We start from the raw sequence: 125932 nt of genomic DNA on the forward strand, positions 1-125932 counted from the left end.
TGTGTTAGGTGCATAGTGAATAAGACTGAAAAAAATTCCACCTCTTACGGAACTTTAAATTCATAGGCAGGGGGTCATTATCTCAATTGTGATAACTGATACTAAGGATGGACACAAGGTGATATGCTGGAGAATCTATTCTGTTATGGTGTGGACATACTTAGCCCCTACAAGGCTATGAGCTCCTTGAGGACAAAGCCCAAGACACCCCGTCTTACAGCCCTACTGAACCTACCACACCCTCTTGATTATAGCTGGCACTCAACAAACATTTGCTGAGTAAAGAATTTAAAAAGCTTGCTTAGTTGGTTCAAAGATGGTTCCTTAACAACCAGTTCTGAGTCCTCCATGAATCTGTAACGGGATCAAAGGGGAACCCAACTTGCCAAAGACCTTAGAGAAACACCCCAGGTCCTAGGGCTGTGACTCTCAACACTAATGCTGGAAGTGAGCTGAAGTCATCTGACTTGGTTCAATCCTATGCTGCTTCTCTAGAGGTTAAGTGACTCATTGAGATCACACAGCTGGTTAGCGACTAAAAGGTGACACAGGGAGCCTAGAATTTACTGACTGGATAAAGACTAAAGGACTCACTGGAGCAGAGGGCATCTGGACGACAGAGGTGACCCTGCTGGCTGGAGTGGCCAGAGAGCTTTGGAGTGGGGCCCCAGGGATGGAAAGTAGTCGGGGAATCATTCCTGTCAGCAAGGCCGGCAGGGGGAAAAGCACTGTAGTAGAAAGCTGGCCAGGGCGGGCTCACTTGAAAACAGGGTCAGGCAAAAATTTTACCTGGTGATGTGACCATCTGAGACCAGGCCACAGACTCACCTTTTCCATGGCTGACCTGGAAGAGGGGCCTGAAGTCAGAGCAGCTGGGGGTGAAGCAGGGAGGCTGTCCTCGGGACTGCCCAAGCGGTGCCCTCTCAGGATAGGCGGCTGTTCTCTTAGACCTATCGGGCACCAGCAATGCTCAGCGGAAGCTGCTCAGAGAAGCTCACATAAAGGCCAAGGGTCCTGGGGCTTCCCCAAATTTGTTTGTTGTTCTGCCCTATGTGACAGGGGCTGACCAGAGTTAAAGAGTAACCAGTAACAAAGAAGTCTGGCAGGCAGCAGAGCACTATCCAAGTTATAAGCACAACACATATGCCCCTTTCTCAGACCCTTCTCTTGGTGGGTAGTCACAGTAATTTAATAAAGGCATCAGAATTACATGACTCCCTGGACCTGAGTGATTCCAGTCCAACAGAGAAACAGCTGAACCCATTCTTAGCAGCTGGACTGGGCCCCACCTGCCTCTCACCTGAGGCCCTGGGCCACCCTGACCTGTCAGGCCTTGCTGGAGTTTTCCTTCCTGGCCTCTACCCACCACGACCACCATGCCAGCCTCTCAGGGTTCAGTCGGGGTTCGGGGGGGGCACAATCTGCAAACATCCACTGAGGTAAAACAACAACATAAGTCCCTGCAGGTAAGGGAACACCCTGAGTTCTTCAGGCGGGCTCTCCAAACAGCCTTCCACTAGTCTTGTGCTCTGAGGTGAGAACAGAGCCAGGCCCCCAAAGGGCAAGGTTCCTCGATCTCAGCAAACCAACACGGGGCACACAATACCCCTCTGTGGTGGGCCGCCCTGTGCACCACAGACTTTTAGGCGCACACTTTTAGGCCTCCACCCACCAGAGGCCACAGCACCCCCACAGGTCACCACAATTGAAAATGTCTCCTCCATGGGGCGCCTGGGTGGCTCAGTGGGTTAAAGCCTCTGCCTTCGGCTCAGGTCATGATCCCAGGGTCCTGGGATCAAGCCCCGCGTCGGACTCTCTGCTCAGCGTGAGAGTCTGCTTCTCCCTCTCTTTCTCTCTGCCTGCCTTTCTGCCTACTTGTGATCTCTGTCTGTCAAATAAATAAAATAAAATCTTTAAAAAAAAAAAAAAAGAAAAAAAGAAAATGTCTCCTCCAGACATTGTCAAATGTCCTGTAGGGATAAAACTGCCCTCAGCTAAGCACCACTGCCAAGGGGTGAGCTCCCTAAATAAGCGACTCCATATAGCTCCAAAGACTCAGGCACCCAGAACTCCTAGTCCTACAAAATAGCTTGGGCCTTGAAGATAGTGCTTTGGATTGGGTGGACCTGGGTTAGAATCCTGCCTCTCTCTGTCTTATCAACTCCGAGACTCTGGGTAGGTCACTTAGCCTTGCTGAGCCTCAGTTCCTTCATCTTTAAAATGGGAGCAATGAAATAGCACCCACCTGATAGGGAAACCCTGGCAGTTACATAAAATGACACGTAATGATTGCCTGGCACTGTGAGTGAATTTAACATTCAATAAACATTCGGGATTATTTATGGGCCTGGAAAATTCCTTTTAGTCAAGGCTAGCATTTAGTCTTCTATTTCTGTGGCTTCTGATCTTCCCCCTTCTTCCTATGCTCCTTCCACCTGTTAAATGCCTTTGGTCTTAACCTTTGGTCTTAAGGAATCCTTCCTGCTGGTTCAAAGGCATCTGAGGTTAAAGTGAAGGAAAGAAAACACACACACACACACACACACAGAACCTTTCAGATCCAACCCTGCCCAGACCAACTCTCCAGACAAAGGTTTCCATTGTTGTCTAAAAACAAACTTTTCCACAGGGAGGCCTTAAAAGAGCCACAAGTCTCCAAGCCTCCAGACTCTTCTAGTTCTCATCCCCACTCTGCCCAGACCCTGGCAATATCCCTTCTCCTTGCTGGGCCTCGGTTTCCTAATCTGTGAATGAGTGCCCCCGCGTTACTACTCTCCAAGACACCACACTGCGTCAGAATGCCGCGTGTGGACAGCAGCTGGATCCCCATTTTAAGTAAGTGCTTACCTGGGAACAAGGGTCACAGAGACAAATGCGCCTCTTTTTCCCTACGTTCCCCAAAAGCCAGCACAATATAGTATTTACAGAATATAGAAGAGGGTATTTGTTGCCATGGGAGTCAGATCTGAATAAAATGAAATCCTGCCAGACCATTGAGACCTCGTGCAAATTAATAATGTCGCCATATCTGTAAAATGGGATAATAATAAAGGCAGAAATGATGTACAGATTATTAGACAAACATCAAGAAAGCACACCCTAGGTATTCAGAACACACATCCCTTCTTTCTGGACTCTAGTTTATATTGGATAATATAACTCTGTGTCATCCTCCTCCTCTGGAAAATCCTTTCTTCTCTCCTTTCCCAGGGCTTGTCCAAGCCCTCCTCTGCCAGGAAGCCTTCTCTGCATGGACTCTGTTTCTAAAGGTCCAAGGCCAGAAGTTTCCCAAAGATTGGCTTGGGGAGGGAAAGGGAGGAGGGGAAGAAGTTCCCTGCCCTGAGAATTTCCTTCCTGTGAATTCCGGAAGATTAACCCCTCCCCTGCTCCACCCCGGAATGGAGCCCTGACCACAACATCTGTGCAGACTTTGAGTTTGCACACGCATTAGGTCAGAATCCTATAACCACCCTGAGATGGGCAGGATGAGCTGGGATAGCATCCCCTCCCCTGCAACTCGGTCCCCCAGAGTCCCTCCCACAGCTCATTGCCCACTCACTCCAGGAAGACAAAGAAGAAGACCACGTGGTTTCTTTCCCCTCCATGGGAGGGCTCACAAGTCTCCAGCCCAGACCCTTCCTTCTACCCAAACCCTAGGGCTGTAAGGACTCCATGGTCTCCGGTTGGCTTGAATCCTACAATAAAACCACCTCCTAACCAAAAACTGGACCGCAGGAGAGGAAGGAATAGGTCCAAGGTCTCAGCCAGTTCCAAGGCTGAGTTAGAACGTGGGTCTCTGGGCTCTAGACTCACCATGCCTCTCCCCACTCCCTCTTTCTCACCAGCTGCACCCCCTTCCTGTCTCTGGTACCATTGGCTTCTCCCAGGCTCCGCAGCTTGCAATCACCGCGGCTTCTTCCCCTGCCCTGTTTCTCTCATCCTCTTGTCACCAAGACCAGTAGCCCTCTGTGACACCGGCCTGCAGACCACCAGTCCCACCCTCCCAAACCCACTGCCTCGTTCCAATCACCTCATGACAAGGAGCCCATGGAGTCCAAGGAGTTCTGGAGGCTGAACTCTCCAGAAGCCCATTCTACACAACAGGGCCAGATTCTTCTTCCCTCAACATACCTTTGCCATGCCACTCTCCTGTCCAACAACCTGCCATGGCTCATCTGTCCCACGGGATCAAAGCTCTCCTGCCCAACACACCCAGGAAGCTCACTCACCTACTCCAGCCCACCTGGGTTTGCCCTGCTCCCCTATGTGCCCCCTCCTCTCTCTCCTGGATGACCTCCTGGCTCCCTCTCAGACCTCTGGCCACATCACTCCCCTCCTTGGCAGGTCTTCCATCCTCCCCTTCCTCCTATCCTGTTGGTCCCCCCATGAGGACCTCCCCTGACCTCCACAGCCCACAGTAGTCTTCAACTCCTCTGCACGTAGTCACCACTAGTAGTTAAGGGCCTAAGCCTGGTGTTCTCCTGGCCGCATGTTGTCCTTCTATTGCCTGAGCTATATGAACATTACCTCATCACCAAACTGCAAATGGCCAACCACCAACTTGACCATGTTCTTCCCACCTCCAACCTCAGCCTGGCATTCATTCCACAAATATTATCTGAGTGCATCCGATAGGCCAGAAAGTCCCTGCCCTTGCTCTTGAAACCCTTCTTACCCTTCAAGCAATCTTAAATGCCACATGCTCTGTGAACCTCCTCCCTGTTCCCCAACTCCCACACCCCCCCACAAAGGAGTCTTCATCTTCATCTCTTCATCTCTCCAGGACCTCCCGGTTGTTCTCCAGTCAATCTCCCCACCACCACCATGTCCTCCCTAGACGCGGACCTTCTCCTCCTCACCCACAGCTGAGCCTCCTACAATACCCTTTACCAAGAAGATGTTCAATGAATAGGCTTCACAGTGAACTGAAAGAAACAGAATCTGCCCAGTTCTCAGGCCAGCCTGGGCTCCTGGGTGGCCCCAAGCTCCCCGTACATCCAAGTGACCTCTTACTGTTCTTCCAAGATTGGATTTGGGCCCAGACTGAATCAAATGACCTCTTATCATTCTTCCAAAATTAGGCTTTCCTCTTTAATTACACCTTATCTAACCACATTCTATGTGGATTCTAATTACATAATTACTTCAAGCCTTGGGACTTAAGGGAAAAAAAGAAAGAAAGAAAGGAGTGTGTATGATTACACAGGTAAGTAAACACATCAAATATGCATATTTCTACAGGCCGGATGCCACTTTTCTCTTCATAAACCATTTTGTAACCCAGAAAATATAATCCATGGAGGTGTTTAAACCACATTATGGTTAAAAAGTCTTACTGGGTAGGATTGATGAAGGAGAACTTCTGGGAGAGCCTAACCCTGAGATGGGCTTCGAAAGAAGTTTGAAGTCAGTAACCAGCCCTCCCTCTTCCCCTCCTGCAATGAAGAGGGAGCTGTGAGATTGGGCATGGTATATTCTGAAAACATGACCAGCCTAATCCCCCTCTAACCCAAATACCCACTTTGTTCTGAATCCAGGCACTCACTGCACTCTTCTCCCCTTAGGGCACGCATGCACCATTCTCTCCCCAATCAGACTATGTTCACCCTGCAGGCAGGGGCCCTATTTCAGCCATCTTGGTATTCCCAATTCTCCATCCTCCCCCAGTCCAGTAGGGGCATCTAGCAGGCCCTTCCCCATCCTTATACTCCCGGCCTTATTAAAGTATTGACCTCCCGGGGCGCCTGGGTGGCTCAGTGGGTTAAAGCCTCTGCCTTTGGCTCAGGTCATGGTCTCAGGGTCCTGGGATCGAGCCCCGCATCGGGCTCTCTGCTCAGCAGGGAGCCTGCTTCCTCCTCTCTCTCGGCCTGCCTCTCTGCCTACTTGTGATCTCTGTCTGTCAAATAAATAAATAAAATCTTAAAAAAAAAAAGTATTGACCTCTCCCAATCCACTAAGCCTTCTCATGCCACGCTACCTTTGTTCATGCTGGTGCCCCCAACTTTTATCAGGAATACCCTCCTCTGGTCCTTTTCTAGCCCCATGGCAGCCCCCACTCCAGCTGGTACTTGCCCTACCTTAGTGTTTATAACACCTGGGCACAAAAACCTTTTCATATGCCTACTTCTCCCTTCAGACCAGGTCACCCAACTTTCTGATCACACCTTCCTGCTAGTAAAATAGCTTTGAGCATATTTACTTATAAGTTAATTATAAAATCTGTACTACTATAAATAGGAAAGTTACATTTTTCTTATGTTTGAGTTAAAGAATAAATAGAACATTCACTGATGTTTTCTTCCTGCCACTCAATCGATCTCTTGAGAGCTCACCCACTGCTCTAGATTAGGAACAGCGTGAGGACAGCTGGGGTGTTTTGTTCTCTTTATATTCCCAGAATTTGCGACAGAACCCAAAATTTAGTAAATGAATTAATTTGCTCATGGCTAGTGAGCCCCTTCTGTGAGCCAGGCACACGCTGGGCCCTGGGGACAGAATATGGCTAAGAACCAGCTCTGGCCACGGCCATCATGGATCGAGCTACAGATGGCTGGGGTGGGCAGACAAACAATGATTTCCCCAACAAATGTAACAAAGCAGCTGAGACAGATGCTGTGATGAATGTTCTGTCCAGAACCACTGAATCATGAGAGTCTCAAACAAGATGTTTTAAACCGCTCCAGGGGATCAGAGAAGGCTTCCCCAGGAACACGCTGCTGCAGGTGGCATGTGAAGGACGAGCAGAGTTGGCTAGGTAAAGGGAAGAAAGAACACTCCCACCTAAGGAAACTAAACAGGCAAAATCCAGAGGCTGGAACGGAGAAGCGTAAGTGCCAGGGACTAACAGGCCAATAAAACAAAATGAATGAACAAGCCCCAAAAGGATAGTGAGTTCCCCTCCCCTTTACTCTCCCCTATTTATCAAAACAGACCCAGCTTCCAACCTCTGAAGGGGTCACTCAGTCCCAATACCGTCCGGTCTCTGGGCCAAGCAGGCAGGTGGGTTTCCTCCAGGTCTCCCAGCCGGCCGGGAGTGGAGTCCTGCACCCCTCCTGAGAAGTTCAAAAGCTTAGGAAGACACTCCTAGGAAGACACTCCTGGAAACCATGCCTGTTGCTATGGGCACCACCAACCCAAGGCTCCTAGGCAGTTTAATTTTTTAAAGAGAGTATTAAATATTTTACGTCTTCTAACAGCATGGTTTCTTCCCTGCTACAATGGAAAGGAACCCCCGGTGCAAATACCCAGCAAGGCAGCCCAAGGAGGTGTGCGCCCTGCCATGGAGGGTGACCTCTGGATTCCCTGTTTGCCCAGGGGGACGATCGTCGCGAGAGCAACCTGGGAATCCAGAACTGCGGCCACAAAAACCCCTTCTCTACTGGAGCCCCTGTGACCCCAGGAAGGGAAAATTATTCACCACGATGCTTCAGGTGAGTGAAAGGTGAGTGAAAACAGCCCACTTCAGGTGAGTGAAACAGTCCATGACCTTCCTCATTCAAGATCAGACGGAGACCGTGGACGGTACCGTAGGCTGGCAGGCTGGGGGCCTCCTCCCGCAGCAGCTGTTCTGAAGAGCAGCCTTGCTTCTCTCCGCGCTCAGGCATGACTAACATTTCCCAGCTCCTGGGGGGCCTCGCCCCCTCACACCTGCCAGGCCTGGCTCGCTAACGCACCATGCCCAAAGAAAGGCCCTACAAAAAGCAAGCACAAAAACCGTCCTCCAAGGCCTGCGACTGTCTTGGGCCAGGCTCACGGGCCTGGCAACCCATCTGTCAGCAGCCGGCACCCGCCCCTGCTTAAGGCCCTCGGGCCTCTGGAGTCCAGCTTTCTCTAGCTACTCTATCTTCCATCCCTGTTGGGGTTTTTCTTTCTCTGGAGACTCTATTCATTTTGTCCTGCTTAAAGCAGCCCAGTTCCTCCTGTTGCCTTGGCTTTTCCATCCAGATCCCTGGCCTGCTCTCAAGCCCACGGCCCAGGCCACTGGGGCAGTGACAGGTCTCCCAACGGCAGCTCCGGCCCGTCTCACCTCGCCCCACGGGCCGAGGGATCCTCTCCTCTCGCCGGCCTGCTGCGCATGTGGTCTAGGAGGAGAGGCATACACAAGAGTCAGTGGTGTGTGTGTTGCAGCAGCGGGGGACAGACGCCCACACAGCAACACCACATGAAAATGTTTCCATTGTCCCCCCCTCAATGCAGCATCAACAGCTACGCCCCCTGACCATCATTCTGGGCTTACAGGAAAACAGTCACTCAACCCTGGTGCTGCCCCGACAGATGCCAGACAAACTCTACCTGGAGATGAGCGATCTGCACGTGAGCAAGCTCCTGACGGGTCACACTAGGAAACCGCTCACACTAGGAAAACGCACCGCTGCCAGGTCCCCCACAAATTCCGGCAACAAGAGAAACTGTTTGGATTTCAACAGTTATGTCCCGGTGACCTTTCGTACTGGGAAACCAAATTCAAAGGCCGGCCTATGGGTTGATGCTCATAATCGATGCACCAGGCATTCTATAAATGAATAATGAGTTTGTGCATTGACACGTGGGTAGTTCCGGGATCTTCTAAGCACCCATTCCTGTCACAGCTGCCCCGGGCTAGAACGTCATCCATGAAGAACAAGCTTGGCAAAGCCAGGTAGAGGTCACAAGTACTCAACAATCCTGACCACAGGTCCCCCAGGCAGCACGTGCGTGGCCCCGTGAGAAGCCAGGTAGCCAGGAGCAGTCTCCCCCCAGGTCAGTCCTGAGTCCACAATCACCAGACACCTGACTGTCTGTCTGTCTGTCTGACCGTCCATCCCTGGCCATGTTCTGCCTCCTGCTCTGCGTGCCTCACCTGGCCGAGGCTGTCTGTCTGTCTAACGGTCTGTCCCTGGCCGTGTTCTGCCCCCTGCCCTGCATGCCTCACCTGGCTGAGGCGAGATGCCGGATAGGTCAGAGGTGTCCCGGGTGCCATCACCACCCCCGGCCCCACACACCCTGCCCTACCCAAACCTTCCCGCCTCAAAACCTGAAATAAACTGCTGGACGCCTGCAGGGAAGCCAAGAGCCCCATGCTCTTGTTCACGGACACCTGTTCTACATGTTCATGGACACCTGTTCTACACGTTCACCGACGCCTGTTCGAGGGACGAGATGAGCCTGTGGCTATGAAAGCACTTCTCTGACTGAAGTTCCGCGTGCAAGCAGGGATTCGCCCAGCAAATGGGGCGCCCTCCCAGCCCTGGAACATCAGAGCTCCCCTTTTCCCCAAAACAGGGCACCCTGAGCACACCAGGCCACACCAGGTGGACCTGCTTGCAAGACTGAGTAAATCACCAAGCGACGAAAATCCCAAAGAGAAGCTTAGGCTCCAGCTGCCAGATCTCCCAGGATCTCTCCTCCACACACCTCTGGCACATCGCTCTGCTCCACGGGGCTGACGGCCAATGTCTGAGAACCACCCCTCACCAAGGCAGAAATACAGTATGGGGAGAGAAGTGTCTGGGGACAAGACAAAGGGCCATGGGTAGAAGCAGACCAGAAGGAAAGGGACACCAAAAGGGTTCCTTGTTCAAGTGTCAGTGACGAGCTTCACGGCTGGCATTTTTACATCAGGTCTCACGCCCAAAGCAGCCCCCAGCTTAGAAACATTCAGTTCTGGGTCTTTCTCCAGGCGGTCAGTCGGCTCTGCAAACACAGCCTCGCCTGCCAGCATTCTTTCTCTGCTCTGCGGTCTGTTTGAAAATGCCTCCTTGACTCCACCAATAACTTGTCTCCTTCTCCTCAACATGGCAGCCACCACTACCATGCGTCAGGCAGCGGCTAGACTTGCATCATTGAGTCAGCCATAACCCTGAGAGGGAGGCACCTTTATTTTCTCCATTGGACAGGGGAAAGCCTGAGGCAGAGAGGAGCCACTCGCTCCAGGAGGCAGCAGGCTTGGGCAGCACCAGCACAGAGACCACGCTCTTCGTTCGTCATCTGCTTGCCCCTCACTTCCAAGCAAGAAGAGCCAAGCTCCAGGAGAAGAGATCTGTTCCCAGCTCAGGCCCATCCAGTGACATGGCCTAGAACAAATGGCTTCTCTCTGCATCGGCTGCCTCTGCTGTGAAACAAGGCTGATCACAGATGCCTGCTCTAGAAACAGAAGCTGAGCTCTCTCTGTAGCCCTGTGCAGGCTGCCCGAGAGAACTTCCTGAGATGACAGGAACTTGTGTCTAGGAGCACTGGTGGGAACAAGGGACTGAATGGCAAACTGTATTTTATTTTAATTAACTTAAAATGAATATGGCTGGTGTCCACTGGAAAGCTCAGCTCTAGTCTCGAATTCTAACAGGGCAGAGGCCACTTCTCTTTGGTCACCGCTACATTCCCAGAGCCCAGCCCAGACCCTGATGTGCGGTAATTATTTGTTGAACAAATCAAAAGCAAAGGACTTTTCAGGTGCTCTAATAAGGCTTCCTCTCCCACCCCAGCATTGATTTCCAGGCTTTCTGGCTAATGGACATCTAACCTTGGCTTGGCAAGGAGCTCAGGGCCTCCCAAATGCAATACAGCAGGGACTAGCTCTCAGGATAAAAAGTGCCTCTGTGAAGCCAAATTTATCTCCCTGAAATTCCTACTTACTAGTCCTGGCACATTAACTCACAGGTTTAGGAAAACCAAACTAAATTATGAAAAAGCACTTAAACATCTGTAAACACTATAAACTCAGGATTATAGCTATAATTCACTTTCTTAGTTAAGATGAATCTGATCTTACCTTGTAACAGTGTGAGGCCCATTAAACAAATACATGACGGTGTTTGGGGGAAACGGTCCCCCAGTGTCAGGGCTACGGTACAGAACAGCTATCGCTGCTGACTTTCCCATCAGTGCATTTGAGATTTGGGCCCCAAGCTCCATAACTGTGCCAAGAAGTGTGCAGCTGGACTTACAAGGAATAAGGCCTTGTTCTCTGAGCAGGGTCTGGCAGATTAGCTCCTGTTTTCCTATTTCCTTGATGTACTCTAAGTGGAAAAGCCTACCATGCACCAAGGGCCACGCACCCAGGGCTACGTCAGACACAAAGATGACTGTGATGCAGCCCCCACGAGGAGCCCGCCGTCGAGAGGTAGGTCAAACCTGCAGTGCACCGACTGTTTCAAGCATGAAACTTCAATCAGGAGTAAGACATACAAGCCACAGTCACTCAGTGTGACCAAGGTCCTCACAGACATATCTACAAAATATTGACTGGGCTGCCTTGGAAGAGATAACCGGAAGGATGCTAGCACTGTGCCTTGACACAGCAGGAATTTATGGCCATGAACTCCATCAAATCTTGATGAACAGCTCATTTTAATTTGGGGGAAACCAAGACCCGGACAAGCTAAGTGACTTTTCAAGGTGCCCCAGGTCGTTAGTGATGGGACTGGACATAACACCTGAACCTTGTCACTCTCCAGCCCACCAGCCCACAATGCCCGCTCACTGTGCTTCTTCAGCTACCTGGCACTGGGAGAAAGCCAGATCTGCTGCCTGTTACTAGGTCTGTCTCAGAATAAACAAAGGATTTATTTTTGTAAGACAGCATGCTTTGGACACTCTTGAAATCTCATGACTAACTGTATGCACACCACCTTAGAAACGTGCATTCAGGGGCGCCTGGGTGGCTCAGTGAGTTAAAGCCTCTGCCTTCGGCTCAGGTCATGATCTCAGGGTCCTGGGATCAAGCCCCGCATTGGGCTCTCTGCTCAGCGGGGAGCCTGCTTCCCTTCCTCTCTCTCTCTGCCTGCCTCTCTGCCTACTTGTGATCTCTGTCAAATAAATAAAATCTTTAAAAAAAAAAAAAGTGCATTCAATCATTTCTTGAGAATATACGCTACCTTTAGCAGGTACCAGTTTAAGGGCTTGGACAAAGAGATGAAACTTCTGGTTAAACTGGAGGGTGAAACACCCATATTCTTCCCTACTCTCTCCTAGAACCCCACTAAAAGGACAGTAGAAAATTCTGATTTTTGATGGAAAGAAGACGATGACAGACAAGATATAGCAACAGAATTCTGGAAGACAGAGAGCTGACCGCCATGCAGTAGCGGGCTCAGGTTTCTGCCCTGCTAAGTGCAAGCAGGGAAGGGAAACACTAAGCAAGTGGGGACTTCCGCCACAGAAACAGAAGAATCCTCTGGAATTGGAGGCACCAAGGATTAAAAGGGGAGGGGAAAGGGGCTAAAAAAGAGAGTGTGCTAAAAGTTTGTTAAAGGAGCACTTCCAGCCCAGGATTTCTCTCCTCCCATCTACTCGGTCTGGTCTCTCAGGCAGAAGAAGACAGAGACTGACTGTTTAGGCAAACTACGCCAGAGACCAGAGACGGGATGCAGACACAGCTGAGGGAGGTACACAGCTGAGAGTAGAAAGGAAAGAAGGGGGCAACCTTCAAAAAAGAACAGAGTAAGGGAAAATCTGCACACCAAACAGGGTATGCAGCCTCCTTTCCCATCAGGATTCCCACAATGCAAGACATCCAGGTTATTTCACCCCAGGCAACATTTCTCTCCAGGAAAACCCAACATCCCCCTGAGAAAAGATCTATAGGCACAGACATCAAAAGCGGGCTCTCTTCTGGAGCCCACGATGACGTTGAGGCCCCTTCCTTGTCACACAAATGCCCAATCAGCAATCTTAAAATATAAATGGACAGTCAAGGATCAGTGGAAGAACAGTTCCAATGGGAAATCCAGTAACTGAAACAAGCAGGAAAGGGGGCTTGGAGGAAACAAAGACAAAGCAGAAAAGAGCAGAAAAACACCAAAAACAGAAACAAAAACATAACCTAAGTGAATTTATTGCACCCATGAAACAAGAACAAAATACTATTTTTTTAAAAAAATGTGAGCATCAGAGAATGAGGTATTCCAGAAAGTAAGTATGCAAGCATGTTTCATGCAAAACCATGAAAACGTAAATTTGAAAATTCAAAAGGGTTAAGAATAAACCTGAAGAGGTCTCTCACAAATAAAACAAAAATAAAATGAAAAACAAGAAAGAAAAAATTTTAAAATTATAAACTCTGGGTGTCTGGTTGGCTCAGTTGGTACAGGATGTGACTCTTGATCTCAAGGTTGTAAGTTCAAGCCCCACACTGGGCGCAGAGACTACTTTAAAAAAATAATAAAATGTTTGGGATGCCTGGGTGGCTCAGTTGGTTAAACAGCTGCCTTCGGCTCAGGTCATGATCCCAGCGTCCTGGTATGCCTGCTTCTCCCTCTGTCTCTGCCTGCCATTCTGTCTGCCTGTGCTCGCTCTCTCCCCGCCCTCTGATAAATAAATAAAATCTTTAAAAATAATAATAATAATAATAAAATAAAAATAAAAATTATAAACTCAACCCAGGAAGTCCAACATCCAACTAATAGAGGAGTTCCAAAGACAAAAGAAAAAAAGGAACTTACCAAGGAAAAATATAAGAAAATTTCCCAAAACTGAAGAACTTGAGTCTTCAGATCAAAACAGTACACTAAAAGACCCCGCACAATAATTTTAAAAGCAAGAAAATTTCCACTACAGAGAAAGAGAGATGATCCTAAAACTTGCAGTGAGAAAAAAGCAGCTTACCCATAGGTGATCAAGAATCCAAATGGCATCTGAATTTTTGCCATTATTATTGGAACCTAGAAGACAGTGGAGCAATGCTTTCGAAATTCCAAGGGACCATGGCTTTCAACCTAAAATTCTAGACAAATTAAACCACCAATCAGAGGCACCAGGGTGGCTCAGTTGGTTAAGTGGTTGCCTTCGCCTCAGGTCATGATCCCAGGGTCTTGAGATCGAATCCCACCATCAAGCTCCCTGCTCTGCGGAGAGCCTGCTTCTCCCTCTCCCTCTGCCTGCTGCTCTGCCTACTTGTGCTCTCTATCTCTCTCTGTCAAATAAATAAATAAAATCCTGAAGAAAAAAAAAACCCACCAATCAAGTGTAAATGTTGAATAAGGAGATTTCAGATGTGCAAGTTTGAAATGAACCTCCACAGACCCTCTCTTAGAACCTTCTAGGAAAATAAACCAAGAAAGAGGAAACAAAGGATCCAGCTCAGGACAAGGTAAAGGAATTCCCAGGATGAGTCAAGTCACAGGCCTATAGGTCAATCAACCCAGGAAAGAGGAAAGGGTTGGAGGCCTCTGGGAGGGAGGTCTCCAAGGGAAAAATGGTAATAAAATAAAGAGGAACATGTGTTATAAAACGTAGATGTTTTAAAATTCTTTCAGAGACTTGGAGAGTTAGTAATAAGTACATAGAAAACAAAATAGAAAAAAGAAGGCAATGATCAACTAAAAAAAAAATGATGTACAAGAGAGGAAATATAGCACAAGCATAAAGTTCAGCCATGAACACTATTTACACAGCCAAGATAATGTAAGCATTGAATATTAATATAACCCAAAACTGTGATATAACCATATGGGGAAGACAGTGTGAAGAGAGGTATGTGGGGAGGAGAGGGACTAAGGGCTTCTCTAATCCATGGTAGAACATCAAGGAATAATATCCAAACTGAATAATCAGGAAACAGAACTGTTAGCAGGCAACTCACAAATATAACAGTACTATCAGGAAAAATAGCTAATAGAGTTGGAAGTGACTGTAGTAGGCAGAATAATGGCCCCTCAAAGATGGTGTCCATATCCTAATCCCCGAGCCTATAAACATGTTATCTGGCATAGGGGAATTATGGTTGCAAACAGAATAAAGGTTGCTGATCAAGGGCACTTAAAATAAGATTGGTAGATGACGCAGGCGAGCCCAAAGTACTCCAAGTGTAGGGAGTCAGAGGAAGATGGGACTCTGTGAGAAGTCAGAGGGATGCAGTGGGAGGGGCCTCAGCCAGCGGCTCCAGCGGCTCCAGCGCAGGAAGGGGGCCAGGGGCCAGGGAAGGCAGGCAGCCTTCAGAAGCGAGAAGACTGCAACTAAGGACACCGATTCTTCCCAAAAGGGAATACAGCCCTGCTACCACCTTTATTTTAGCCCAGTGAGAACCTTTTCAGACTTCTAACCTACATAACCATAATATGAATTTATGTTGCTTCAAGCCACTATGTTGGTGGTAATTTGTTACTGCAGCAATAGAAAATCACATTCAGTGACGGACTCCGGGGAGTAATTGCTGGAATGAGAAGGGGTGACACAGCGTTTCTTTATAAGCCTTGCAGTGCTACTTGACTTTAAAAAGTATACACACCCACAAACACACACTTTTAAAAAGCATGTGTGTATATTACATACACACACATATACACATATATACATAAATAAAATAGGACTTTGATGTAAATTAAAATTGCATTTAAAAAGGGATGAAACATAGATTCTGTCTTGCCAGATCTCACAATCTGGTAGAAAAGACAGACGGGGAATCAGCTACTGCTGAACACAGGAAGAAAAGCACCTTTCAGATGTGAGGAGAGCCTGAAAGGAGGAGGAGGAGTTAGCCAGGCCGAAGAGAAAAGGCCCTCCTTGAGGGACAAGCTCTGGAGGGAGGGAAAACCTGGTTTCTGGGGACATGTAGAAGTGTTTGTGACTGGGACATCCAGTGGGTCTGGCAGAGCCAGCAGGAAGGGCCGGGGGCGTGGGGCAGCTCTCCACACAACCAGGCTTGGTGCTGCTGCACTGCTGGCTTCTCCAGCTGGGCACAGGACCTGCTGTGCATGATTCAAGTGGACATGGATAAGTGAAGGCCCGTATACACACAGTATTTTCCTGGACCATCAGTTGTACTCAATAGCAGAGCATATATTTTTTTAAAGACTTTATTTATTCATTTGAGAGAGAAATAAAAAGAAAGAGAGAGAGAACAAGGAGCAGAGGAAGAGGTAGAGGAGAGGAGAAGCAGTCTCCCCACCAAGTGGGTAGCTGGACGTGGGGCTTGATCCCAGAACCCCAAGATCACAACCTGAGCTGAAGTTGGATGCCTAACTGACTGAGCCACCCAGGCACCCCAACAGTAAAGCATTTTAAATACCTTTATACTAAAACCAGCACATAGAGTAGAGTACAAAAGTTATGTGAATTTTTAACATATTAACTAGAGATTTCAAGGCAACTGCTTGCTTGCAAGGCCAGCTTTAGACACTAAACTATCTGCTGACCACTGAGAACCAAGACTCAATCTTCTTTGTAATTGGTCTGAGTCAGAAGAAAATTTTAAAGCACTATACCAAGCATCCATCAAAGCACCAGGAACTTCATACCTGCAACCTGTCAGTGGGTGCCTACCCTATTTGTGCCTAGTTTCCTTTGGGTCCTAATCGACATGAATCAGAAAGCTGAGCAACATCTCATTCTTTTCCAAAGGGGCCTGGGTCTTGCCACTGACTATTGGGTTAACCCAGCTTAGGGAAACAAAGAAAAACCATCACACTGAATTCTTATACTCTTGGCCATAAGTCCCCCTACATCCCCGACTCTAAGCATTAAGAGAATCACAGACAAGAGCCCCAGCTTCAACATCAACACCCACAGCCTTTACAGTATAGGCCTCTGTCAGAGAACACACTGCACTCTTTCCATGGAAGGAAGTCAAGAAATAGGGCACATCTCTTGGGAGAGGGTGTCCCTTGTGTCCACAATACAGGGGTGGAAACTTTTTCTATTGTTGTAACTGTTTTTGTTATAAAAACAATACTATCCACATGACAGTGAGCCCGGAAATTTTTTTTCTATAAAGAGCCACTATTGACCACAGAAGAAAAGGGGGGAACGGGAGGGGAGGTGGAAATCAATGGAAGGCCACACAGAAAGAAGTAAAAAGCAATTTAATTGGGTTTGGTTTGTTTGTTTGTGTATAAAACACATACCCACACATGGAAAGAGAGTGAACTCAACTGACTGTAAATTAAGAACAGAGAAGATTAAATTTTAATAGCAGTAAATGTATTAAAATATACTACAAAGCTGTATTATTGACAGTCAAGAAAGAATGGGGAAGAGGGGAAGAAGAAAGAGAAAGATTCAGCAGGAGGAGAGAGAAAAAAATGTATAGAGGGAAACGTGGGAAAGCAAGAGAGGACAGTGAGACACACAGACACGTGGGCCTATCCCTGCACAAAAAGAGGGAACAACTCAAGGAATCTAGAGACACTTCCGAGGCCTGACCAGGGAGCCAAAGTACACTACACCACACAGGCCAGCTGTTGGCTTGGGCTATAGACTTCAAAGTATTATCACCTTTCATCCTTGCCTTTGAACGACTACTGATCCGGTTAACCACTATTCACAGCTCTTTAATTGCTCATTGAAACATTCGGAGGCTTAGCTCAGGTCCCAGGCCAGAAGCTCCCTGCACATGGGCTGCAGTTCAGTCAATCAGCCAGCTCCAGGAGTGCCCTCTGAAAAGGGAGTATGTGAAACACCATCTCATAAAACATACAAAACCCCGGTGAAAGTTTGAGGAGACAACGCTGCTTGAGTTGAAAAGAGATTCTTTGGAGAACTTTCTTTCGTTTTGAATTGTAAAAAAAAACCTGGGACTTCAGCAGAACTGGGTCCCACCTCAGCACTCTCTGGCCTCACAGCCAGCACACCTGACTTCCCACATGTTCAATCAAGTTCCATGTGGCCCAGTGGCTCCAAAGGCCTCAGCTGACCCTACAGCAAAGCAGCCTCTACCACACTCTGCAGGCTGAGGGTCAACAGGAGAGATCCCAAGGATACTCCACGGCCACCCCAAGCCCAGGCAGGTCCACCCACTCCCACCCCTGTCTAAACCAAGCCTCTTCTTGTTTCCCTCACTCCAGGGCTACAGAAATCTGCTCTCTCCCAGCTGGTAGCTCCCTCCCTCCTCCAAGCTTGGAGGCCAGTGTTTTCCCCTTCCCCACCTGACCTGCCTCCAACCTCTCTCTTCTTCAACGTGTTTCCTCCTCACTTTCTCCATCCCATTTTAGAATCTCAGAGAAGGAGGGAGTAAGAGCTACATATAGAACACCGGACCTCGAATCACCAAACCTGGGTTCCTGTCCCAGCTTTGCATCTTGCTACCTGTGTGACTTTGGACAAATCACCAAACCTTCCCAATCCCTCAAATTCTTCGGTGAGGAGGGCGAAACCTGGCAGTCAGTTTTCTTCCAACGCTCCTGCTCTAAACACCTGAATATTCACCTGTATAACTGCAAATAAAGCAGAGAGTCAAACATACACAGGAAGGAGGAATGAATTCTAAAAACTCCTTTTCCTGAGCTTTCTGCCAATTCAAGTAACCCACTCAACCTCCAGAGAGTCTGTGCCCCTCATTCCAGGCCATTCTAGCTCTGAACTATTACATACAGTAAATCCTCATCAATCACACTAATCGAGGAAAGGTTGAAACTGAAGCCATCAGAGGCCTGAGTCCTGGAATACTTCTTTCATGCCATTGAGCAACAGTATGACTTTAACATCGTTTAGCAAACAAAAAGAAATGCTAAAATGCCCTCACAAACTGGACTTGTGAATCTAAGAACAGTGATGCTGTTCAGGAACCCGGGAAAATAGTCTGCTCCAAAGCCTTCCGCTCTTTATTCCAACAAGGACACAGGCCCAGAGCATGGAAGCCACAAACCCAAAGCCCAAAGCAGGTCGGTGGCCAGGATCAAAACCAGCTGTCCCGCCTCTGGTCCCAAGCTCCTTCACCAAAGTTTTTTGGGACCATCCATCTCCTTTTACAGAGATGGATTAAATCCTAAATGACCACTGAGTGCCCTCTACAGTAAATCTATTTTCACGTCCAGGGAAGGGTCCAGACCTAAATTTGAATGACCATATGATTACCAATGCTGCCTGATAAAAAGCCTTCTTTCCTGAACCCTGCCCATTCATACTCGATGAAGAAAACCCCAGAGTCTGCTATCTATATGGAACTCTATTTTAGGGAAGGGAAAATAGGGAAAACGCTGAACAGTTCTTTGTTCTGCGAGTAAGAAGCATCTGCTCGTCCCCTCCCAGGACTCCAATCTCACCCCCATTATTCCCAATCCCTTCAGAAAAGTTCACAGAAACTGTCCAACTAGCAGGAAAGAGAGCAGGTAAGAGGAGGATCGGGCCAACAGGGGATGGGCTTGAAGGGAAGATGACAATACCCTTCCCACCTCTTGGCCCCGCAGGGTAGAAAGCATTTCTTTTCAGTTGCTAATTCCCTGCAGGGAAGTCACCAAAAACAGCTAAACTCCGGGCCCTCCAGCTGAGAAATGAGCTCTCCGCAACCCCAGGAGAGCTACCCCTTTGCTAACCGTCCACTGTAAAGTGCGCAGGGCAAAGGTGCCAACAGACCCACCCTTCTCTGCCATCCCCTCAGGCCAAGAGCCTGAGACAGCAGAGCTTGGCTGGCAAGGAGCTATTTAAGGCAGCATCAAGAGGGTGGGGCAGAAAAATTGCTGGCAGCATCCTCTTCCTCCACCCCTCCCTCAAGCCAACACACACACACACACACACACACACACCCTCCCAGTGGGTAGACAGCCATCTATCTCACCTGCGTGTCTAACGGCTGTAGATCTGAAGTCTCCAAATGTCCAGCATGTGCTTTCTGTCATTGAGGGTGCTGCCCCCATCTGCTCCCCACCCCACTTTCAATCCACCCCCTTCTCTTCAACCACCACCAAGCTTCCCTTCCATCAAAAACTAAAACTGAATCTAAATAGAGGAGCTCAAAAACCAAGAAGAGTGGAGACAGACAAGCCATCCCTGGCCTTCACTTATGAAAGGAAAAGGGGCGTGTGTGTGTGTGGGGGGGGTGATGTCAGAGGCCTGACTGCCAGATAGGTTCCATGATGTCTCTAAATGAACCTCCCTCCCATTGACAGTGAAATCAATTCTGGCAATTTCAGCAGGTCGGCCCTGTGACAACAGGAGCATCCCAGCGCTCAGTTTAAAATAAAAATCCAAAGGTTCAACCAGAACATGCTGGGAAAACACAGGGTCTGGATAAAAGGAGCCAGGCTCAGTGGGATCCCTTCTGCTTTTATGTAGCAATGTAGCAGCGTAATAAATTCTGCCTGCCCGAAGAAAGCATGCACTGGTGAATTTCAAAGCCATCTTACGACAGCGGATGCAGGGGGGATGCAGAATTCGACAGCACATCCCCCCATGAAAGGTACATAATGACTTCAGGCCTCTCTCCCCCTCTACCTTGAACGGCGCTACCGCTTATTAAGGAAGCCACATTGGAAAGCAACCAGGTGGGAGCTAGGGATGCCCGGGGAATTAGGAGAAAGGAGTTGCTTTCCGTCCAAGTCGGTGATGAGCTGCCCAGCAAGATGATGCCAGTCACTCCGGGGGGATGAAGCAGCATGGGCGGATGGGCACGCACGGTGTTCCCGGACCCACACACGTACCCGCTCATTCAGGCGGGTCCTAGGCCAGACCGATCCTCCTAGCGCCCCTCCCGCCGCCCTCTCCTCCCGGGGGATGCTGATGAATGAACACACCTGCGATGCCTCCATCCTGCCGCTCGCTCCCTCCTTCTTCTCTGGCTGCTGCAGAGGAGCCCCTCCGCGGTAGTTTCACTTTACAGCACCAACCCACCCGGGCTTTGATGTCTCCTCCACCCATCCATATTGCAGCCAGCCTGAAGCAGGCGGACATTCTCTCCTAGCAGTGGCCATGATCGCACGTACCCCCACCCACAAAAAATAAAATAAAACCTGAATCCCGGGGACCCCCCGCACCCTGGGGAACTTTCCTGGAGAGACCGGGGATCCACCCAGCATGAAGGAAGGTCCGGCCGAGGGGGACCACGGCTTTCTCCGTGACCACGGGGATGCTCTGGGGGAGGGCGTCCCCCAAGTCCCTCCAACAGCTGGCCCTTTAAACGCGCCTCCTCCGAGCGCGGAACAAAGGCGCCGCCCGCGGGGGCTGGGCCGCCACACGCCCCCGGCGCCGCGGCCGCGGGTCTGGAGAGCGCGGGCGACCGAGGGGGAGGCTGGCGCGGGCTTACCTTGCGGGTCTCCGGGCGGGCGGCGCGCGTCCTGCCCCACTCGCACTACACGCTGCAGTTGGCCCCGCTCTGTTTTTCTGGGACTCGGCGCTGACTTCACCGACACTCCGCTGCCGGCCAATGGGCTGCGGCGGCCGCCCCCTCATTAGCATGCGTCTGGAACCGTCCACTCCGGCAGCGCCCGGGCGGTGGGCGGTGCCAGGGGGCGGTGCTCGGTCCGGCCGTGACAGGAAGGGGCGTGTGCGCCAATGGGAGGCGAAGAACCGCCCTGCCGCCCCGCCCCGCGGCATTGTGAGCGGAGAGCGCGGGCCCGCGGACGATCCGCGACAAGGCGCGCGCGGTTTCAGTAACCCTTTCTGTCCTGGCAGGCCACTGGCTGGGCCCTAGGCTGGCCCCGTGCGCCCTCTGGTCCTTGAGAAGGCTCCCCCGTGGGGAGCTGGGAAAGAACCTAGGGCACAAAAATAACAGCTAACGTGTCTGGAGTGCATATATTACTTACCCCTGTGCCTAGTTTGCTCATCTGTAAAATGGTACAATAGTAGGTTGTAGTGGGCATCTGGGTGGTTTAGGCGGTTAAGCGGCTGCCTTCGGCTCAGGTAATAATCCCAGAGTTCTGCGATCCAGTTCCGCTCCACCTCCCTGGGGAGTCTGCTTCTCCCTCTCCCTCTCGCTGTGCTTGTGTTCTCTCACTCTCTCTCTCTCAAATAAATGAAATCTTTTTTAAAAAAATAGTAGGATGTAGTGAAGATTAACATAATTAACCTATATAAAGCATTTAGATCAGTGCCTGGCCTTTTTGCTACATAAATGTTTGCTACTATCATAATTATACTCTGTACCAACCAATGTGCTTAATGCTTCCTGGATATTTTCTCATTTTATCCTCAGAGCCTTATAAAGAAGGCACTGTCACTAATCCCTATTTTCAAGTGGGAAAACTGTCGAGGTTTAAGTGGCTTGCTCAAGGTCACACAGAAAACAATGCAACCAGGATTTGAACTCGGGCTCTGAGATCTCATTCATGCATGCAACACACATTCAGGGAGGCAAATGCTTGTCCCTGGGGTTACAACGAAAAACAGGGACGCTTCCCTTCATTAGGCTTCCATTTTAGTGAGGGAGACAGGCAAGTGAAAAAATCATCTGCAAAGTGAAACAGAGTAAAGAGAATAAAATAGGGCAATATACAAGTGAAGAGAAGGGTACTTTTTTGAGTTCAGAGCTAACTGCCACTGACCTCCTCCAGGACCCCCTCAATGTTACAGGAGAGGAATCAGAGAGGAGAAGCTGCTTACCCAAGGTCTCAGGGCCAGTAAGCAGGAACACCTAGCTCCCAACATCCCTGAAGGTAGAGCAGTCATCCCCTGGGCTGAACAAAACTGACTTTTGTGAGGTACCATTGACAAGAATCTTCAGCCAGAGCACGTTCCCAGTTAACAAGCTGTGTGTGGGGAGGTAAAGACAGGCCTTAAGGGGGCCGCCTGGGTGGCTCAGTGGGTTAAAGCCTCTGCTTTCGGCTCAGGTCATGATCCCAGGGTCCTGGGATCGAGCCCCATGTTGGGCTCTCTGCTCAGCAGGGAGTCTGCTTCCCCTCCTTCTCTCTCTGCCTGCCTCTCTGTCTGCTTGTGATGTCTGTCTGTCAAATAAATAAAATCTTTTTAAAAAAAAAAAAAAGACAGGCCTTAATGACTGCACAGGCTGATGGGAAACACAGCTGCTAAGGTTCTTAGATGTCAAGGAAGGAACAGTGACGAGTTTTTGCTGAGTATCGGCTGTCCTCTTCCATGTAAAGAAAAAAATTTAGAACACTCATCGCCGCCTGGGAACTCATTGCACAACTGAGGAGACAAGATGCCACCAGGAAACCACTCACCCTAGGGAGCTCCCAGCTCATGTCTCCTTCCACTTTCACCTTATCCTTCGGCTTTGCAAAGAAGACTAGATTAGGAATCAGGCTCCCCAGGCTCTGCTATTAGCTTACTCTCTGATCTAGGCAAGACAGTTCCTTCTGGGCCTGGAAAGTAATAAAATGACTTTCTCTCAAGCACAGTTAGTCTGCTAGGCACTGTTCTGTACCTGCACTGAGGGCTTAACAAGCGTTAACTCACACCACACAATCACCCCAGGAGGGAGTCCTATACTTATCCTGACGTTGTCCACAGAGGAGGAAAATAACAGGGAGAGAAACCAGAGAAGTTGCCTCCCTCGCAGACTTAGAGCAATACCATTCAGAATTAAAAAAAAAAAAAAAATAGAGCAATTCAATGTCCAATTTTAATTGGATAAGAAACTTTTCTACTAAAACCATATGACAGAATACCATACAGCCACAAAAAATGAAAAAGTACAGTGATACTGACACACGAAGATGTACATAATATATTATTGAATAGAAAAGTAGATTGAGGGGCACCTGGGTGGCTCATTTGTTAGGCCTTTGGCTCTGCCTTTGGCTCAGGTCATGTTCCCAGGGTCCTGGGATCAAGACCAGCCTCGGGCTCCCTGCTCCTCGAGAGGCTTGCTTCTCCCTCTCCCAGTCCCCCTGCTTGTGTTCCCTCTCTCACTGTGTCTCTGTCAAATAAATAAAATCTTTTTAACAAACAAATAAATAAATAAATAAATCATAGATTGAAAACTAGGTTAATACTGTAATCCCATTAGAACAATCTTTATGGGATTGCAAGTAATTATTTTTTTGCTCATGTATATTTTTATTTTTTTCTTCAAAAACATCTATCAAATTATTTAATTAAAATAAAACAAAATAATTTTAAAGTGAAAAACCAGACTCTATCTCTGGAAATTTTATATATAGACAAGTCCATCCTTGTAAGTGGGCAAGTGCTTTGAGGAATCTTAAGTGAGATCTACACCTTTGAGCCATCCATCAGATATCGAATTCTGCTGGTTCCAGGCTATTGTGTTTATGAGATAAATGGAAGGACAACAGGGAAGAGAGGACAGGAAAACAGAGAGAAAGAAAAAATCCTACTATCCTTCAAGACTCATCTCAAATGTCTCTTCGAAGAAGAGTTCAGAGTCATGGTCTAATAACATTAACGCTGAAAGCCACCCAAGAAATCAGCAGGTGTAATTGTGTTCAACTCATTTTTGTCTTCAGTCATTCACTGGTTCATTGATTCAAGGCCCTGTACTGGGCTGGTGAGGCCTGACTCCTGACCTCCCAAAGATAACCCCTAAGAAAGCAGAGACCCAGAGAAGGCCAGCTCCATGGGTGCACATTCTGCACTAGAAAGGGTCCCACTCACGGTTTAGTAGCATCTTTAAATTTTTCATTTCAATTGAGGGGCCTCACATTTTCATTTTGTAGTGGAGCCTACAAATTCTTGTAAATTCTGGGGCCTGTCCTCGGAAGGAGAAACGCCAAGCCCTTCTCGGTGTATCAGTAATCAAGCCTAGAGGAAAGCACAGTGCTTTTCATTCTCATCCCATCTCATAGCACAGGCTCATTCCTGGGTTCCCAAGGAAAGTGAGCACCCCCGCCTTCTAGTCCCATAGCACTTCACTTCTTCCTTTCTCGTGGTATTGGCCATATTTGGCATGAGCTCGCATACATACGTGTATAGTCCTATTCCTCATCCTCTCTACCCACCAGGCTGTAAACTCCGTGAGGTCCTTGCTTGTGTCTGCTCATCTCTGACAGCGCTTAGCACTGTGCCTTACATACTGTATAAAAGGCCCTTAAACTTAGCCTTATTAGTAACTCCTCGTTTTCTCTTCATGGGCATCAGATTATCTCCAGCAGTCCTTCCACTGCTGGAGAGAAGTAACAGTATTGGGCAGGAGAGTTGAGCACACAAACTAAGATCATAAACATGCTGTGGGAAGCAGCCCCCAAGCAGGTCGTAACTGTGGGGAAGTAGGGGAAGAGGGAGAAGGATTCTGCAGAGGACAGTCCAGAGTGATCAGCATCTTTCCAGTCGCACGGACTGTAGAAGAGGGAAACAAACAAGACGACTTAGAGACAGCAGTGAGCATGGTGGTGAAGCCTGTGGACAGAATCCTGTCTCCAACACTTAACATGGAACTCTTGTGTAAGCTCTCAGGTCCCTCTTCTGCGACGCAAGGAACACACAACCCTCTGAGGTTTACTTGCGAGCCATAGGTGAAAGCATGCATGGAAAGTGCTTACACACTGCCTGACCCATAAGCACTCAGTAAGTGGATATTATTACTAATATTACTGGAAGGCCAAGTCATGAAAGATGCTCTCCTAAAATGTGTGGGTTTTGTTAACATGTTTCCTCAGTTACCCAAAAGAAGGACCATAACTATTTTCAGCCATATTAGCTGGAGAACGCCAGAATGGGAGAGAAGAAAATAGGATAAGGGAAAGGGAATTATGTACCAAAGAGTTTAGCAGTTACATCTCTAAAGCTCTGGTGAGCATTTGTAGCTGATTTCCTTTGTAACATCTTGAAGAAAGTGAACCAAGTAATGGAAAGAGCTAAACTTCCTTAAAGAACAGATTTTCTTGTTTCTTACTGATTAATTACTGAGAAAAAGTGAATCGACACTCTCATGTCTGAGGGCACAGAACTGACATGAAGATCAGTGCCAGATCAATGCCAGATCAATGAAGATCAATGCCAGACCCAAGAATTCCACATTCTTTGGAGGTCAGTAAGGAGGTCAGGACTGACAGATAACTGTGTTACTGTGTTAGAGAAGTTTGGTGAGATGGAAGGACATTGGTCAGAAGTCTATGGGACTAGGGGCGCCTGAGTGGCTCAGTGGGTTAAAGCCTCTGCCTTCGGCTCAGGTCATGATCCCAGGGTCCTGGGATTGAGCCCCACATTGGGCTCTCTGCTCAGCAGGGAGCCTGCTTCCTCCTCTCTCTCTGCCTGCCTCTCTGCCTACTTGTGATCTCTCTCTGTCAAATAAATAAATAAAATCTAAAAAAAAAAAAAAAAAAAAAAAAGAAGAAGAAGTTTATGGGACCATGGAGAAATAAGAGGAGCCATGGGGATCACCATGCTTGGGAAGCTGTGCCAAGATGAGTATGAACCAGTAACTTCAAGAGTCTAGTGACAGGCTTCCATTTATCAATCAACAAACACTTGCTCTGGGGTGCCTGGGTGGATCAGTGGGTTGGGCATCCAACTCTTGGTTTCAGCTCAAGTCACTATCTCATGGTTTTTGAGATCTAGCCCCATAGCTGTCTCCATAATAAGCAGGGAGTTTGCTGGAAGATTCTCTCCCTTTGCCCCTTCCCCCCATAAATAAATAAATCTTTAAAAATATATACAAAATAAAAACACTTACTCCAGCATATCTTGTTTTGTTACTTATATAAAAACACATGTATGTAATAGAGTACCAACCTTACACAATTGTATTTGACCAAGGGCATAAGGTTTGGTTTTGAGATTGCTTTATGCTATTAGTCAAAATAAGACACTTAAAATGTTGACCTGGGTGGACTTTTGAGAGAAATCAGTAGTATAGAAACACACTTCCAACCACTGTCACTGAATTAATGGGAGAGTCTGTCTAGGTCAGGAGTTTTGGAGAAGGACAAGAGGAGGGGGCCATCTGACTGGGCAGGAGATTCATCCACTAGAATACACTGGCTTTACCTGAGAAGTCTTACTACTCTAAAGTAATTTATTTAATGAAGTATTTACTTGAGGGAAGCATTTCTAGGGCTGGTGGACCCAGCTGCCAGCTCTGAGACAGGCATTCTGACTAAGGCTGGAGAGAGAAAGGGAGAAAGACAGCAAGGAGGAACAAAGGAGGAGGAAAAAGAGGGTGGCTTTGGGAGAGCAAGAGAAAGTGAGAGAGACATCAGGGGAGAGGAAGAGAGATCACTGAATCTCCTGAGGCAAAAAACAAAACAAAACAAAACAAAACACAATGTCAGAAACAGGGCAACTAGCCTCACTAAACTACGGTAACCTTAACAAGGTTAAAAAATCAACAACAATGGTGTTAAGGGAATAACTGACATTCTGGAAGCTGTTGGAAGCTTGTCAGAGGTGATTGGAAGAGTTCACTGAAGGAACTCATTACACTGGGCCAAATTGAGTCACACAGGTGCCCTGGGAAAATTAATAACTCTTTGTCAGCATTTTGTCAAGGGCAGATGCCAAGTGCCGTGTGGGGAAAGGGCGGAAGGGAAGATGGTGGGCCTGCCTATCAAGTATCAGCCCCATCTCCGCGACCTCAGCAAGTCTGTTCTGTCCCCAAACTTGCTCACCCTGATTCCTAAACCTGAGTGACCTCGACTTTCATGAACAACACCTTAGGGACCATCTCTAGTCATTGTGCCATTCCCTTAGGGAACTTACCTCTGCTTCTCTGTCAGGTTGAACCAACCGATTCGTCCAGGCATACACAGTTCTCTGTGACAGGAGGTCTCAGAAAGTCATCTATTCCCAGGGATGTCTGGAGCCCTCTTCAAACTGGTAGTCTGAGCAGTGCTTCCATGGTTTATTATCTGGCCCTGTAAGAAGGAGATAATCTGAAAGAATCTAGTTCTACCACCAGGAATTGAAGGCAACTGGACTTACACAAGAAAGAAGTGGACAGAGATAACTATCTCCTCCCTTAGGCCAAAAAACCAAGGACTTCTTCATCTGGCCCTGATTAGAAGAAGAGCAGAACCATAAAGCATGCTAAAATGAGGTTCCCAGAATCTGTTGCAGCCCAAGCTGCCACCTTCAAAGCGGGAAGGATTATGCCTGGTGAATCCTCCAATAGAAGAATAGTAAGGACACCCGAGGGGTCAGTGGCAGCCCCTCTATTGAACTCAATGTGACCCCGGGACAAGGCTCAATGGGGTTAAGCAATGTGACCCCAACAGTTGGTGTTGACTGCTGGTGTAAGCTGCTTCACTCTTTGCTTCCAGAGTATTCTATACTTGGATGAGAGCTTCTAACCCCCAGATGATTCATTGAGGGTGGGGAGATGAGCCACCAGGTGGATTGTGGGAAGAGGACTCTTGAGTCATTCAATTAACCAACATCGGTCCTACTGTGTCCAGCCTCTCTACTCAGTGGTGGGAAGCCAGGGAACAAGGACAGGACCTTAACCTCAAGACACTCATAAACCATTGGGAGAGATCAATAAATACACAGGCAATTACAAGACAGTGTTCTAGACAAACATTTTTTTTAATTGAGATGTAATCCATATACCAGAACATTTATCCTTTTGAAGTATACAATCCAGTGGTTTTTAGCACATTCATAAGGCAGTACAACCACCACCACAATCAGATTCCAGGACATTTTCATCACCACAGTAAGAAACCCTATACCTATTAGCAGTCATCCCCCCAATCCCTGTCCCCCATTTCTCCTCTCCCCTCAGTCCCTGGCAACCACGAATCTACTTTCTGTCTCTCTAGATTTGCCTGTGGTGGACATCTCCTATAAAGGGGATCACAGAATACATGGCCTTTTGCATCTGGCTTCTTTTCACTTTACATCATGTGGTAAAGCTTCATCCTGGCTCTAGCGTGTACCAGTACTTTGCTGCTTTTTACGACTGAATAACATTCCACTGTCCGTGTACCACAATTTGTTTATCCCTTCATCCGTTGATAGACATTTGGGTTGTTTCCACTTTTTGTTGATTGTGAATAATGCCATTATGAGCATTTTTTGCATGGGCATATGTTTTCAGTTCTCTTGGGTAGATACCTAGAAGTGGAATTGCTGCGCCATATGGTAACTACATGTTTAACTTTCTGGTAACTGTTGGACTAATTTGAGTTAGGTTTCTGCTATTTTAACTGGCAGAGGTCAATACACCTTGCTGAATGAAAGGCATGGGTCACTTTATTTGTTCATGTGTGTATTACTACTTTATGTATTTCTATAAGATTTTTCCAAGGATGCGTATATAGTAGTCATTTCAGACAGTGTTGAAAATATAGAAAAACTTAAAGGAAAAAATGAAAATCACCCATATCCCTACCACCCGAAGCTACCACTATACCTGCATGGCTTTTTTCCTTTTAATCTCCTTTTTCTTTGTATGCCTTTTATGAAGCAATGTCAGTTTTAGTATATTTTATATTTTGTGTTTTATATTCTGCTTTTCTCTTTGATCATCATATCATAACTAGTTCAGCATTCATTGTTTTATAGACTTGTCTTCAAATTTATTTTATGTTTTTCTTTTTAGAGTGTTGTCTTTATTCTTCTTACCTTTGAGGGGTTTGCTGAGGAGACTGAGAGAAAGAGAGAGAGAGAGAGAGGCATTTGGGGAGAGAAATGCCATGAAGGATACACAAGCAAGAAAGGAGAAAGCAGACAGGACCCTTGTTTGCTTTCTCATAGCTCCATATTTTATCCTGCCTGGTTGGAGAGGAAAATTTAAGGCACCGCTGCCTTGGTGGCCTCAGACTGGCTCTCCAGTCTCTCTCTCTCGTGGCGGAGCCCACAGCGGCTGCTGCTGTTCTGGGCGACCCTGCCCCGAGGCTGAGCCAGGGCTGGCTCCTGCAGCCTGCGATTCAAGATGGCCAATTCGCAATCCTAGCAAAATCAATCTATTGGGAACCAATGAGGCGCAAATAGTTCATGCACTTTGGGATTGATGTGCCAACTGAGATAAACAAGGCTCAATCAGCAGGGAAAATCAATCATGCAAAAATGCATTTCAACTTAGTGTTATTTCCCCCTGGGATGCCCACGACATCACATTCTATTGTTTGGAGGCTTCTGTAGCAATTCTTGCCTAAGCTTCTGTAGGCCAGGCCGGGAGAACTCCCTCATCCAGGGTTTCATGTGTCCAGGGGGCTGATTGATGCCAAGACCTGGTGGCTGTGACAGAGAGGCCTGGGCGGCCAACGTGTGAGAAGCGAGGACTTACAGTTTTGTGAGCAAAAACTAACCTCTGTGTCTCTAAACCACCCCCTCTAACAGATGATATAATTAGCAAGGAACATAACTATGAACTTTCCAAGAGAGCAAATCACAGAAGTATTGTGTCAATAATTCACGATTATATAACACAAAATATAGAGTGATGTTTTTAAGATCCTATCTTTTTTTTTTTTTGGTGCCACCAAGTTTATTTTCCCTTAAATATTCTGCTGGTGAGATAGGATCATTGTGAAAAATTTAGAAACCATTGATGAGCAAAAATAAACAATTCAAATCATCTCTGTTAAATTGTATGTATATCTTGCCAAATTTCTCTCCACACAGAATTAACCATGTAACACATACCTGTTCTAGAACCTCCTTTAAAAAAAACTTTGTAATATATTGGAATTGCTTATTCTATAAAGGCCTTCTCCACAGTGTCTTGGTGTTGCTTGGGAGGGCCATACCCCCGCTGCTTTCCTGTTTGTTTGGAAGCCCCACTTGGGAGTCTGACTGGAATGGTTGGAGTCAGGGATGTGGGGAAGGAAATAGGTAACGTGAAGTCTTATCCCAGACCAGGGGTGTCCTGCAGGAACGGGGGTCCAGACAAGAAGCTGAGTCCAATGGGCCTCACCAGGGAGCTCGCTCCAAAGCAACCATTAGGGATGAATCATGGCCCATTCCCCCTGCAGGGTCAGCAGGTTAAACCCAAAGGGACCAGAAAACTGAGGGCACAGGCTAACACCCCAAAATCAGTCTGACCAAGGAGTCTCAGGGTGAGGCCGTTTCAGGGTCCCGAAGAGCCTGTGGGTGATCTGAGTAGCAGACTCTCTCCTTAACAGAAAGGGCTAGAGCGATATATGGCAGCCCCGGAGCCCAGCAGGGTGGAAATTCAGTATTTGTTAAATAAGGGAATGATGGCTCTACTTCTTCCTAATCATGCTTCTGGTCTTAGCTCAGATATTACTTCCGCTGGAGAACAGGTGAAAATGGGAATGTCTGTCCAGGCCGAGGGAGTGGCCTGAGGATCATCCCAGAGATTGCGAGCTGCAAGATGTGGGAGAGGAGAACAGAGGGTCTAGGAAAGTGGGCGGTTACAGGCATGAGGGCTGGAGCGGAGCGGCCTCGAAAGCCAAGCTCGGGATTTCCAATTGTATCTGGTAGCCGGTGAGGAGTTGCCAAAAGTTTTTCAACAAGGGAGGGGTAGGACAGAGGTGAGATGTAGGAACATCCCTTCTGGCGGGATGAATTAGCACCAAGAAAGACCAGGGGCAGAACAAGCAGTTGAGAAGTGACTGTAACAGTCAAGCTCAGAAGAAGAATGAGAACGAAGGAGGTGACCATGGGAGTGGAAAGGAAGAGATGCTTCCTTCATTGAGTCATTCATTCATTCGATGGATATTTCTTCATCACCGAGAGCCAGAAACCGTGCTAGATCTAGGCACCAGACTCCTAAAGGGAGATGGGGCAAGGCTCGCTGTGTGCTGGGAAACAAGTGACTGTCTGCTAGGCAGAAAGAAACCAAACATGATCCCCTATATGATGAGAATCATCGTGTGGCCATGAAGAGAAATGGGAAAAGCAGAAGAAAAACCTAGCTTGGGCATCGAGGAAGTAAATCTTGAATTTAGTTTGATGATACAGTAGGACAGGAAGATAGAACTATCCAGCAGACAGGTGGAAATGTGGGACTCGAGTAGGAGAGTGGAGGGAAGACAGAAGACGGACACACGGCTACCTCTGTGAGGAAAGAGCCTGCAAACCCATAGGGAGCACCGTGACCTTTGAAGGTCTGACCTCCATTCCAGGCTCTGAGCAGAGAGAGCACAAGGTAGCCTGGGTACCAACCTGCTGCCTCCCTCCTGCCTGTCATTCCTGACATTCCAGCCCCACCGCACACGTGGAGATGAGCTTTCAGAAGTTGCTTATGTCAAGCCTCCAATCAGACTCCTGTGTCACCTCTGGCTTGAATAGTGCTCCCCCCCGTCCTGGCTAGGAAAGGGTGTGCCGCAGCCAGATGGTAAACTGTGAACAGAAATAAACTCTCCTCACATGTAGCAAGTATATTTATATCCAATCCTATAATATCACTGCAGGCGTAATTATAGCCAATCCTCTAATTGCGTTGCGGATATCAGGCACCCAAACCCCACCAAATGTACTGCAGAGACCAGGAAGATGGTTTTTGGGGTGGGGGGGGGGCACTGGGCCAGCTGCTACCCTGTGAGATGAATGGATGAAAGCAGGGCAGGTATACAGCTGACCAGGTGCTCAGCCGGGAGAGGTGGTAGGGACATGATGATTCCGCGGGACACACAGCTCACATTCCTGTTTCAGTAGAACTGCAAGTTCTTAGCTTTATTTTATTAAAAAAAAATTATAAAATGAATGCTTATTCACTGTATAAGGTTTAGGAAAATGAAAAATCACCCAGAATTTCACAATATATTTATCATTGCCGCATTTTATTTTGTAGCATGTGTTTTGTGTTAGACTACAAATAATGCTTTATATATTGTGTTTCTCATTTAATACCATGAGTACTTTCATATATCATTAAGGTATATTCCCAAGCATTATTTTAAAACTTCTTCTTGTGGGGCGCCTGGGTGGCTCAGTGGGTTAAGCTGCTGCCTTCGGCTCAGGTCATGATCTCAGGGTCCTGGGATCGAGTCCCGCATCGGGCTCTCTGCTCAGCAGGGAGCCTGCTTCCTCCTCTCTCTGCCTGCCTCTCTGCCTACTTGTGATCTCTGTCTGTCAAATAAATAAATAAAATCTTTAAAAAAAAATAAAAAATAAAACTTCTTATTGTGATATGTTCATATGATAGAATGGTATTCAGCTGTAAAATGGATAACCTAGAGCTTCATATATAAACAAATAATAATTTTTTTTTTTTTAAAGATTTCATTTATTTATTTGACAGAGAGATCACAAGTAGGCAGAGAGGCAGGCAGAGAGAGAGAGGAGGAGGAAGCAGGCTCCCCGCTGAGCAGAGAGCCGACACGGGACTCGATCCCAGGACCCTGAGATCATGACCTGAGCCGAAGGCAGCGGCTTAACCCACTGAGCCACCCAGGCGCCCCTAAACAAATAATTCTTAATAGAAGGTGAACAAAAAGGTAATTTTTAAAAATAATATATATAGTTATGGGATGCCTGGGTGGCTCAGTTGGTTAGGCGGCTGCCTTCGGCTCAGGTCATGATCCCAGTGTCCTGAAATCGAGTCCCACATCGGGCTCCTTGCTCCACAGGGAGCTTGCTTCTCCCTCTGACTCTGCCTGCCACTCTGTCTGCCTGTGCTCGCTCTCGTTCGCTCGCTCTCTGACAAATAAATAAAAATAAAATCTTTTTTAAAAAAATAATATATATAGTTGTATAAAATGTAATTATACATATTAAATAATTTTCAAAAATAATATTGTATATTGTTGATGCTATATGTTGTTTTATATTGTTAATATTGACAAACATGTAAAAGGTATAGAAAAATAAATGGAAGGAATTTTCTCTGGGGAGGGAGGTTGGAGGTTGAAGTCAGGGACGGATTTGAAGAGGCTTTCATTGTTTCTATAATTTGTTATTTCTTTGAAAAATGATCTAAAACAAATACGTCAAAATCTTAAGACATTAAATCCAGGTGATGAATAAATGTGTGCTCATTATAGTCTGTATTCTTCTGACTGTATAGAATAGCTTATTACTTTCAAATTAACAGAATGTATTTGCTAGAGCAGTTTTAGTTTATAGAAAAGTCGAGCAGAAAAGTATGGACGGGTACTTCTACCCATTCTCACCCCTCTCCCAACATTCACACAGGCCCCTCTATTAGAAACATCTTGTCCGACTGTGGTGCCTTTGTTACAGCTGAACTGATATTGGTACGTTGCTATTAACTAAAGTCCATAGTTCTGTATTTTATAGGTTTTTTTTTTAAAGATATTATTTATTTACTTGACAGACAGAGATCACAAGTAGGCAGAGAGGCAGGCAGAGAGAGAGGAGGAAGCAGGCTCCCTGCTGAGCAGAGAGCCAGATGCAGGGCTCAATTCCAGGACCCTGAGACCATGACCCGAGCCGAAGGCAGAGGCTTAACACTCTGAGCCACCCAGGCGCCCCAGGTTTCAACAAATGTATAATGACATGTGTCTATCATTACTGTCTCTTGCAGTACAGTTTCACTGCCCTAAAAATCTTCTGCTCCACCCACCTAGTCGTTCCTCACTCCTCCCTCCCTCCACCCAAAGCCCTGGCAACTGCTGGTCTTTTCCCCTCGTTCTGCCTTCTCCAGAATGCCATAGGGTTGGAATCATACAGTGTGTATAGCCTTTGCAGAGAGGGTCCTGAACGAATTATTTTTAAATCAAACATTTAAAGCCAACTGTAACGAAGAAAACAAAAACCACCAGGAATTTACTATTTTGAGGTAATCACTCTTAGCCAGGAACACAGTGTATTTTTTTTTTCACGTAAATGGCATCATAGTATCTAAACAATATATTATGGAATCCATGCGATTCAGAATTCTTTTTAAAGCCTTCAGGAATGTTTCCGGGTATGGAATATTCTATTAGTGAGTTAACCAATTCTTTACTGTTTTCATCTGTGGCAGGAAGCATTTCTGGCCTTGGAGAGCCCCTCAAACTAGAAAAGGCCTTTGAAGTCTCTCCAGAGAATTAGGAATAGTCAGCCTTCTAGGTATGTGTCTGTCACCTGGCAATGTGCTTGACATCAACTGTGAGTTCCCTGCAGTCAAAGACAAGGTTTGCCAAACTGTCTCCTCTTGTTGCAAACACAGTCCAGCACATGGCAAGTACTTGGTGAACATGGGTGGAATGGATCTGAAGTGCCTCTAATCCAAGTGATTTGGGGGTCACCTCTAAGGAAATTCCTAAACCACAGAGGGGGCAACCTTCTTCAAGAGCTTGCATTATTCACTAGGAAACTAAGAATGGGATCAGGGAGTCCAGTTTTGTGGAGCAGAGCTAGACTGGTGCCCAGAGGAATTGGGTCGCTGGGCTTGGGTGAGAACAGAGGCCAGTGGGTGTGTCTGTCTGCTGGGAGGCTCTGGCAGGTGGGGGTGAGAACCACCCCCACTGCCCTGGGGCTCCACAGTGGGGAGTGTCTATATGTTGTGTAGGCCCAGGAAGTGCTCAGCTCCAACTTTTCTTCCCTAGGTTCAATCATACCAGTTGAGACCTTGGGATCTGCTTTGGGACTTCTGGTCACAATCCCAACTTGGCCACTTTCAGACTATTTGGTTCTGGATGGGTGGCTAAGTCATGATGGCTTCAGCCCCCAAAGGGGCTACAAGAGCCTGGCTGGGAGGAGCCGTGAGATGAGGTGATACATGCAAAGGACTAAGCAAAGTGCCTGCTGCTCAGCAAATCAGAGGAATGACAACAGCTTAGCATCTGTTCTTTAAAAAGCAAGGTTTTTTTGAAAGAGCCAAGCCAGAAGGCCAGCAAACACTTTCCTCCTATACAAAGGCCCAGCACACTTCATAAGGGCCAGGTATGGTCTGGATTTAAGTGTGTGGGGACCATAGGAGCAGGAAATGGAAACCCTCATTAGTTGACTCAAAAGGAATCTGGGGGGCTCTGATGATTTTTGCAAGCTACCTGCCGGTGTGTGTGCGTTCCCTGTGTTTTTTGTTTTTATTAATTTTCTTTTCTTTTTAAGATTTTATTTATTTATTTATTTGACAGATAGAGATCACAAGTAGGAGAGAGGCAAGCAGAAGGAGAGGAGGAAGCAGGGCTTGATCCCAGGACCCCAAGATCATGACCTGAGCGTAAGGCAGAGGCTTTAACCCACTGAGCCACCCAGGCGCCCCCATTCCCTGTGTTTTTATGTTTACTCTCAGATGTGGTTTAGCATCAAAAGATGCTAAATCCAGCCTTTGCAGATATATTTTCAAATGGATGCATGGCCTTTGGAGTCACCTGATTCTACTTCCCTCTCAGTGAGGGTACTTCTAGCCACAATATCCCTACATGTCCCTAGGAGACAATCTGGATTCCCACCCCCTTTTCTCAGTCATTTCCAAGCAAACCTTGTCAATTACATCTTCAAAACTGACCTTGGCTCTCTCCTCTTCTCGCTATTGCCATTGCCATGCTTCCTGCAGCCCTTACCTAGAGACGATCAGCCCCACCTGGCCTTTTTCTGTCCATACTTCCAAATCCCCAGTCTCTTCTCCCCCCAAAACCGGGGTACCTTTTAAACGTGTAAATCTGACTGTGACTCTCTCTCCATCTTAGATGGAGTTCCCCAGAAGCACTCCCTGAAATAAGGACTCAGCAGCAATTGTTTTCATTAAAAAATGCTCCAGGAGGAGCCAGTGAGGGAGTGGGGGAAGCTGGACAGGGCAGCACAAGAAACCAAGCAAAGGAGTTGCCTTGGAGCCTGCACTGCATCCAGAACTTTGTTCCTGCTGAAGATAAAGGCTAGGCTTTCATACTCCTGCTCTATTAGCAGAGTCCTGGGCCAAGAAGGTTAGAAGGAGCTCTCTGTGCACATAGGCCAAGAGCTCTCAGGACCCAAGTGCTGGTTTTGGAATTAATCTTCAAGAACTGATCATTTTAGCAAAAGTGTGCAGAAGCTGGGAGACAGGCACAAAGAAAGTGTGACAGGGACCCTCAACAGAGCACCGACTGGATCCACTCCAGTTCCCTCCCTATTTCCTGTCTCAGGCCCTTGTTCATGTCCTTCATAGCACATGTCACGCTTTATAAGTAGTTTATATAATTATTTGTCTCTCTCTACTTGCTTATCTGTTTTCCTCAGGACAGTGACATCTCTAGATATAGTGAGTACATTTGTCTTGTTCCCTTTTATACTCCAGTACCTAGGATAGAGATAGCACATTGTGGATCCTCCACAAAAATTTTTATAAATGGACGAATGAATGATGGGAACTTGGTTTGGACACCTTCAGGAATGGTGATCTCCTACAGCATGAAGCAGCTCATCCCACTGCCAGGAAACCTTAATGGAAAGCCTATCTCACGACTGAACTTCCTTCCTAGTCTGCTTTCTTGTCACACCAACTGGTCTCCTCTCTGGAACAGCTCAGGAAACCATTGTCTCCTCCATGCCGGTCCCTCAAATGACCAATGTCCCACCTTCCTCACCTCCAGACTAGTCAACCCAGATCCTCCAGAAGTTCCTCGGATGACATGGGTCTTAGAGCAGTGGCCTCCATCATTTCACTAGTCTGAGAAAATTCTTGTTATCTAGCTAGACAACGCAGAGCCATCTGTCCCATAGCATGCTGAATACACCCAACCTTGGAAGGCAAACTGGGTCAAGCCAGATGAGAATCTGAGTGAAACTGAAGATTACCTAGTCAGGGCTCCAGAGTCAGCAGACGCAGGTTTGAATCCCAGATCCACTTATTCTTAAATGATTGTTCTTGGGCAAAGTACTTTGTTTCTCTAAACCCCAGTTGCTTCATCTGTACAATGGGAAGAATAAGAGCACCTCCAGAACAGGGTGGGTGTGAGGGTTAAATTAAATAAGACAACAGATGTGAACCACTTAGCAGAACACCGTGCCCATCTTTCAGGGCCTGAGAGCTTCCCCAGATTTCACCTCTGATCCAATAGCTCTCCTTTTTCCCAGTCAAATCCTCGTCCGGACCCAGCTCCGTTCAGATACCTCTGCACCCATTCAGTCATGATGAGGTTTCCAGGAGCTGCATCCAGATGGTTTCCTGGTTATTGTTTGTCTCCTCTCTGTGCTCCTGCATATCCATCCCCCCTTTCCTCCTTACTAGTCCTTCCTGCTCACTTAATCCTCTCCTATTTCTGGTCCTCCCCCCATCTTTCTTTATGCCATGGAAACTCTAACCAGAATTTTTTTTTTTTCTCTCTCTCTCTCCTCCCCCTGGCCTCCATTTTCTATTCTGCCTCCTACCTGGGCTCCAGAGAACCAAGAGGAAATGATCGACCCGGTGACAGTAAGATCAGTACATGGTACCTCTCTCACCGCATAGTCATCTGAAGCGACAGGCTTCAGTGGCTTCCTTGCCACAGACTGAATGGTAAAACCCAAGGTCAAATGAGGAGCCAGCAGCAGTGAGGGCAGAGGAGAAACAGGACATTCTCTTCCCCCTCCCCTGTGCATATGGTTCTCATTCTTTTCCTTGCCCACTGCATTAGTACACTACGGTGATAGCTGTTTGTCTTGTTCTTGACTTTAATGGAAATGCCTCTAATAGTTTGTCATTAATTATGACTTTCCTTCCTTTGCTTTGTGCTAAATAGCTTTTATCCAATGGGGGAGCTCTCTTCTACATCTAGTTTGCTAAGCTTACGTGATATGTCATTGTGGTTACTAGACTTGAGTTTCTAGGTTGGAAGTAGAGCACTGAAAACCAGGGAAGCAGGGAGGTAAGTAGGTTGGCTTGGGAGGTAGCCCAGGAATATCAGAAGGAAGAATTGAGGCCAAGCCAGTAGGCTGGGGGACGATGCCTAATCCTGTCCTGAGGGACTGTCATGGCACCGATAGTGCTCTTCATATTCTGCTCTCAGACTAAGTGTGATACTGCGATTCAAAGACTCTACTGGACCCTTGAGGGTAGCAATGACAAAACTTGGCTCTTGTTATAGTTCTCATTTCTTCTTTTATTAATTTAAATAAGCAATTCTGGATTTTCAAGAAGCCTTTGGACTTTCTTGAATTGGAGCAGATAACTGAAACCTCATCCCTTTTCACGTGAAAGCTTTTTGGAGGTGGATCTGATCCTGGTTTTCCATTCCAACCAGTTGCTGTGAAAGCCACTTCTTGTTCTTGCTGTGGGCAAATCAAGCCTCTTTTTCTCCCTGATGGAAATTCAGGAAGGAAACCAAATAATTCCCAACAGAGACAAGAGTTGACCACAGTACCATCCACAAGGGCTTTTAAAGATTTCAATCTTGCATGTGAGAATGTTGGCAACCCAGGCTGGTGGCTCAATCTCCATTGTCAGCTTGACGGAGATGTGGTTCTGCCATTCTGACAGGAAGATCTTTTTTGATGGAGAAGAGGTTGCAATCGAAACATTGCTGAGGTCCACTTTAACACTGGGGAACTGTGGTAAAAGCGTTTGTGACAAACATCCAGAATAAACTACTAAACACTGATAGCTCGTATTTCTCAAGAAACCAACCCGCACATACTCTAGAATTGGTGAAAGGAAGGGACATTCTAAGCAAAATTATGCCATGTGGCATCGATTGATAGCTATTCTACTGATAATGTGGCGGCTTTGCGGTTTTTTGTGTTGTTTCTACCATGATTGGCGGAAAATTTGCCAGTCTGCTCCAGGATCACCAGGAGATGATTATGCTTGACTTCTTTAATTAGTTCCACTCTTAACTGATGAGGGGTGGGGAAAGTAAGTGCTAAACAGCCTGTCACAAAGGGAAAATTTAAACCAACTGGTAATGTGTCAGACAGTTTGGAATAGTCTCAGAAGGTGGCAAGTAAATAAAATCTATGAGGAAAAGTTGAAGGAAGTGACATACCTCAGCCTTACAAAGAAAAGGTGACAGGCTCATATAGTGCCTGTTTCTAGTACAGTGAACTAGATCATCAACACTCCAAAAACACCTTCTGTGCTCAGCAGACAGTGGTGCCCTGGAAAAAGCAATGGCTTTAGCTTAGAGGAAGGAGGCTCCAGTGGCAATTCGGCCAAAGGGGGACTTTGGCTTGTCTGACTGTTTCCACCTCTGTCAAATTGAAAAACTTGGGGTTCCCAGCCAAGCCTTCCTTTAAGGCAATCTAAAATAAAAATGTTTGAACATTTCATACCACTCCAAGGATATAGGACTTTTACTTTATTACATAATAAATGCATTTATTTAGTGATCAGAACTCTTCACACATGAAGCTCACCAGGAATAAGAGTAATAAGAGAGGTGCTTGTGCTAAGAGTTTGGGAACCAGTCTGTAAGACACTGTGGACAAGAGACTTTGCCAGCTTTGGCTTAGAGACCTTAGCTGCCAGCACAGTGCCTCCTTAAGTGCTCATTAAGCTTCCATCAAATGCAAATGCAGAGAGACCCCCAATAAACTCCCTTGTACCCATCACTTTGCTACAGGAATGATCCCTCACAGCCAGTCTTGTTTTTCTGTGCTCCTACTCAAGTGACTTCTAAACCTCCTCACAGATTATTTTGGTGCAATTTCCAGATATCATATAATTTCACCCACAAACATTTCAATGTATCACTCTGAAAAGTCAGTATTTGTAAATACAGTTTCATCATACTTAAAATAAATATCATCTAATGTCAATTCAGTGTTCAAATTTCTCTGATTGTGTCCTAAATATTTTTTAAGGTTTCTTTAAGCTCTAAAGATTGCAATTGGGTGAAATGTATATTAAGTTTTGTTTAAGCCACAGTCACCCCACATGCATCCTCCCACACACACATTTCTTGTGACTTACTTGTTGAAGGGACTAAGGTCTCTTGTCCCAGACTTTCCCTAAGTCTGGATCCTGTTGGTTGCCTCTCCAACTGTCATTTAAAGTACATTTACCTTGTACTTCCTATACACTGGTAGTTAGGCCCAAAGACTTAATCTGGGGGCTCCTGGCTGGCTCAGTAAGTTTAGCATCTGTATGTCGCTCAGGTCATGATCCCAGGGTCCTGTGGTGGAGCTCCACATCAGGCTCTCTGCTCAGCAGGGAGCCTGCTTCTCCCTCTCCCTTTGCCTCTCCCTCTGGCTTGTGCTCTCTCTCTCAAATAACATAAATAAAATGTTTTTTTTAAATAGACTTAATCTAGTTCAGGTTCTTCTTCTTCCTCTCCTCCTTCTCCTTCTTCTTTGTCAAGAATGCTTCATAGGCAGCTTTTTGTATTTCCACCATGCCCTGTTATCTTTCTTTTTCAGACATTAGCAGGCGTTGAAGATCATGGCATAGATCCATTATTTCATGAAGAGTTGTAAAATGTTGGTATGTTACCTTCATGTCTTAGCTTCACTTCTTCATTTACTTATATAAAGAAAAACTTTGTATCTGGCATATTTCTATACAGAAAACCTCCTAATCAACTATTCTGTTATCCTGGCACACAGCTGGAAAAAAAAATAGCAGAATAAATGCTATGTCTTTCCCTTTATTTACTAGTTTCAAAATAATAGGCTGATTCCCTAGCACTCTTCAAAAGATGACAAATGAGAGGGCTTTTTTTAAAGCACTACTATGAACTCATGGGTTTAAATATATTTGAGAAGTTTGAGTTCGATGCAGTTATAATCCTTATTGATTATCCCATCATTGGCCAGTGGCATTGTGGGAGCCTCTAATCTGCTCCAGAGTCCTGTGGACCAGCTCCGGTGGTGTTTGGCAGTTCTTAGTTTCTGTAGACTCAACTTTGGAGATAACCTCTAAGGTCCTCCTTAGTATTGCCCTGGCACCAGGGAAATAGGAGCCCCTGCCCTTGGCCACACATATCACATATACTGAGACACAAAGTAATTTTTTTCCTCTTTTCAGATTTCATAGGAAAGTTTTCTGAAAGTTGGGTGACTGATTGAGTCAGGGAAGGGAGGGGTCATGTGTGGACCCAACTGGTCCCCTGGGGCCAAGGATGAGAGCTGAGGCTAACATGACAACGGGTTGGGGAGTGGGCAAAGGGGAGGGATGGGAGACAAAAATCTCAGCTTCTGCCCTTGGACATCAAGGAGAAACTGCCTGGGCATCTGGGTGGCTCAGTTGGTTAGGCATCTGCCTTAGGCTCAGGTACGATCTCAGGGTCCTGGGATCGAGTCCCACATCAGGCTCCCTGATCAGTTGGGACCCTGCCTCTCCCTCTGCTTCCCACTTTTCTCTCTCTCTCTCAAATAAATAAAATCTTTTAAAAAAAGATTTATTTATTTATTTGACAAAGAGAGAGAGATCACAAGTAGGCAGAGAGGCAGGCAGAAAGAGAGGGGGAAGCAGGCTCCCTGCTGAGCAGAGAGCCCTAATGCAGGGCTTGATCCCAGGACCCTGAGATCATGACCTGAGCCGAAGGCAGAGGCTTAACCCATTGAGCCACCCAGATGCCCCTCAAATAAATAAAATCTTAAAAAAAAAAAAAAAAAGACTGCTTATGTCAGTTTAAAGTTGGCCCCTCAAGTCAACACAAATGGGTGTCTAGATAGAACTTATTCCTCTCTAACTACCCTCCTGCACATTCCCCCTGCCCCACTCCTTGCCCTTTGGCTGGGTTGCCACAGATTTGAGAGGCACTTAGAATTGCCTGGTACTCTTGAACTGGAAAAATAAGGGAGGTAATCTGGTTGTTCTAACTTTAGGGCCTTCAGTCAGTTTGTATCCTGGGATTGGATGCACCCAGCCAACCCCCCCGCCTCCCCGCCCCAGGGTCCTGGGGCCAGCTTCTGTCCTGCCCTGCCCTGCCCTAGCATGTCCATGTAACTATGACTCAGGTGTCCAGATGGCAGGAACAACCCAGGGAGAACCTTGTTACTTTAGTTTCTGCATCTCAAAGAAGTGGAGTGGGCTGTAGAGGGAGAGAAAAGCTAGTTGGAGCAGAGGATGAAAGTGGGCATAGCTTGATTTATAGCTTTTAAATATTTAGACATATCTGCCTTTTTGCAAATGATAGGGCAGCACTGGTCCTCGGCATGAGGTCCATGGCTGCTGGCTACTGTGCTGTCTGGAGTTGTCTTAACTCCTTCCTCACCTAGATTTTCTTTGTTAATCTCTTCCTTCGAATAGGTGACACACTTGACAGCCTTTGAAAAGATTATTTTTTTAATTAGTAGGAGCTAACTTAAGCCAGTTTCTAATACCTGCATGTGCACACACACACACACACACACACACACACAAATCCCTTAACTAAAACCATTGTTAGGAGGAGCACTGGGTGAGGAGCCAAAGCACCCAAGCTCTTTCCTTTACCTCTGACACCCCCATCCCTATCATCACATCGTTTTTCTTTGTTTCTTTTTTTTTTTAATATAATTTTTTATTTTTTATAAACATATATTTTTATCCCCAGGGGTACAAGTCTGTGAATCACCAGGTTTACATACTTCACAGCACTCACCAAAGCACATACCCTCCCCAATGTCCATAATCCCACCCCCTTCTCCCAAACCCCCTCCCCCCAGCAACCCTGTTTGTTTTGTGAGATTAAGAGTCACTTATGGTTTGTCTCCCTCCCAATCCCATCTTGTTTCATTTATTCTTCTCGTACCCACGTAAGCCCCCATGTTGCATCACCACTTCCTCATATCAGGGAGATCATATGATAGTTGTCTTTCTCTGCTTGACTTATTTTGCTAAGCATGATATGCTCTAGTTCCATCCATGTTGTCGCAAATGGCAAGATTTCATTTCTTTTGATGGCTGCATAGTATTCCATTGTGTATATATACCACATCTTCTTGATCCATTCATCTGTTGATGGACATCTAGGTTCTTTCCATAGTTTGGCTATTGTGGACATTGCTGCTATCCACGCAAGCTTTTGACTGACAGCCTGCCACGTCTCTATCTTTCTAACCCTCAAAGCCTGTGGAAGATTCACTTCTGTTCTTAGGAGCTCACGCTCTTTGGTCTCTTGCCCCACACAGTTTCAAAATTTAGCAAATATCTTGAGGGAGACACCCACTGTATGTTGGATGCAGCCCTCTTCCTTCTAAGAGGACTTTGTTTCCTACATACTGCAAGTTTGGGAAATTTCCCTCTGCTAGTCAGTCGATACTTCTAGCCCAGCATCTCCTGCTCCATCTTGGAATTCAGCCAGTGTCCCCCATGGGGAAACTGGCCACATACTTAGAGCTATTCTCAATTCCAGTGTTGGGCGGCTCCAGATTACAACGACCAAAAAAAGTTCTGCCGGTCTCATGTTGTCCCAGTGCACACCTTACCCCTGGGTCAGCCTCTATCCTTGGCCTGCACCCAGTTTTGGCAAATTTTTGGCAAATATTTGGCAAATATTTCCCCTAGGGAAGAAAATGGTTACAGATTATCAGCTCATTCAGAAAATGCTCTTTTGGGAGGCACCTGGGAGGCTCAGTTGCAGATTGTCTTCCTTTGGCTCAGGTCATGATCCCAGAGTCCTGGGATCGAGCCCCGCATTGGGCTCCCTGCTCTGTAGGAAGCTTGCTTCTCCCTCTTCCACTCCCCCTGCTTGTGTTCCCTCTCTTGCTGTATCTCTCTCTGTCAAATAAATAAATAAAATATTTTAAAATAAATAAATAAATAAATAAATAATTTCAGTCACTTGACCATTTTTTCTAGTTGTTTCAGCAGAAACATTGGATTGTTGCTACCTCTGCTACATCCTATCCAGAAAGGAAGTCCTATGAAATTATTTCAAGATTTAGACATGTTGGTCACAGGGGTATATGTGGCTGAATCAACCCAGATCATGCCTCAGAGGATGATACAGATCTCCTCTGTATCTCCACTACAGAGAGGACAGCTGGCCCAAGTAGACCAACCAAAGTTCTGCACTGGAATGGGGAGCCAGAGCCTTTTTATTTTTGCAGTGGTTGGGAAGTGGGACAAAGCCATGAGAATAAGTTTCACTTATTCACTGGAAGTTTCCATTGACTTGGTCCTAGGCTCAAGGAAATAGCCAGTCTCCAACAGGAGGAAATGAAGCCGTCACAAAAAGGAGAAGCATAGGAGCATCCAGACAATGTTGGGGGTCCCTGATTCTAGTCACTCACGCTCGCTGTGGTTCGCTTACTCAAGCCACAAATTTCTTTTATGCCAGAGCTAGTTCCAGTCTCTTGAGAGGCTGGGTCAGCTCTGTTTTTTGCACTTGACTTTATGAGACATCCTAGGTCCATATAATACGTTATCCTCTTCTTCTTAAGCAAGGTAAAGGTGGTTTATGTTACGTGTAATTCAAAGAGTCTTAACTAAGACTGCTTCTTTAATGATGGGCAGGCATAGAAGGGCCTAGTGAAAGCTATCTCCCTCACTGCACAGAGAAAGAGATGGGGGATGGATGGTAACTAGCGCTGAGACCTCAGCTTTGGGTCATGAATCCTTACCCCAAGGAGAGATGGATGGTTTTGGATTCTGGACACTGAGCCCACCGTGGGAGGAACTTCAGACTTGCCTAAGAAGTTATCCAAATCTGCCTACCAAAACCATGTTGTTTTATGTTAACCAAACTGGGAAACTGCTTCCTATCCTCAACAATATTAAGATGGGAGGGAATGGAAACAGGAAGATTCCTGTGTTTGCACATTCTACCTGCTCCTCGGGCTCCTGACTTGCAGATGAGCCTGAAGTTTACACCAGAGGGTAAACAAGATAGCTATTTGGACATCACACACCACTTTGCCAGTTTCCGTTCTCTTGAATTATTTACCATCTAATTGTCTGCATTGAAACAGAATCTGGAAACATGGAGTCAGAGATGTAGCCTTATTTGTGAGTTAGAGAAGGAAAGCTGGAGTTCAGAAGCCCCTGGAGCAGGAAAGCTTTGTGGCTTTCTGAAGTTCTCTTGCTTTGGGAGGGCTGTGACCACAGGGCCGGGGGAAGCAAACCATCAGCAGACAGAGCCATAGGCTGGAGGCACCCCCAACCTAACCAGTCCCATCTCTCCTCCAAGTCCACAATCCCTGGGTGCCAGTCTGGACTTAATCACTCTGAGCCTTGATTTCTTGTCTGCAAAAGACAGACTGCGAAAGGGAATGGGACAGAAAAATAAGCCTCTCTTCAGATTTAAAAGACTGTTAGGACAAACTTTATCTTCACCATCATAGCAATAATTTCCGATAGGAATAACTATTAGTAGCTGTGAAAAAAAAGAAAAATATTCTAAAAATACTTCAGGCAGTAACAGAGACACTTTGGAAAGTTTGGAAAAGTATAATGACAAAAGTCACTAGTAGTCTCACTGTTTGGTAAGAATCGCTCCTTGTATTTTGATTATTTCGATGTATTTTCTTCCAGTACTTTTTTTTTTTAACCAAACATCTATAATAAAATTGGGAAACATTAATTATATTATTAAAAATTACACTCTTTTATAGCCTAGTTTTTTTCTATTCAACATTTTGTCATGAGCTTTTCCTCCATGTCAATAAATATTCTTTAAAAACAATTTTTAACCAACTGGGTGGCTAAATTGGTTAAGCATCTACTTTCAGCTCAGGTCATGGTCCCAGGGTCTTGGGATAGAGCCCCACATCAGGCTCTCTGCTCGATGGGGAGGCTGCTCTCCTTCTTCCCTGCTTTATGCTCTCTAGCTCCGCCTCTCAAATAAATACAATCTTTTAAAAAAAACAAAAAACAGCAAGATTGTTAGGGACACCTGGGTGGCTCAGTCGGTTAAGCCTCTGATGCTTGATCCTAGTGCAGGACTTGATTTCAGGGTTATGAGTTTCAGCCCCATGTTGGGCTCCCCGCCTGGCATGGAGCCTACTTAAAAACAAGATTTTCAATGGCTGATTGTTTTCAAACAGTTTGCTGTAAAGAGATCCAGGATTAAAATATTATTAACTAGGATTCAATGGATTCAGTTTGATTTCACACTGAAATCTAACTGTGGGACCGCAGAGGAGGCCGATCACAATATGGAGTCACAGTCTGGACAGAGAGGATCAAGAGCAGATGTGCAAACGATTGTTCCCCACCAGGACAAATTCAGCTGCACAGTGGCCATGGGCAGGAAGTGAGAGAGAGAATATGGTGGGTGGATGGTCAGGATCAGGGTGGATGGGAGCACCCAGGTGAGGGTGAGTGAGTAGTAAGCAGATCCTAGAAAACCCATGACTCTAGTCACTGGAAATATTAATAATTGCTATTATGCTATTCCCAATGCTCTTATGGCCTAAAATCTGTAGTCCTGTATATTCGTATTTCCTTCCAGTCTTTTTTTCTAAACATAATGACTTTTTTTTTTACATTGGTGAAATCTATAGTAAGAATATTTTTGTTACCTGCTGAGTTTTTTTTTTTTCATTTATACAAACTCAGTCTTTAAGTTTAATTTGTATAAACTTAGGATAGAGGAAAAGGGACTGTGTATCAATAGAAGATAATTTATCCATTTACTAGTTAGGGTCTTAGTCACACCAATTTCCACTCAAATCAACACGATTTTGAAATTTGCAAGGAAAACGGTCCACTTACAAATAATCATGGGGAGGAGATATACATGTACACACTGTGGAGTAGGCTGATGCCTCCTTTTCCTCTCAGGCAACTAAGGGGAGGGAAAAGGGGTAAGTAAAGGCATGTCAGGGAAAGTCAGAGAAGCATCCACACCTGCTCGTTGTATCAAGTGTCTAGAGACTCTCTAAATAATTCAGGTGCAGCTGGCTCCCTCCAGGGGCAGGTGCTGAGGAGAGTTTCCAGACAAGCATCTCCTCTTGCAAAGCTGGAGCCGACCTAGGATCTGATTACTTGAAAAGGGGTCCAGTTAGTAGCTATGGCAACCTCCTTCTTCAGCTTTACAACTTATCTTGGGTTAAGGTATAAGAAGCTTCTAAGGAAATACTACTGCTACAGTCTGCCATGGTGGGGAAGAGCTCTGAAGCCCAGGTGTCAAGGTTCTACTACTTCCTAACTGTGTGACCTTGGGCAATTTACTCAACCTCTCTTATCCTCAGTTTCTGTACCTATAAACTAGGAATAACAAGTCACTCATTGAGACTGCTGTGATATCACATGCGAGGCTCCTACTATAGTGCCTGATACATAATAGATATCTCCTCATAGTGTCCCCAAACACATTTCCTAAGAAGAGATCTCTGTGCTTTAAATAAAAGAGCAATGCCCTGAAAGAAGAGAAAGATATTCCTTAGAACAAAATAAATGTAACAGCTAACAGTTTTTGAAGGTTTACTATAGGCTGGACATTGTGCTGAGTGCTTTACATATAATCTCACAAAACCCATTATCAAAGTTCTGAGAAGTTAAGACACTTACCCCTAGCAAACAGCTAGAAGATGGTGGAATCAAGGTCCAAACCTGTTCTGTCCCTCGTCTAAAAAAAACCACAACCTGTGTTCTTACCCTCTAGGCAAGTTGGTTTCTGAAAGTCATTTTACTGTGCCAGCACTCATCTGCAGGTGGACAACCTGAGGGTGGCTGGGGTGGGGGTGGGGGTGGGGTGGGTAGAGCAGATGGCAGACCAACTTAGGTCCATGCGGCCAGACTGCCCTCTAGTGTAGGAGGACTGTCGGGGCCACATGGAATAAAGAGCGAGTGGCTTTTTCTTTGAGGTGGCAGTGAATCCTCCTCCCTTCCATCCTGGAGTGCAGTTTGTCCAGTGCCTTCCTATTGGCCAAAGGGTTCTCCTAGGAATGGGGGTCAAAAAGGTGGTAAAGACTGGGAGTTAAGGAGAGGGACTATCTTGGGACAGAACAGCAATTCTCAGACAGGTTAAGCTTCAAACCATTGGATAGAAGGAGTGTCTCCTATTCTTAGCACACAGCACATACTAGGTGCTCAGTGAGTACTGAACTAAGTTTTAAATCTCTTTCTCTTTATGAGAGTTCTGCCAGTAGGAGAAGTTATGGAATTATTGGTTTTTGCCAGAAACACTAGCAGAAAAGACACTGCAACATGTAGCCCACCATCCATCCTAATAGATTCCAAGGAAATGTTCATGTTCATGACCAGGTAAGAATGACGACACTCCTTGGTTGTTCATAAATGAGCTGCAGTCAGTAAAGATGTGTGATCATTTTTGGCTACCACCCTCACACCAAGTCCCTAATGGTCCAAGGGTCTCAGAGAAGGCACCTCCCTTCCCACCTCCTGCTGCATCCACAACTCTGCCAAAGCGGTCTGTTTCACCAGGAGGTCAGTGAACACCTGCAGGCACTGCTGCTAGCTGAACCACTGGGGAACATTAAGACAGACATACCAGGAAGGGCCCTACTGCTAATTGTGGCTAATGCTGATGGAGCTTCTTCCCTGAGCTGGGTGTGCAATCTAGCTCTCCCAGGTCTCTCCTCACAGGTAGGTGGTAGTCTCCTACTTTTTCCAAATAAGGACACTGAGGCCCATTTTGGTGGAAGAAACTCTGTTATGTTCACACAATTTAGAGATGGCAACACAGGCCAGGATGACCCTCAAATGCAAGCTCTTTCCAATATGGCACTGACTAATTTTTTGGAATAACTGTTACTGTGACTGTTGCCTTTTTCTAAAATATAAGAACCTCCAAAAGGATTGGCCTCATGGAGCCATCAGTTTACAAACAGGTGGCTTTTTTTTTTTTTTTTCCACTTTGGTGGTCTAGCTTTCTCCAGCCTAATTTCCCGCAGATCTTCAGTCTGTGCCCGCTGCCTAGTACAACTCTAAATTCCCACTCTCCTCTCCAGAAGTGCCCAGGAATTTTTCCTTTTCTCCATCTCCTACAGAGCAATTCGGCTTTCCCACATCACCACAAAATCTGATTTAGAAAACCCATCAATGAGCTCAAGAGAACAAAAGGGGCTTCTAGAAAAGGCTAGTCTTAAGAGGGGGTTTAGGGTTAATTGTGGCACACAGTGCTAGTAGCTTATCTAATGTTTATCCTTTCTCCTTCCTTATGAAGAGGATCCTGGTTTTTGTTCAGGGAGGAATGTGCCCAACTGTAACGCTGTATTTCTCAACCTCCCTTATAGCTAGAGTTGTCCACATGGCTGCAAGAAACGGTTCCTCCCTAAAAGCCATGTTGTTTAGGTGAGTGGATGCTTCTCCCATCTCCCCGAATCAGAGTAATTTTCTTCCCCTCTTCAATTTCTCTTCTCCCTTACCAATAGACTCCTTCTTAGACCTACAGTATGCCCAGATAAAAAAGTCACACTCCCTAGATCTCTTGTAGAAGCAAGGGGTGTCATAAGCCAGTTCTGGACAAGCAGTTGGATGGGCCTTCCTGAAAAGCCACTTGGACGAGGCAGCTGGCAGGTACTCGTTTGACTGTGGTTCCTCCTCCTTCCTGCCGTCTGGAACATGCTCCTGATGGTAGGGAGATCACTGGCATGTGGATGAGGGCCTTACCCTAGGATGGGAGAGCAGAAACTGAAAGGAGCCAGAGTGCCTGATGACATCATGGAGCCGCGGCCTCAGCCCTGAGATGCCTACCTCCAGATCCCTTCTTACTGGAGATGAAAATGAACTCTTATCATGTTCAAACCTTAGCTGTTTGCATTTCCTGGGACAATGCAACTCAATTCCTACATTTACTACAGTGATTGATTCAGGCCAGTTTAATAAGAGTGGAGGTTAGGACCTCTGTCTGATGGTAGTTTTACCGGATGCCCTCCCATCATCCAACCCACATTATTAGAAAGGCAAATTCTCAGCCCCAACCCCAACCTACTGAGTCAGCAATCTATTCTAATAACCCTACAGGTGATTCTGAGACTCTCAAGTTTGAAAACCACTGATTTACAGAGATCTGCAGAGAAAGGGAGTCAAGCCCTGATCAAATCATGCCTGAACTACACGTCTGGGTTTCCTGAATTATGTAACCCAATAAATACACTTTCTTTTGTGAAACTAGTTAGAGCAGAGGGTTCTGTTACTTGTACCTGAAAACACTCCTACAGTTGCGGCCTCGAGGTCACTATCCTCACAGGGCACAAAATAGTACCCAGAAATATTCTGTTCCATGTCCGTTTGAGAGGCAGAAGTAAGGAGTAACCACATCGACAACAATGGCTCCAGTCAAAAAGGAGACTTGATTAGATTTAAAGCCTTAGCCAGACAGACTGTCAGAGGATGCATCTAAATAGGCAGAACCGTTGTGCTGGCTTGGAGGTTAGGAACGAATCTCTAGTTCAGAAGTGTGCACACCGCGTGTATTCTGCGCTGTCCTGTCTCCTGTGTTAACTGCAAAACACAGGAGAGATGGTTCTACAACATAAGGGATCCAGAGCAAATAACAGTGATTATAATCTAGTCCCTAGGGGTGCCTGGGTGGTTCAGTGGGTTAAGCCTCGGCCTTCGGCTCAGGTCATGATCTCAGGGTCCTAGGATCGAGTCCCGCATCGGGCTCTCTGCTTGGCAAGGAGCCTGCTTTTTCCTCTCTCTCTCTGCCTGCCTCTCTGCCTACCTGTGATCTCTCTCTCTGTCAAATAAATAAATAAAATCTTTAAAAAAAAAAAATCTAGTCCCAGACTGTCCACTTTTCCTTCCATAAGAATACTTTAAGAATTTATTTGAGAGTGCGCTGCAAGCGCACACATGCGCACAAGCAGAGGGAGAGGCAGAGGGAGACGGAGGAGGCTCCCCACTGAGCAGGAAGCCAGACGTGGGGCTCAATCACACGACCTCTGCTAAAGGCAGACATTGAACCCACTGAGCCACCCAGGATACACCATATGAATACTTTTCTCAATGGCCCCATAATCATAATGTATATACTGTATCACTCACATACTTTTGGCTGTAGCAGAAAACCTAAACTCAAGTAAATGGCTTGACAAATGCTTGTTATCTTACATATCCCAGAGGGCGTTTTCTCCCCGCTTGGTGGGGTAGGGGGGAGCGCCAGGGTTGGCAGGTTCAACAGCCTGCTGTCCGGGGTTGGTAGCTAAGAAAGAGCAGGACCACAGGAAGGATTTTAGAACAAAAAGCCCCCTTCCTACAGGACAAACCATAAGTACTGAAGACACTTACTTCAGTGTGGAGAATACTTACGAGGGAATGGCTGCCTTTTGAACCTCCTTTGGGGAAATCTCTTTACTTTTAGTGGAAAAATAAATGTCTATGGCCAGTGGCCTCTGTAGAAGAGGATTAAGCCTGAAGTGGCTATAGGGGAATGGCCCTGTTGGATGAGTGAGCTTTAGGTGTGTTTTCCAGCCCAAACCCCACTTCCGTCCCCTGCCCCAAGGGTGGCCATCCTGGGATTCTTCTGCGGTCAGCTCTCTGGGATGGAATGCCTTCACTTAGAACTTCTGCCCTGCACTGGTGTGTTCCCTGCTCCACAGACCTTTGTTTCAGCTCCACCTCTGGCCTTCTGCTTGGACCAGTCCCCTGTCCCAGTGCTCGGCCCTCTCCCTACTCCTGTGACTCATCTTGCTCAGGGCCCGGATCCAGGCCTGCCTCCTCAGTGGCGTCTTCCCCAAGGGCCCCAGCCTTCTTGGGTCACTTTCTATTTTCGACTCCAGTGTTTGCTGTCTGTTGGGAGCTGATTGTGGTATCTGCCATACAGTTTCTGGCAGAACTTTTTTGTCTATTGCCTTTTCAGGCAAGCTATGCCAGAATTCCCCAATCCGAGGGCAGGGTGGGCGGGGTGGCCTGCCGGACCATGTAAGGGTCTGGATGAGAGGGAGAGTTGGGAGCCGGCCTGAGAACACGCTCCACAGGACACTGTGATTCTTTTGCTCATAAAACATCCTTGAAGGCTAAGCAGCAGCATGTCAGTGAGAGCTTTTCTCTTTGGAAGGGCCCCCATGAGACAAGAGAGCTTTCAACTGCAAACTTTTGAGCACCAGGGACCCTAAAACAGGAGCTGGATGGAGGGAGGGTCTTCCGAAGTAAATAGGATGTCGGGTCTGGGACCACAGCTGCCCGAGTGGAGGCTGTGTGGTCGTGGCACCGGGGCAGCACACTTGTGCTATCCATACCCGCCGACCTCATTCTGTCACCATTCTCTCAGTCCTGATGCTCTGGGGCCCAATCTCCTGTTTTCCTCTCCTCTGTCAGGCTGGGTTCATCCCTTGGGATCTGCCTCCATGGACACGAGTCAGACAGACGGTCTCCCCGACCAGCTTCCTGAGAAGAGCCAGCGTGTCAAAGCAGGCATGGGGCCCAGGGAAGGCAGAGGAAGAGGGCCAGGGCAAGCGAGGGTGCGGACTTTAACCACACATACAGGCTTTTCATAAGAACTTTATTTCTCAAAAAGGGGGAAGAATCCAAAGTATTAAAATAACCTAATTTTTGTTTTGGAGGAAAAGGGTAGGATGACAAAATAATTTATATAAAAATTTCAAGCATAATTGCTATAGATACTTCATCCCGGGACTCGCAGCTCCAGGTTCCAACAGCATCCCAAGTCGTGCTGAATCTTCTGGGCTCGGAGAGGCACAAGCGTCTGGAATGCTGCTTTATCTTAATCCACAATAAATATAAAAGGTCAATCCTCCCTGTGGAAATGATTCAGTCCATTTTTGCGACTGTTTCTGATGAGAATGCTGAAATGAAGGGCTGTCCCTCTTCTAAATTCCAAGCCTTTCCTTTTTGAAGATGAGTGAGCGTAAGGAGATGAAATGTGGAAAAACATATTAGGTGTGATGGGCTCTAGTGCCAACCAAATGTCAGGGGAGATGTTACCTCATTGAGGCAATACAAAGGTAAAAGCAGCGTGATTTTCCCGTTGACTTTTTTGTGGGGAAGCTGCACCTTTCTGTTCCTATCATGAAGGGAACTGGACCATATGAAGCAACGTCCCTAACTGCAGCAATTAAGTGAAGCCCCCATTCATAGAGATTATTTTCTAACTAAAAAAGAGATGGGTGAATTGGAATATGCACGTTAGCCATCCCTGGCATAGCCAAATGGAGCCCAGAAGCATCTGGGTGCACTTTCCAACAGGCAGACCCTTCCACGAAGTCGGAGATGAGAAATGGCTCATCCCCTGACATTCTTAAGATAGGTTTAACTGTGAAGACCTCTTGAATCTTTCCTGGCTCTTCTCGGAATGCTTTCAGTTGGTGTTTCTCTGAGGCACAGGGAGGTTCTCGTGAAGGTATTTTAAACTTCCATGCTCTGAGAAATCTGAGACCACGTGGTCCTGCCCTCGCAGCAGCCACTTAGTGGTGAGTAGTCCCTCAAGTCCCACTGGTCCCCGTGCGTGGATCCTCGATGTGCTGATGCCCACTTCGGCTCCTGAGGAAAAGCATGGATGAGGATGCGGCTTTTCCCAGTCCCTGCTTCCTATCCGCCCAGCAGACCCACAGCTCTTCCTCTCCTCATGTGCCACCCTCTCACCCCGCCCACTCCTGCTCCATCCTTCCCAGATCAGCTTGAGCTCCACGGTCCCCTTCAACATGTCCTCTGGTCATTATGAATCATAAGCCCTCTACTTCTGATAAAACACAATGTGTGGGCTCTCCTCCACACTTTTATCCCAAATGCATTTTGACAATACTAGGAATGCTGGCTGATATCTGCTTGGTGTCTAGATTGTGTATCATAATTTGACATTCAGGCATTTTTTTGAAGCATACAACTATGTCCAGTATCAAGGTTTCATCTCCTCAACTATTCTCTAAGTCCCAGAATGGAAGGGATGGGACATGTTCTCAGTATCCCCCAGAATTCTTAGTACATAGGCACTCACTAGACAGTTACCGTCTAATAACTGTCTGAATTGCACAAATACTGAATACACGAAAGGGGACTATTCGTTTTCCTTCCCTCTTGCTCTAAGCTTAGACTCATGGCGTTAGGGGTTTTCCATGGTCTGGCTGGGTGTCCTGCAAGGGATACAGTGGAAGCAGGGTTCTCTCGTCCATCACAATTTTCCTGAGCATGAACTATGCAAGAGGCACCATGTTGGGCCCTAGGGAGGCAGTGGTGAATACCCAATGCAAGGTCATGTTATCTTAGAGCCCATACTTCTGTGGGCAAGGCAGTCAAAGAATAGTTTAGCAAATAATTCCTTGTGCTGCTAGGAGTGCACGAAAGGGTGCTGGGACAGACCGTGTGAGACGGGGGGCCACACGAGTAGAGTGCTTAGGGAGAGTCTCCCTGAGAAGGGACTTTCCTCTGAACCCTGAACAATGACAAGAATCCAGCCAGTGGAGGGGCAGGTGGAGAGGCGCCGCAGGCAGAGATCAGCAGTGCAGAAGCCTGAGTGAGGACGTGCCAGGGAGTAGTGGTTGGCAAGGACAGTGTGACCACCAGATTTGAATTCTGGTTTAATAGCATAGGGACCACAAGACTTCGGGCACATGGTGGAACAATCTTTTCTGCTTCCATTCATTTGGAAAACGAGGAACAGAATAGAACCCATCACGTAAAACTAAGTGAGACAATGCATGTGATACACTTAGCACAGCGCTGAGAATATGTAAATGCTCAATAAACACCATCTGTCACTGTTATTAATGCACTTCATAGGAATTTAACTCAACCAGAGTTTGAGCATTTGCTCTGAGCACGTGATGGACAGACGATGGAGTGGTCATTTGCTCTTTCCCCATCCTGGACTTTTGCTTGAAAGCTAGGTACCTCAGCCCCTAAAAGTATGCTGCTATTTCTTCATCAACAACACGGAAAATGAAAATCAGTGAAAGGAAGGGATGTGACAATTAAATCAAAACCCCAACATAACAGAAATAGGTAACTAACAGTAAAGAGCCTAATGACTAAGAATAACTGGATAAAATTCTCTTTAACAACCTTTAGTAATTCAGTGAGAACTGTTCTCTAGGCAGATCTATTCAAAAGTTCAGAAGAATTAAAATAATTCTCAGATGTGTCACAAATGCCTATTGGTGCTCTTTACAATGGTACCCCTGAAAACCAGAGACCGTCTGAAAATCTCTATACTGGGGAATGGAGATTTTCTTTTGTTCTTTCTTCATGGGGCTCGAACTTACAACCCTGAGATCAAGAGCTGTATAGTCTACCTGAGCCAGCCAGGTGCCCCTGACTTTATTTCTAATGAGGGATGGGGAGAAGGGGGGGGGGTTTCTTCCTTTCTTTTTTTTCTAAAGTTACTTTTCTGAAGCTTTTTGTTTCAAAGGCATGCTTTAGAAATAAACCTTGCACCTCTGGACTTACTTGTTTTTGATACTGCCTATTTAAGCCCAGCATACGTATTAAAACATTCTATTGTCTTGTCCTCACGGGGAATCCCTCTCAGGTAACCTGGCTTTGTCTCACTGAAGGAGTGAGTCTGCAACAGCTCCTGAGGGACCTTGGCATGCACGCCTGTCATGACCTGTGCACGCAGGCATGCTGTGCTCTGCCCGTACTGTAACGGGAACAACCCAGGCTCTGGACTTGTCCAAGTGTGGGTCTGGGGGACAGCTCGGGGGCTTTGGGCAAGTTACTTCACTTCTCTGAATTTCAAAGGTCTATGAAAAAGAAAAACAAGTACCTACCTTCTTAATACACAAAATGTTTAGAGCACAGGACTTCTCCCAGCCCATGGCTGCTCTGAGGATTCTCTCTCATCAACCGCCCTCCCACAATTCTTCTCTTTTATCTTAATCAAGCATGTGTGACTTCAAAGAACAGGTGTCTCCTCCACCCTCACCAGCTCCTTGGACACGGTGATTCACAAAGGGGCCTCTTTCTCGTGATCAGAATCTTTCTTACCCAGTCCGAACCGGTAGCCATCAGAGAAGCGAGTGCTGGCGTTCCAGAACACACAGGCACTATCTACATGCTGGAGAAAGAACTCTGCTGTTTTCTCTGCAGCATAAAGAGAGAACACTGAGTTAGGGTGACCCATGGAAAATATCCTTCCTTATAGTCACACATTGGTGACTGACCAGGGCTGGGCCCAGGGCCCTGAAGAGCTTCCCCACGCATTAAACATGCAGACTTGTGAAAAATCTGAAAAGGAAGAAGGCTAACCCAGCTTCATCAGTGTCTGTTATGGGAAGAGTAGTTGCCTGGAAAAGACTGGGTTGGAATACAATCTCCTCCTGTAGACAAACCCTTCATGCTGCAACAGCTTAACATACTATCTCTTTATAAGGCTCCGGAACCAGAATCCCTAAGTCTGAATTCCAATTCCGTGCCATGCCCACTAGCTGGGTGACCTTGAGCAGGTTTCTGAACCTCTCTGTGCCTGAGCAAAATGGAGACTAATAGTATCACCTAGCTCACAGGGTTGTGTGGAGGATAAAAGGACTTGACATCCACAGAGCACTCACCCCAGAGCCTAGCACATGTAAGTGCTAGTAAACATTAGCTATTATTATTGGCAGTGTTGTGATTCCCCAATAAACCAACCACAGATCCCTTAAGGGGCCATGCTGGCTGCCTTTCCCGCTGGGCCTCCAGTGCCTGACAACTTGGAGGTCTCTCAGTACACATCTGTGCAATGAATGAATGTGTGTGAAGAGCTGCTTCTGCCCTCAGCCCCCTGAGCCTGGGTTTCCTCAGCTGTAAGTGGGTTTATTCCAAAAGCCTGGAGAGACTATTGTCTGGATTAAATGGTAATCCCTGTGACAGAGAATGAGTCATCTCCAGAGTAGCTAACCATCTCTTCCCTGCCTCCTCCCCTGGGGCCACTGCGACAATACAGTGAGGCAGCAGATGGATAAATACAACCAATGCCAGGCATTATCATTAGTCTATTCAGACTATGTTTTCCTGTAGCCAGAGGGGCTGAGAGGAGCAGGACCCCATGGAGACCAAGGTGGAAAAACCAAGTGCCATATGCCTGAGGCACGTGTGCACATGTGCACTGACCATTCTCCGTGACGATGACATCTGTGTGCGAGCTGCCGTACTTGTGGATGTGGTCAATGGCCTCCTGGACGCTGTCCACCACTTCAATGCACAACTCCAGGTCCCCATACTCCGTTCGGAGGGACTTCACTTCAGAGGGGCTGAAGGTCAGATAGGAAGCGAACTTGGGGCCTGCGTGAATTTTCACCTGGAGCAGAGGAAGTTGAGGGGTGACAATATAAACACAGCAGCAGGAAGCCAGCTCACACTTCTTCTCTAGGTCCAAATAGCCAGACGAGCCTGAAGCGGGGAGCTTGTGGGTGCTGCAGCACAGATGATTAAACCAGCCCTGACTTCCTTTAGAAGCAGCACTCCACCCTCCAGGATGCTCTGCTTGGGAAAATGCCGACTGGCCACTTGCCAGCAAGGGGCCCTCAGTTAAAACTGGAACAGGGATTTAAGCAGGAAGCCTCTGAATGTTAAGAATGTGCAAGGCATTTAACAGGCTATCAACATAAGCCCTCAACCGCTGGCATTTTACTGAAATGAACACTTGACTACAAAAATCCCATCCCCTGCATATGGGACTCAGATATGGAATCACATGGAAAGGGGGAGATGGCTCGTATACATTTCTACTCCTTCCCTCCAGAAAGTCATAGGTGTGCTTTAGAGGAAAAGAGTAGTTAGTCGGTAGCCAGGTCAAACTGTGGTTACTTGTCAGACTTCCAACTTTTGTCAGGCCCCACCTCTAGGCTCAGCTCAGTGACAGACTTGGGGGTTAATTGTGCTCCTGGCTGGAGGAATTTAAGAACTGGGGGCTGGACACTGAGGGTCCCCCCTCACAAGTCTGATCGCACTTAGGCTTCATTCTCTGAGACCTCCACAGGGCAGTGCTCAAGTCTTGATTCTTGGGGACCAAGCTCTTGCTTTCACTCAAGTTACAACAAGCGGTGTTTGTCCTATTCTTATTGTTCCCAAGGCCCTTTTTCCTGGAACCCCTCTTCTTCCAGGCCTGGGGACCAACCATGTTCTCCTCAGGGAGAGGAAACCCATCCCTGAGCCCTAGCTCTGGGCAAGTCATCCTGCTGGTTTACTTCAGGAAATACAAAGATATTATATGAGGTACACATATTGACTAATTTTGATTCAAAGAATATTGCAAGGCAATCTTGAGAATGACTAAGGATATCATGGGTTTGTCTGAATCAGGAACAGGAGGTTTATTCCTGGCTAAAGGACATTTTCCTCCTGTCTAGTCCAGTTCAGTGCGGTGTATGGCATACACAGGTGGCCCAATAGTATCAAGGAAGGTCCCAAACATGAGTGATCATGTAATCTAATTCCATTTTAATTTGTGGGGCGCATTTTCATTTTCAAAACAATCCTTTCAGGCTCTCATTGGGACCATGCCCATGCATTTATAAGATGACTCGGGCCTTCCTTTCCAGGTAAAAGATGAAAGGAAAAAGACATACTCAGGGTCTAAGCAACCAAGGCCAGCAGCCACTTTCTCTAAATGCTGCGCTTGTTTATGTAATTATAAAAGGGTGCCATGGCATCAGATATTAAAGTTTACAATGTGTTCTGCCAGAAAACCTGAGATTGCCCACTTCTGCCTGGAGAGCATCTATTTTCTTGCAATTAGAAACTTAAGATGGAACATATATTTGTCTGAAACTTATCGGCACTGGTTTTTACAACCTCAATGAAATGGTAATAAAACAATCTAGGGAGAACATTATACAAACTGTTGACTCCCAAATATCATCGTATTAAGGACATCAATACTGGTAATTGAAGACACTGGTGGAGGAGTGGACACATATAAATCTCTGTTTGAAAACATTTCTGCACAATGTTTCCAAATCAAATCCAAGCAGAAATGTGTGTTCAGAAATAAACTTTAAACAAGGCTGCCTCTATAAAAGGCTCCCAGAAACAGAACTGCCACGTGATCTGTCTTATCTTTGCCCTCTCTTAGCACTTACCACATTCCACTCTGTAATAAAGCTATTGGAATATGGGTTTCTTCCATTGACTAGATTTTGACAAAGCAGGGATGTGTCTTACTCGCTGTGTACTGAGCACAGAACTATGTCTGAGCACATAACTATGTCCACAGTAAATGCTAAAAAATACTGCTTCTTAAATTGCCATAAATGGTATGGCAGCTGCTCCTGGTCTAATCCCACAGGCTTCAAAATCTCAAAATGGAAGACAGGAAGTGATGTATGAGTCCTGGGACTTGTCATACCTGTTCCACTCTCAGCATGTCAATGATCTGGTCAAATAATGGTGTTCTCAGCAGATCTCGGTGGATTAAGAGAGTCTCCAAAGCATTACAGGCAGCTGGATATTCACATTTAGAGTCTCGGACTGAAAAAAGGAAGACAAAGAACTGTTTCTAGTAACGTGCTCCCAAGCCACACAGGATCTGATAAATATCTTGCCTTGTAAACAGCAGGGGCCCCATCCAGCTCACCCAGTCTGGTGACTTTATCAACGCTGGCCTCTGAATCCACATACATGTGGCAGATTCCCTCACTGTGCCCCATCACTGGGATTCCCTTAGCAGCTTTCTGGATATCTCTGACCAGCTGGGAAGAGCCTCGTGGAATGATCAGATCTATCATTTTGTCTAAGCGACAAAGATCTTCCACTTCTTCTCTGGTATTCACCTGAAGAGGTACAGAATAAAAACAAAAATGACATCTGATCTAACGAAATATAAAGTAGCAGCACCCAGAGTGCTGCTGACCACCTCTATCCTGTGATGAAGTGCTTGTCAAGACACTGGGGTGATAGCCTTTTCCCCTCCTCTTTTAATTTCACCCATATGTCATGTGACTTACAACAGAAATACAAATACGTATGTACGAGAATGTTCATAGCAACTTTATTCTGTGTAGCCCCAAATCGGAAACAACCCTAAAGTTGGCCAAAGGAAGAAAGGACAAACTGTAGTATATACATGTAAATGGAACACCACATGGCGACAGACAAGAGAAAACAACAGCTTGAGGTAACATTGTGGATGACCTTCACAGACATAATGGTGAACAAAAGTAAAAGAACACAAAGGAATGCCTGGGTGGCTCAGTTGGTTAACCTTCTGCCTTTGGCTCAGATCATGATCCCAGGACTGAGCCCTGGCACCAGAACAGGGAGCCTGCTTCTCCCTCTTCCTCTGCCCATCCCCCCTACTCTCCCTCTCTCTCAAATAAATACTTTAAAAAACCCCAACAATACAAAAGAGTGTATTTTGTATGATGCCATTTATAATGAAGTTCAAAAGTAACCAAAACAGGGGCACCTGGGTGGCTCAGTGGGTTAAAGCCTCTGCCTTCGGCTCAGGTCATGACCTCAGGGTCCTGGGATTGAGCCCCAAATCAGGCTCTCTGCTCAGCAGGGAGCCTGCCTCTCTACCTACTTGTGATCTCTGTCAAGTAATTAAATAAAATCTTAAAAAAAAAAAAAATGTATAACCAAAACAGATTCAATGTGAAAAAAGCAAAGAGGGGGCCATTACAAGGGGAAGACGGCCATACTGATTAGGAGGGACACAGGAACCTTCTGGGGTGCTGCAAATGTTCTACAGCTGGATAGGCTGCCAGTTATATATGTGTGTACATGATCCATGGAAAACGTCCTAGAGTTGTTCATATAAGATCTGCACAATTTACTGTATGGATATGATACAGCAGTAGGAAGAAGGCTGGAAGGAAACCTGTCTAATTAAGCTAGGATGTAGCAGAGCTGGGATTTGAATCCATCAAGTCTGTGCCCTTTCCACCCCCTATGTTGTTATAGAAAAAATCTAATTCTTGTCAGTGAGTATGTAAGGCAGTGGGTTTACAGACACTGTCCCAACAGCAAGCAGAATCCCAGCACGTTGGAGTAAGTGGGCCTCCATAGAGAAAGAGAAGGATCTGGAGTCAGCTGAGGTTCAAATCTACACTCTCCCTGATTTTCTGTGAGTTACTTCTAGCACTGAGCCTGTTTTTTCCCTAATACTGATGGCATTTTCCTGCTACGGTTGTTGTGAGGGCTGAATGAGGTACGGATGGAAGCTGCCTTGCCTACAGCAGGTGCTCAGTAAACTCCAGCTATTACAGTCCAGTTCAATGATTCCACTTGCTGATTGAGGAGAGTAAGACGATGGTTAAAATAATGAGCACAATGACAACAGTGATAATAGCATGACCTCAAACTCACATGCTGCACAATGGGTTCATAAACTCTTTCATCTGACTTGCCCTAAATCACTCTGCCAGTGGGCAGAACCCTGACCTGATACTCTACGTAAGTGTGCCCCAAGAATGAAGGGCTACTAGGCATTCTTGTAAATCACAGTGCCAGGGCACAGCTGTATGACAGTGGCCTTCCCAAGCCACTGATGACTTCTTGGGCCAAGGAAGCCTCTGGCATCATCCAGGGTCAGCAGGTGCACAGAACCTGCCACTTTTCCAGTCAAGCTTGCCTGTACAAGTGGCTTGACCTTAGGTAACCTTAGCTTTGCTTCAAACACCCAAACACCTGACCTGGGGTTCTGTGCCTGATGGGGCTCATTCCCAAGGACCTACCAGCTGTATGGCCTCTTTCACTCCGTGGATTGAGAGGGCCTCTTGGGCCAAAAGGTGAAGAATCCGATTGCTGTGTGTGGCCTCCTTCCCTCCTTTGAGTAACAAGCCGTTACCACTGGCAATAGCCAAGGCTGCCACCTGCAGATCAAAGAGGGGAGCAGTGAGCCAAAGGGAAAAAGCAACCATCGCAACAGTAAGCACTCAACTGAGTACTCCTCCTGTGCCAAGCACTGTGTAGTCACTTTTTAAGACCTAATCCATTTAATCCTCATGGATAAAGGGAGGAAAGACTCCCATGCTCTCATCCTGCGTCCTAGAGTAAACAGGTGCTGGTTTTTCATCTGTTGTTTTTAAGTAGAACTGCTCCTTAAGACTTGATGCTAGTGCAAAGAAAGCTTTGCAAAGAAAGCAGTTATCATCCTACTGGTCAGTATGGTGGGGAAATGGTCCCAGATTTCTGGGAGAGTGGGTAACCAGTGGGACAACCCTCTAATGCCACCTTATGAATCAAGGCATGGCTGCTTAGTAAAATCTTTTAACACACGGTTTCTCAACATTAGCCTGTGATAGTCAAATTCCTTAAAGAGGTTGCATTCTAGTTTCCATGAACTACTAAAAGTTTTCCTGAGAGACTTACATCCAGGAGACCATCTGTGACACTAACAATAAAGGATCTTTTTCACATGGGCAAAACCAGCTACGAGATGAATGCCCTTGCAGGAAGCTAGAAGAGGTCAGGGAATAAAGTGCCCCAGTGAGCTGAGACGTGGAAATGTGCTCCTGCATTGTACTGTGAAGGTTTTATTTGGGTTCACGTCCCAGCTCCACCCTTTACAAGTGGCAGGAATAAGAACTTCTATAAACTTCAGTTTCTTCAACTATAAAATGTACATATGAATACCTACTTTGGAATCACTTGGAAGAATCAGTAACATAAAGACCTGAAAAGTCCCAAAAATTACCTCTGGGGGAGGAAAAAAGGTAAGACTTTCTCACCAAAAAAAGAGAAAAAAGAAAACTATCGTGGGAGACTTATTTCATGTGCTGAAAATACATTCTTCCCCTACCCAATGGCAGGCCCATACCTGGGGCAGACAGTCAGGGCGGGACTCAAAGATGACCAGCAGGACTCCAATTGGGACAGTCACTTGTTCTAGTTCCAAATTTTTGGCAATTCGGGTTCGGCGCAAAACACGCCCCACGCTATCCTGTGAGGAGGCTGCAATTTGTCGAAGGCCGATGGCCAGGCTGTTCAGTTTGGATGTGGAGAGGCTCAGGCGTTTCAGCAGAGGAGCTGCTAGTCTCCCTGAAGAGGTGTGAAGAACACAAGATAAAGGAGCAGCTCTGGGAGGGCCGCAGCTGCTCTACTGAACACACGGCACCATGTGAGGAACAGACACGAGCTTAGGGGTCTCGAGCAGACAATGACATGCCCCTTATACAGCTTCTCTAGGGGGCTCTTGGCAGGAGAGTTCACCATGTAAAGGCACTAACCCAATACCCACTGTGCTGGCAATTTCAGTTCCAGAAATCCATCATTTGCGTGAGCAAACTTGCATATAATGAGATACTTGTTACAGCATTTTTACAATAGAATCAAATTCAACTTGAAAATTTAGACAATGAACTACAGTGCAGTTGTACAAATAATGTTTCTATACAAACTGCTATAGAAAGCTGTCCAGGATACAGTTTGTGAAAAATCCAAAACTACCAAAAAACATGCATGATAAAATCCCATTTATCAAATTTTGCATATATGCATGTGGACATGGAGATGTCTGCTGATGATCTCTCTCAGCATTATTTTAATTTTTTGTAACAAGCTAATTTTTATAATCAGAAGCATTAAAGATATTTTCTTTTGAAATAAAAACTTAAAGAGAATTATGATAATTTCACATACAGCATTTTCTTTCAATTTAAATACACCATTTGCATGGTGTGACTGTCTACACACACACCCCTGACACACATATACACACACCAGAAAAATCACCTGGAAACATATAACACAAATCACTACTATAGTTAATGTTGAGATGAGATGATGAAAAATTTCCCTTTCTTTTTTTTCTTTCCTTTTTTTTAATGGTTATATCCACCAAGGTAAAATAATAAAAAGCTTTCTACTTAGGAGGGGAGGAACCAACATTATATTAAAAAAAAAGTTAAATCATCATTTTACCAATTATATCAATCCATTTTCTTCACTTTTCTCTGTGTTTTTTTTTTTCCTAAAGATTTTATCTATCAAAGAGAGAGAATAAGCGAGCACAAGTAGGGGGAGCGGCAGGGAGAGGGAGAAGCATTCTCCCTGCTGAGCAAGGAACCCAATGAAGTACTTGATCCCAGGACCCTGGGATCATAACCCGAGCCAAAGGCAGATGCCTACCCGACTGTGTCCCTCCCTATGTGCTAACAAGTTTTAAACACAGTGTTAAATGTTACATTCCAATTTTCCACCTCACAATGCATGTGTGTTTTCCATGTTGCCAAAACTGTTGTAATTACTGCTAAATACTCCACTGAGTTAATGTAGCTTAATGCACTTAACTAGATCTATGTTATTAATAAACACTGAGGTCGTCTGCAGTTTTCAGGGTGATAAATAACCCTGCTCCAAGAATCACTGCATACAGAATGGTTTTCTCTGCCTGAAATAATTTCTTAGGATACATTTCCTGACATGCGCTTACCGAGTTAAAGGGGGCCACCACGCTCCTGTATACCCAGGACTTTGTTTTAAGTCACTGTGTGTCCTTATGAATTTCCAGGGAGATATAAATAAGTGAGATTACCGATCAAAAGTCAGAGGTCTGCCAACAACTAGTTGTGTGACTTTAAGCAAAAGTTTTAACCTTAGTGGATCTTAATTCTTTTACTTTTAAACAACTGGTAAGATTATCATCAAAGATTTCTTCCATTTCTGAAAATCTATTTTATAACTTTCCAATACTGCAAAAATTCAAAAGACCAGATGTAAATTCTAAAGGAAGTTCCAAAGCAATAGCTCAAAATGTTTTAAGAAATCAAAGTAATGTTGATGAGCCAGCCTTGCAAGGTTTCTTTGAAGGGAAGACCACTAATCTGAATGTTTAATTTAAGGCACATTTATTCAAGAGAAAAGGAAATTCAAAGCCTCATAAAATCACCCCCCATTTTTTTAGGGTGGAGATACAGAGAATTAGGAAGGAGAGAAAGACTGAGGCTGACTTGACTCTCTACATATTTAGCTGTCTGCAGTGTGAGTTCGGCTGTATCACCCACTCTACCATTTGCACCTCAGGGGCATTTGTGGATGGCATCTGTTGCTAGCTCTGGGCGGACTACGCACTGATTAATTAACTACACGATATGCTATCTCTCATCACAGGCCTCACAAACTACTTCCACAACTATTTTACATGCATAGTCCATATGGGTTTGAATCCTGGATCTGTTACTGGCCATATGGTTTTAGGCATATGTCAACTTTCTTGTGCTTCAGTTTCCTCCTCTATAAAATAGGTATAATAAATATTAACGAACTCAAAGGTACCATGCTATAAAGATAAAATGATATCCTATCTATAAAGCCTTTTAGCACAATGCCTTGCAACATGGAAAGGCCTCAAGTTTTAGCTGCTATTAGTGGAATGTCTAAAATGATGGGGTCCTCAATCTTTTTTCTGCACTGAAACTGCCAAAGTATCCATGGCTCATGACCTGTAGGTATAGAAAAAGCCCCCTGGAGGGCTGTACCAGGGTATCTGGGAAAGGATCTGAAAATGGTATGTACAATTTGAAAAAGCCCAGTGAATATTAGCAAGCAACTCTTAATAAAAAAGATGTATAATACATTATTTCTTCTATAACAATCTCATCTTTAGGCAGACTATGACAGAAGAACTATTAGTAAAACAAAGAACAAAAACCAAAAGAAATCCTCCATAACACTGACTCCCAGTCACTTGGTCTTTACCCTCTGCCTCCTCCAAGTCTTTTTTGTTGGCTAACAGGATCTCCTCACGTTGGTCTGTCAACAGATCAGCCAGATGATGGATAATCTCTGCTCTCTAGGAAGAAAGGTAAAAACATTGAACAAATAAGCAAATACATTCATCCAAGAAGAACGCACAGCATACTTTTAAACCTACTCCTCTGAATAAGCCAGGTCTTGCTCCTAAACCCAAGGTCACCACTCACTGAAATGGCCTTACCTCCTTTCAATCCCATCTCAGCTCTCACTTTTTCCTTCCTCTCTCACTATTAATCTCCCTAATGAATGACAGACACAATCTGTCCCCAAGGGGCCAGCATTTGAATCAGCAGAGTACATCCACCTCCGCATACTCGGTATCACTGGCTTTATAGTTTAACTCCCAGGTTCTTTTACATAATTATTTAATGAATTCAGCCAAAGGGAGAAAACCAAGAGACCCCAATCCTTACCCACCTAGATTAAGAAGTGTAGCAAATGAGTGAGATTACTGAAGGAGCAATGGGAAGTGGCTTAAGAGACAAGCTAAGCTCTTCCTTTGCTTTCCTCTCTCTGCTTGTATTGTTTTAAATTCTCCTATTCCTCAGGCCACAGTGCTTCCTTGAAGAAACCTAAATGCATGACTCTCAAATCTGTCCTTAACAACACAAGCCTCAGGAATCCAATCCTCAGCTTCCACCTGCTTCCATTTCCAGACTCTTCACATCTGCTACTTCCCTGTGGGAAGGATCCTACTAGAGAGCAGGCTCTTGAGCTTGCATTTTATAGGTAAGTTAGGTGATTCAGATGGGTTAGAACAAGCAGTTTTCCTCCATTTCCCTGTTTGGAATATGGCAGGATTAGGGAGCTTCCTTGGTCTCATCATTTTCATGATGTTTTGATCAAAACATCAGATTGATGAAAAGCTACCTTAGGCCTCAGGCTACAAAGACAAAAGGGAAAATAAAATTTGGAGAAAGAAAAAAGGCAGAACAAATCTGAATCATACCTGTAACTAGAGTAACTCTCTGGGGTCATGAGGAATGAAGGGGGAGACAGGCTTGACTGTGCACTAAACCTTACAGCATGACTCACTCTGAAAACCAACAAAACTATTAGTTAGAGTTATTACCTGCTCAGGTTCCAAAGTGGCCAGCATCCTTCCTCCTGATCGAGCCATTTCTCCCTGCTGCTCAACGGTAGGACCTGTAAAAATATTTGCAAACATCAGATCACAGACTGCTACCACAGCACGTGCACAGAACGAATGCTCAGTGTTTTGGTGTGTTGTTTCCCAGAGGTCACTCTGGGAAAATGGCAAAAGAATAGACTAGATTAACTCAAGCACAAATACAAGAAACTTGTCTGTATTTCTAAACTGGACAACATAATTTATATCTTACGGAGTTCTTTCAAGTCCACCTTGGCTTATATTCTCTAATATGTTTCCACTTCTGAATGCAGATTATTTGGCAATTCTGTTTTTGTGAACAATTCAGAGTAAATATCATGTCTTACGCATCTTTGCATCTCTAGGCATCCAGCATGGGCCTAGCAAATGTTTCTTAAGAAAATGGATGTTTATATTCTTTAACTTATTGGTTTTAGAAAAAAACAGGAAGTCTAGCAGGGCAGGTTAGCTAAATTTAACAAAAGCAAAGCAAAGCCAATTTTACAAGAGTGTTGGAGACAATACCAGAATTCATGATATCAACACATGGATTTTGTGATCTCTGTTCCTAGAAGACAGCTTGGTCTTCAGTCTCATCTAGGCATGGTGTGGCTACCTATCATCCACAAACCATGGGACTCTACAAAGAACTACTTACCTGCAGGCTTTACTTCAGAAAAGAAGGTGCCAACTTTCTTTCCCTCCACGATATCTGTGATGACATGCCCAGACACCTTTGGGTGGGTTCCATTGGCAATAACCACAGAAGTGCCACCTTGCAAAGCCCAGAGGGCTGCTTTCACCTAGTAGGAAAGTTTAGATCCCATCATGAGATTCAGACCTTTGCAGGGTCTAGTCATCCACACTATAAACTTGCAAAAAATAGACAATACCATGTGATACTGAGCAATAGAAGTATATGCAGGAATATTTCCAACAGCTTGGAAGGTCTGAACACACACACAGCTCATGCCTTCTTTCCAGCCCAACTTCAGCATGTGCTGCCTAATGCTGAGTCAATCTGCCCTTTATGTTCAGTGTTCAGTCTGGTGTTTGACCAGAATCTGAGCCTGAGTTCTTTTAGCCTTTGCATACCTTTTTAGTATGTCTCCGCCATTGCCACGTATGATGCTGTATCTTAAGGGTATTACTTCCTAGAGTAATGGGAGGGAAGAATTTCTGAAAGATTTCATAAAGAATATTTGAGCTGGGGCACCTGGCGGCCTTAGTCCATGGAGTGTGCGACTCTTGATCTCTGGGTTGTGAGTTTGAGCCCCATGCTGGGTATAGAGATTACTTAAAAAAAAAAAATCTTAAAAGAAAAAAAGAAAGAGGGGTGCCTGGTGGCTTAGTCAGTTGAGCATCTGCCTTCATCTCAGATCATAATCCCAGAGTCCTGGGATTGAGCCCTGCATTGGGCTCCTTGCTCAGTAGGGAGCCTGCTTTTCCCTTTCCCTTTGTGTGTGTGTATGCCCACTCTAGCTCTCACTCTCTCTCAAATAAAATCTTAAAAAAAAAAAAAAAGGAAAAGAAACATTTGAGCTGATAATATTAGAGGATTTATGAATTATGAAAAATATACAGACCCTGCCCTTGACAAGTTTATAATATGAATGTACCATATAATATTAGTAAAGAGAACACATACGCAGACACGACTAAATATAGGTACATAATATGCATTAAGTCTGAATTTAGATATGCACATTTAAGTACATATGTGTTTAGTATCATAACCATTAATGCCCAAACACTCACAAAGTAAAAAGGATAAAATATTGTCTGGTTTTATATCTGTTACAGGCAGTAAGAGCATCAAATCCTTACCTTGGCTTCCATGCCACCCATTCCTACTCTTGACTTGGTTCCAAAGGTCACAGACTGCTGATCTCCAGGATAAAATATATCGATGAGCTTTGCATCATCTGACCCTGGGGGACTGTCAAAAAGACCTAAAAAGCAGACAAAAGTCAGTAATACTGCTGTAACGGAAGTGACTGTCCCCTAAAACAGACGCCTGGGCACCTGCCAACCACTCTGTACATGACTGAGCCAAATGAATTCTGTGTTCTAACAGCTCTAACCAGAAAAGGGAAGAAGGGATGTGTATAGTCTGCCCACGCTGAAAATCAGCAACAGGAGGACTCTCTTTACATACTTTTACAACCTGCCTTAATGAATGAATGCTTGTTAGTATCATGGCATGACCACATCCTTGGCACAAAACTTACCAGCCCTGTCCATTGTCTACAGGGAAGCTGTCCTCACCTCTGCCACTGTTACTTATGATGCTGAATTAAGGAAGTAACTGAAGGATGAGTGGCCACTGCAGAAGACACAGCAGCTATATACTATAACATGATTGTCTCCAAGTGGGATGAAACAGGAGACAGGTTTTCATGAACTCTCACAGCACCCTTTGAAACAGCCACTGACTATACTCTGCATATTATGGGCAAGCTGATGTGAAGGTTAGGCTTCGTCAGCAGAAGAGCACAGGACTCCCAGCATTCATTCTAGATTTATCATCACAAAGCCCATGTCCCTTTTATAACCAAACAGAATAACATAAAATACAAGTTACATGAAACATCATATGCATACAATCCATGATTAAAAATCTTAATAATTTCATTTGCAAAAAGAGCAAGTTAGAGGCTTGGAAAGAAAAATCATGGGCCTGTGAAAATGGAATCACTTTAAGGCCTGCGTGGGACACATACAGAGAGGAACTGCCCTGGGCTGGGGACTGGTCAATGATATCTGGGCAGTGATGTTTTTAAGTTACTGCTTTTCCTGTGGGAAAATACGGTCCCTCTGCTTCATTATTCCAAATCTCTAACACAACCCTGCTATATACATCCTCTCCAGGAGAAAGGTATCAAAGGAGTGATGGAAATGGTGTCTGGTATAGAACGAAGCGGTGCGAACCGTGGGCAGCCATGACAGGGGGAGGAAAAACCACCTCTCACCACCTCTGCCCACTGCAGCCCAGCATGCATGGCTCCTGGATTTAGGGCTGGAGTCTTTTCAGAAGGCACTATGCTATAAGATCATAAGCATGGATCCCAAGGCTGTTTTGGTTTCATACAAAAATAGCATGGGATGGGGCGCCTGGGTGGCTCAGTGGGTTAAGCTGCTGCCTTCAGCTCAGGTCATGATCTCAGGGTCTTGGGATCGAGTCCCGCATCGGGCTCTCTGCTTGGCAGGGAGCCTGCTTCCCTCTCTCTCTCTGCCTGCCTCTCCATCTACTTGTGATTTCTCTCTGTCAAATAAATAAATAAAATCTTTAAAAAAAAAAAAAAAAAAAAAAAAAGCATGGGCAAGGTTGTAAAGTTCTAAGCAATTCCTTCTCAAGAGATGCTGAGGAGGGCCTAGCATTCTGGTATTCTGCTTACTCCTCTTTTTCCCTTATAGTGGCTTCTCAAACCCATCAAGAGCATATTTAAAATTCTAATATCATGCTAAAAATCAACTTTCAGTGGATAACTAATCAGGGTTAATAACCCAAGCCTGTTTTATATACATGAATGTTCATAGTTGCGTTAGTTATAATAGCTCAAATGTCTACCAACTGATGAATAAGCAACTAAAATGTGGTGTATCTACAGAGTGGAGTATTATTTGGCAATCATGAGAAAAGTACTGATAAATGCTATCACACTGATAAGCAATTTTAGTGTTTGAGGCCGCCTTAAAAATGTTTCCTCGAGTCTAGTTCAAATTGGGTGTTACATACTTAACTTTCAAGTTCATGTCCTTTACCTTGCTAGGTAGTACAGGAGAGGGAAGGGTGTAGATTTTTAAATTGAACAGATCTAGCTCTAAAACCAGCCTCTGCTAAGCACTGTGTGACTCTGGATATACCATTTAGCTGGTGTGAACTTAATTTTTAATTTCTTCACCTGAATAGCAGAGCTAACCTATCTACTTTGCAAGACTGCTATAAGGATTCAAAAAAATTGACATTTATAAAGTACCTAGCACGGTATTTGTGCATAGTAGAAATTTAATAAAAATCTTCAGATTAACTGAAAACCCTTCTCTTCTAGAGTGGCTCACTCTTATCCCAACCTAGCTATTCCTGTCCTGAGATTTCAAATTTACGGTGGATAAAAATGGCACTAAGACTTCTTACAGGTAAAGAAATGGACATATAGGTATGATATATCAGACTTCCCACAAGGGCAGAAGACAGATCAATCCATCTATATCTGCCCCTGCCTCCATGAGGCAGCTCCCTGCTCTTAATCTTATACCCATGGAGTGTAAATGGAAAACAAGTCCTGCCAAAGTACCCTGCCTTGGGTCTGGGCTGGGAACCAAACAGGTTTTTGTGATCTCCTGGGAATGTAATGAGGGCCCTTTGGGATCCTGTTAGGTTTGGCCGATTTTAGACACAGCTACCATATTCCTTATGGGTCAAAATGTAAACTGGGAATAGCTTACAAGAGTGAGAAGAGTGAATGGAGAGTCAAACCGGAACCAAGAGGGACCCCTCTGAGGAAGGGGAAAGCAGGGTAGAAGAGATTAACATATAAGACCATGGTGGCCACATAGGCAGGACTTCTGCAGTGGCTCCAATTTAATATCACCTGTCTCATGATTTACATTAAAAACTGAAAATGATCAAACCACAGTGAAATAGCACTTCATCCCTATCAGCGAAAAGGCAGATTATAAGAGGTAAGTGTTGGCAAGGATGTGAAAAAACTAAAACCCTCATACAGGGCTGATAGGGCTATAAAATGATGCAGTTGCTTTGGAAACCAGTCTGCAACTTCTTCAAAAGGCTAAACATACATGAAATTACCAAATGATCTTGCAATTCTACACCTAGGTAAAACAAAAAACATGTCGGCACAAAAATCTGGACATGGATGTTCAGATCAGCATAAGTCTATCCCCTGATGAACACGTAAACACAATGGGGTATGTGTGCACAATGGAGTAGTAGTTGGCAATTAAAAAAAAAAAGGACTACTGACAGATGCCATGACATCCATCGATGAACCCTGAAAACATCATGCTAAATCAAAGAAACCAGTCACGAAGGATCACATATTATGTGATTCCACTTCTACAGAATGTCCAGAACAGGAAAATCCATAGAGACAGAAGATGTAGATGAGAGGTTGCCTGCGGTGGAGAGTGATGGCAAATAGGTACAGAGTGATAAAAATGTTCTAAAATTGTTGTCAGGGTTGAGCAACTGTATGAATATACCAAAAATCAATGAACCGAATAGTAAATCTTGAATAGCTGAGCTGTATGGTATATGAATCACATCTGTATAAAGCTCTTCTAAAAAGCAAACCTGAAATGCTTGGAAATGACAATATTTCAGCATTCAAACTCCATCTCCCAGATCCCCTCACCTTCTTTTTTTTAAAAGATTGTATTTATTTATTTGACAGACAAAGAACACAAGTAGGCAGAGAGGCAGGCAGAGAAAGAGGAGGAAGCAGGCTCTCCGCAGAGCAGACAGCCCAATGCAGGGCTTAATCCCAGGACCCTGGGATCATGACCTGAGACGAAGGCAGAGGCTTTAACCCACTGAGCCACACAGGCGCCCTCCTCACCTTCTTTTGAGCCATAAAATCCCTTTGTTAGACCATATGCCTCAGAAAAAAATGTTCCATAGGGTAAGAAAAAAAAAAATTCAAAGAACTTAAAGAGAGGAATTCACGTGCTCCCCCATTTGGTATTTAAAACAAAGGCTGGATTAAAGGAAAGGGCATCGCTTTGTACCTTCTACATCTGAAAGAACGATCAGGAGGTCAGTTTTCATTTCCACGGCCAGACGCGCAGCCAGGCTATCATTATCTTTAACACTAATAACCTGGAATGCAGGTAAAAAGTTAAAAGTGAATGAACTATGCAGCTCAAGATGTTCACAGAAGCACTCTGCTAGGTTCAGGCAGGCAAGATTAATGACTGAGTGTGTGGATGACAGCTCTTATAGGCCCTTCTGTCTCAAAACACTGTGCCTACTGCCCCGCCCCCATTTCTAAACATGCACCCTTCTCTCCATTGACACACACAAGCCATGCTCATAGCACCATCTGAAACCACTATAGCACCTCACCCTGTTGAATGAGACCCTCCCCGACTTCAGAAGAGCGTATGCAGCCACTGCTCCATGAGGCCAGCTTCTGTCCCAATTGCCCCACCTTGTTTAGGCCAAACTTCCGGTGTTAGTACATGCAGCACAGCACAGCATTAGACTCCAGCATGCTCAGCCCTTAGGAATACTTTACCCACATTTACCCCCTGAAGATCACTATTGGGCTCAGCTGGGGGTACGACAGCATCATTCGTGTTGACAATGGGGACGATGTTCATTCGGAGGAGCTCATGAAGTGTCCCATTAAGGTTCCGTCGCTTCTGTTCATCATGGAAATCCAAGTTGGTCACCAAAATCTAAAAGTTATTAAATGGATTGGGAGAAGGGAGAGAAATTATGAACATCCTAGCAACAACATACAAAAGATGCTAAGAGGAGGGGAGTTAAACTCTAGCTTTCTGGATCCCATACAGATTGGAATGGAACACATATCTGTGGATACTGATCTAATTCTTTCAAAGATGGGAAAAAAAAATCAATCACTTGGAATATATAAGGATGCTCAAGACTTCTTGTAGAAGTACTTTAATTCTCAAAGAGCTACTAAATCTCTTCTATTTATAGCTTAGGAAAATTAATGTATGAACTTTAGAGAGATACACTTTGGAGGATGTGATGGCCATCCATTAATTTCTAAAATATCTCTATCCTAGCATCAGATTCAGGGGCTGGCCACAGTAGGCACTGAAACATTAGGTGAGTGAGCCAAGAACCGTCTGCCCTGTCCAGAGAAGTGTAGGAGACAAAACGGAAGAGGGCTGTGCTGCCTTCCCTGCTCTGCCACCAACCATGGCTGAAGTTAGCAAAGACGGGGTCTGAGCCTGTGACTGGCCTGAGAGGCTTATGAAAGCGAGTCTTCAGTCAGAAACTGAAAAGACGGCCTAGACTTAACTTAGTTCAGGGTAGGCGATGAGCATAAGCTACTCAAAGGTCTGGTGAAGAGCTGGGTGTGGGGTTGGGCAGACAGTTCTACTTCCTTGTTTACAGCAGAGTACTGGGCAATGGCTAGCAGGAGAAGGTAACTGAGGATAGCAAGAAACTAATGGTAATAAGCCCTAAAGCTCATAAATAAATGTTTCAATGAAATCCCTCTAATGTTTAAGGAAGAAGGTTCTTGCAATGTGGACAGGCTGAAGCAGGAAAGGCAGCAGGCAGATGGTCAAGAAAGAAGGTACCCAAACAGTAAAAGTAGGCATAGTGAAGCCCCGAGGGTCTGGTTATGGTAACTAAGAAGATGGTAAAGCAGACTTAATGATAAAAAAATGTAGGTAAGGAAGACAACATGGTTACACAAACAAGGGAAATAATCTACTCACTTATTTGGTAAAAGACTTACTCAATACTTCAGGAATGTCAGGCTCTGTATGAGCTGCTGAGATAGAGAATAAAACTGTTGATAGTTTGGGGAAGGTGGAATGGGGCACATTTTTTTAAGGACAGATCATGAACTCTTTTTTAGGAAAGAATCCTGTAGGAAACAGAACTTGGTCAAAGGCAAGTCTACAGATTCTAGCCATAGGGGTGAAAGGTCAAATGATAAAATAAACATGTGTAGGATAGGCAAGCAGGAGGTATAAAGGTCCAGTGAAAATAACCTGTTGCTCAAACAGTGTTACACAGAAGGAGTAGAAGACAAGAGCCAAGAGCCCTAAGAGAGAAAAGTATGTGCTTGGAATTGGGCAGTCTGTTAGGATGCAAATCAATTTCATTTTTATGAAGAGAAAACAAGCTGCTCTATTTAAGTCTTTAACCTGACAAATAACTTGGTGGAGTTCTCCAAAAGCCACTGATAATGGTCTTTAATTTTAAGGTTTATTAATTTATTTTTAGAGAAGAGCGAGAAAGAAAGCATGTGCAGGCATGCAACGGGGGGCAGAGAGGGGAGGGAAGAAAGAAGGAGATAATCCCAAGTAGACTCTGGTACCAGAGTGTGTAACCCAACATAGGGCTCAATCCCACAACGCCAAGATCATGACCTAAGCCAAAGTGGTCAGATGCTTAACCGGCTAAACACAAAGCTACCCCTGATAATGGTCTTTAAAACAGGACTACTAAAGACAACAAGAAACCATAGAAGGTACAAATGGCAGAGATTTCTTACAGATAAGATTCTAGGGAAGGCAAACGTGTGAGATGGTCTCAAGGATGAACGTTTGTTGGAAACCAGAGGGGACAGAGCTCTTTCACATCAATATTAATGGAAGCCACAGCTGATGTGCAGTGGTTTTTTTAATGCTACTTTCATTAAAACCAACCAACAACAACAACAAAACACAAAACAAAACAAAAACCCCCAAAAGCATCATATCCAGGGAAAAAACAAAACAAAAGCAGTTACTAGACCTAAGTTTCCTCATCTGGCTCCAGACATTTTTATTTTTATTTTTTTTTTTTTAAGATTTTATTTATTTATTTGACAGATGGCAAGTAGGCAGAGAGGCAGGCAGAGAAAGAGGTGGAAGCCGGCTCTCTGCGGAGCAGAGGACCCGATGCGGGGCTCGATCCCAGGACCCTGGGATCATGACAAGCTGAAGGTAGAGGCTTAACCCACTGAGCCACCCAGGCGCCCCGCCCCCCTTTTTAAAGATTTTATTGACATTTTTTAAAAAATTAAAAAGACGAGTTTATCTTTGTGTACGGTATAAGAGAATGGTCAAGTTTCATTCTTCTACATATAGCTGTCCAATTTTCCCAGCACCATTTATTGAAGAGACTGTCTTTTTCCACTGTATATTTTTTTCTGCTTTGTCAAAGATTATTTGGCTATAGAGTTGAGGGTCCATATCTGGGTTCTCTATTCTGTTCCACTGGTCTATGTGTCTGTTTTTATGCCAGTACCAAGCTGTCTTAGTGATCACAGCTTGAAATCAGGTAATGAGATGCCCCCAGTTTTGTTTCTTTTTCAACATTTCCTTAGCAATTCAGGGTCTCTTCTGATTCCATACAAATTTTTGGATTATTTGCTCCAGCTCTTTGAAAAATACTGGTGGAATTTTGATCAGAATGGCATTAAAAGTATAGATTGCTCTAGGCAGTATAGACATTTTAACAATGTTTATTCTACCAATCCAAGAGCATGGAATGGTCTTCCATCTTTTTGTGTCTTCTTTAATTTCTTTCATGAGTGTTCTATAGTTCCTCAGGTACAGATCCTTTACCTCTTTGGTTAGGTTTATTCCCAGGTATCTTACGGTTCTTGGTGCTATAGTAAATGGAATCGATTCTCTAATTTCCCTTTCTGTATTTTCATCGTTAGTGTATAAGAAAGCCACTGATTTCTGTACACTGACTTTGTATCCTGCCATTTTACTAAATTGTTGTATGAGTTCTAGTAGTTTGGGGGTGGAGTCTTTTGGGTTTTCCATATAAAGAAACATGTCATCTGTGAAGAGAGTTTGACTTCTTCATTGACAATTTGGATACCTTTTATTTCTCTTTGTTGTCTGATTGCTGTTGCTAGGACTTCTAAAACTATGTTGAACAAGAGTGGTGAGAGAGGGCATCTTTGTCGTGTTCCTGATCTCAACAGGAAGGCTGTGAGCTTTTTCCAATTGAGGATGATATTTGCTGTGGGTTTTTCATAGATAGATTTTATGAAGTTCAGGAATGTTCCCTCTATCCCTAAACTTTGAAGCGTTTTAATCAGGAATGGATGCTGGATTTTGTCAAATGCTTTTTCTGCATCAATTGAGAGGACCATGTGGTTCTTCTCTCTTCTTTTATTGATTTGTTCTATCACATTGATTGATTTGCCAATGTTGAACCATCCTTGTAACCCAGGGATGAATCCCACCTGGTCATGGTGGATAATCTTTTTAATGTGCTATTGGATCCTATCTGCTAGAATCTTGTTGAGAATCTTAGTATTCATATTCATCAGTGATATTGGTCTGAAATTCTCCTTTTTGGTGGGGTCTTTGCCTGGTTTGGGGATCAGGGTAATGCTGGCTTCATAAAAAGAGTCTGGAAGTTTTCCTTCTGTTTCAATTTTTTGAAACAGCTTCAGGAGAGTAGGTATTATTTCTTCTTTGAAAGTTTGGTAGAATTCCCCAGGGAATCCGTCAGGTTCTGGGCTCTTGTGTTTTGGGAGGTTTTTGATCACTGCTTCAAAAACTCATTACTAGATATCGGTTGATTCAGGTTGTCAATTTCTTCCTGGTTCAATTTTGGGAGTTTATAGTTTTCCAGGAATGCATCCATTTCATCTAGGTTGCTTAACTTATTGGCATATAACTGCTGATAATAACTTCTGATGATTGTTTCTATTTCCTTGGTGTTAGCTGTGAACTCTCCCTTCTCATTCATAATTTTATTAATTTGAGCCTTCTCTCTTTTCTTTTGGATTAGTGTGGCCAATGATTTATCGATCTTATTGATTCTTTCAAAAACCAGCTTCTAGTTTCATTGATAAGCTCTACTGTATCTCTAGTTTCTATCTCACTGATCTCTGCTCTAATCTGGATTATTTCCCTTCTTGTGTGTGGAGTTGGCTTAATTTGTCGAAATGGATCGAAATGGATAAAAGACCTCAATGTGAGACAGGAATCCATCAGAATCATAGAGGAGAACACAGGCAGTAACCTTTTCTATATCAGCCACAGCAACTTCTTTCAAGATATGTCTCCAAAGGCAAAGGAAACAAAAGCAAAAATGAACTTTTGGGACATCATCAAGATCAAAAGCTTCTGCACAGCAAAGGAAACAGTCAAAAAAACAAAGAGGCAACCCATGGAATGGGAGAAGATATTTGCAAATGACAGTACAGACAAAATGCTGATATCTAGGATCTATAAAGAACTCAAACTCAACACACACAAAACAGATAATCATGTCAAAAAATGGGCAGAAGACATGAATAGACACTTCTCCAATGAAGACATACAAATGGCTATCAGACACATGAAAAAATGTTCATCATCACTAGCCATCAGGGAGATTCAAATTAAAATTACATCGAGATACCACCTTACACCAGTTAGAATGGCCAAAATTAGCAAAACAGGAAACAGCGTGTGTTGGAGAGGATGTGGAGAAAGGGGAACCCTTTTACACTGTTGGTGGGAATGCAAGTTGGTGCAGCCACTTTGGAGAACAGTATGGAGATTCCTTAAGAAATTAAAAATAGAGCTTCCCTGTGACCCTGCAATTGCACTATCCCAAAGATACAGGGATAAAAGTGAAAAGAAGGGCCACCTGCACCCCAATGTTTATAGCAGCAATGGCCACGGTCGCCAAACTGTGGAAAGAACCAAGATGCCCTTCAATAGACGAATGGATAAGGAAGGTGTGGTCCATATACACTATGGAGTATTATGCCTCCATCAGAAAGGATGAATATCCAACTTTTGTATCAACATGGACGGGACTGGGAGAGATTATACTGAGTGAAATAACTCAAACAGAGAAAGTAAATTATCATATGGTTTCACTTATTTGTGGAACATAACAAATAACATGAAGGATATAGGGAGATGGAGCGGAGAAGGGAGTTGAGGGAAATTGGAAGGGGAGATGAACCATGAGAGACTATGGACTCTGAAAAACAATCTGAGGGTTTTGAAGGGGCGGGGGGTGGGAGGTTGGGGGAGCCAGGTGGTGGGTGTTATGGAGAGCACATACGGCATGGAGCACTGTGTGTGGTGCATAAACAATGAATTCTGTTATGCTGAAAAGAAATTAATTAAAAAAAAATTAAAGATGAAATTGCGATTGGATTGTGGAAAATAAGAGAGCTGATAATAGCAGCTGACAGAAATTAAGATTTCTATTATATTTATGCTAACAGGAAAAAAAAAATCTGAAAGAGTGGGGTGCCCAGCTACAGACAACAGGTGGACAAGTCCATGCCTTTCTGCTTTAGCTCACTTACTCAAGAACACTCTGGAACAACAACGTAACTGTGGATAACACTGTGAGAATTATGAAGAAACAGAAACAGCAGTAGGAAATGAAAGACCAAAGTCTGAAAGGATGTATACATAACAACATCAAATATGTAAAATAACACCTATGTAAATGGTGGGATCAGGGACAGCAAAGGAGTTGGAAGACGGGGAGTTCAATTTTTTTCCAACTCTTTTGTGAAATGACTATTAACTTGTTTTGTGATATTTACATGTTTCTAGTGTATAGTGGTACTGATGATCACAGATATAACTGAAAAAATAATTCCGGAAATTTAGCTAAAAAACAATGTGGAAAGAAGGTTCTAGAACATTTCAAGGGCAACCACTAAAAATGTACAAGTTTCATAAGGATGGGAACCATGGTTGATTTGTTTACCACAGTATCCCCAATGCCTAACACACTTCTTGGTATACCATAAGTGCTCAATAAATATTTGCTAATGAATGAAAACCAACCATATGCATTCTTCTTTCTTATCAATGCTTGATAGAAATTTATTATACAAGGCAACCAGGTATAAAGAGGGGTACCTGGGTGGCTCAATCATTAAGCGTCTGCTTTAGGCTCAGGTCGTGATCCCAGGGTCCTGGAATGGAGCCCTGCTCAATCTGGGCTCCCTATTCAGCAGGAAGCCTGCTTCTCCCTCTACCACTCCCCCTGCTTGTGTTCCCTCTCTCGCTGTGTCTCTCTCTGTCAAATAAATAAATAAAATCTCTAGGGGGAAAAAAAAAAAAGATAACCCAGTACAAAGAGAAGCAAGCTGCCCAAAGCCAAAGAAGCCAACGAAATAAAGATACCTAATTTTATTGTCATCAAAAATACAAACACATAAAGTAGTAGCTATAACAGTTACTAGCATATTACCAAGTGCTAATAATTACTGGGAATGATGCTACATTAAATGCCTTTCATATATTTTCTCATTGACTTCTTTCAAAAACTCTCTCAAGTAGGCACTGATGTTATCTATTTTTTTCAGATGAGGAGACTAAGACACAAAAAGGTTACATCTAACAGTTTCTCTGCATTTCCCAACTAGCAAGGGTGAAGTTAAAGCAGTCTAGCTCTAGAGCCTTGCTCATCATCCCTTTGCTTTACAGGAATCACCCTCAAAGACCCCACGCCTCTCTGCAATGGTGAGCCTCTCACCTGAGCAGCACAGATGCTGTACTGGGTAAACATGGCCTCATACAAGGCCATCAGTCCACTCTGACCGGCAGCCGCACAGGCTCGTGCTTCTAAGACTGGAATTGCCTGTAACACACAAATAGATACGGTGTGGTTGGGAGTAAGGCAAGGAGGTCTATAGACCCATTACAGGGGCTGGAGGTAGCACTCACCATCTCTTTCAGCTGGTTCTGCCCCGAGTGCAGAGCCTGTCGGACACTCTGAGACAGAAGGATCTCATGGCGCAAGCGTTGCTTGCCAAAGGCTACGGCTCCGCTGGTCACCAGCATCATCTCTCGGCCTTGATTCTGCAGCACAGACACCTAACATTGAGGGAGGAAAAGTTACAAGTTTTTACTGTATCATCTCTTCTCTCACAAGAGACTCAGGTAGGGTAGATGACTGAGTGGATCCCAAATGCTGGTTTATGGAGCAGCACTGGGCTGGCTCTGGAAGAATCACCCAAGTTGTTTGGTAGAAATACAGATTCCTACATACTATCTCAAATTTGCTAAGCGGATGGCAGACAGAGATCAGAAATTTTGAATGAGGGGATTCTGGTATGCAGGCACCTCTGACATGCATAGCACTTGATGGTACCTGTGGGAATCTATAGTGCAGAAGGCCTAGTTGTTCCAGAAAAAGAAGTCTGGAGCTAAGAACTACAATGTAAACTTAGCAGATGGCATCTTAGGTTCTAAGGCATGATGTGTAAGATTGAGGCTTTCTGAGGTATGTTGATCCCTATGGGTCACCTTAGGCTAGACCAAGGACAGATGTTGACCCTGTCTGCCCAGCGTGAGCTGTGGTCACTTTGTTCCCTACTTTGGACAGATGTGAAAGAACCAAAGACTCAAGCTACAAGTACAGTCCATAGTCCTAATATGTCCATTCCTCCTGATGTTTAAGCACTAGCAGCTCAGGAACTCACCAACATCTGTGATGAATCACGACTTTGAAAAACAACTTTTTATCATAGAAAATTTCATACTTGGGGCATCTGGCTGGCCCAGTCAGAGCAATGTGAGACTCTTGACCTTGGGATTGTGAGTTTGAGTCCCATAATAGGTACAAAGATTACTTAAAATGAAGAAATAAATAAATAACTTTAAAAATGGAACAAATGCTCCACACACAAAAAAAAGGAAAAAAAAAAAAAAAGAAAATTTCATACTTAACCAAGTGGTACGAACAGTTTTATAAATCCCCACGAACCCACCACCCAGCTTCAACAACTATTTCTCATGCCAATTTCCCAGTATCTGGTATTGCCTTTACAGCTAGCCCCACTATTATTTTATTTTATTTTTAAAGATTTTATTCATTTGACCGACAGAGATCACAAGTCAGCAGAGAGGCAGGCAGAGAGAGAGGGAAGCAGGCTCCCTGCTGAGCAGAGAGCCCAATGTAGGGCTCGATCCCAGGACCCTGGGACCATGACCCAAGCCAAAAGCAGAGGCTTTAACCCACTGAGCCACCTAGGCGCCCCACCCCCACAATTATTTTAATACAAATCCTAGGCCCTGGACACACCATTTTGTCTATAAACATTTCAGCAATAATTGCTAAAAGACAGAACATATATGCATACATCTAAAAACCAGTGTCACCTAAGACATTTCAGTAACTCCTTAACATAAAAGATCCAATCAGTTATAACACTGCTCCAATTTTTTCAGCTTGCCAAATGACAGTGACTGAGAGGTCCAAAGATGGGAAAGCCAAATCAGAGTGTAGTTTTTCTTGAGGCCTCCTAGGACAGAGCTGGGACTCAGCCTGGGCCTCCAGGACTGGAAGAATTTGCATCTGCTGCTAAGATCACAGTGTGAATGGTGCGCCTGTAGTTGTATAACCAAGAAGTTCCTTCTGAAGAGGAGGCTCTAAGAGTGGATTCCAGGTGGGGGACAAGGACAGGAACGAGTATGACAGGCCGGTGGGCCAGGGAGGAAGTAAGCTTGAAAGCAGGAGTGGTGGTCTCACCAGGGAGAATGGGAAATAAAGCCCATCATTCCATTAGGCAGTTACGTGTCAGTGAAGTTTCTCACAACGTGGCCCTTTCATAAATATCAGCAAATTTCACCTGCACCTGGCTTTGTAAATAAAGTTTTACTAGAATATAGTAAAACTATGAACATTTACGAACATTTACTAGAACATTTACGAACTGTCTATGGCTGATTTTGTGCTACATGGTAGAGACAAATATTTGAGACAGAGATCATCTGGCATACGAAGCCTAAAATATTTACTATTTGGTCTTTTGTAAAAAAAAGTTTATTGATACGTACTTTTGGCAAAAATAGGTAATAGGATATGTAGTATGACGTCTGAAACTCCCACGTCAACCCTTCTTTACTGATAGTCTACAGTTAGCCTGGCTTGCTTGCATAGTCAGTGGGGCATAAAATCCCTACTGGAAACTTCTGCTTTGCACCCTTTCAAAGGTAAGATTCCCTGCATGGATCTCTTAGTAATTCAATCTGAAGACAGACTGTGGTCCCTGTGCAAATAAAGATGTTGGAGGACTTGGGCACGGATGTCTCTCAGACCCCAATGCCTGCCTGCACTCTCTCTTGCTGCCTCATATCCTTTGCCTTTATTTTTATTATTTTTTTTAAGATTTGATTTATTATCTGATAGACACAGTGCAAGAGGGATCACAAGCAGGGAGAGTGGGAGAGGGAGAAGCAGGCCTCTCACCAAGCAGGGAGCCCGATATGGGGCTTGATCACAGGACACTGGGACCATGACCGGAACGGAGGGCAGTCGCCTAACAACTGAGCCACCCAGGCATTCCGCCCCCGCTTTTTAAAAAATCCTTTGCCTTTAAATGAAAGTCTTATATGGGTATTCTCTGTGGATTCTGCCAAATTCTTTCAAATATATAAACTTAGAAAATCTTTGTAATGATAGCTCATACTTATTTACTAATTTAAAAAGAAAAAGCTTAGCAAAACAGGAACAAAAAAAAGCTCAATATTCATAAACATCCATCTGGGTACTCAACCCTGAGTACTTATCAGTCACCTGGGGAACTTTAAAAATCCAGGTGCTTGAGCCCCACTCCAGAGACTGAGTGTGAAGCGTAGGAATCTCTATGCCCCTTAGATAATTTTAATGTGCAGCCAGGATTAAGAATCATCAACAAAGGGATGTCTGGGTAGCTCAGCTGGTTAAGCATCTGCCTTCGGTTCAGGTGATAAACCTGAGCTGATGGTTAGGATGGGTTAGGGATAAAATTAGGGCCGAACTGACAGCTTTAAAAACCTCTGTATTATTTTTATTCACCAAGAGTCTTCCATCTTGGCAATTACCTGCTCAACAATAGATGCCAGGCGCCCCAAGGCAAGGCCGCACTCATCCCCCCGGGTTACTACAGCACTTCCAAGCTTCACCACAATTCTCTTCGCGTGCTTCAGCTCACTGCGGTGGGCAAAAGACTTGCCATGTGTACGACTGAGGGGTACAGTGATAAAGGGGATGTTGCTCCAAGAACGAACATGTCTGATGGCTGAAGACTGGACACGATCTGTAGCTCCCAAAGTCAAATGTAAGAAAAAAGATTAATATATAATAAAAAGTTCTCATTAAAAACATACACATGCAATATTAATCAGTTTAGTCAAAAAATAACCTTATCATTCTTAACTGAGTCAAACCAACTAAATCAAAAGCCAGTATACCCAGCATATTCTTATTCTAGTATTGCCTGGAGTTCACACCCAGTATACAGGTCCCAGATACACTCAAACACTGTGAAGAGTTTAAACAAAATAATCTTCCCTGAAGACAAATTGGCAAAATACACCAAAAGTCTTAAAAATGTTCATGTCTTTTGATCCAGTAATTCTATGTTCAGAAATTTATTCTAAGAAACTAATTAGAGATAGAAACAAAAAGATTTCTCAGAAGGCTGCACCAGTGTTATTTGTAATGGGAAAAATCACAAGCAAAGTAAACATCCAAAAAAAGAAGAATTAATTAACCTTTTCATAATTTTTAATAACATAAGAAAATGCCCATGATGTTAGTTTCCTGTGTCTAAATGCACAGAAAAAAGATGAAAATAAACCACAATGTTAATGTTTTTATTTTTGATAGAATTACAAGTGATTTCAATTTTCTTCCTTATTCTTATCTATGTCTCCCAAATTTAAGCAATAAAAATACATTGTTTAAAAAAAAAATAGTGTGCTTTTAAAGAAACCATACCACTATAAATAGAGAGTGAGCCTGACTAGCAAAGACAATAAAGGACAAAGTAACTGGTATGAGTGGTAAAAAGCATTAACTGATCCACCTACAAATTTTCTGACATGGTAGCATGATTCCAGATGTCTGTAACAATGATTAAAAATAATTGGATAGCTTTCTGAAGGACAAGGAATGTTGGAGTCGGATACTTTCAATCCTTTTGGACATCTGCCTTTAAGCAATCCTTTCCTGACTTTTTTTTCTTGCAATGCTATACAGGATTTCTAAGGAAGCAAATATTAAATACACACACACACACACACACTCATATATAGGTATATATTGTCTTGATTAAAAAGCTGAAGATTTATCTACATAAAGCCAAAAGTAAAACAGTAGAAGCTCAATGTCAGGCACTGAATCCCTTCACCACCCTACGGGTCCAACTCGTCCTGCTGGCTGATTACTACGCATTAGCCCTTTCACAAATGAAGAGACTTCTCTACTTTGAGCAGGGCACACGGCCACTAGTCAAAGGCTACATTTCCCAGACTTTTTGTGCAGCTAGACATGGCCATGTGACTTAAATTCTGGTTAGTGAGATAGAGTGAAAGTGTTACGTGGAACTTCTAGGAATTTTGTTCAAAAGAGAAGTGTCTCCTTCTTCCCTTCATCCATCCTACTGCTTAGAACATGAGTATGAGGCAGGAACTCTAACTTTGGAGTAAGAAGAAAGGAGGAATGTGGATGCCCAATGATTTCACAGAGCTATTCTGAAAGCCCTGGACTGCCTCCCTTCTTAGAAAACCCCAGGTTCCTTTCAAAAGAGAGAGGGGTGCCTGGCTAGCTGCATGGGTAGAGCATGCAACTCCTGAACTCGGGGTCGTGGGTTTGAGCCCCAAGTTAGGTGTAGAGATTATTTAAAAATAAACATCTTTAGGGTCGCCTGGGTGGCTCAGTTGTTAAGTGACTGCCTTCGGCTCAGGTCACGATCCCAGGGTCCTGGGATCAAGCCCTGCACTGAGCTCCCTGCTCAGCAGGAAGCCTGCTTCTTCTCCCTCTTTCACTCCTCCTGCTTTATGTTCACTATCTCACTGTGTCTCTGTCAAATATATAAATAAATAAAATCTTTTAAAAAAAATTAAAATCTTAAAAGAGAGAGAGAGAAATAGGGTGCCTGGGTGGCTCAGTCAGTCAAGCATCTGCTTTTGGCTCAGGGTCATGATCCTGGGGTCCTAGGATCGAGTCCCGCATCAGGCTCCCTGATGGTGGGAAGTTTGCTTCTCTTCCTCTGCCTCTGTACCTCCCCTGTTTGTACTCTCTCATGCTCTCTCTCGCTCAAATGAATAAATAAAACATTTTTTTAAAAAAGAGAGAGAAATAGACTTCTATTTTGTTTGAGCCATTATTTTGGAGTTTCTAGTATACACACCTGACCTAATTGTATTGATACAGAAGAATGAGTGTCCAGACAGAGGACCAGGTGAGGGCTTGCTGATGGATGGTCTCACTCACCACAAATAGACTTTTTCTTGGTGGGATTCCCTGGATTGTGAGAAGCAAGTCAAGATGAGTACTACAGGTCCTTAGCAGGACTAAACTTCAGGTACTTCCTCCGTAAGAGGTCTCTATGTGTCATTACAGGCACTTAATAAATATTTGCATGAATCACTATAGTAATCATTCCAAGCCACTATTCTACAATGGTACTACTTCAGAGTAACTTCCATCACTCCAATCAGCCATTATCACCTCCCTTTATATTTACAGATAGATTTCCCAGATTTCTCTAGAGCCTCTACCTCTAACCCCCAACCACTAACTCTTCTAACTACAATGTAGCTTCTCTTGTTTTCTCTATGCTGTAACAACCGAGAGAAAATGAGCAGAATCTTATTCTCATGGACCAGAAGATCAGTGTGTGCTCTCCTCCCTGCTTCCTTCACACGCAAATCTTAGAATGAGTATTTTTAATGAAGCAGTAAAGAGTCCTTTCTTCCTTCTCTCTTAAAAAGCGCTTATGTTTTAGGTTTGTGGAGATACAAGAAGTTGACAAGTTCTTTTTTTCACAGCAGGCTTGCAGTCCAGTTCCTGGCACAAAGCTGCTCAGTAAGTCCATCACCTGGGATGGAACTGGGTCCTGGCACCCTTGATCACCCACAGATGGGTTGTCTCTTCCTGCTGTGGGGAGTCCCAGGGACTACCAGGCTTGTCTGTTGTTGGGGCTAAGTTCTGGGGAGAGTTCCCTTTCATTAAGTTCGTCATCAATACATGTACTGTGGCTCAGTCTTCAGTGCTATTATCATAAGTAGTAATACACCTAAGCCTAAGCTTAAAAGTTGTATACGTAATTCTGTCTTCATTGACCTGGCAGAGAGAGGAGTGGGGTTAGGACCTGGGACCTTAATGGCTATTTGCAAAGCTCAGAGCTACACCCAAGTATCAGTATCCCTTTGATAGCTGTCAGGACTAGGCCTGATAGCCATTTTTCTTTCCTGTCCCTGCAGGCCTTGTCCTGTCCTGGAGAGTGCTAAGCATGGGTGGAGCAGTGTTAAGAGGGCACTTAAGGACATAAGTAGTGGCAAGCATGACAGTCCAGGTGATCAAACGGCAGAAACCAATCAGAATCTAGCAGGCCGGGTTAGCATGAAAGAGGCTCCTGATCCTTAGTCTTTATCAGCAAAGATACCGGCACATCTGGGTGCCCGGCAGTCAAGGGTCATTCTGGCTATAGGCAACTGGGTCACAGCAGATAGAGCGGACAAGGTTCAAGAAGAAACAACTATGAATAAGATTTCAAGCAAGTAAAGGCTCAGTTATATCCAGAGGATTCTAGCACCAGGGAGAGTTCTAGGGGTACAGGGCTTTTTGGGCTTCCAGTTCAACAGTGCTGAGGACCTACATTACTCCCAGATTAAGCCTACCTTTCTTGGGGGCATTTTTTATGTTCCACCGTGCTGCGTATTTTTTAGAGTCTATATTGAGGACTGAGAAGGCCTTGATTAGTTAGGAAAAATCCAAGGCTTCTGGAAGGGCAATCTCTTCGCATCTTCTAGTGAACCTGTAGGCTCTAAGTCTCACAGAAAAGCCATCTCTCCTGGTTAGTATAAGGGGATACTGAGAGGTAGGTGTGTGCACTGTGTTGGGGGTGGCTGTGAGAAGAGGGTTGTCCATATTTTTCAAAAATGCCATGCACCATACTCCAAGGGAGGAGAAGTCTGTTAACTTTTCAGCATCAGAGTCCTTATGCTCAGCAATCAATGAGCCTGTGTTCCACACCTGAACAAGAGAGGACCCTGACAGGATTTCTATCTCCCTTCCCGGCCTTCTGTTTCCTTTAGTGTTTAAATGTATACACTTTCTCACTTGGCCTTTCTTATTTCTTTTCTGTTCTTCTGCTTATCACTGTCAGTGAACATAGGGCTCCAGAATTCAGAGGAATCTGGATACAAAAATTGAAAATCCTAGCGAAAAGATTAGAAAGTACTTCTTTCTATGAATTAGACTAAAGAGAATAATCAATAGTAACAATAATAAAAATATTGAATACTTGCTATATACTAAGAGCTATGTTAGGTATCCACACACCTTTTATGGAGGTAGAGGACATAGAAAAGTACTGGTATAGATTCTGGAACTAGACTGACTGGATCGGAATCTAAATCCTTCTGCTTATTTGCTGTTACCTTAACTATCTCATAAGGTTGCTGTAAGGGATAAAATGAATTGATGCATGAACAAAAACTGACACACAAAAAAAACACTCAATAAATATTAGCTAGTATTATAAAAAAAAAGTGTCTGCTATTGCTATCATCATACTGAATTCTCATGAGTTAAGTCTCATGAGTTAGGTATTATCATGAGTTAGTTGGTGTTATTATACTTGCTTTATGAAGAGGAAACTGAGGCCCAGAGAAGCTGAGTAACTTGCTAACATTATCAGATTGCAAAAATGGCCACAATACTTTGAAGCTTCTTCCATCAGCAGGTAGAATCTGTTCTCCCATCTGGACCTGCTCTATGACTTGTTTTGACTAATAAAATGTAGCAAAAGTAACACTGCATAAATTCTGAGCTTAGGCCTCAAGAGGCCTTGTGGCTTCCACGCATGCTCTTCTTGGGAACCCTGAAACCATCATATAAAGAAGTCATGTTTAGTCTGCTGGAGGATAGGAGACTATGTAGAACAAAGAGGATCCATCATCCCAGCCAAGGTCCTTGAGCCCTCAACAATCAGCCCTGAGCCAAAGAGCTCTGACACAAAGAACTACCATGCAATTAAGCTGGGTCCAACACAGAATTGTGATCTAAATCTATGGTCCTTTTAAGTCACTGAAGATACTTAGTAAGTAGTACAGCTAGTTTCAAAACCCATGGCGCCTGGCTCAACCTTGATCTTTTCTCCCTTGTTTTCTTCCTTATGTGAATGGGAAGACAGAGATTTTTTTTTCTAGATAATGATGAGCTTCATTAGTTGATAAGCAAGTTCTCTTACAGTAAAGTCTGGAGACAGACTACTGGCAAGATTTAACTGATATCAAGGAGACAGCCACTCAAAACATGATAAACAGCCTCTCAACAAGTGCTGCTGGAATAACTAGATGTCCACAGACAAAACCATAAACCTTGACCTAAACCTTACAAAAACTAACTCAAAATGGATCATACACTTAAATGCAAAATGGAAAGCTATAAAACTTTTTAGCAAAAACACAGGAGGAAATCTTCAGTATGTAGGGCTATACAAAGCCCATAGACTTGAACCCAAATGTACAGTCAATGAAAGAAAATATTGTTAAATGGGACATCATCAAAATAAAAAAACTTTTCTCTGTGAAAGATCCTCTAAAGGAATGAAATAACAAGCTATAAATCAGGACAAAATACTTTCAAACCACTTATCTGTAAAGGACTGGTATCTAGAAGAGAAAGAACTTGAAAATTCGAAGCTAAAAAACAATATAATTAAAGATGAGAAAGAACCATTTCACTAAAGAGGATTTAAGATGGCCAACTAGCACATGAAAAGATGTTCAACACTGGGGCGCCTGGGTGGCTCAGTCGGTTAAGCCTGCCTTCAGCTCAGGTCATGATCCCGGGGTCCTGGGATCGAGTCCCACATCGGGCTCTCTGCTCAGCAGGGAGCTGACTTCCCCCTCTCTCTGCCTGCCTCCTGCCTACTTGTGATCTCTGTCTGTCAGGAAATAAATAAAATCATAAAAAACCACACAGAGGTATAATTACATACTTATCACAATGGCTAAAATCAAAGGGTGACGGCATCAAATGTTGATAAGGATGGAGAGAAGGCGGACTGCTCATACATTGCTGGGGGGAACGGAAAATGGTACAGCCATTCTGCAAAAACCGTGCGGTAGTTTCTACACGACTAAACATACAACGGCTATATGATCCAGCAACTGAACTCTCAGGCATTTATCCCAGAGAAATGCAAACTCTGTCCACACGAAATCCTGCACACAAATGCTCACAGCAGTCACACGCATAAAAAATTAGAAACAACCAGATGCCCTTCAATGGGTGAATGGTTACACCAGCTGTGGTATACCCATAACATTAAATACTACTGAGTAATAAAAAGGAACCAACTGATAACACACAGCAACTTGGATGTTTCTCCAGGGAATTATGCAGGGTAAAAAAAAACCCATCTCCAAAGATCACATACTGTATGACTTCATTTATTTAACATTTTTTGAAATGACAAAATTATAGAAATGGAGAACAGATTAGTGGTTGCCAGGGGTTAGGGATTGGGAGGAGGAGGACAGACATAAAAGACAGAAGTGAAGGATCTTGTAAAGGTGGAAACGTTCTTATCTTGACTAGATCAATGTCAGTATCTGGACTGAGATACTGGAAGAACATGTAAAAGGGCATAAGGGATCTCTCTGTATTAGCTCTTATGATAGCAGATTAATCTCCAGGGTCTCAAAATTAAAGCATAGCTACAAAAAAAGGGTAAGAAACAAAAATAGCCTGTAAAAAAACTTCGGGAAAATAGAGGTAACACTTCATTTGAAAATTTTTAAAAAAGGATTTTTCTAAAAGATTTTATTTATTTATTTGACAGAGAGAGAGAGAGATCACAAGTAGGCAGAGAGGCAGGCAAAGAGAGAGAGAGAGAGGGAAGCAGACTCCCTGCTAAGCAGAGCCTGATGCGGGGCTCCATCCCAGGACCCTGAGATCATGACCTGAGCCGAAGGCAGAGGCCTAACCCACTGAGCCACCCAGGCGCCTGAAAATTTTTTTAAATTTTAAATTAATTAATTAGGCATACAAAAAGCTATAAAAAATTAATGTGTACAACTTGATGATTCTGTAGATATGTATACACCTGTGAAACCAACACCATAGATGATGCCATAAAGCTATCACCTCCAGAAGTTTCATTTTATTGATAAATACAAACACTTGGAACATTTCACCAGTAGATTGTTTCCTGGTTTACCCTTTGTCCAATTCTGCCAAATTATACTTTTTTCTCCTTTAAAACCTTGTGTGAAACACACTTCCAAACTTCCCACATCCTTCTAAGTTTCCTGTGGTACGTACGGGATCTGGAGAGGGCTGTGGATTGGAGCCAGGGAAGGAGACGCTGGCGGAAGGGCTGGAAGCCAGAGCAACAGACTTGTCTCAACATGCTGTGACGTGGTCACTGATCAAAGTATCTGCAGAATACATTTTTAAAAGATGAAAATGAAAATAATAGGCAATTAACTTTATTTTCTTCCACTTTCTCATACTCTCAGAGTAAAAACTTGACTCTTCTGCTCCAGACTCCTCTGTATTAGGCACACTCTTACCTGTTCTGTATATAGAAAAGAAAGAGACAAGAAATGGCTCCTTCCCAGGTCCCACCTCTATCCTTCCTTTCCTGGGACCTCCTTAGTTTTTATGGAAGCAAATCACAATTCAGGTTTATAAATATTCTGAGTGACAAAAAAGTTAAAGTACAAGGTTTCTGTATTGATACTAAATCTTCACTACAATTCCTACACCATTAGGGAGACTCAAACAAATAAAAAACAGATCCAACATCCAATAAGCATCCATCTCCACCTTCCTGCTATCACCTCTGAAAACCACTTATTTGAAATGTCTGCTTGATCCCTGCTGACACAAAAAGAGGATGGGAAGGCCAGAGGCTATTGTCATCTTTCCTCCTCCTGCCCACAGGAATCTAAAGCTCACTCTTGCATGCCTGGCGGAGTGCAATGTCTGCAAATGGTCGGTATTTTAGGGGTGCCTGGGTGGCTCAGTGGGTTAAGCCTCTGCCTTTGGCTTGGGTCATGGTCTCAGGGTCCTGGGATTGAGCCCCACATCGGGCTCTCTGCTTAGCAGGGATCCTGCTTCCCTCCTCTCTCTCTGCCTGTCTCTCTGCCTACTTGTGCTCTCTCTGTGTGTCAAATAAATAAAATCTTAAAAAAAAATGGTCGTTATTTTAAATGACTATGGGCATATCCCATAGAGGGTGAGTACCTGGCTAGAAACCTGATCTGCGAATATGGTGGTTATGGGCATTTTCCTGCCCGGGGTCAAACCAAAGATTTCAGATAAAGAATAGTTTATTTCACAAAAAAGTAGGGGGCTCCCTCCTATATATGCACATGAGAATAAGCCATTCATTATTGCACCTCTCGTGTGACAGGGACATTGCTGTTTTCACAAGATAAGAAAAACACTGCACCCTCTTTGCTTGCAAGCTTCTTTTTAACTTTTGCTCTATGGATTGGTGAATATATTGCAACCCTCTTACACGTGTCTCAAAAGACTAGCAGTTAACCCCACAGTGAAGAGAAACAAGAAGTAGTATGTATTGCTCTTCAATTTATATAGCTCAAAGGAACAGAAAGGGGAGAGAAGAGATTGGCAGGATATATCTCACAGCTGCTGTAAAAGATATGTCATCCCATAGGCAACAGAATGTGTTAAGTGCTGTCCTTGTTGACTTCAGTTTGTGAGAGTCTGGAAGATCCCAAGGGAAAATTATCTGCGTAATATTAAGGAGGACATAAGCCCCATGGTCTTTGTGTGCTGCTTATATAAATTCCTTTAGTAATTTTGTTTTTTTTAAAGATTTTATTTATTTATTTATTTGTCAGAGAGAGAGAGAGACAGACAGACAGAGACAGAGAGAGCACAAGCAGGGTGAGTGGCAGGCAGAGGGAGAAGCAGACTCCGCGCTGAGCAAGAAGCCCTAGGACAGCTATGGCAACTAATCCCAGGACCCTGGGGTCATGACTTGAGCTGAAGGCAGATGTTTAACTGACTGAGCCACCCAGGCATCCCTCCTTCAGTAACAGTTGCTAAGCAATTATTTACATATGAATTCTCCAAAAGGAACTTCAAGAGGGTAAAATAAATAAATTGTGACACTAAAATTCTAGTTCTGTCTCTTGAAAACTTTCTCAGCAGCTGTAGCATTCAAAATTGGATATAACCCTACAGGTTATCTTTTAACTGGTTTATCCTTACTGTTGCTTTTCCCACCTGGATTATCAACTTCCCACCGACAGCGGGGATAATTGGACAAGGAACATGGATTATGGACAGATTTGGGTTTCAGCTCTGCACTTGTTATGTGCTTTCTGGAAGGTTACTGAATCTTTCTAAGCCTCAGTTTCCTCTATTGTAAATCAGGGACAATAACAGTAAGGACTTCTTGGGATTATTGTGAGAATTAAATGAGACAATGCAGGGAATCTTGAGTACAACAGATGCTCAACAAATGTCAGCTGTGGTCCCTCTTCTAAGCACTAATGATGTCCTACAACTTTCTCTTTATTTCCTGCAGGATGTGTCATAGGCATAAGAATTCAATGAATATTCTCTGATGGACATAATCACAAATTAAGCTTACTGCTTACCTCTCTCTCTCTCTCTCTCTTTTTAAAAAGATTTTATTTATTTATTTGACAGAGAGAGAGGAGGAAGCAGGCTCCCTGTGGAGCAGAGAGAGCCCGATGCGGGGCTCCATCCCAGGACCCTGGGATCATGACCTGAGCTGAAGGCAGAGGTTTTAACCCACTGAGCCACCCAGGAGCCCCTGCTTACCTCTCTCTTATCTAATAACTGAAAGCTCTGAATGTTCAAGGTCACTAACTTGTTAGGTTCAAAATTGACCTAGAAACCAAGTCTCCCTGGCCTCTCCCCTGTACCACACAACCTCTGACTGACTGCAATGAATGGTTCTCCTGTCAGAGCTCATTAGGCTCTCTAAAGCAGACAACTGATTCCAGGGAGCAAAGGGTATGTGTGTGTCTAGACTCAATGTCTTATCAGCTAAAAAAAGCTCCCATGTTTTGACTCTGGTCATTTCTGAAGTACCTCTTTCATTTGTGTTTTTATTTTTGTTGTTGTTGTTGTTTAAGATTTTTTAAAAATTTATTCAACAGAGAGAAAGAGGGGGAGAGAAAGCACAAGCAGGGGGAGGGGGAGGCAGAGGGAGAGGGAGGCTCGATGTGGAGCGGAGATGTGGGGCTCGAACCCAGGACGCTGGGATCATTCCCTGAGCCGAAGGTAGACGCTTAACCGACAGAGCCACCCCAACGCCCCCACTCGTTCTAAACAGAAGGCCTTTATCTTACTGATTTGGACAAAGAACGTAACTTTAGTCCCAGCAAACTTCACGCAGAAACACAGACTTGGTATATGGTTCAGCACTCAAAGACAAAGACCGTGTGATAAACCTAGGTCCCTCAGAGAGCAGGGGGTAATGATGGGGGGCGGGGAGTCTGGGTGCGTCCTGGAGTGCCACGGAGGTACTCCTCACAGACCGTGTGCCACACTGCAAAGGGCAGTCGTGAGCGAACGCCCCCGCTGCCGGGGGCCTGGTTTTGAAAGAGAGGGTCACGAGAGCCCGGGGGGGGGGGGTGCGGCAGGGGACCCACACACAGGCCGCGGAGAGGCGGCGCGTGGCCGGTTACCAACCAGGGTCCATCACCGGCCGCGGGGCAGGTGCACTGGAAGCGGAGCCCGGACTCCCCGAGAGGGGTCCGCTGAGCCCTCAGGCCTCCACCCGGAGCGGTTCCTCCACGTGGGAGGAACCAAGCGCGGCTGCGGAGGTCCGTGCCCCAAGCCCCCTCGGAGCCCATATGGGACCACCACAAGGCGGCCGGCGCTCCCTGGGCCGCCCAGGCGGCCGCCGTCAGTGGCCGCGAGCCCACACCCAGTCTCGGGCCCGGCCTCCCCGCCCGCCCGCCCGCGCCCCCACAGCCCCCTGGGTCGCCCGCGGGCCGGCGTTCACCCTTTCCCCGCGGCGGCCCGCGCGCCCCATCAGCCCCCGCGGAGGCGCTGGCGCCGCGCCATTCCTGCCGCCATCCCCGCCGCGTACCTGCTTCACGCCGCCGCCCGACCCAGCTGTCCCGCCCCGCCGCCTGGTCCGCAGGCCCCGCAGTCCACGCCGGGCAGATTCTGGCGCCGAATAACTCCTCTTTTTCTTCCGTCCACGTCCCGCAAGATGACGTTACGTCAGCTGCGTTGGAGTAACGCAGGCCGCGGAGCCTCCGCTGCTGACGTGGGGCGAAGGGCCGAGCCGGAGCTACGCTGCGCCAACAGCGTAGGCCCTTGGAGAATCGGGTCTGCGCTCCACGTGGCGGGGCCCCGCCTGCCCAGACTCGGGCAGACGCCTCCGGAGGCGGGGCTCGAGACATCTCGGGGTGCAAGTCCACGTTCTGCTGGGGGACCGGGGCCCCACCGGGCTTCGCAGGGAGGCGGGAAATATGCCTGGCTCCCGTAGCTGTTGGTTGATCCCCATAGGTGTGTCTGTCAGTGTTGAACATTACATCCCCGGCGCGCCTCAGAAATACGGTGGAGAATATACAGAATCCACACTTTCGGCAAACTTCTGCTGTTGAAGTTCGAAAATTTTGTCACTGCAATAAAATGATTTGCCGCCTAGGTGTCTGGAGGTTTCCCCAAGGGTTCCAGCCCAACTCTTGCATTGGTGAGAGTATTACATTTAAAAATAGTTTTATTTAAAAAAAAAAAAAAAGTTCTATTTAATCCCTGACAACGGGAACTTTAAATTAGAATGGAGTCTCCTTCTTCCCTACTCGTGTTTTCCTCAGAGGGCGTGTTTTGTATGGGCACCGGCAGGGCTGGCCAAGTGTGGGTATGGGGAGCTGCACAGCCCTTGACTGGAGGTCAGTGACAGGGAAAAGCGTCTTCCTCTTCTTGAGAACATTGCTGGACCTACTTATTCATTTCCTCATTCATCAATTGCCTACTTGAAATGCCAGGGTTCCCTAGGTGTGGAGGAAGACATCGTCTCTTCCTAGATGAATTCATAGCCTTATGCAAGAGACAGATAAGAGAGCAGATGATTACAACACAATGCGATTAATGCTAGAGGAAGGGGTGCCCAGGTAGTCAGGTAAGGCTTTTAAAAGAGAGTAGACTTTTGAATTGTGCTTTGAAGGACAAAAAAAATAAGTCGTTCACCTAGAAATGGGAAGCGGGATCATATGAGGAAGAGGGTATGCATTAAGTAAAGGCATGAGATGTCCTATGAGAAGACGCTGCACAGAGGATGTGAAAAAAGAGATGTGTTTTGGGGGGGCATCTTGCAAGAGGATTTCTGTGCTCCACTAAAGAGCCTGAATTTTATCATCCTCAAAGATAGAGAACCATGACTTTCAAAGTACCGGACTGGCACAATGATAAGAAATCATTGTGTGTCTGAAATCAGTAAGGGTAGAAGCTGGGAGGCTGCTTACACTAGTGCAAAGACCCAAATAAGAAATGGTCACCGGAAAGGAGGCTCCAGCAGTGAGCATGGGAGCATAAAGTGGGGAGAGCTGACATCACTTACTACTTTAAAGTTGGGGGTGGTGGTGAGAGAGGAGGAGGGATTCTTACAAATCTGATGATGTTGCACCATAGTATGTTAGGAAACAGATGGGGGGTAGTTCTTAGAGGTGAAAGATAACAGTGAACATGAGTTGTCAGCTCTTTAGCTTTGAAGTAGGCTGGAGGACACAAAAGTAGTAAAAGTGCTTTCCAGTAAGTTTCATCTGGTACTTTAGCTTTTAAGATTCTTACCACGAACTTCAAATTAGGTAACCATAGGGATAGCTAAGGTCATTGGAGACAGCCCTTCTCCACTTGAGAAATCCTTTCCTAGTTCTTAAGTCGCACGTTGCCTTAGGTAATTGCTTGTCTGCCTTCCCTGCTAGAATATAAGATCTTGAGCATAAAGCCACATAATAGACACTCAATAAATACTTGATAAATAAATGAATTTAATTCCTTTGGGTTTAGTTTTCTCAAATAAGAAATGGACTAATAATTCTGTCATTGTCTATTCCATAGGGTTGTTAAGAGGAGAAGATACAGAAATCCTTTAACACTGTGCATTTCTATTAGTTATTTTTATGACTATTTTAGTATTAATATTCTACCCAGTGAGGAGAAAGGAATGGGATATGTGACTATGGATTGGGAGACCAAATCTAGATATATAAGCTAGTTTGCTCCTCTGCAGAAATAAAGGAAATAACTTAGCCATGGTATCCTTCCTGCATATGATTTTTAAAATACCTTTTTTAAAAGATTTTATTTATTTGACAGACAGAGGTCACAAGTAGGAAGAGAGAGATAAAGGGAAGCAGACTCCCCACTGAGCAGAGAGCCCAATGCAGGGCTTGATCCCAGGACCCTGAGATCATGAGCTGAGCTGAAGGCAGAGGCTTAACCCACTGAGCCACCTGGCGCCGTGATATATATTTTTTTTCTTTAGATTGGAGGGATCCTTTGTCTCAGCAAATGGAAACAGAACTCGCCATGACTAGAAAGTCACAAAGGAAGTGGACTATTTAGAACTGGACTATAGGAATGCAGGATTGAGGACTATTCCTTTACATGTTATGGAGCATTAGTTTAAGTTATCTTAGCCTTGGGGTCTTTAATTGTTGATAATAGAAACATCCAGTTTAGTAGAAGGAGTAACAGTCTCCAAGAACAAGAGGTAAAACTGAATCTCATGAGGGGTGGGTACAGGCACTGGAAGCTGGGGACTAAAACTACCCTTCCTCTCTGGATCTCTTATTTACACTTCTCTCTGCACACCTGTTTCTCTTTTCCCTTTTAAGGTAGGCTCTTCATCAGTTAACACTTGGTGGAAAACAGCTTCCTCAGCCCTCAAATATCCTTAGTTAGGGCCGGCTCCTGACTTCCCATCTTAGTCCAGTTCCAAAGTCTTAGGAGAGAAAATCTTACTGGCCTAACTTGGTCCAGGACTCCACTTTGAACTAGTCAGCTGTGGAGAGGCAGAATCATGCAGGTAATATGAGCATGGAGGCTGGGCCCACCCTTGGCAGAACTCTGAGTGATGGGAATTCTAAGAGAAAAGGTAGTAGGCTAGGCTGGCAGACATATCACATGAGTTGGCAATGACAGGACAGACACTTAAATGAAATACGTTTCAGCCACACTACACATGTAGTTCTGCAAACCAGGTTGCACATCAGAAGTACCAGGAAAGCCTTTTAAACATACAGATTCTTAGAACCTCCTTTTCCCTCCAGTGAATCAGAATCTTGAGGAATAGGGCCCAGGGATCATTATTTTCATAAAGTACCCCAGGAGATTATGATGTGAATGGCATTTCAGAACCCCGGATTCCAAAAAGACAGGCCCCAAATGCCAAATAAATACATCAATAGAAAAGGGAAGTTACTCATAAATACAGAACATTTTTACATACACTAAACGGGGAAGTTTTTTTATTTTTTTGGAGAGTATATGTTTTCTTCAAAATATAGTTTCATTTTAGGATTATAGAAATCAGAAATGCTTATTAAAAAAAATTCTCATTTTGGGGGGCCTGGGTGGCTCATATGTTATGCATCTGCCTTTGGTTCAGATCATGGTTCTGGGATGGAGTCCCACATCATGTTCCCTACTCAGTAAGGATCCTGCTTCTCCCTCTGCTTGCTGCTATCCCTGATTGTGGGCTTGCACTCCTGCTCTCTCTCCCTCAAATAAATAAAAATCTTTAAAAAACTATTAAAAATCCCCATTTTGACATACTAGCTTTCCAGACTTGTTTGCCTAAATACACATGTATTTTGTTAAAAATATGAAATTTTTGTTAAAAAAGTGAAGTAACAGAGTATATGCTCCATTTTTTAGTCTATTTTGTTCATTTAAAAATAGATCGTATTATAATGAAGGTAAGTCTACTCAATTTTCAGTGGTTGTACAACACTGCAATCTTTGGATATTATTATATGTAATTCTCCACTGTTGGATATTTTTCCCTCCTTAAAAAATGTCCAATTAAGTGGAATTGTTGGGTCAAAGTTTATCAACAACTTTAAGGCTTTTGATACATATTATCAAATAGTTATCTGCCCTTCTCTCCAAGTTTCTACCAGTTTATAATTCCCGAGAAAGTTTTTGAGAGTACTTTTTTCTCCATCCCAGCAATGTTTGCCTCGGATTTCAATTTCATTCTATCCAAACTGTACATATCCCTTTAAAATAAAACTTATTCCTTAAATTGAATACGTGGTTACAATACAGACCTTTTGTGCAGTAAGTCAAATAGCTGATAACTTGTAGAGATAAAGGAAGGGAACTAAGAAGACTGCATTGTGCTATAGATGGTTTTAAAAAAGTCTTGAAGGTCTACTACAAGGAGAGTGACTAGAGAGAACCATAAAATCTTATCTAAGGTATATTAAGTAGTCTTGTAACTGGAAACTATGTTTACAAGCTAATTAAATTAGCAGAGAGGAAGAGAACACTTGAGGTATTCCTATCTTGGAAGAACAGATGTGCTGATTTCTGATGTAAGATCTCTATGTATTACAGTTTAAAAGAGCATGCTAGAGCACATGAAATGCCACTACACACCCCCAAGGATGGCTAAAATAAGACAGACAATAACAAGTGTTGGCAAAGATGTGTCGAAATTGGAATACTTACACATTGCTGGTGGGATTTCCACTTTAGAAAATACTTTGGCAGTTTTTCAAAAAGAGAAACACAGAGTTACCATATTACTCATAAATTCCACTCCAAGGTATATACTCAAAATAAATAAAATCTTAAGTCCACACAAAAACTTGTACATGAATGTTCAAAGCCACATTAATCATAACTTCAAAAAGTAGGAACAACGCAAATGTCCATCAACTGATGAATAAATAAAATGTGGTACAATCTATGCTACAACATAGGTACTCTGAAAATATGCCACAGACACTAAAGGTCACATATTGTATGATTCCATTTATATGAGACGTCCAGAACAGGCAAATCTACATACAGAGAAAACAGATTCGTGACTGCTAGGAACCAAGGGGAAAGGGGAAACGAGAAATGACTGTTAATCAGTGTGGACTTTGTTTTTAGGGTGATGAAAATATTCTGGAATTAGTGGTGACAGTTACATAAATCTGAATATACTAAAAAATCACTGATTTGTATTTGTGACTTACACAGTGAGTTAAATTCAAATTTTTTGGTAGAGAGATAGGATGGTTTCATAGCACCTGGGCATGGGAATAAGCATGTGAATAAAGAAATAGAGGGATCAGATTCTAAGAAGGACTTGTAGGCTGTTGGGAGTAAATTTGAGGTCTCCTACCCCATAATATAGGGTTGTCACATAAGCTTATTCCCCTTTAAGAAGCCCAAACTGAAGACCCTGAATACTCCAGTAGCTTGTGGTCTGTTTTGGTACAGGCCTCTTTGGAGGTAGGGCTGCTGAATTCACATTAACATCTTCCTAACGGACTCTACTGGGAACCATACCGTCAGCTTCCCAGGTCCCGACCTCCCCTGTGCAGAATGTCCCTTGTACAGAAGTACTTCCTCCTGGTTTGGTAATAACTGCTATGAGAACCTTGCCAATTTCCTCCAGAGAGGTAGGTTACTTCCGGGGTACTTTGGAGTGGGCAAAATAATAAACCCATCAGAGATGCCTTCTACAATTAGCATTTTCTGCTCATGAAATAGGATTTATTATAACTAAGTATATGTTTTATTAAAAGGCAATTCTAGATTCAGATTAATATGTTTTGGGGGAAAAAAAAGACTATCTCCCAGTTCTCTCTGCCTGGATTTCAAGTCCCCATATAATGAGCTCTTATGTTACTTACCCCATATCTTAGTGTATCTTTTGCCCATTCAGTGTTTCTACTACAGTCACTTTAGGCTCCCAACCCTCTGGCTCCTGGCATCACCTTCACCCTTCCAAGCTCCCAACCTATCTTACTTATCATGCTATGTTTAGCTCTAATCCCAGGAAAAGAGCCCAAGTACTTCATTTGAATGCCACTGTGTGATGTATGAAAGTTTTTCCCCACTTTTTAAAACCTCCTGCACATAGATAATCATGAGGTGATCACATGTCAGCTTCTGTGTGCTGCTGGAATTAGTACAACAAAGCTCTCAGTTTTGTTTCTCCTCACCACAATGGAAGAAAAATACAGAAATGAGCAGTAGGATCATTTGCTAGTAAAAAATGGGGGTCTGGGATTCCATAGTCATTTTGGAAACTGACTAGGAGTTGCTCTCCTCACTCATGCCCGGACAGAGTGTGGCCCAAGGGAATGGGGAGAGGCGAGATGAAATCCTTAGCCAGCAGTTTTCAGCTCCTCTCAAGTCCAGAGGGCATCTATTCCCAAGTTCATCCAGGGGACAGCAGGAGCACGTTCCTTTCAATGCTGGGCCTCAGTGTGCCTGTGAGCAGATGCATGAAGATTTTGCAAAACTTTAGTGAGGCAAACACAAGCTGAAGGGCTGGAGGCAGGGCTCTTTGTGTTCTTTCTAGCTTGAGAAGTAGAGAACCTAATGTGTACTTGGTGGTCTGCACAGTCCTAAGCAGAGAACCATGACAAATAAGGTATTTTTATTGCTTTTCGAAAATTCCTTCTTTCACATACAAACATTCCTTCAGTTAGGTCCTCTGTTATCTTATACACTCTCCGCTGGTCAGGTCACGAGCAGGTATGGACCTATTTAGCCAAGATAAGTAGGCTGTCTCTGAACTTCCCATAGGGAAAATTAATAGCTGGTTCTTCTTGTTTCACCTGGTTTCTAGCTTGAGAACTCCAAGGACTAAGAGACACAGGATAAGGATGGGAGAGGCTGAGCCTTTCTGAGAGTCTACTCCTCTGCTGAATGCCACTTTGAAGGGAAAAAAGAAGTCGAATGGCAGTTTCCAGTCTATTCTAGGTTGGCCCCTTGGAGGCTCTGGCTTCTGGGTAATGTCCACAAAGGTCACAACAGTTGTCAAAGGTACATCTATTATTTGCTGGTAATCCTGCAGGAAGAAAATCCATGACAGGTCAGTGCTTGGAACCCATTCATATAGCTCTCTAACTTGATTGTTACTATTACTTTCCCTGAAGAAAGACCAAAACCAAATTGCTCTAAGCAGGATATGCCTTTTTCTCACATTGGTCCTACATACTTCTCATTCTATGATACACAGGAAATGAATTTTGTAGCAGCAGTCCACAAAACTAGAACTGTGAACAGTTACACCTACCTAAAGACTGAAAAACTGACTCCAGCTTCCCTCAAATGGGGAGCTGGCTGATATCAAAGAAGCCAGATGGGAAAACTGCTGCTGTTATGTGCTTAGCAGTTTTACTTTATCTAAAGTCCCAGAAGGCTCCAGGCTCTGAAGCAGTACACAGGTGCAGATACTAGTGGCATTTCTAGTCCACTTCAATTGCAGAAAATGTGAAACTTCATGGGAAAAACAAAGAACTCATAATGTCGATAAAAAGCCCATCAGACTGACAGAACCTTAGGGTTAGAAAGGATCCTCTCAACCACCCAATTCAAGTCAAATGAAACAGATGCTCCAGGAAGAAGGGACCTCATCAAGCTGACTCAAGTATCTTTTTTCTTTCCTCCAAGACTTTATTTATTTATTGGCAGAGAGAGACACAGCGAGGGAGGGAACACAAGCAGGGGGAGCAGGAGAGGGAGAGGGAGAAGCAGGCTTCCCGCCAAGCCGGGAGCCCAATGCGGGGCTTGATCCCAGGACCCAGAATCAAGACCTGAACCGAAGGCAGACTAGTAACAACTGAGCCACCCAGGCACCCCTCAAGTATCTGATCTAATGCTACACATAGCTTTTGGTGGATACAGTTGTAGCCTGATGACTGAAACAAGTTTATGTAAAATGAATTCCTTTTGTTCTCTGTGTTTACCAATCAGACTTCTGATTATAATGTGACAGTAAATAACTATCTTGTTGAACCAGAAATGATTATTTCTTCCACTCATCTTTGTCTACCCTGATGCTACATACTATCTGCTGTGGCCTTTGGCAACAATAAAACTAGGCTCTGGGAACACAGCTTTGTTTGGAATAACCCTTCTAGGTACTGAAAAAAATGGGTATGGGGCCAGTGCTGTGATGATCTTACATGTCATATTAACTCTTCTGAATCTTTTTTTAAAACAGTGTAGTTCCTGAGGGACTTGGCACAGAAGTAATGTAACTTTTGGGGCACTGAAAGAACCACATGCACTCCAGGACAGCCAGCTTAGGCTAAAGCTGAAAAGGCAACCCTGACTCCAGCCAGGAAGGGAAGACTGGCTGAGACTAACGAAAAAAAATGGGGGGAAAGAATATAAAATGATGGCAGGCATGAGGTAGGGACAGAAAGTGGTTACTGAATTATACCCCCTCAGTGTGATCGGCAACCACCCCTTCCCCACCTCAATAAGAGATTGGATAATTTAAATAAGAGAAATTCTGGATTTAGGGACATTGGGCATAAAGGAAGACAGAGTGACGTATGGAACTAAAAATAGGAAAATTTTTCTGTATAATGAAATCCTTTCCCTCATTTAGCTCCAAAATGCTGACAGATGGTCTTATATCCCTACCTGTCAATCAGGAATCAGGAGGGTCTTTTTCTGGAGAAAATGATCAGTTTCAGCAACAAGAAAAAAAGACTGACATTTGACAGTTCCATAACCCCAAAAGCAACTGTACCTAACTGTCCTACTGTGAAGGCCACCAGTCAGCAAGTCTCTTTCATGAGCACAGAGTTTTCAGTCAGCTTTAACTGCTTACTCTTAGGTTGGACAGACAGCTAGGGACTGCCAGATGTGTAGGGAAGCCTCTCATATTAAAGAGGAAAAACTGAATCAAGTGAACAGAATAAATAAATAAAACAGAAAAATATCAGAATAGACAAGGAAAGATAAGATAAAAACTTAAGATCTTTATATATATTTTTAAAGTTTTATTTATTTAAGTAATCTCTACACCCAAGGTGGGACTTGAACTCATGACCCTGAGATCAAGAGTCATGAGCTCTTCTGACTGAGCCAGCCAGGTACCCCAGATATTTAAATATATATAGAAAAAGATATTATGAAATGAAAGAGAAAATAAGAGCTCTTAGATTTTAAAAATGGACAGTCAGAAAAAAAAATCAATAAAAAGGCTAAAGACAGGTGAGGAACTTTTCTAGAAAAAACAAAGAGCTAAAGAAAGAGATAGACAATATAAAAGAAAAGAAAAAAAATTAGAGAACCAATCTGGAGTTACAGGAGTTACAAAAAGAACAGAGAAAATTGTGTATATGATTATTAAACAAATGATAACTGAAAATTCTCAGTTTTCAGAATAAAAAATATCCAAAATTGTTTGGCATAATGAAAAAAAAAAAACAACAAAAAACCAAAAAACCTACCCAAGGCATAATATTGTAGAAGCTTCAGACTACTAGGAGCACAAGATCTTAAAATAGCTTCTGAACAGCACTGAGAACTAGAAGACAATGGAAGAAAGCCTTCAAATTGTGAGCAGAAAACATTTCCAATCTAGAATTTAATCTAGAATGCCCGGATAAATGATCAATCATAATTTAAATGATAATAAAGATGATAGATGCTTGAATAAAGTTATTCTTAGGCGAATGAAAGTAAAAATGTACTTTATGTGTGCTTTCTTTTCAAAGAGGTTATTAGATTTTGAGCTCCATCAAAACAAGAGAGCCAACCAAGAAGGAGAAAGCAGTGTCTGGCAAACAGTGACTCTAACACAAGAAACAAGAGGAATTCCTAGGATGATGGGAAAGTTCCGTAACAACTGGTGGTCAGGAAGTAATTTATACTACATTGGGTAATGGAGCTCGCTATGAAGAAAATACATAGGAAAAAGGAGAACTGTTAATATCTCATGCCAAGTTCAACTGTTTAGCAAACTGCATTGAGAGAGATTTTAGAGATGTTGGAGTGTGAGATGTCTTAGCTTTTAGCTCAAGAAAAACTAAAGAAATATGAGGTAATTATTAATTTCAGAAATAAAGCATTTTGCTTTCCATGAGGACAGGGATGATGTCTATCTTGTTTTCTATGCATCATATCTACAGCATCCACCATAGCTCTTGGCACAAAATAGGCACTCAATAATTTTTTTTTTTTGACAAAGGAGTAGAGGTATTTTTGGAGATAGGGCACCAATACAAAGTAGCAAGAGATAATAAAACACAAGGAAGAAAGCATACCATAGCTATTTAATAGCCAGCAGTTACAGATCAGTTTGACCCCCTTATTCTCTCAACACTGTAATTAGGATCCCTAAAGGTTGTGCTTCCTTCCTTCATATATTTATTTATAAATTAATATTTCAAATGAAATGCCTTTTTTTCCCATATATTAAAATAATGCCTCCATAACTGTGTGGAGGTTTGGAACCAATACAGTCTAGCAGACAGTCCATAATTAAAAGGAACTTGAATGCACTTGCCAGGTCACTGGATAATACTGAATGTTACTGGCCCATTTTAGAATTTGTGTTTTAGTACCACATGAAGAACAAGGTTTCTAAGTTCAGTGTGTTTTTCATAAATTCTGAAGACTCAAGTTTTTCTATTGCATTTTAAGTTATGTATAAGCAAAAATTAGAGAATTCACATTAGCTTTACAATGTAGTCAGAGGGGCGCCTGGGTGGCTCAGGGGGTTAAAGCTTCTGCCTTAGGCTCAGGTCGTGATCTCAGGGTCCTGGGATCAAGCCCCGCATCAGGCTCCCTGCTCAGTGGGGAGCCTGCTTCCCGCCCCCCTCACTGCCTGCCTGTCTGTCAAATAAATAAATAAAATCTTTAAAAAAAAAAATAAAATAAAATGTAGTCAGAGATGTACTTTCTAAAAGTGTTTTTCAAATTGCAAATTGTGACCCATTAGTGTCTAGCATTAAACAAAAAACAGAATCAACATCAGAACAGACAATATCACACAGTGTATTGCATAAAATATTGTTTCCTAAAATTTTTGTTTGAGTTTTATATATGTGTGTGTGCTCTAATGTGGGCTATGTTGTAAAATACATTTCTTACCATGGGTGACAGCCAACAAAAATTGAAAAATACTGCTCTAATGCCTGCTTATCTCTTTGTTTTTTTGCTTTAAACCTTCTTAATATGCTACTTCTATGGAAATTTGGAACAAAAAAGTTATGATGATAAAAATAATAACAATGTTATTATAAGCAATATTTATTGAGTATTCACTATGTGCCAGGAAATGTACTATTTTACTTTTATGCTCTCAATTAATATTTACAATTCAATGAAGTATTATTATTAATCTCCATTTTATAGATGAGAAAACTTAGATTTAGAGAAATAAAATAACTTGATTTAGACCTAGGTCTGACTGACTCAACACCCATGCTCCCTAAACTGTAAAAAATAGGTCTCCAAGATAATCTAAAAAGCTTGATAATCCATTTAAAGATAAAGATGAAGTGAATAGGGGCGCCTGGGTGGCTCAGTGGGTTAAGCCTCTGCCTTCCGCTCAGGATATGATCTCAGAGTCTTGGGATCCAGCCCCACATTGGGCTCTCTGCCTACTTGTGATCTCTCTCTCTTTGTCAAATAAATAAATAAAATCTTAACAAAGAAAAGATGAAGTGAATATTATAATTCTATAAAGGTTCAGAGCCTTGATCCTGTGATGCTCTATTGTTCTTGTCACTCACTTATTGTTTTTGTGTGTGTGTGTGTGTGTTTTAAAGATTTTATTTATTTTTTTGACAGAGAGAGATACAGTGAGAGAGAGAACACAAGCAGGGATAGCGGGAGACAGAGAAGCAGGCTTCCTGCCAAGCAGGGAGCCTGATGCGGGGCTCAATCCCAGGACCCTGGGATCATGACCTGAGTCGAAGGCAGATGCTTAACAGATAAGCCACAAGGCGCCTCTATTGTTTTGGTTTTGACTGATCCAGAATATTCTGCAAAAGTAATTGTTTCTTTCTAGAGATAATTTTATTTTTAAATTTAAAAAAGTTTCTATTCAGATAGCATACATATTGTATTTTATTAATTCCCAAACTTAAAGGTCCCTTTAAATGCTCAATTAGTACAAAATTATAAGCAGAAAAGTACCAAGTAGGTAAACCCTATTTAATTCATGGATTTGTTATGAGGATACAAGATTTATTAAAAGAAATTTGTAAAAAACAGTACCAGTAATTATCACAAAGTAAATGACAATAAATGTTTAGATATTATTATCATACAAGAAGACAGGGAAGTGTTTTGCTTAAATTCTTCCTTGCTTAGTAGTTTGTTTTTTCCACAGGGACTTCCAAAAATTTTGCTACTTCACTTTTTATAGTGAGAGGAATTTAAAGTGTTTCTAAAGCAACATCTGTACAATGAAGTCATTCAGACAGTTTGATTCAAAACTTAACTAACCATCTAGCAGCTTCATTCCAAGGGTCATAAACACAAATGCTTACTGTTCTAAGCAGAGAACCTGAATGAGAGAGTGGGATGGCTAAGGATGGGTAGGCATAGGTTATGTGCAAGGGGCCGTCTATTTAAAAGTGGAAACAACCATTCAGTGACAACAGATTTTATGCCAGGCAGGAGTGTAGGATCGCTATTGCTAGATTTTCAAGAGAAGTCAGAAATCTGGATGTCAACATGAAATTTCCTGATTTTTCAACGTGGCACAAATTTAAACAAAACAAAACACTGTGGGTAAAATGAAACAAGTATACAGTCTAACTCTAGCCCACAGCCTACAGCGTGCCACCAGCTTTACCTTTTTTTTTTTTTTTAAAGATTTTATTTATTTATTTGACAGACAGAGATCACAAGTAGGCAAAGAGACAGGCAGAGAGAGAGGAAGAAGCAGGCTCCCCGCTGTGCAGAGAGCCTGATGTGGGGCTCGATCCCAGGACCCTGGGATCATGACCTGAGCCAAAGGCAGAGGCCTTAACCCACTGAGCCACCCAGGTGCCCCCAGCTTTACTTTCATGCCTTCACTCAGATACAGAAGCTGACTGACACAGCCTACATGAGACTGCTACCAACCATATGGCCAGTGGGTATGGAGAAAATCACAGGACATAGATCTTCTGAAAGTTTAACTCTTCTTTTTACTTTAGAAGCTTTGGGAACATGTACACTAGCTTTCTCTGAATAGTCTCTTGCTATTCTACAAAAAAAATTTCATAGGGAAATCCTGAGAAACAAGCCTGCGTGGATACGGATTTGAAGTAGAGGACAAATAATCAAAATATAAACGCGTTAAGAGAAAGTGAGTATGTTTATAGGACTTCAGGAGAAAATATCCACTCATGACTGAAGAAGTAAGAAAGTCTTTTAATACAGATGATAAAATTATCTCTTTATTATAGAAATAAATATTTGTATGGGCAAAAGATATGAACAGACATTTCTCCAATGAAGACATACAAATGGCTATCAGACACATGAAAAATGTTCATCATCACTAGCCCTCAGAGAGATTCAAATTAAAACCACATTGAAATATCACCTTACACCAGTTAGAGTGGCCAAAATGAGCAAGACAGGAAACAACATGTGTTGGAGGAGATGCGGAGAAAGGGGAACCCGCTTCCACTGTTGGTGGGAATGCAAGTTGGCGCAACCACTTTGGAGAACAGTGTGGAGATTCCTCAAGAAATTAAAAATAGAACTTCCCTATGACCCTGCCATTGCACTCCTGGGTATTTACCCCAAAGATACAGATGTAGTGAAAAGAAGGGCCATCTGTACCCCAATGTTTATAGCAGCAATGGCCACGGTCGCCAAACTGTGGAAAGAACCAAGATGCCCTTCAATGGACGAAGGGATAAGGAAGATGTAGTCCACATACGCTATGGAGTATTATGCCTCCATCAGAAAGGACGAATACCCAACTTTTGCAGCAACATGGACGGGACTGGGAGAGATTATGCTGAGTGAAATAAATCAAGCAGAGAGAGTCAATTATCATACGGTTTCACTTATTTGAGGAGCATAACAAATAGCATAGAGGACAAGGGGAGTTAGAGAGGAGAAGGGAGTTGGGGGAAATTGGAAGGGGAGGTGAACCATGAGAGACTGTGGACTCTGAAAAACAATCTGAGGGTTTTGAAGGGACGGGGGGTGGGAGGTCGGGGTACCAGGTGGTGGGTATTATAGAGGGCATGGATTGCATGGAATGCTGGGTGTGGCAGAAAAACAATGAATACTGTTATGCTGAAAATAAAAAAATAAAAAAAAGAAATATTTGTATTTACTTAACTTTTCTGATATGACACTATTGTTTCACAACTCCTTTTATGTTTATAGGGGCATGGCAACTTTTATGAGGGTGAGTTTCTCAAGTCAGCCCTTAAAGTGACAATTTTTGTAGAGTCAACATGACCTTTGCACATCCTTTAAATTGCCATAAGTAAAGGCATATGATTTTGTATATCCCACACCACTTCTCCGTACATTCAACACAGTAATTTTTGGTCCATGATTGGAATGGATTCTGTCTTCAGTTATGCATGAATGAAACACAGCTGAAATTCTCAATTGTCAACCACTTAGGCCAGTTAGATGTGAACGACTATAAAGTGTGATTTTGTAGAGGGGGAAAACTAACCCAAAAAGCTAACCTCTCCTAAGTACTAGAATAAAATAATGACTAAAATATCTACATAAGAGAGAGGCACTGGGTCGCTTCCATGCCTAAGAGAACCAGAGATTCAGAGAAAGAAGAGTATTCCTGTGGGTATCTTCCCAAACTACACAGGTACTTGCAAATAAGGATACAGTTTAGAAAAACAAAACAATTTATTCAGTGTAGGATTTGTAACAGACTCAAAGAGTCTTATAGAAATACTGCTACTTTATTCAGTAAACCAATACAGAGAAAAAAATGGAGTGCTCTCACTAGGGTTTCAACCCTATCTGTAGGCAAAGAACACTGAAGTACTCAACCCTGTTACAAGGAGGAGATAAAGATATTTTATTTTTGGCCTACATGTAGTCTCTAGTTTATTTCTTTTCTGGGATATAAATGCAATGACATATAGGTAATAATTTCAATTAGTTTTAGTTTTCATTAGAAGTTAATAAACTGGCATGCAATTTATATGTGAATCAGTTCACTTTTTGTTTTTGAAATTCTAAAGCTAAGGATTAGATACTAAAATCAAGACAGATGTGTTAAAGGTGTCTTAACACACATCATAAACAGCAGGTATATGTTTACTATGTAGTAAAATTATCTGTCTTAATGGAGTGCAACCAATCAAGCACTGATGACTACCAACTAGCCCCAGCAAAAGCTTTAAGCAATGAACAGGCTCAGAGACTCTGATAAGCATGTGACTGTCATATTGAATGCACAGTTATGGGGAATGTTTTCTGTAGTTATATCAACTGGTATAGTAACACTGGTATGATAATTGAAAAGACATTAACCTGTATTATAGTCTGGGTTCAGGAAATTAAAAGAGAAAAGAAACTGGGGAAAAGGATATAGATTGTTTTTATCATGACAACATGCTACTTTCAATAACTGGCCAGAGGGACTGACTTAGAAGTTGTGTCAGCTCACTCAAACCAAATGTTGGCTGGCAGAATGAATCGGCTCTCACTGTCAAAAAGTGATCTGCTTAGGGAGCCTAGGTGGCTCAGTGGGTTAAGCCTCTGCCTTCAGCTCAGGTCATGATCCCAGGGTCCTGGGATCAAATCCTGCATTGGGCTCTCTGCTTTGCAGGGAGCCTGCTTCCTCCTTTCTCTCTGCCTGCCTCTCTGCCTACTTGTGATCTCTCTCTGTCAAATGGATAAATAAAATCTTAAAAAAAAAAAGTGATCGGCTTATCATATAGCTTGTAGGACAATCTAGTTAGTGGTCCTTTATGAGCCATGACTTACCTTTATGGATTGGCACCGGTATAGGAACCGGGCTCCTGACACATGAGCTTGTGGGTTGGACTGGAGGCCTATAAATGCCCACAATACCTGGATCTCCAGGGAAACTGGTATGACACAGCAGGAAGTACAATGCATAGCCTATAGAAGGGTAAAGAAGCATCTGCTTGAATAGCTGCCTATAGTCAGTTACCATGCATTAAGTAGCTACTGTTTTTTAAACATTATATATAACAGAGAAGGTAATATGTCTTAGAGAAAGAACACAAAAGTTCACAACAGATCATACTATTAGATCTTAAAAAATTAACATTCTAAAATGGGAATGACTAACATAGAGATTAATAAAAGGTGAGCTCATGTACACTGGTTATGAGAAGTGTTCTATGAGTGGTGCAGAGTCAGTGCTGTGGAACGCCAAGACAAACTGCCACTTCTGGTTAAGGATGGCTTCATGGGACAGGGATGAGTAGTATGTGACTGGAAGTAGTGGTGATGGTAAAGGAAATTCAGGCAGAGATGGCATATAAAAAGGTGTGCAAGTAGAACAGCATATGATGTCATGGAGGGACATTCATTGATTAAAAACTGAATAATAGTGGCTGAGAGTCATCTATGTGCCAGGCATGACGGAGGCACTGGCCTTGAGCACACCACTTGAGTGAAGCCAAGGATTGGACACAGAAGCAGTGAAAGGTTAAGGAAGACATTTCCTTCTAGGAGAGTCCCATCATCTACAGAAACAGGACTGGTTTTAATTTTGATATCCATAATTTACACACAAAACAGGAAAATAAATTTTCGTGAGAACGTGTTATTTGTCTCCTCACCGGAACACTGCAGTTGCTGCTGAGAATCCTCGTCCACTCACTCTTCCGGGCCGGGTCAGCGTTACCAAAGATGGCAACTAGTTCTGGGCTGGTCTTTCCATGGAGAGCCTCATAAGTCTCCTGCTGTAAGTGGCTGCAGGCCACCTTTTTCAGCCTGAAATGAAACACCAGGGAGGCTGCAGTTCAATGTTAACATATTAATCCAAACATTAAAAATGATACTATAAAGTAAATGAGAGTAAATAATCCTTATTATTAGATATAGAAGACTGTCAGAAAACTTTTAGCAATATTAACATTATTTAGATTATAAACTCTCCTAACCAGCATTGTCATCCAAAATATAAAAGTTGTCCTATCGGGATGCCTGGGTGGCTCAGTTGGTTGGACGACTGCCTTTGGCTCGGGTCATGATCCCGGAGTCCTCGATCGAGTCCCGCATCGGGCTCCCAGCTCCGGGGGAGTCTGCTTCTCTCTTTGACCTTCTCCTCGCTCATGTTCTCTCTCACTGTCTCTCTCTCAAATAAATAAATAAAATCTTTAAAAAAAAAAAAGTTGTCCTATCAACATATTCTCTACAGAGACAAAATTGTGGAAAGTGATGCAGAAGCAAAGAGTTACCTAAGCTTGCATCCAGATACTGCATTCACTCCAAATTGTACTTCATGTCTCTTAACAGAGCAAATTCCATCACCCCGACTCTGTAAGAGGGTCATCTGAGGCAGAAAGCGATGGTCAAGGATAGTATAACAGAAAAAAAGAAGGCAGATTGGAAAATTCACACTCTTATTGTGTCCTTAACACTGTATTTTATCAATGTCAGGACATTGTTCAAGTCACAAATTTGTTTTTTAATCTAGTAACTGAAAAACACACAGAGACAAGAACTATTTCCCCCCAAATGGCTAACCACATAACAGTATAAAACTGTTTCATTAAAACAAACAGGAAGTGAGTCATGATCCTTACCTTCAGCTAATTTAACACATTTTAAAGCCTTTGGTAGCAACAACTTTGAGAACATAATGTATTAATGGTTCAGTAAAGAAGGTCCTGAATACCTAAAAAATCAGGGGACCTCAGAATTGGGATACCCAGAAGATGAGCAGCCACAGTTTTTCTCATCAGGCTGCAACAGGCTACCCAGCTCCAAAAAAGGATACAGGGTGACTTAAATCACCAGTTATGGCCAAAAGTGGCTTCCCAACAAGATAGCCAGGATTTCCACTTCTAGGACGAGTAAAAGAAGTAGCTATGTTCTGTTGAAAAGCCTGCGGAAAGAGGGAAAGTCAGTTACAGAGGAAAGCAAGCTCTTACACCTTCCACTGCCTGGCTTCATACCCTTCTTTATCACAAAGCAGTGAAGTTGCTGCACTGAACAATCTGACTCCCTCCCACAGTGGAGCGTTTTGCAGAAGTTCCTTGTAAAACTTCCGTGTTTTACTTTTTATTCACTAAAATAGGTCCTGAGTGATCTTAAAATTCTTCCAAGGATTACAACCAAGGATCGACCAACCCTGTTTCTCAAAAATTACTGTCAATTGAGGGCTATGTTAAGCCTGGCTAAAATGAGAAGAATTTAAACATAATTTAGAAGTATCTTTTAATTAACTACAGATGTTCCAGAGATAAACTAAGAGACATGGGACTTGGTTGATCACTTGAGGGCAGAGTGAAGAAGAAACAAGAGTCTGCTAGGTTCAAAAAGAAGCAGAAGAAAGTCCAAAGACAGCCCTTCAACAGATGAATGGATAAGGAAGATGTGGTCCACATACACTATGGAGTATTATGCCTCCATCAGAAAGGATGAATACCCAACTTTTGTAGCAACATGGACGGGACTGGAACAGATTATGCTGAGTGAAATAAGTCAAGCAGAGAGAGTCAATTATCATATGGTTTCACTTATTTGTGGAGCATAACAAATAGCATGGAGGACATGGGGAGATGGAGAGGAGAAGGGAGTTGAGGGAAATTGGAAGGGGAGGTGAACCATGAGAGACTACGGACTCTGAAAAACAATCTGAGGGCTTTGAAGGGGCGGGGGGTGGGAGGTCGGGGTACCAGGTGGTGGGTATTATAGAGGGCAAGGATTGCATGGAACACTGGGTGTGGTGCAAAAATAATGAATATGTTATGCTGAAAATAAATAAAAAATAAATTTAAAAAAAAGACAGTGATCAGGATTGGAAAGTTAGATTAAGTGGGAAATGAATAAAATGCTAACTGCTGTCACATTATATTTGGTCATGTTCATAAATATACACAAGCAAAAATTTGTTGTAAATATATAAACTTAAATAATGCAGAAATATAAAGAGTAAAAGTGTGAAACAAAAACCTGCTGAACGCGCAAAAACATGAGAAAAGGTAGTTAAAGAATTTCTGTGGGAGGTTGGCTGAGTTTACGATTCAAAGTGACTATTTTTTTCTAAAAATGTTGTCTGGATTTGAGACTAAAGTATTGCTTCATTGGGGAGCCAGATAATCTGAGAAAATGTTACTGAATAAATGTTAAATATCGTTTGTAGTTAAATTATGAAATACTAAATGCTGAAGCCTCAACTGACAGATTGTAGGCCCTTTTTTTTTTTTTTTTTTTATGCTGGGTGTGGAACCCTAGGCCTTCATATTCTTAATCTATTCTGCATGCATCACAGAAGCACAGAAATACTGAATTTCTAATTTCTAATTCAGTATTTCTGCTCCCCTTAGTCCCCCATAGAAGAAGGGTTCTAACCCTAAAGCGAATGATAAAGTGTTGCTCTAAGGAAGTGCCTGGCTTGACAGTCAGGTTGGTTTGTCCAAAACTGACAGAGACTTTCTGGATTCCAAAAGTCCCATTCGTCTCTATCTCATAGATGACCTGAAATACAAAAGTAGAAATCAATTAATATAAATTGTTTAGTGTGCCAATTATACAGAAGATTTTCTGTCTCTAAGAGTTTTATTATACCTGCATGAGGGTACAACATAGTGACTATAGTTAATAATAGTTTATTGTATATTTGAAAGTCATTAAGAGAGTTGGTCTTAAAAGTTCTCATTGCAAGGAAAAACGTATAAACTGTGTAGTAATGAATATCAACTAAACTTACCGTGGTAATCATTTCACTATCTGTGTATATATGTGTGTGTATATGTATATATATATGAAATCATCATGTTTTACACCTAAAACTAATGATATGTCAATTATATCTCAATAAGAGAAATAACTGAATGAGGGAGACTAAACAAGTAATCTTAAAAATACCAAACACAAATGCCATGAAGAGAAAGACTTCATATATCTACACATGCAAAAACAGACTGGATAGAGCTCTTTGAAAGGGTTCATGGGAGAAGTTTATGGTAAGGATTGAAAGGGGAAAAAAAATGAATGAGTTCTGACTGTGTGCAGAGAAGATGAGTAGAGAGGGAGCATGGAATGGACACCCAGTTTACTTGGCTCTCCCAATGTCTGAGGATGAATGAAGATAACAGCTAGAGATGGAAGTCATAAGCAATTGAAGGCAACCTTTGATTTCTGAGTAGTCTTTATAATGACGCTTAAGATAATTCTTCCTTCTGTAGGATGATCAAAAGGGAGACAGGAGGAAAAGAAGTTGACTCTTCTATTTCAGAATTTTCAGATGATACTGATTTTGTCAACAGAAGAAAATGTGGTAAGAACTATAATAAACTGCAAATGGGTAAAGAAAGAGGAGTCAGAAGTAATCATAATCTTTTGTATATGAAATTCTGGAGGATGGTAGCAATGGAAACTGAAATATGGCGGAAAGGGGAAGGTGATGGGCTCAATTCTTGACATGTTAAGTTCCATGCACAAACATTCATGTGGGGTTGGTCTGGTACTTAATGGAAGATTAGGCACCTCTGGTAATGCTGATCAACAAACACCAATCCAGAATCTGACGTCAGTGTCCTCACCTGGGAAACCACATTCTGACAAGTGTTTCCAGACAAGAAAGGAGGATCAGCTTCTGAGACAAGGGTTACAGGAACCTGGAACTAGCAAGGGAAAGAAGCAAATCAACTGAAATCAAAGCAGTATTTTCTCTTTTAGCTATATATCATGCTGAAATGAGTATTTTTCATTTTTGACCACCTTCCCCTCTCCTTCCATTGCCAGCCTACAAGTTAAGATCAAAAATGATTTTAAGTCAACTCTTCTCAAAGCATATTTCTCAGAACATTAATTCCACTAGATATAAAATAAAGGTCCCATAGTCAAATAAATTTTACAAATTTTTGTGAGTTTCTAAAAAAGTTTTTATTTCTCTTAAGTAGGCTTGAACTCACAACCCCCAAATCAAGAGTTGCAAACTCTACTGAACCAGCAAGGTGCCCCCAAATAAATTTTAGAAATATTATATTCAGTATTCCCCTCTTAGAGAGTACCAAGTCCTTTAGTACATTAAAGACTCCAATAAGTCCACTTTAAATAAAGTATTTAACTTTACTTAATCCGATGTTTCCCAAACTTATCTAACATTTTATGAGCTTGTATTTCATGTAATGCTTATTAATCATATAGAACCTACATGGGAAAAAACGTTTTAGATTCACACTTTAGAGTTTGATATATCACACACAGATTTCCTTTCACAATTACTTTAGACTGAAATGGACTCAGATGCAAAGGGATCAAACAGTCTCCTTCCTTTCCAGTGATAAACAGCATCATACCTTCAAATTCTGCGGATCAGTCATACCTTTTGGAACCTAGAATAAGAGAGTAGCAAGAACTGTGAGTATGTATACACCTCACAGAAAATATCCAGGAGCTTGTGGTTTCATGTGCGGGGAGGAAAAATCAACACATTAGAATGGTTCTTCTCTTCTACCTGACTCTTTATACCAAAATTCTGTGAGTAAAGCTGGGGGGGGGGGGGTTGGGCTACAACATACCTACTCTGAGCAGAGCTCTAGTGAACAGAAAAGCAAGAGGTTTTGGTAAAATAGTGAAATGTCATCCCCTGCCACCCTCCCAAGCCAATCCCATTATCCAGAAGGGAAGAATCTCTTATTCTGGACATATATTCCCCAACTCTTTCATCTTTCCTCAGAGGGCAGGGTTTCTGGACCCTCTGTTTTTTTATGTAGTTCTTAGGCATTCTGACTTTCAGTTCAGTGCTTTATCCACAACCCAACAGCAGGAAGCATGCTGACTTTATCCACAAGAGTGACAGCAGGGAGGGAAGGAATACCACCTTTAAGACTGTGAAGTTATAATAAGAGGCAGCATTGAGGGCTGGATCCAAGGTGCAGCTGCTTGTCAAGTTCTTGAAGAAACGAGCACAGGTTGTACTTTTACTCTCCAGGAAACCTTAGAATGCAAAGAATTAAGGGAGTGATAAAAGAGAAAGCCTATTTTATTTTTATGAAAAGCAATTTTTAGAAAAAAAAAATTTTTTTTAAAGCAATTTCTGAGAAAACCTATTTTAAGTGGAATAAAAAGGTTGGCACTTCTGTTTTGGACTCACCTGCAGGATTGTTCTCGGCACAGAGCCCCCAAGCTCCAACTCCCGCAGGCTGCCTCAGCAAGCTGATTACAGACCACGTGGGGAAGTAAGTCAAAATGGGGTCCCCAGCCTGAACAAAGTACAGTAGAAATTCATTCACAGTAAGATTGGACTGAACTCCACCAGAAAAAAAAAGTAGAGATAAAAATTAACTCAAGGGCTTATGAAAGTGGATGATACTGTCTTCTAAAAGAGTTGACACCGTTGCAGGGGGGTACCTCAAGGATACCTGGTCAACTCTCAGCCATGAGGGAAAAACCACACCAAACAATCCCGTCCCTATCCCCAGGCTCACCCTGTAATGAGGTGGTGGTGACTGGGTTTGGAATGTTGAAGTGAAGGATCCACCTCCAAACTCTGTAGCCAGGGCCTCAAAGCGGGTTGCATTGACCTTTTGAAGCTTCTGGAAATAGTTTAATTTTGCTAAAATGTTTTTTAAAAGAAAAGGGGTTTAGATAAAAGAAAAATATTTATTTAGAAATACCTGGCACACCAAGTAACTGCCTTTAAAAAGTATTCTTTTTTAAAGATTTTATTTATTTTTTGACAGAGAGAAAGAGATCACAAGTAGACAGAGTCGGGCGGGGGCTGGGGGGAAGCAGGCTCCCCGCAGAGCAGAGAGCCCAATGTGGTGCTCAATCCCGGGACCGTGAGATCATGACCTGAGCTGAAGGCAGAGGCTTAACCCACTGAGCCACCCAGATGCCCCTAAAATGTATTCTTATTGGAGCATAATACATAGCAAAGTCTGTAAATGCACTATTCTTAAGTGTACAAAAGAATTTCTACAAATTGCTACACTCCTATTCCTACTACCCAGATTGTTATAGAAATTTCCCCACAAGACTCACAATCAATAATATTCCACTTTCAAAGATAACAGTTCTGATTTTTATCAACTTCTACTGCATTTATATTCTGTTAAAAGAACTACTGCTTTATTATTAAGATCTAAGGTAAGAATATGGTTGACAAATGCCAGGCAGTTCCAAGTCCCTGATACCAGGAATGTTATTAGCAATTTGTGATGAAAACAGGAGGTTCAATAATGCTCACATTTGCCCCATACCAAATAAGTCTCTAGTACAACAAAATAGTATTATTTCTGTCAGAACATGGCAAAGTTGAACATAACACTCAGTTTGTCCTCTCCTGTTTCTTCTAAACTCCAACTGACCAGTCTCAATAAGAATGCTTCCATCTCTCCAGTATATGAATTTGTTGATTCTCCCCTTTCACTTCATAATTTCTACATTTAGAATTTCAGACACTCCAAAGAGGTATAAGTCTATACTTTATATTATAACAATATAGAAATCTATTCAAGTTCCTGCAGCCATCTCCTTAGGGCTAACAGGGATGATTGGAATTAAAGTTCTATATGGGTTTTCTGATCCACAGCCAACAGGGCATAAGAAATTGCAAATGTTCACTAATAAGAGAGAAGGGGCAGGTGGAGAGGCAGAAGAGGGCAGATGATAGAAATTCAAAAGACAAAAGAAAAGTTTAAAAACAAAGGTCCAGACACAAAGCCAAATCTCAACAAATGCTAGGGAACAAGCATAGTCAACACAGTTCTACTCACAATCATTCACATGGACACAAAACTGCCTAATTCCACTCGAATCGATGAAAACTCTTGAAGGAAATGGGGAATTACTCCTGAAGATTAGGGAGTTGTCCACACACACCCAACTTGAAGACCTGAGCGGAAACAGGATGAAGAACAGATACATTTAGAAGCGGAGGGTTAGGTCCGAAAAGGTGCTGCATGGATGCCAGCCAATGCCTAAGAGAGGCCTCCGTGGGCAACCCAGGACAACACAAAGGTCGTATTCTATTGGACTGCCCTACGCTGGAGAATTCGAGGAGGAACTTCACTCCTGGGGTAAAAAACCAACATGATTCCACTTACAGAAATGCAAGTGGGATAAAAAAAAAAAAAAAAAAAAAAAAAAAAAATTAAAAATTAAAAAAAAAAGAAAAGAAAAGAAATGCAAGTGGGGGCTAAAGGCGGGAAAGAGAACTCTTCCTACTTCCAAATACGACCTATTTTAGGGTCCCAGTTTCCCCAGGATTCACCCGGCACACGGCAGCTCACCTCACGCTGCCTGGAAGGCAGAAGGAGAAAACTGTCCTGGGATGGAGTAGATAGCAGTCCTTGTCGCAGCAGCAATTTATGTCGCAGGTACCAGGAGTCAGGTCACAGGCACAGATCGGTAAGACTATGAAGATAAAGCGGAGCGAACGGGATGAGGACTCCCAAACTTCCAAGCGCGAATTCCCCTCTTCCAATAGCCCCACTCCCCACTTTGCGGCATTTCACTTTGTTCCCAGAATTTCAGATCCAAGTCAGTGGTTTCCATTCCCACATCTCCTCCTCTCACCTGGGAAGAGGTCTACGGTCCCATTCCCAGGTGCAGAGGGGGTCACTACCGTAGGGCCCACCGTAGAGATCCCAGGCACAGGCCAGGGAGTTTCAGAGCCCTCCGAGGAGGTCTGAAGGGTCCCGCCCGGCGACCCCGGCCTCACGTCCGAAGGGGTGGGCACAGCCCCAGACGGGGAGGATGAGGGCTGAGACCAGACGCCCTCGGGGACCAGCAGGAACAACACCTGCAGTAGTGCGAGCTGCGACGTGCACATGGGGCGAGACGCACAGGGGAAGTTAAGACCCCTCCCGCTTCCCAAGAGTTCAAAGGGGGCTTCAGCGGTCGCCTGGCGCGTCGCTAGAGGGTGGGAGGGAGGAGTCGCATCTCGTCTGACGTCATCCGCATGCATCTGCTTATTGGCTCAAGGCGATGGCCGAGAGCTCCTCAACCAATAGAAATCGGCGTTGTTACAGTTCTTTCCAGCGGCTTTTAGTGCGCGCCCTCCTCCTTAGGCCAGGCCTCGCACCGCCTCCGTTGCTTGGTAACGGCCAACTCGCGGAGGAGCCCTTGCCTCTTCTCTCCGCTAGGTGGCAGTAGAAGGCCAACGGAATGACAGGTCCGGCGGGGTGCAGCGCCGGCGTCAAGGCCCGCAGGACCGAGCTCTTCATCCACAGAGGGAAACCCCAGAGGCTGGAACCAGAATCTTTCCCACCACAGATTCTAAACAGGAGAAACTCTAAGGAAGGATAATGATCTCTGGGTGGAAAAGACACAAAAATTCATATACACATAAAAAAAAAGTTCCCTCTAAATATTGTATTTTTTTTGGGAAACAGAAAGATTAGGCTTCTTAAATTTTGATGAGAAATATTAAAAAAAATGTAAACCTCAAAAAAGCTGCAGTCAACTGTAGACTTCATGGTAGTTTTTAGAGAAAATACAGTAGGGGGTGAGAAATGGAGTGGGGGAAAATGTGAGAAGCTACGAAGAGAAAGAGTAGGAAAGGAGAGGTTTTGTAGGAGCTGAAGGGAAAATAAGACGCGGGAATGGAAATAGTCAAGGGATAGAGAAGACAACTTATATTTTTGCCATTAAAATTGCCACTTGCCGTAACTCTTTTCGGGAAGTTTGGGTCTTTCCCTGGAGAGGCGGCGTTTTCTTCTTATTCTCTAGCGCAGCACTGTCCAACAGAACTTCTGCCGCGTTGGAAATGTTCTCTGTCTTCCCTTTTCAGTTTGGCTGCCATGGCTATAGGGGGCTATTCGCGCCCTGGAAATGTGGCTCATGTGACTAACGAGCTGAATTTAAAAATTTTAGTTGATTCCCAAGTTAAATAACTACATGTGACTACAAGCTACCATATGGGGTACTACAACTCTGGATGATCAAAATTTTGCTCCCGCTAGACCCCGTGTTTTCCTCCGTCTGCACAGGTCTGACATCTGGATTATTTTAGTTGCTTGTTCACAGATATAAATTGAGATCTGGTTTACTTACCTAAAACCTAGCCAATACTGGGGTGTAGGGTAGCTCTATTTTCAACTTTTTGAGGAACCTCCATGCTGTTTTTCAGTTGCTGCACCAGCTTGCATCCCCACCAACAGTATAGGAGGGTTCCCCTTTCTCTGCATCCTCTCCAACATCTGTCATTTCCTGACTTGTTAATTTTAGCCATTCTGACTGGTGTGAGGTAGTATCTCATTGTGGTTTTGATTTGTATTTCCTTGATGCTGAGTGATGTTGAGCACTTTTTTATGTGTCTGTTGGCCATCTGGATGTCTTCTTTGCAGAAATATCTGCCCATTTCTTGATGGATTATTCCTACAAACATACAACAGCAATATAACAGCAATAACAGAAAGAGTATTTTTGCTCAATTATAACAAAAATGAGGGGGAAAGTAACTGTTCTTAAAAATTCATTAAGTGCAAAATCTATAAAGAACTTAGCACTTAACAAATTTTTAAAAATAGTTACTTGCCCCCTCATTTTTGTTATAGTTGAGCAAAAATACTCTTCTGTTGTTGCTGTTGTATGTTTGTAGGAATCTGTGATACAGAACTCTCAATTATCTTGGGATCTAATATTAAAATCTAAAAGATAATTTTGTTGAGGGAGAATGGAATTTATTCACACATGTCCTGCAAATATTAGTTTTAACATAGAAACAAGTCTTAAATTGAAATAGCTTAATATGACATCATTTCAGAAGCAGGTATTTCTAAATTAGATCATATGATACTAGCAGCTGTGTTTGGTATTAAAGAGTTCAGTATGTACTTAGAGATCAACTGAGATTGAATCAGGATGGCTAACTGAGAGCGAGTTCTAGCCACTAGCCTCTCCCAACTCCTCCTCTCTTTCCCAAATCTAAAAACTACAAAAACCTTACATGGGTACACAAACTCATGTGCATACGTTAATACTGAAAAACATGAAGGGGTGTTCTCAATGGACCAGGCTTTATGAGAATCCTTGAAAAACAGGAAGCAGATGGGATAGGATTGAAGGTAGACAGACAAAAGTTGCATAACAGAGGCTTACTGCAGAAATGCAAGGTGGTTCTTGGGGATGCTCTAGGTACACAGGAAAAAAAAACAACTATTGGCATCAGTAGGGCCCTTGGACAATGTGTGAGTTATTAATTAGAACGGTTCTAGGAAGAGACAGTCAGCCTCTCCACCTTACTCCCACTTGCACATGCAGTGGGTAGCAAAAGAACTTGCTCCTAAAGTGGGGAGGGGCAGTCCATGTCAGTACTTTTGCTGAAAAGCTGCAATGGCTTTTATGTGTGGGAGGAAGAGAGAGACTTCACATTTTGAAGACTGATACGAGCTCACCTTGGGAAGCTGCACATGCAGCATTCCTCCTTCAACACCCTCAAGGCAGAATGAAAAAGAGAACATCTACAAAAAATATAGGTTGTAAAGACATTATTACCTTCAACAGAGAATAGTAAGACCTGAACGTGACTGTTTTTTTTCTTTTTAAGATTTTACTTAAAATATTAAAATAAAAGACTTGTTTATTTGAGAGAGAGAGCATGAGCTGGGGGAGGGGTAGAGGGAGGAAGCAAGAGGGAGAAGACTCTCCACTGAGCAGTAGCTCGATGCTGGGCTTGATTCCAGTTACCTCAAGATCATGACCTGAGCTGAAGTCAGTCACTTAACCAACTGAGGCACCCAGGCCCCCCATTGAAACCTGAATTTGTAACAGTAATGAGGAAAGTCATAAAAAGTTGAGCAATGACTTAGAAAAAGCCACATTGTAATTCTATACCTAGCAAAAATATTCTTCAGATATGAGGATAAGATAAAAATGTGTTTAGAAAGCAAACATTGAGAAAGAAGATCACCACCACCAAATCCACACCAAGAATTGCTAAAGGGAGTTATGCAGGTTAAGGGAAAAATGATCCCACATGGAAGCTGAGAAATGTAAGAATATGAGCAATGAGAAAGATAAACACAAGGTCAATACATAAACTCAACTGTATTATAAATATCATCTAAAATGTTAGATGGTAAAGTTTATAATAACAAAATATTACATACCTAAGATCTCTGCATATCAAACTGTATATGATTTCTGAGAAGAATTAAGTAAAGCCTAAATAAATGGAGAGCTACATGCAATTAATGGCTAGGTAGATTTATGAATGACAACACGTCAGTTCTTTCCAAACTGATGTATAGATTCATTATAGTCCTAATAAGAATCTTGGCATTTTTTGGTAAAAATTGACAAGCTGATTTCAAATGTCATGTGAAATTGCAAAAGACCAGGAGTACCCAAGAGAATCTTGGAGAAGAACAAAGTTGGAGGGCCTGTTCCTACTATATATCACCTCTTATTATTAAGATAAAATAATTACTGGAAGAAAATGAATGGAGTGGAAAAGAATGGAGTCCAGAAACAGACCTAAACATATGTGGTCACTCGATCTATGACAAAAATGTGATACTACCATGCAGGGGGGGAAGGATGATCTGTCAGGAAGTTGTGCTGGGCCAACTGGATATTAATACAGACAACAGTGTATCTTGCTTCCTAGCTAGACATATCCAAACATTACTTTCGCATGGACTGTAGGTGGGTAAAACAATGAAGCTGCTACAAGATAACATGAGAGAATATTCTTTTGATCTCGGGGCAGGCAAATATTTATTAAACTGGACAGAAGAAAGGATTTTTTTTTAAGATTTTATTTATTTGACAGAGATCACAAGTAGGCAGAGAGGCAGGCAGAGAGAGAGGAGGAAGCAGGCTCCCCGCCGAGCAGAGAGCCCGATGCGGGGCTCGATTCCAGAACCCTGGGATCACGACCTGAGCTGAAGGCAGAGGCTTAACCCCTTGAGCCACCCAGGTGCCCCGAAAGGATGCTTTTAATTTAAGAGGGGTATCTACTTCTTCTCTTCTCTTTTCTTTTTCCTTTTCGACCTCATTTCATCCTTTGCAGACTGTCTACAGTCCCATCTTTTCTCCAGTCTGACTCTGTGCCTTTTACGCTAGGCAGAGGCTGCTACTTGCTGACCACTATCCATTCTTCCTTCTCTCTTAGGCACACAGAGTCTGTTTTTTTCTGAGCATCATGTAACCAACAGATGGTGTTTCTCAGCCTCCTTTGTAGCTAGGTGGGGCTATGCCTATAGTTCTGACCAATGAGATATACATTAAAGAACAGATGGGACTTTGGGGAAAATCTTTTGAGAAATGAAGGCTATTCCTCTTTCTCCCTCCTTTCTCCATCCTGCTGCTTAAATTCTGAGTGAGATGGCTGAAGCTCAAGATGTCCTCTTAGAACACTGAGAAGACATGTTAAACAGAGGTAAGCAGCAAAATGGAAGAAACTTGGATTTCTGACAGCCATGGAAACTTCAACCCTGCCTAGAACTTCTACCTCTGAACTTCCTTCATATGTAGGAGAAATAATTTTTATTAAAGACACCAGCTATTTTCACCACGCTGAAACTTGCCTTCCCTCCCCATTCTACTTGGATGCAAATAGACGTTGCTGGTTATGGCCACGGCACCCTTCCATTGCATGAATATACTGGAGCTTATTTAACCAACCCCTTATGGATGGCTAATTAAGTTCTTCCCAATTTTTTGTTATACATAAACTAGAGTTAACATCCTTATAGACATATTTTGCTGCCTATGTGGGTATTTCTATAGTATAAATAGCTAGAAATAGATTTATTCAGTGACACATTTAACATTTTAAGAAATACCACCAGACAGATGATACTAAATTACAGCCCCATCAGTAAAGGGCCTGTTACCCTCCCACCAACCCTGCATCGTTCAATAATTGTGTCACTCAGATAGACGTATTTTATCTTTCTTTGATTACTGGTAAAGAGGAACACCATTTCATGTTTATTGGTCATTTGCCCTTCCCATTGTGAATTGTGTTTGCCTATTTTTCTTTTTTAAATTATGAAATTATAAAGGACTACCATCTCATTGTACAAAACTTAAATGACACACAACTGTAAAAGCAAAGAGAGACACTTTTCTCCAATGTTTCTAGTCACATTCCGCCGCCCACAGTTTTATGTTCATCTACCTAGTCTTTTTTCATACATTTCCATACATACACATACAAATGCTGTTTTTATATAAATAGGATCATATATATGTACTGTTCCACAGCTTGCTTATTTTTTTTTTTAAGATTTTATTTATTTATTTATTTATTTATTTATTTAACAGAGAGAAATCACAAGTAGATGGAGAGGCAGGCAGAGAGAGACAGAGGGAAGCAGGCTCACCGCTGAGCAGAGCGCCCGATGCGGGACTCGATCCCAGCACCCTGAGATCATGACCTGAGCCGAAGGCAGCGGCTTAACCCACTGAGCCACCCAGGCGCCCCGATTGCTTTATTTTTAAATAGGATTCAGCACTACGAAAAACCCAATATTTAACTATCCCCTTATCTTTTCTCTTGCTATTACATTCCTGAAGCAAATATCTTTTTAATGTATTTGTGGGCATGTGTGTGAATTTCTTTGGACGGAGTTGTATAAGGTAGGTTGTTGGGTCAAAGGATATGCTTTCTGATAGACCCATCTTAGCTTTCCCAAAGGTCTGCATAACTTTCTACTTTTCCCAAGTGTATGGAAAGTGCTCATTTCCCCCTAAAAAAGAAAAAAAAAAAGAATCATTTTGTATTTCCCTGACAATGGTGAGGTTGAAGCTATTTTTATGTTTATTGGCCATCTATAGTTTTATCAGGATTGCTTGTTCGTGTCCTTTACCTACAAGAACTTTTCTATTGGGTTATGTGTGGATATATGTTGGTTTTTTGTTCAGCATCTCTTTCCCTAGCCCCTGGTAAGAGAATTCTTATTTATTGTGAGGCATCCATTCCCCGTGGCTTCGTGATGAGTGTATGACCAGGCCTGGCCTTCCTGAGTCCTGCAGCTCCTTAGCCACAGTGGTGAAAGAACAGGCATGTAATTCAAGGCAGGCTAAACAGAGCTTTCAATAGAACTTCTGTGGGGACTATTGGAGAGAAGCTTCTGCAGAGATCTCACGAACTAAGGACTGTGTAAGCCTGAATTTGTACCATGTGCTGTGTCTAAGGAGAAACTCAGAGGCTGGCAGAAAGCAATGAGAACTCAGTTCTGCTGTCGTTTTGGGGGCTCTAGATCCAGCTGTACCTTAAGCCCGACCTGCTTCTAGACACCAAAGTTTTGGGATCCAATAAAGCCCCTTTATTGTTTAAGATAATTGAATTGTGTTCCTGTTCTGGTTAATATAGGTTATTTGTATTTTCTTACTGGTTTCTAGAAAAGTTTGTGATTTTTAAATT

At 43.7% G+C, this 125932-nt stretch overlaps 3 protein-coding genes across 52 annotated transcripts in view; all 3 read right to left on the reverse strand.

The window, feature by feature from the left end:
- The window catches only part of SORBS1 (sorbin and SH3 domain containing 1), a 226192-nt gene extending 205094 nt beyond the window's left edge, over positions 1–21098 (reverse strand). For 5 of the 47 annotated variants that reach the window (XM_082722036.1, XM_082721994.1, XM_082721992.1 and 2 more), the window contains exon 1: positions 20930–21089. The gene's annotated coding sequence lies outside the window, so the exon portion shown is untranslated. Of the gene's footprint in view, positions 1–828; positions 979–20929 lie in introns of those variants that run through there. The other 42 variants (XM_082722002.1, XM_082721999.1, XM_082722008.1 and 39 more) reach the window with 27 other exon arrangements.
- A 31456-nt stretch (positions 21099–52554) lies between these two features.
- Positions 52555–94957, reverse strand: ALDH18A1 (aldehyde dehydrogenase 18 family member A1). Of its 4 annotated transcripts, none has more exons than XM_082722594.1 (18): positions 94568–94957; positions 90787–90902; positions 83328–83542; positions 80187–80336; positions 79996–80100; positions 73083–73235; positions 72564–72654; positions 68640–68764; positions 67471–67615; positions 66774–66847; positions 65645–65738; positions 62766–62986; positions 61681–61818; positions 59580–59775; positions 59352–59473; positions 57116–57302; positions 56012–56107; positions 52555–53569 (listed from the first exon to the last, which is right to left on the reverse strand). In XM_082722594.1, exons 2-18 carry the CDS (start codon positions 90872–90874, stop codon positions 53388–53390), a joined length of 2382 nt encoding a protein of 793 aa, XP_082578720.1. In that variant the 5' UTR covers positions 90875–90902; positions 94568–94957; the 3' UTR covers positions 52555–53387. The 4 variants fall into 4 exon arrangements, with proteins under 4 accessions (XP_082578720.1, XP_082578718.1, XP_082578719.1 ...); XM_082722592.1 differs by having other exon boundaries at positions 65624–65738; positions 94568–94894; XM_082722593.1 differs by having other exon boundaries at positions 73077–73235; positions 94568–94894.
- Positions 94958–99242: 4285 nt separating this feature from the next.
- On the reverse strand, positions 99243–119516 carry TCTN3 (tectonic family member 3). Its single transcript, XM_082722096.1, has 14 exons — positions 119131–119516; positions 118845–118968; positions 118329–118447; positions 117039–117166; positions 116705–116813; positions 116432–116547; positions 115908–115943; positions 115149–115229; positions 113956–114081; positions 112379–112486; positions 111837–111931; positions 111216–111369; positions 110389–110526; positions 99243–101509 (listed from the first exon to the last, which is right to left on the reverse strand). Exons 1-14 carry the CDS (start codon positions 119384–119386, stop codon positions 101273–101275), a joined length of 1827 nt encoding a protein of 608 aa, XP_082578222.1. The 5' UTR covers positions 119387–119516; the 3' UTR covers positions 99243–101272.
- Between the last annotated feature and the right edge of the window lie 6416 nt (positions 119517–125932).

This window comes from Mustela nivalis (genome assembly GCF_964662115.1).
Source record: "Mustela nivalis genome assembly, chromosome: 2".
Lineage (NCBI taxonomy): Eukaryota > Metazoa > Chordata > Mammalia > Carnivora > Mustelidae > Mustela > Mustela nivalis.

What these genes read in the sequence shown, in the direction of transcription:
- ALDH18A1 (XM_082722591.1), bottom strand. Translation starts at nt 90,874, where the DNA reads ATGTTGAGACAAGTCTGTTGCTCTGGCTTCCAGCCCTTCCGCCAGCGT. An exon ending in ACAGCATCTGTGCTGCTCAG is followed by an intron (nt 73,236 to 79,995) that starts GTGAGAGGCTCA and finishes AATAACTTTTAG; the next exon opens with ATTTTGGTGACCAACTTGGA. An exon ending in TGAAAGAGGCCATACAGCTG is followed by an intron (nt 59,776 to 61,680) that starts GTAGGTCCTTGG and finishes GTACCTCTTCAG; the next exon opens with GTGAATACCAGAGAAGAAGT.
- TCTN3 (XM_082722096.1), bottom strand. Translation starts at nt 119,386, where the DNA reads ATGTGCACGTCGCAGCTCGCACTACTGCAGGTGTTGTTCCTGCTGGTC. An exon ending in TGCCGAGAACAATCCTGCAG is followed by an intron (nt 116,548 to 116,704) that starts GTGAGTCCAAAA and finishes TTGCATTCTAAG; the next exon opens with GTTTCCTGGAGAGTAAAAGT. An exon ending in ACCGGTGCCAATCCATAAAG is followed by an intron (nt 101,510 to 110,388) that starts GTAAGTCATGGC and finishes TTCTTCCTGCAG; the next exon opens with GATTACCAGCAAATAATAGA.